The sequence below is a fragment of the Amia ocellicauda genome, chromosome 11 (genome assembly GCF_036373705.1).
Source record: "Amia ocellicauda isolate fAmiCal2 chromosome 11, fAmiCal2.hap1, whole genome shotgun sequence".
NCBI lineage: Eukaryota > Metazoa > Chordata > Actinopteri > Amiiformes > Amiidae > Amia > Amia ocellicauda.
In genome coordinates, this window is record NC_089860.1 from 25813860 (window position 1) to 25931212 (window position 117353).

Genomic DNA, 117353 nt, shown 5'->3' on the forward strand with positions numbered 1-117353 from the left:
TTGAAAATTTAAATGTATTTAATTGATAAAAGTACCAAAATAAACTATAAAATGACTGGCTGCTCTCTCTCACAGCGCAGCTCCTGCCCGACTGAGGTCGGGGGCTACAGTGAGAGCGTTTACTAGGGCGATGTCCTCCAAATCTGTAGATGTGTCAGTTTTTATGGAAAGAGATACAGATTTTTACAAACCATATCTGTTGTGTCAATGCATTATAAAAACAAATAATTGTCTAAGCCATCGGTACATATTTCAAATGTGTTAGCCATGCGTATACTGCTACATTTAGTTTGTCTTTCTCCACATTAAACAAATGTGAATAACAGTTTCATACAAAACATATCGTCTGCAGGTAAGTGTGCAGAAAGATTTTTTACTTTAAAAGCCTTTAAGTTAATGATATTCGAAAACCCGGGTCTGGTGTTTAAATGTGTGCAGGCCGACTTTATTTTTTCAGTATTATAAATGTATATTCTTAAAAGTAATCTTTGGAAATGTATAACGTGCCTGCAATAAACTAATGTAACATTGTTGTTTTGCTGCTGTACAATTAAGACGATCCATATACTGTTATATGTAGACAGGCTTTCTGTGCTTGTTACAAAATTTTGAGTTTTACAATTAGCCAGTCATTACAATGTAATGATTTATGTCATTCATTAATACTGACCAATAATTACCTCGGGAGACTGATTGCCCTACATGTTAGATAATGGAATTAAAATTGTATTGTCTGTTTTCCATCACACAGTTGTATTTATTATGGAGGTGAACTCATTGTTAGAAGTCACTACTGTATTACCACACTTGCCACGAGTATTGACGTGTCTTGCTTGTACCTGTGTACAGAAGTCGGTAGTATTAACCCATTTTTTTATTGTAAAATTAAATCAGTAGGATCATTCTCTCTGTTAAACTCAGGGTGATGAATCTTCTTGTTTAAAAAGTCTTAACCTTAAATCAGACCAAATCAGAATAACAGGAAGAAAGTAACCAAATAACTTCTCCAAAAGTCATGGACCATAATATGCATTAGGTAATGAAGATGTATAAGTGTCAGCAGTTGCCTTTGTTTTTTGTTTATTCTTCTCCCCAGTACTGTGGAGAAATTTATTTAATTCTGACTTCTATTTCATATTACAATAATTTCCTTATTTTACAGTCACAAAGTCAGTTTTTACAGTTTTTCCCGGGCACCACTGGCTTCCCAGCAACAATTACAATGACATAAATCTGATGCATCTAACCCCTTGAGCTATTCAATTTGGGTCTGTATATTGCATTTCACCCCCCATTGTCTGAGTTACAATCCTTATTTTTTTCTGGAATTGCACAAATACACCAGCCAGCAGTGAAAACGTGTATTTCCCCCTATATTTATATATTACATATATAATGAAATAAATAAATAAATAGATATGTACACAGCAACGCAAATTATGGTTAAAAAGCAACTTAATCCATATACTTTTATTTTAATGCGCGTTTGACCGTCGTTCATCCCTCTTCGACTCCCAAAGCGCAGGTCGCGTTGTGTTGCCAGCAGCTGCTGCCCACGTCACACAGGGATACTGCCCCGCGCCTGCGCAGTGCCTCCACATCGTCACTCCCGGAGCCAAGAGAATCAGCCCAAATCAAATCAAATCGCATCCCCCGCCCCACGATAATCGGTGTTGTGAAACTACTGAAACATACATTATGAAAATAATAACTGAAGAAAACGTAAATAGATGGATGTTATCAAGGGAGTAGTATATAATATGTATTGTGGACTGAGCGAGTTTATGTGTAAAGACTTCGACATTAACGTTTTAGCTACTAACTGCTGAAACACCTTGCTCATATCTCCTGTCATATCGATTTTCTGGTGGAAAATATGCCACTCATGCTCCGTTTCTCCCATCTCTCTGTATATCATATTGCTACACCAGAGTGTTTAATGTCAGTCATGTTTAATTGTGTTTACTGGCCCTCGCGTCTTAGGCGTCTAACTGTATTATAAGTGTTTTTGCCACCAGAGCACTTATCCGCCCGAGTATTTCAAAAAAGCCTTCAATACGAGCCAAAATAGTATCCGCCGATAAACTCTGTTGATCCGCTTGATGCGCTAAGAGCAGCAGGGCGTGTCGAGCCTCCGCACCGCACCGCACCGCACCGCACCGCACCGCACCGCACCGCAGACTCGATGTGCTGCTGCTTTGGTCTGAATCTGTGAGAAACACGCCCATTCATTTGAATATCCCAAATGGAAATGTGCCATTATGAAATACCGCCATGAAATACTGAAATTTGCCATTATGAAAAACATAATTTATCAAAAATACTATTTATTTATATATGGACTCATTATTATATTTATTTTTATATTTATTTATTTATTTATTTATTCATAGCCATATTTATTTAATATTGACTCAGACGGCATTCCATAATCTCCTGTATCAAATGGAGAAATGGCCACAATCATTCATATTTAACACTCCGACGATTTAAAAACTTCATAAAGTTGGCAAAAGAAAGCTGTAAATTCTCAAAAATAGTTACATTATGCCTTTGATTTGTAGAGTACATGTGTGCACACTCATACTCACGGTAGATTGATAACAGGGGCGTCGCAAGGGGGTAGGCATCCTAGGCAATTGCATGGGGCTGAGGGGGGCCCCCAAATGTGAACCCCCCCCCCCCCCCCACTCTCACGGGAGAAAACTCCGCTAGAAACTCCTCTGCCTGGGGCCCCCACATACCCTAGAATCACCTCTGATTGATAATACTTATTTTTTCTTAAAACATAAGTGCCACACAATGTATATTAATCTACCAGTTTTATTTATTTTACAAAATGTAAAAGCAGTAGATATGAAGTAAATGAAGGCACATCGGTAATGATTGAGTGCAAGTGCAAACAAAATGCAAAAGAATATGGAAGGGTTACTACTGCAGCCAAATTAACAAACTTCTACTTCTTGTATGCAAGGCAGGGCAGTGGGAGAGTCTGTGGGACTTTGTTTTGGGGGTAGACTGTGATTTTAAGGGGGATTTTATAATAATAGCATTATAATCCTCAAACTTAATGAGTGATGAAATGTGATTCATGCATTTGACTGCACTGTAGAAATACTGCAACATACACCGATCAGCCATAACATTATGACCACTGACAGGTGAAGGGAATAACACTGATAATCTCGTTATCATGGCACCTGTCAGTGGGTGGGCTATATTTGGCAGCAAGTGAACATTTTGTCCTCAAAGTTGATGTGTTAGAAGCAGGAAAGATGGGCAGCGTAAGGATCTGAGCGACTTTGACAAGGGACAAATTGTGATGGCTAGACGACTGGGTCAGAGCATCTCCAAAACTGCAGCTCTTGTGGGGTGTTCCCGGTCTGCAGTGGTCAGTACCTATCAAAAGTGGTCCAAGGAAGGAAAAGCAGTGAACCGGCGACGGGGTCATGGGCGGCCAAGGCTCATTGATGCACGTGGGGAGCAAAGGCTGGCCCGTGTGGTCCGATCCAACAGACGAGCTACTGTAGCTCAAATTGCTGAAAAGTGAATGCTGGTTCTGATAGAAAGGTGTCAGAACACACAGTGCATCGCAGTTTGTTGCGTATGGGGCTGCGTAGCCGCAGACCAGTCAGGGTGCCCATGCTGACCCGTCCACTGCTGAAAGCGCCTACAATGGGCATGTGAGCATCAGAACTGGACCACGGAGCAATGGAGGAAGGTGGCCTGGTCTGATGAATCATGAGTTCAAGGTGTTGACTTGGCCTCCAAATTCCCCAGATCTCAATCCAGTCGAGCATCTGTGGGATGTGCTGGACAAACAAGTCCGATCCATGGAGGCCCCACCTCGCAACTTACAGGACTTAAAGGATCTGCTGCTAACGTCTTGGTGCCAGATACCACAGCACACCTTCAGAGGTCTAGTGGAGTCCATGCCTCGACGGGTCAGGGCTGTTTTGGCGGCAAAAGGGGAATCTACACAATATTAGGCAGGTGGTCATAATGTTATGGCTGATTGGTGTATACATTATGTATTCATTGTATGATGCACTTATTCTTTATTCTTTAATGTTGTGTCATGCTTTGGCATGGTGTTCCACTATATACAATTAAGATTGATTGATTTAATTTGAATGAGGTTTAATATTCTCATTGTCCAAAATAAAAAGGACATATTCCAAAAATGATCGAGCTAGTGAAGTGCTATTACTATTGCTTTTTATATATGTAAATTGCCAATAATCTGTGAATGAAAATGGAACCTGCATATTCATAATCTTTTTTGGAAGGAATATGTGCCTCGCTTCATTCAGCTTCATATTCTGCAGCAGAAGCCAGAAGACTGTAGCTCAGTGTTGCCAGGTCCTCTCCTTGATTTCCCCCCAAACTGGTCCTAAAAATCACACAATTTCCCCCCAAGACTCACGAACTGAGTTCCAGGAGGTGGGTGGGTTTTGGAGTAGGTAGGGAGGGAGGACCGGGTTGGGGCTGTACTGATGAGGTGAGGTCTGGGTTTGGGGGTGCTGATGAGGTGAGGTCCGGGGGGCGGGTAGGTGCTTTTGAAGTGAGGTTTGGGAGGGGGGGGCTGTGGTGCTGATGAGGTGAGCCCCCTGTTTCATATATATTTCCCCCCATTTTCCCCCCATGGCTTCAATTTCCCCCCATAAATGGCAACCTTGCTGGAGCTGCACTTGCTCTCCAGACTACAGAGGGATATTGGGGGAGGTTGTTCTATCTGTCCATGGTTTTTAGAATTTTCTGTGTTTGTTTTGTTTGCATATTTGCTTAATAACTTAATTACAACAAAAAAATAATTATAAATATTTGTTAAAAAATTGCCGTTTAGACCGTTTATATTCAGCTGTGTGCATGACAATACAATAGGTTACGATACAGGATACAATACACACTGCTTCAGCCTATGTGCGTGTCTACTCTGCACTGTACGGTAGCTCCGGGGGTCAATGCGTGACGTCGACGACCAGGAAGAGAAACATTCAGGCAGAAAGAGAGAGAGAAGCGGGGAGACGTTGTGCGGAACCGAGTGGGTCGTTCAGCCACTGTTGTTGAATCTATCTGTCCGAACCGCAGCGAGCACGGCCGGGATGTCGGTGTCTGCGGCGGCGGCTGGGGCCCGACTGAGCGGGACACTGGGGGCGGGTGGGCCGACGACACTCAGCCGGTTCCGAGGCGCTCTGGTCGGGGCGGTTCTTGGTGATTGTATCGGCGGGGAGTTCGAGGGCGCGGAGGAGGTGCCTCTGGACCGGGTCTTGCAGCACCTCAACTCTCTGGAGCAGGAGAACCGGGGCGACGGTGCGCGATAGTAGTAGTATTATGATGATGATGATGATTATTATGATTATTATTTCCTGAGTAATTATGATTTAGAGGTTGTAATAATACGATTGGACGTGCCTTTGTAAAAAAAGTACCTTGGTATCGCGTGGTAATAACAAGGTAAAATGTACTGTGGTAGAAACACGAATAACACAGTGTTTACTGTTGCAACCTATTAACACAGAGTGGTGTGTAATGTGGCAGCCTATTAACACAGTGTTGGGTAGTGTACTGTCATAGCCTATTAACACAGTGTTGGGTAGTGTACTGTCGTAGCCTATTAACACAGTGTGGTGTGTAATGTGGCAGCCTATTAACACAGTGTTGGGTAGTGTACTGTCATAGCCTATTAACACAGTGTTGGGTAGTGTACTGTCATAGCCTATTAACACAGTGTTGGGTAGTGTACTGCCATAGCCTATTAACACAGTGTTGGGTAGTGTACTGTCATAGCCTATTAACACAGTGTTGGGTAGTGTACTGCCATAGCCTATTAACACAGTGTGGTGTGTAATGTGGCAGCCTATTAACACAGTGTTGGGTAGTGTACTGTCATAGCCTATTAACACAGTGTTGGGTAGTGTACTGCCATAGCCTATTAACACAGTGTGGTGTGTAATGTGGCAGCCTATTAACACAGTGTTGGGTAGTGTACTTTCATAGCCTATTAACACAGTGTTGGGTAGTGTACTTTCATAGCCTATTAACACAGTGTTGGGTAGTGTACTGTCATAGCCTATTAACACAGTGTTGGGTAGTGTACTGTTGCAGCCTATTAACACAGAGTGGTGTGTAATGTGGCAGCCTATTAACACAGTGTGGTGTGTAATGTGGCAGCCTATTAACACAGTGTTGGGTAGTGTACTTTCATAGCCTATTAACACAGTGTTGGGTAGTGTACTTTCATAGCCTATTAACACAGTGTTGGGTAGTGTACTGTCATAGCCTATTAACACAGTGTTGGGTAGTGTACTGCCATAGCCTATTAACACAGTGTGGTGTGTAATGTGGCAGCCTATTAACACAGTGTTGGGTAGTGTACTGTTGCAGCCTAGTAACACAGTGTGGTGTGTAATGTGGCAGCCTATTAACACAGTGTTGGGTAGTGTACTGTTGCAGCCTATTAACACAGTGTGGTGTGTAATGTGGCAGCCTATTAACAGTGTTGGGTAGTGTACTGTCATAGCCTATTAACACAGTGTTGGGTAGTGTACTGTTGCAGCCTATTAACACAGTGTGGTGTGTAATGTGGCAGCCTATTAACACAGTGTTGGGTAGTGTACTGTCATAGCCTATTAACACAGTGTTGGGTAGTGTACTGTCATAGCCTATTAACACAGTGTGGTGTGTAATGTGGCAGCCTATTAACACAGTGTTGGGTAGTGTACTGCCATAGCCTATTAACACAGTGTGGTGTGTAATGTGGCAGCCTATTAACACAGTGTTGGGTAGTGTACTGTCATAGCCTATTAACACAGTGTTGGGTAGTGTACTGTCATAGCCTATTAACACAGTGTTGGGTAGTGTACTGTCATAGCCTATTAACACAGTGTTGGGTAGTGTACTGTCATAGCCTATTAACACAGTGTTGGGTAGTGTACTGTCATAGCCTATTAACACAGTGTTGAGTAGTGTACTGTTGCTGCCTATTAACGCAGTGTGGTGTGTAATGTGGCAGCCTATTAACACAGTGTTGGGTAGTGTACTGTCGTAGCCTATTAACACAGTGTGGTGTGTAATGTGGCAGCCTATTAACACAGTGTTGGGTAGTGTACTGTCGTAGCCTATTAACACAGTGTGGTGTGTAATGTGGCAGCCTATTAACACAGTGTTGGGTAGTGTACTGTCATAGCCTATTAACACAGTGTTGGGTAGTGTACTGTCATAGCCTATTAACACAGTGTGGTGTGTAATGTGGCAGCCTATTAACACAGTGTTGGGTAGTGTACTGTCGTAGCCTATTAACACAGAGTGGTGTGTAATGTGGCAGCCTATTAACACAGTGTTGGGTAGTGTACTGTCATAGCCTATTAACACAGTGTTGGGTAGTGTACTGTCATAGCCTATTAACACAGTGTTGGGTAGTGTACTTTCATAGCCTATTAACACAGTGTTGGGTAGTGTACTGTCATAGCCTATTAACACAGTGTTGGGTAGTGTACTGTCATAGCTTATTAACACAGTGTGGTGTGTAATGTGGCAGCCTATTAACACAGTGTTGGGTAGTGTACTGTCATAGCCTATTAACACAGTGTTGGGTAGTGTACTGTCGTAGCCTATTAACACAGAGTGGTGTGTAATGTGGCAGCCTATTAACACAGTGTTGGGTAGTGTACTGTCATAGCCTATTAACACAGTGTTGGGTAGTGTACTGTCATAGCCTATTAACACAGTGTTGGGTAGTGTACTGTCATAGCCTATTAACACAGTGTTGGGTAGTGTACTGTTGCAGCCTATTAACACAGTGTGGTGTGTAATGTGGCAGCCTATTAACACAGTGTTGGGTAGTGTACTGTTATAGCCTATTAACACAGTGTTGGGTAGTGTACTTTCATAGCCTATTAACACAGTGTTGGGTAGTGTACTGTCATAGCCGATTAACACAGTGTGGTGTGTAATGTGGCAGCCTATTAACACAGTGTTGGGTAGTGTACTTTCATAGCCTATTAACACAGTGTTGGGTAGTGTACTGTCATAGCCTATTAACACAGTGTTGGGTAGTGTACTGTTGCAGCCTATTAACACAGTGTGGTGTGTAATGTGGCAGCCTATTAACACAGTGTTGGGTAGTGTACTGTTATAGCCTATTAACACAGTGTTGGGTAGTGTACTTTCATAGCCTATTAACACAGTGTTGGGTAGTGTACTGTCATAGCCGATTAACACAGTGTGGTGTGTAATGTGGCAGCCTATTAACACAGTGTGGTGTGTAATGTGGCAGCCTATTAACACAGTGTTGGGTAGTGTACTGTTATAGCCTATTAACACAGTGTTGGGTAGTGTACTTTCATAGCCTATTAACACAGTGTTGGGTAGTGTACTGTCATAGCCGATTAACACAGTGTGGTGTGTAATGTGGCAGCCTATTAACACAGTGTTGGGTAGTGTACTTTCATAGCCTATTAACACAGTGTTGGGTAGTGTACTTTCATAGCCTATTAACACAGTGTTGGGTAGTGTACTGTCATAGCCTATTAACACAGTGTGGTGTGTAATGTGGCAGCCTATTAACACAGTGTTGGGTAGTGTACTGTTGCAGCCTAGTAACACAGTGTGGTGTGTAATGTGGCAGCCTATTAACACAGTGTTGGGTAGTGTACTGTTGCAGCCTATTAACACAGTGTTGGGTAGTGTACTTTCATAGCCTATTAACACAGTGTTGGGTAGTGTACTGTCATAGCCTATTAACACAGTGTTGGGTAGTGTACTTTCATAGCCTATTAACACAGTGTTGGGTAGTGTACTGTTGCAGCCTATTAACACAGTGTGGTGTGTAATGTGGCAGCCTATTAACACAGTGTTGGGTAGTGTACTGTTGCAGCCTATTAACACAGTGTTGGGTAGTGTACTGTTGCAGCCTATTAACACAGTGTGGTGTGTAATGTGGCAGCCTATTAACACAGTGTTGGGTAGTGTACTGTTGCAGCCTATTAACACAGTGTTGGGTAGTGTACTGTTGCAGCCTATTAACACAGTGTTGGGTAGTGTACTGTTGCAGCCTATTAACACAGTGTTGGGTAGTGTACTTTCATAGCCTATTAACACAGTGTTGGGTAGTGTACTGTCATAGCCTATTAACACAGTGTTGGGTAGTGTACTTTCATAGCCTATTAACACAGTGTTGGGTAGTGTACTGTCATAGCCTATTAACACAGTGTTGGGTAGTGTACTGTTGCAGCCTATTAACACAGTGTGGTGTGTAATGTGGCAGCCTATTAACACAGTGTTGGGTAGTGTACTGTTGCAGCCTATTAACACAGTGTTGGGTAGTGTACTTTCATAGCCTATTAACACAGTGTTGGGTAGTGTACTGTTGCAGCCTATTAACACAGTGTGGTGTGTAATGTGGCAGCCTATTAACACAGTGTTGGGTAGTGTACTGTTGCAGCCTATTAACACAGTGTTGGGTAGTGTACTGTTGCAGCGTATTAACACAGAGTTGGGTAGTGTACTGTCATAGCCTATTAACACAGTGTTGGGTAGTGTACTGTTGCAGCCTATTAACACAGTGTGGTGTGTAATGTCGTAGCCTATTAACACAGTGTTGGGTATTGTACTTTCATAGCCTAATAACAGTGTTTGGTAGTGTACTGTCATAGCCTATTAACACAGTGTTGGGTAGTGTACTTTCATAGCCTATTAACAGTGTTTGGTAGTGTACTATGGCAGCCTACTAACACAGTACCATATCTTGTGGTGATCTTCGAATTCTCTGAGTCCATCTTAACCACAATCTGAGTTGACATTGAACTGCGACGATACAAAATGACTGATCGCCAGTGTTTATTTTACAATAAGGATATAAGTCATATGATATGCATGACTGAGACATGAAAGGAGCAGTCAGTCGTGCGCTGAGGCAGTTGAAAACTTTGGGTCTCACCTTTGAACCATCAACGTGTGATTCAAAATCAATGATGTCATAGGAGAAAAGTGTGCTGTCTTTGGCCCAAATGATCTGTGTGTATGTGTTCGTGTGTACATTTGACCATATCTGTACCATGCTACACCACACTTGTTCATATTTAATTATGTATTTACCATACTTTTACCACGTTTTTACCATGAGTTACCATGATTTCCCTGTGATTTTACATTTTACCATGATTATACCACAGTTTTACCATGCTACACTATACAATACTGTACCGTATATTAGCGCATGTTTACCATGCAACACCACACTACGCCTTACTATATTTTTTATGACAGTATACCGCACTGCAATCTTATAGGGGACAAAAGTGTCACAGCCTCATATCTGGCCCATGGTCCCTTATGACATGTCTTGTTCTCTTATGACATTTTCAAGCAGCCTTTAATGCTTTTTGTCTTTTCTTTATTGCACTTGTGTTTACAAATCATAGGGGGTTTACGATGTAAAAACAGCTTAATTACTCTTGGGCATATTTCCATTGTATGATCAATACTAATACTTGCATATACTTATAGTAACTCAAATTCTATCATTAACATTAACATACCTGCTATTATACTACAGCTACTAACCTACTTGAATGTACATTATTCCTGATGCATACATCTTCGTAAATTGTACAATACTACTACTACTTCAATTGCAAACTATGACTGATATTGACCTGCATACTACCATAAAAATAATACACATCTAATAATATAGCATGCAAAATGTTCTCTCACATGCAGACAAATCATATTCAGTTACTTTAAATTCTAGTTACTATTATGTCTTTGGTATCCCTTGTGTTAGTCTTATTTTGCTTTAGTTGAAGCATGTTGTATTCAGCAATATGATGTGTGTGTTGTGTTGCCGCAGCGATCCTGCAGTACTCTGATGACACTGCTATGACACGCTGTGTGGCGCAGTCTCTGCTGACCCGTGGGGAGTTCGATCAGGTTGACCTGGCACACAGGTAGGGGGCAGGAGAGAGACGGGGGCACCTCATTACACTGTTAACTCCACTACTGTACCGTCCTGTGTGCATGACTCAGCTGTCCGTCTCTAAGTCTTTCTCTCTGATTCTCTCTCTCCCTCTGTCTGTCTTTCATTCTCAGTGCAGTGAATGTCTGTTGACCTCCTCCTCTCCTCCAGGTTTGCAGAGGAGTACAGGCAGTCCCCGGCGCGGGGGTATGGAGCGGGGGTGGTGGCGGTGCTGCGGCGGCTGCTGAGCCCCCCCTTGGGTGATGTGTTCCAGCCCGCCACCCTGCAGTTTGGGGGGAGGGGCTCCTTTGGCAACGGGGGGGCCATGAGAGCCACGCCCTTCGCCCTCGCCTTTCCCAACGCACAGGATGTGGAAAGGGTGAGAGGGAGAGGGAGAGGGAGGGAGAGATGTCTACTGGTGCGTACAGTTCTAAATAATGCCTATGTGTTAACCTCTCTCTCTTTCAGTTCTCTCGGCTGGGAGCCCTGCTGACACACTCCTGCTCTCTGGGCTACAATGGTGCAGTGCTGCAGGCGCTGGCTGTGCACCTTGCCCTCCAGGGGGCGCTGCAGCCCCCCCACAGCTACCTGCGCTCCCTGCTGGCCCTGATGGAGGGGGTGGAGGGGGACGAACGCTCGCTCAGAGACGCACGGGAGTGAGTTAGAGAAGGGGAGGGGTGGGTGGGAGAGGGGAAGTAAAGGAAGAGAGAGGACTAACCCCCAAAAGAAGATGGAGAGCTGCAGTGTGTGTCAACTAACCATTGCTCTCTCTCTCCTCCATCCCTCCCTCTGCTTCAGGCTGAGTGAGAGTGAGATGCCATTTTGTGCTCGGCTGCACAAAGTGAGGGAGCTGTTGGACAGGAATAGCGTGACTGTGGAGGACGTCATCGCAGAGTTGGGTAAGAGCAGAGCAGAGTCATACAGCACAGCACAGTGCAGAGCAGTGTACTATGTTACATCATGTGTTACTATCTGCCTTTCTTTTCTTTTCTCTCACACTTTTTCCTTCTCTGATCTCCCTCCCTCTCTCTTTCTCTCTCTCTGGCTCTCCCCGCTGTGGCAGGTAATGGTATTGCAGCCTTGCAGTCAGTTCCCACAGCGATCTTCTGTGTGCTGCACTGCCTGCAGCCGCGCCCTGAGCTGCCCGCACACTATGGTGGTCTGGAGAGGACACTGGCATTCTGCCTGGCACTGGGGGGGGACACAGACACCATTGCCAGCATGGCGGGGGCCATCGCCGGTGCCCACTATGGCCTGGAGGCCATCCCATCGCAGTGGAAACGCTGCTGTGAAGGTGCAGAGGAGGCGGAGCTTTGGGCAGAGCGGCTGCACCAGCTGTACCAGAGGCGAGCACAAGGCGGCGACACTGAGTCACACCACACTGACACACACAGAGACTCGCCGACTGACTGACACACCACACTGGCTGGCTGACTGACACACTGACTGACTGATACAGTGACTGACACACTGGCTAGCTGACCAGCACTGACTGACTGACACACTGACTGTCTAACACACACACTGTCTGACACACTGACTGACTGATACACTAGCTAGCTGACAGACACACTGACTAATACACTGACTGACTGACTGACACACAATCTCAGTGTCTTGGGCTGTTCAGGGAGGGGCTCTAATTCTGTTATTTTACCTTTGCTCATAATAAACTTTTTAAGAATTATAAAGAAAATCTTTGCCCTTTTTTGATAATTGATTTCAGTGTATGTGTGTGAGTATACTATCTGTCAGTGTGTGAGTGTGTGTGTGTGTGTCCTCTACCTCTCTCTTCTGTCTAGATCTCCTCACTCACTTCGGCCAAAAAGTATTTCTTTCAGTCACTATTTGACAAAAATCCTGTGCCAATATCCCTTGCAAACGCTTCTCCACCTCAACTCCTCTCTGCTCTCTGGTTGTTCTTAAACAAGCTTCCGTGATTCCACTCCTCAGAAAACAAACCCACCCTTGACCTAGAACTACCGCCCTGTCTCCCTTCTCCCCTTCCTCTCTAAAACCCTGGGTGAGCTGTTCACCCTCAGCTCTCCCCAAGGCTCTGTCCTGGGCCCCGTCCTGGGCCCCGTCCTGTTCTCTCTGTACTCTTGTTCAAACTGTACCTGTAATACAACAGCTTAATCTCTTGCTGTTCAGCACTCTGGCTCTTATGCACTTTATTAAACTATGCTTCCTTATGTTCCTGTGTACTAGTAGTACTTCTGTTGTGTTACTTCTCCAATGCCTTCCTGTCCCATTCGCACATACATAGGACTGAACTGTATTATGTCTCCACTTGTTACCTCATTGTACTAGGATGTTTGCCTGTTGTATTTTGTATTGATTGTACCACTGTACTTTTGTAATGCTATAAATTGTGTTGAATTGTGACAAATCATCAGTGAGGGCTGGGTTCCTTCTTGTCAGCATTGCTGTGCAGCAGGTATTTGAACACAGCTGCCACAGCTGGGCCTTACCTTATTTAACCTCCCAATTTTATTTTCACTCCCAGACCATAGCATCACAGCCCAGCTTCTGCCTAGTCATTGCTGTTATCTGCTTAGTTTAATTTGCCTTTCTTTGTTAGTTTATTACTTTGTTTACATTTATTACCTTCATTTTAATAATAAATAAAAACTTCTAACCCTGAACCTTCTGTGTCCTTGACTTTGTTACATTATGGCATTACTGCACTTTTGTAATGCTTTAAAATCGCCCAGTCGCCCTGGATAAGGGTATAATAAGGGTATAATAATAGTGTGTGTGCTATGTTTCAGTGTTCAGTGTGTGTAGTGTTCAGTGTTTTAATTTAAAAAAACAAACCAAACAATGCAGCAATCCCGCCAGTGTCCGCCAGGTGGAGGCATTACACTGTGGATGATTGCTGCACCACACCCAGGAATGGTGAGGTGACTGTATTGCTTCTGTGTTCAATGAACAATGCTCTATTGTGTATATATTGCTTGAACTATCAACTCTTTTGTTATTCTGTTTATTTTATTTATTGTTATTTTGTTCCATTGTCACTGACTGCTTAGAGTAAGCACTGCACAGGTGCTATCCTGAGAGAGAGGGAGTTTTTGAAAGGGAGAAGGTGTGACGGAGAGTGTTTGTTTTTTGAGAGAAAAAGAGAGGGAGAAGGGGGGGCAGGCAGAGTGTGTGAAAGAAAGAGACAGAATGAGCCATTAAGAGATTGAATTTCTTCCTGATAGAATAGCAACTGTATAATAGCAGCTGTGCTTTCAGATTGCAGTGTGTGAGACAGTGAGTGTGTGTGTGTGAGAGTGAGTTTGTGTGTATTTCAGTCTGCAATACACACAAACTCACTCTCTCACACACACACTGCAGATACACAGTGTATATCAGTGTGTATCAGTGTTTGTCAGTTTGTGTGTGTGTCAGAGTATATCAATGTGTTAGTGATGTGTATGGCGGTGTGTCAGTGTATGAGTTTGTCAAGGTGTCAGTGTGTTAGTATACATGTATGGCGGTGTGTCAGGTTGTCAGTGTGCTAGTGTGTCAGTATATCAGTGTGTGAGTTTGTCAGTGAGTGAGTGTTTGACAGAGGCAGGCATGTTAAGACGGGAATAGGAATGTCTTTCTCTCTGTAGACTGTTTCTTCTGAGCTTTTGTAGCGTGGAGAGAGACAGATCCTGATCAAGATCCAGAGGGACACTAGTTAGAGAACCAATGACAAACTGTGATCACAATACGGTTAGCTTTGAGGCACTGTGGAGTAGTGGTTAGGGCTCTGGATCCTGTTTTACCCTTACCGTTTACTTTACCTAAATTGCTCCAGTAAATACCCAGCTGCATAAATGGGTAAAATGTTAAAAAAATATAAATAAATAATGTGATATATTGTAACAATTGTAAGTCACCCTGGATAAGGATGTCTGCTAAGAAATCAAGTAATAATACTGTCAAAAAACAAGGACCAAGTCTAAAACAATGGACTACAATTTAAAAAAAGCAGACCTTGAAGGTATGAGGTGGCACTTAGAAGAGTTAGACTGGAGCACAATGGATACAGATTCAGTCGAAAAATGGATGGTTATATTTCAAGAATATACTACTACTAGAGGCCCAGGAGAAATTTGTACCACAACTTAGCAAACTGAGGACCACAAAACAGTGGCCAAAATTGTGTAATAGAAGTATGCAATAACATATCAGGAGAAAATGTTGTTTAGTGCATACAAAAAAGATAGAGACTAAACAAAATACAAAGAATATAACTCACAAAAGATGTTAAGAAAGGGATCAGGAAAGCAAAGAGGGAAATAGAAAGAAACATAACTATTGGAGCTAAAACTAATGCAAAGAGATTTTTCAATACTACAACAGCAATAGGTCAATAAAGGAGGAAGTGAAACAGATACAGGGCAAAAATGGAAGTATCTTGGAAAATGAACAAGATGTGGCAAATGTTCTAAATGAGTATTTCAGGAAAACGGATAACATGCCACAGGTTAACAATCAGTCCAGTCAAACCCTAAGAGAGATCAGGATAAATGAATAGGAAGTACTAAAGGGACTAGCAGAATTAAAATCAAACAAATCACCTGGACCAGATGGTATATTTCCAACAGTACTTAAAGAAATTAGGGAAATTATTTATAGGCCGCTTACTAAAATATTCCAAATGACACTTAGAACAGGGGATGTGCCAACTGACTGGAAAACTGCTAATGTCACACCAATCCACAAGAAAGGGGACAAAACTGAGCCAGGAAATTACAGACCAATCAGTCTCACCTGCATCACCTGTAAAATGTTGGAAACAAATATTAGACAGAAATAGAGGAGCATCTTAACAAAAAACATATTATGGAGATAGTCAACATGGGTTTAGACGAGGAAGATCATGTCTTATTAATTTATTCAAGGTTTTTGAACATGCAACTGCAGCTGTAGATCATGTGAAAGCATATGATATGATATACTTAGATTTTCAAAAAGCTTTTGATAAGGTTCCACACCAAAGACTGATCCTCAAATTGGAAGCTGTAGGCATTCAGGGTAATGTAAGTAGATGGATTATGAACTGGTTGATGTCTAGCAAACAGAGGGTGTCGATTAGAGGAGTTGCTTCTAACTGGACTGAGGTTGTTATTGGAGTTCCACAGGGATCAGTACTAGGGCCTGTGCTGTTTCTAATCTATATTAATGATCTGGACTCTGAGATAGTTAGCAAACTTGTCAAATTTGCCAATGATACTAAAATAGGTGGCTCAGCAGATACAATCTCGGCAGCACAGGCTATTCAAAGGGACTTAGATAATATTCAGTTGTGGGCCGACACCTGGCAGATGAAATTCAATGTGGACAAGTGCAAGGTATTACATGCAGGTAACAAAAATGTCCACTATAATTACACTATGGGAGCTACAGATCTAGATGAAGTAATGCATGAGAAAGACCTAGGAGTCTATGTGGACTCCTCATTTTCTCCATCCAAACAATGTCGGGAAGCAATAAAAAAGGCAAACAATGTTAGGGTATATTGTCAAAAGTGTAGAATTTAAAACAAGGGCAGTGATGTTCAGACAGTACAATGCACTAGTTCCACACTTCCACACTTCAAGAAGGATATAGCTGCTCTAGAGGCAGTTCAGAGGAGAGCAACCAGACTTATTCCAGGTCTGAAGGGAAAGTCCTACTGAGAGACTGAGGAACTGAACCTTTTCACCCTGGAACAGAGGAGACTACGTGGGGACTTGATTCAAGTCCTCAAAATCATGAAAGGCATCGACCACATCAAACCAGAGGAGTTTTTCCAGATCAGCAGGGACACGCGCACCCGGGGACACAAATGGAAATTGGGCTTCAAGGCATTCAAGACAGAAAACAGGAGACACTTCTTCACACAGAGAGGCGTCACAATCTGAACAAACTCCCCAGTGATGTGGTTGAAGCCAAAAATTTGGGAACATTTAAAAATAGACTGGATAGGATCCTTGGATCACAATGATACCAATGGACACCAAACGTGCATGATGAGTCGAATGGCCTCCTCTCGTTTGAAAAATGTCTTATGTTCTTATGTTCTTAAGTACAGTGACCATAGCCTGGCCATAGAAACAGGCTGACACAGGCAGACCTGGCTGCCCAGAGAAGACCGGCGCTGTGCTCACTGTGAGGAAGGAGAGGTGGTGATGGAGATCTCTTTCTCTTTCTCCTGCGCTGCACAGAATACTCCCTGACCAGGGAAACACTCTGACCAGATCAACAGCCCCCCAGCACTTTACACAAATGACTGAGCCACAAAGATTGGACATCCTGCTAGGTGCGGGACACAGCCCCACTAGACTGAGTCAGACACCAGTGAGTTCCTTCCAATTGTAATGGTCCTATTTATCATTTTTGTCTCCTTTTGTAAATGCATTGGCAAAACTACATATAATAAAACACCTAGAATTGAATTGAGAGAGAGGGGGGTATATACTCTGTCGAAGTGCAAATTTGTTTGAAGTTCTATTGTTGTTGTCTCTCTCTAATGATTTCCAAGTCAAATATTCATTCAAAGTTTCTGTCTGTGTCACTGGAGCACAAGCACTCTGTACCTGCAGCTCCACTCCCAAAAAGCCTGTTAGGGACACAGAGACAGTATGGCACTCAGACATAGACACATACATAAAGATGCGTTCACCTTGCACACTGCACACACCGGCGTTAATCACCACACACCCACTAATCAGGAATCTTCAAGACTGCACGTAAAGCTAGGGGACAGTGCAAAGTCTCTTCCTCTCTCTCTCTCTCTCTCTCTCTCTCTCTCTCTCTCTCTCTCTCTCCCTCCCTCCCCTTCTCTCTCTTTCTCAGGTTCATATTCAAATTGTTTCTTGCTATGCCATGTCTATTGCCATAGCTACAGAACATAGTAATGCACGCAGACAAAAAGCACAACTGCCCCTCTCACTCTCTGTCGGTCTCTCAGTCTCAGTAGGACTGGGCTGCAGCTGTGATGCTGTGAGCGGCTCTAATCCCTCCTCACTGCCAGCTGCTGCTACTCAGCACTGCTCTACTACCGTGTTACTACTGTACTGCTACTGGTACCACTACTATACTATTACTGTCCCACTACCACTACAGTATTACACTTCTACTTCTGTTTCTACTGATATTGCTATACTTACACAGTACTACTGCACTATTCCTGCTACTACAACTGTACTACTACTATACTGCTGTGACAACAATAATTGCTACTGTTCCACCACTACTGATGCTACTACCATTGTGTTACTACCGCAGGTATAGCTTATACAACAAATGTACTGCTCCCACTAATGAGCAGCATTAATATCACTGCTACTGCAATACTACTGCTTTACTACAGCTACTGTGTGCCAGTGGCTCCTGAGTCTTACAATACACGGTGGGGAGGTCTAGCCTGGGGTATGAGGGGTGGCAAATGGTGTACTTTATGAAATACAGGAAGAGACAGCTAAAGAGAGATAAAGAGGAAGAGGAATTAGCGAGAGCCACAGGAATACACAATGATACCGGCCTCTCTCTCTCTTTCTCTCTTTCTCTCTGTGTGTCTCTCTGTCTCTCTATCTTCCATATATGGCAAAGGAATGGCCCGGCACAGCGGAGGGCGGAAGCGCAGTCGCGGTGATTGCTGGGAGATCCCAACCCTTACAGGAAGAGAGAGAGAGAGAGAGACAGAGACAGGCGGTACGATATAACGACAGACAGAATAATAAACAAGCACTAGACAAAACCACTCGAAATCCCCCGGGTTTGTGTGCAGTGCAGAGACAGCGACAAGGTAAGCGGGGCGGAGGGCGAGAGGAAGGAAAGCCGGAGAGAGGGCGAGGAAGGGGCCACACCACAGCAATAATAGTACGCCGCCCTAGATAGAGCCGCGCTTGGCTTGACAATTTAGTAAGTAGCCGCTTGGTTAATAATGTAAATGCAGGGTGCTTGTTTTATACATTGTTGTTGTTGTTGTTGTTATTAATAGTATCAAGTTAAATTATTATTAATGAATGATACAATTACAAACGCGCAAGAATAGCAGTGGAGAATTGCGTGTGGAAAGTTGTGTGCGGTGCGTGTCGATGCAGACTTGCAGGGCGCAGCGCAGAGAGGAAGACCAAATACAGGAAATGGCAGAGAGAGAAACGCACAGGGAGAGGGGGAAGCGAGGTGCTTGGAGACGTTTAGATGTAATTCAAAGACATCATCATTATTTTTCCTATCATTATTATTATTATTGCTGTGTGCGACTCGGTGAAATCTCGGAGCCGCACTGGCAGCAGCAGCAGCGCAGGTCGGCTCCGGGCCCAGAGGCTGTTGCAAAGTACACGATTTGTGTAGTGAACTGGACTGACAACACCACCACCACGATCAGATACACGCGTGTGTGTTTGAGATCATAACCCTGTCTGTTTATAGAGACGTGTTGTGTCCGTGTGACCGGTGTATTCGCTGTCACTATCTGTACCTGCCCAGGGTGTGACCGGCTCACTCCAGTGCACTGTACAGGTGTGCACAGCAGCACTAGGGCCAGTCTGTGCTGTGCAGTAGTGTAGTTTGCTGTGCTGTGCTGTGTCTGTGCCTAGTATCTGCATCAGCAGTGCGTCTCTGTGGCCTAATTATCCTGCTGGTGGAACAGCTGACCTGTATTACAGCAGCCTGCTGCCTGTCTGTCTCTCACCTGAATACATACTCCTACCCGCCTACCTGTCTCTGTCAATGAACACCCCTGTCCAGAAGCCTATCTCTGTGCTGTGGACAGACCCCTGTGACAGAGCAGCACCCTCAGCAAATAATGTGTATTAACCCACAGGAATCTAAGGTGACACCGCTTCACACATAGGCTGAGGAGCAGTGTGTGTGTATTTTGTGTAATAAAGGTAATGTGATAACGGTCACTGATTTGAAATTTCAGACCTTGCACAGCTGACCTTTGTAAACCTTGTAACACAGCCTCATAAGAACTGATAACAGTGATTTATACAGTATAGTTTGCAGTATATATTTCAGTGCAGTATGTACTGCAGTTTTCAGTGTATTTGGTGCACTGTGTGTAGTGCACAGAAGGAAATGGAGGGAGAGTGAGGAAGTAATGGAGAGAGAGAGTGTGATGCAGTAGGGGGGGACAGTGAGTGAGTGAGTGAGTGAGTGAGTGAGTGAGTGGTGCTGTCAGACTGAGATAAACAGACAGTTCTGCAGTACACACTATGTGAGAGTGCTTGTGTCTGTGTCTCTCTCCAGCCTGCCCCTCACCCCCCGCCCCAGGCAGGAACCCTCATTCCTCACAGACAGGCTCCTACCTGCCCCCTCCCTCCCTCTCTCCATCCATCCATGCTCCCTCTGCCCAAGGCTAATCCGGCATCTGTCTCCCCCTGGTGGAGATCTTGGACACTGCATTTCTCCCAACACTCTCCTTCCCACTGACAGCTGTTGTAGCACCAGTACTGTGTCTCTGTATTTACTCCCTTCTCTTTCTCTCTCAGGTGATGGCTGAGCTGGCGAGTCTGGTGCAGAGGTTAGAGGTCGCCGTGGGGCGCCTCGAAGCCGCAACGGGGTCTGGGGGGGCTGCCCAAGCAGGTGGCGGAGCTGGCGGAGGTAAGGTTCAGGGATTTTGTCTGTCTGTTGGTGTGTATCAGTATTGCTGTGTCTGTAGACAGAAGTCCAAGCAGTTTAATATCTCCCCTTTTCTCTCAGTGTATGTGGAGGCATTTGACACCCTGCTGTCTGGTGCACTGGCCCAGTACTACTCCCTAAGCCAACACATTGGGGGCGATGTCAAGAAGCATGTGAGTGTCTTTGTCACTGTGTGACTGCCAGTCTCTCGCCTGTGTCAGTGACACGAAACAACTGAATTTCTATGAGTGATGGGTTTATTCAGATTAATTAATCTCTCTCTCTCTCTCTCTCTCTCTCTCTCTCTCTACTAGTCTGAGATGTTGAAGCAGGCTTTCTCTGCTCAGAGGCAGCTGCTGGTCACTGCCTCCTGCTCCCAGAAACCCTCTGATGTGAGTAAATGTGTGTAGTGTGTGCTATGTATATACACTCACCTAAAGGATTATTAGGAACACCTGTTCAATTTCTCATTAATGCAATTATCTAACCAACCAATCACATGGCAGTTGCTTCAATGCATTTCGGGGTGTGGTCCTGGTCAAGACAATCTCCTGAACTCCAAACTGAATGTCTGAATGGGAAAGAAAGGTGATTTAAGCAATTTTGAGCGTGGCATGGTTGTTGGTGCCAGACGGGCCGGTCTGAGTATTTCACAATCTGCTCAGTTACTGGGATTTTCACGCACAACCATTTCTAGGGTTTACAAAGAATGGTGTGAAAAGGGAAAAACATCCAGTATGCGGCAGTCCTGTGGGCGAAAATGCCTTGTTGATGCTAGAGGTCAGAGGAGAATGGGCCGACTGATTCAAGCTGATAGAAGAGCAACTTTGACTGAAATAACCACTCGTTACAACCGAGGTATGCAGCAAAGCATTTGTGAAGCCACAACACGTACAACCTTGAGGCGGATGGGCTACAACATCAGAAGACCCCACCGGGTACCACTCATCTCCACTACAAATAGGAAAAAGAGGCTACAATTTGCACAAGCTCACCAAAATTGGACAGTTGAAGACTGGAAAAATGTTGCCTGGTCTGATGAGTCTCGATTTCTGTTGAGACATTCAGATGGTAGAGTCAGAATTTGGCGTAAACAGAATGAGAACATGGATCCATCATGCCTTGTTACCACTGTGCAGGCTGGTGGTGGTGGTGTAATGGTGTGGGGGATGTTTTCTTGGCACACTTTAGGCCCCTTAGTGCCAATTGGGCATCGTTTAAATGCCACGGCCTACCTGAGCATTGTTTCTGACCATGTCCATCCCTTTATGACCACCATGTACCCATCCTCTGATGGCTACTTCCAGCAGGATAATGCACCATGTCACAAAGGTCGAATCATTTCAAATTGGTTTCTTGAACATGACAATGAGTTCACTGTACTAAACTGGCCCCCACAGTCACCAGATCTCAACCCAATAGAGCATCTTTGGGATGTGGTGGAACGGGAGCTTCGTGCCCTGGATGTGCATCCCACAAATCTCCATCAACTGCAAGATGCTATCCTATCAATATGGGCCAACATTTCTAAAGAATGCTTTCAGCACCTTGTTGAATCAATGCCACGTAGAATTAAGGCAGTTCTGAAGGCGAAAGGGGGTCAAACACAGTATTAGTATGGTGTTCCTAATAATCCTTTAGGTGAGTGTATATACACTCCCGTGTGTGTGCGATAACTTTTTATACTGTGTGGTGTGTGTTATAAACACTGTTCTGTGTGTAGTGTAATTGTGTATATACTGTACCCCCAGTCTGCGCAGCTGCAGTACAGGTCCGTGTATTAACTCCTCCCTCTCTGTGCAGGCAGTGCTGTCTGGGCTGCTGCAGCCGGTGTCGGCGCTGATCCAGCAGGTCCAGGCGTTCCGGGAGCAGAACCGCAGCAGCCCTCTGTTCAACCACCTGTCGGCAGTCAGCGAGAGTGTGCCGGCGCTGGGCTGGGTCGCCATGGTGAGGGGGCTTGGTTGTTATGGGGTTGGGGGGGCAGGGCTGTGTGTAGGAGGGGGGGGCAGAGTGCTTCTGTGTCAGTGGCCTGGTTCACATGGACGCATCCTGTTGCTTTGTGATGATCCATCTCTCTCCCCATCTCGCTCTCTCTCTCAGGCTCCTAAGCCAGGCCCCTATGTGAAGGAGATGCAGGATGCTGCCATGTTCTACACCAACCGTGTCCTCAAGGACTACAAGGAGAAGTCAGTCTGTGTGTCTGTCTGTGGTTCTGTGTGTCTCCTCTCTCGCCAACTGTCTGTGTCCCTGCTCTTTGACTAACAAGTCTCCTCTCTCTGTCTGTCTGTCTGTGTGTGTGTGTGTGTGTGTGCGCGTGCAGGGACAAGCAGCACGTGGAGTGGGTGAAGGCATACCTGTCCATCTGGACTGAGCTGCAGGCCTACATCAAACAGTACCACACCACCGGGCTGAGCTGGAGCAAGGCTGTGAGTCCGGACACACACTGTATACTATACACCAGCGGTTCTCAAACTGGGGTCCGTGAGAGAGTCGTAGGGGGTCCACTGCTAAATGCTCCTCACCCCTGCTCTCGCATGCCTGTACCATGTGCACCCCCCCCACTCTAGCACGTTTCTACCATCTGCATCCCCCCCCCCCCCCCCACCCACCGGTTTCAAAAATCTGTGTGGCAAACAGGTCCCTGGGTCAAAACAGTTTGGGAAACACTCTACGCTGCTAAAACTATACACTGAACACTATATATACATATCATCGCCTCTGTGCCCTGAACACACTGTACTTTGCAGAAATATGTACATACACTATACACACTACATACACTGTGAACCTGTACTAAATCATAGCCTCTCTCAGGGTCCTGTGGCTTCAGCCTCTGTGGCCCCACCTCCAGCACCTGGTGGAGCTCCACCCCCTCCTCCCCCAGGCCCACCCCCACCTTCTGATGTCTGCCAATCCTCCAGCACCGGGGGTGGATCAGAATTATCTCACTCCGCCCTGTTCGCCGAGATCAACAAGGGATCTGACATCACCAGGGGTGAGAAAGTGACTGGTTTTGTCATTTACCAGATCTTTCAGAACCGAAGGTGTCCAACCACAAATTTGCATTTGTGAATAAATATTTCCCAGCAAATGATTAACTCCATTCTCTCTTCTCTAACCCCCTCTCGCCTCTCCTCTCTCACCCTCAGGACTGAAGCATGTCTCTGATGATCAGAAGACCCATAAGAACCCGGCTCTGAAGGCCCAGTCCGGCGCTGTCCGCACTGGCCCCAAGCCCTTCTCTGCCCCCACACCACGCACTGCTGTTGCTGCCCCTACCAAAAGCACACAGCCCCCTCTGCTGGAGCTGGAGGGCAAGAAGTGGAGAGTGGTAAGACCATCTCTCTACCTCTCTCTCCCTCTGTGTGAACACCCCACAGCTCTTTCTCTCTGTATGTACCCACCTCTCTCTCTCTCTCTCTCTCCCCCTCTGTGCAGGAGTACCAGGAGGGTGCGCAGGGGCTGATTATCAGTGAGACAGAGCTGAAGCAGGTGGTCTACGCCTTCAAGTGCAACAACAGCACCCTGCAGGTCAAGGGCAAGATCAACTCCATCATCATTGGTGAGGAGGGTGGGGGCTGATCACCAGAATAAAGGGAGTGTTTAATTAAACCTGCAGCATCGGTCTGAGTGCCAGGGGCTGACCGCGCTCTCTCCCTTTCCCTCTCTCTGAGCCCAGATAACTGCAGGAAGTTGGGCCTGGTGTTTGATGATGTCGTTGGTATCGTGGAGATTATCAACTGCAGGGATGTCAAGATCCAGGTGAGGCACTGAGACACTCTCTCTCGCTCACACTGCAGCGTCCGTCTGTGCGGTACATGTATTAATCTCCCTCCCTCTCTCCAGGTGATGGGGAAGGTTCCCACCATCTCCATCAATAAGACAGACGGTTGCCATGTGTATCTGAGCCCCGCCTCCCTGCAGTGTGAGATCATCAGCGCTAAGAGCTCGGAGATGAACATCCTGGTGCCGGGAGAGGGCGGGGACTATGTGAGTACAGCTCTGTGGCATGTGGGGATAAGGGGGGGAGGAGTAGTAACAGTGCTGCTAGTAGCTGCAGTAGTATTGGTGGTAGGAGTAGGACAGTTAGTAGCACCAGTAAGCTGGCAGCAGTAGTATGTTTTGTTCACAGCTTTGTAGCTGTGTTGTATTATATTACTAGTATAGTTTTATGTAAGTATTATGTATAATACTATATCTAATAGCTTGGATGTCAACGTGTCTCTCTGTCTTCCTTTCTCTCAGACTGAGCTCCCAGTACCAGAGCAGTTTAAGACTGTCTGGGATGGCAAGAAGCTGGTCACCACGGCAACAGAGATCGCAGGATAGAGGACGGCCAATCATAGACCGCCCTCTTTGCTCCTCCCCCATTAATCAATGCCCAACCACTCAATCGCATAGCAGGCTGTGACTGCCCCACCATCACCCAATCAGAGCTCCTGCTGCTGATGCTGTTTATTCCTAGCCAATGAAAGGACAGCTTTGCTTTAAACTGAGTTTTCCTTCAGCCAATCACAGGGAGTGACTCACATCTATAATTTTCTTATTTTTTACAATGGGTATTAACATCAGCCAATGGGAAAGCAACTTACATTTCTTTATTGCCAACAGCCAATCAGGGCTTGCTTCCAATTAAAGAGGAAAAAACTATCCCCTTTAACATTTTAGCCAATCAGGTGGAGCGTGGGGATTGTGAGGGCCAATGGAAAAGAAAAGAAAAAAAAAAAGGGGGTTTTGCTTGTTTCCCCTCAACTAATTAGGGCAGCAGAATCAGTCACATAGGTTCCTGTAGCCCATCAAGACAGGGTTGTATCTTTTTTTTGCTTGTTTTTTGTAAGCATGGTATTGAGGGCGCTAGGGGTTTAATCCAGTCTGTCTGTCATTCAGGGGTCGGGAGGGGGAGGAGGGATGGGGGTGAGGCTGTCGTGTCTATTTCATAAATATGCAATTTCAACACAAAGCACATGTGGATTCTGTACAACCTCTAGTTTGTGTCCCTCTTAATGGTGATATTACTAATTATAATGAAATTAATAATAATAATAATAATCAAAATCACTGAGGTTTTAGTTTATACCAGTGGAGAACGGTTAGAGAATGTGTCTGTGGTGGTTTCTCTCTCCCTCGTATTCATATTAAAGCAACACAAAAGTAAAAAAAAAAAAAAGAAAAGAAAAAAGTTCTCAAAATAAATCTTAGATTTTTGCTTTATCTTAAGTTGTGACCCTTTCTGCATCCTCTTCCTCGTTTTCTGTGCTGCAGTAGAGATTTCCAAATGATTCTCTCCCCCATCGTTTGTTTGCAAATTCAGACATACACATCTGGTGGAGGGAGAGGTAGAAGGGGAGGAGAGAGACAGAAAGGGAGGAAGAAAGGTATAGAGGAAAGGGAGAGATGCAGTGAACAGAGGTGAAGTGAAGGAGCATTCACAGCGATAGGAGGAATAGAGAATCCTTGCTCCCCACCCACCCACATTTCCTCTCTCTCTTCCCCCCCCCCCCCCTCCATCTGTCTGCATCCATGTGTGTTGTTCACGGGGGTAAGGAGGTGGGGGGGTGTCACAGGTCACCATCACCATCACCATCACCCTCACTGTCCATTCCCTCTCTTGTGGGCTGTGGTCACTGTGTGTATAGAGCTAAACGCAGAAATGCAGGTTTGATCTGTAGTCACCCCTGTCTGTCTGTCCAGGGCTTTTAGGGTAGAGCTTTCCGTCTCAGTTGCCAAGTGGCACTTTCTGTGTGTACTTTGGGGAGGGGGGGAGGGGGGGAGGGGTTGTGGTCTAAGAATATTAATCTGTTATCATCTGTACTGGAGAACCAAGTTTTCAAAAAAAATGCAATAAAATCATTACTAGAGTTGTCACAATGCTGTGTCGTGTGCATGTCTAAGTGTGTAACACAGTCCATTATACGACAATACACAAGTCAGTGACAATGCGGCAGCCAATCCTGTCCAGTCTCAACAGCAGCAGTATAGTCCAGTCCAGTCGGTGACACTGCAGCAGCACAAAGTGGATTGTGTAAGTATCCCCCCCCTCCCACACCCAAGGACTTTTTCACATTTTTGTTATGTTACAATCTGGAATGAAAATTGATTCAGTTAGGATTCTACAGGGTGTTCTCGGGGAGATGAACAGTGTCCGCTTTGTGCCACACACACTGTTTTACAATTAGTCAAAAAGTTCAATTTTGTTTGACTGACCTCCATTTGGTCTGCAATGGTCAGTACCTATCAAAAGTGGTTCAAGGAAGGAAAAGTGGTGAACCAGTGACGGGGTCATGGGCGGCCAAGGCTCATTGATGCACGTGGGGAGCGAAGGCTGGCCCGTGTGGTCCGATCCAACAGACGAGCTACTGTAGCTCAAATTGCTGAAAAAGTGAATGCTGGTTCTGATAGAAAGGTGTCAGAACACACAGTGCATCGCAGTTTGTTGCGTATGGGGCTGCGTAGCCGCAAACCAATCAGGGTGCCTATGCTGACCCCTGTCCACTGCCGAAAGCGCCTACAATGGGCACGTGAGCATCAGAACTGGACCACGGAGCAATGGAAGAAGGTGGCCTGGTCTGATGAATCACGAGTTCAAGGTGTTGACTTGGCCTCCAAATTCCCCAGATCTCAATCCAGTCGAGCATCTGTGGGATGTGCTGGACAAACAAGTCCGATCCATGGAGGCCCCACCTCGCAACTTACAGGACTTAAAGGATCTGCTGCTAACGTCTTGGTTCCAGATACCACAGCACACCTTCAGAGGTCTAGTGGAGTCCATGCCTCGACGGGTCAGGGCTGTTTTGGCGGCAAAAGGGGGACCTACACAATATTAGGCAGGTGGTCATAATGTTATGGCTGATCGGTGTAGTTTAAGTGTGTCGTTGCAAAGGGAGTGAATACTTATGCAATCAATACTTCATTTAATTTATTTCTAGTTAAAAAAAGGTAAGTTTTTTTTTTTTTTTTCAACATCAACATTTTATGTAATACTTTGTGTAGTTCAGTGACAGAAAGTCCCAAATGAATCAATTTTTGTTCCAGATTGTAACACTACAAAAAGTGCAAAAGATAAATTATTAACTTTTTTAGCTCTGGTTGAAGAGGAAACATTCTGTAAGTGTGTGTGTGTGTGTTGGGGGGGTTGATTTCATAATGTGACTCCAGGTACACAGAGACAGACTGTTCTTGTTAGTATCAATTTATTTTTTGTTATGAATTTCAAAAGTACAAAACTAAACACAAAGACATTGTTTTGTTGCATGATTGGTAACTGGATAAGTGATTGGTCAGCTGTTTTAAGGGCATAGCTCCTGCAAGTTGGGCAGGCAGTGGTGCGTGTGGAAGACGGGAGAGAGATGGGCATCGGCCAGCGCTGCAGCCACATCAGGTGAGGGGCGGCTTGTATGCGCATGCGTGTACTGAAGTACTGGTGTGAGTGCGTCAATGTGTGTTTGTATTGGGTATGGCTTACACTGGGCAGTGTCTGCATACGAGTTTGAGTGTGTGTGTCTGTGTATGTGTATCAGGGTGTGTGTGTAATGGGTTATGTACATGAGGACGTCAGTGCAGGCTTAACAGTGGGTGGGGGGTGCGTTGCTTGGCTCAGGTGTGTCACTGCAGGTAGGGCAGCAGGTGTTCTGTGAACCAGTCCTCTGTGAACTGCAGGTGGTCTCCATCACAGGACAGAAAGTCCAGTTTCTTGGACTTGTCCATCTCCCTCAGACCCAGCCGGTCCTGCGCAGACAGAAGGACACACAGACAATGCGTCAGGACTGAAAGATGGACGGACAAAGAGTGAGGACAGACACGGGTGTGGCGGGGCAGGTGTTACCTCGGTGTACAGCACACTCTCCTGTAGAGTCTGAGTCTCCTTAGCCTGACCAGGCTTGTAGAAGCCAAACCACTGAGAGAGAGAGACAGGGGAAGGGGGTGTGGAGAGAGAGATTGATGGTTAATACATTTGCAGTGTATTAATCTATCAGTACAGTTTGTCAATCTACCCGTCTCTTTCTGTGTGTGTGTGTGTGTGTGTGTGTGTGTGTGTGTGTCTCTGTCTGTACCTCAGACTCTCGTGGATCCACCATGCTGTCTTTGAGGAACTTCACCAGCACCAACTTATTGAGGGACTGCAGATTCTTCTTATAGGTCTCATTCACTGCCTGGGAGAGAGAGGGGTTAATACACACAGCACTGAGAGAGACAGATGGGTTTAGTGTGCACAAGGGAGGAAGAGTGGAGAGAGACAGGGAGGGGGACTAAACAGATGGAGGCAGGTGAAAATAATGCATATATAGACAGACAGGCAGATTCAAATGCACAGACTCACAGACAGACAGATATAGACTCCCCAAAGACAAAGATTTACAGACAGATACACAGACAGACCAACAGACAGACTGACCCTCTCTTGATTGATGTCAGCAAGGAACAGGCTGTGGTTCCTGTACAGCTCCTCGTTCAGAGGGTCGTGCCAGTACTGTGCCTGCACCAGACTGACACACAGACAGACAGGTCAATACTGCACCAGACGGACTCACAGACAGACAGGTTAATACTGCACCAGACGGACACAAAGACAGACAGGTTAATACTGCACCAGACTGTGACAGACAGGTTAATACTGCACAAGACGGACACACATACAGACATGTTAATGCTGCACCAGACTGACACTCACTGGTTCTGCACAGCTGCAGTGTAGGCCCCAGAGTTCAGCATCTTTCTTATCCAGTCACAGATGTGGGAACTCTGACCAGGACAGTGAGGGAGACCATACACCCCTGCAGAGAGAGAGAGAGACTATACACTCCTACACATACCCACAACCACACAGAGTGTGACTGTACACTTCTGCATTGAGACAAAGTGAGTTAGCGAGACAAAGGCGTAACAGAGAGTGGGGCAGGACAGGGGGTGTTACCTTGGTGCTGCCCTCCCACTGAGATGAGGTTCCTCATGGGGGGGGAGGGACAGCGCTGAGCCACGGCCCTCCTAAAGTGAGAGAGAGAGAAAGAGAGACACAGTATTATAACCCCCTCAACTCCACACTCACATATCAGAGTGAGAGGGGTACACAACAGACCAAAGAGACGCACACAAGACACACTCACAGGAATTGCCCCCCCTGGGAGAAGCCCATGGCGTTGTAGCCACCCTGCAGCTGGGGGTCCTGGGACAGCTGGGCACACACCAGAGCCACCTGGGCATTGACATCCATAAAGAAACTATTCTCTGTGTCCTGAGAGAGAAGGGGGGGTGGTAAGTGTGGAGTGGGAAAGAGAAAGACATGACTGTCAAAGCTTTGGCAACACTAGTATAAGTTAGTCATGCCAATAACTCTTATTTGAATTGAATTGAATTGAAAGAGAGGAGTGTGTAGAGGGAGGGTGCAAGGGTGTGTGTGCAGAGAGGTAGGGAGTGAGAGGAGAGAGATGGAGTCCGTGTGAAAGGGCGAAGGGGACGGGCATGCCTGTGTGATGGAGTTTCCGATCTCCAGTGACAGCACGTACACTCCAGGCAGCTTAGTCTCCAGCATCTTCTTAATGGCACCCATACTGAAAGGGTTACAGCAATTGTCACCTGCCAGGGACAGCACACAGCACAGTCACTACACTACAGCACAGTCATATAACAGTGTGTGTCATCAGTGCGGGTGTGTGTTTCAGTGTCGGTGTTTGTAAATGGGAGTTATATCAGTATGGGTGTGTGTTATATCACAGTGCTGTTTCCCTTCCTTTTCCACTTCAACCACGACCTTAATAAGAGGAATTAGTCCAGAGCGGCAGTCCTGTAGAACTCTTAAACACTTAGGGAGGGCTGGTATTGGACAAAGAAATACAAAAGTAAACCCAACAATGAACCGATTCCAGCAGTCAGCTTCAAGGCGGAAATGAGAGGCGTCTGAACAGGAATTTCTGCAATAAGTAATAAGCAAGAGTGCGTGCCACTATTGTATGAAAATTGGCGTAATGACGAGATACTGGAATATGTGTATCATAGATTGATATCAAAGATCCTCTATCTAAACAAGATAGTCAACTCCCCTATTTGAATATGCATGAAGCTTCCTATCCGAACCAGCATTAACTTTTTCAGCAATTTGAGCTGCAGTAGCTTGTCTGTTGGATCGGACCACAAGGGCCAGCCTTCGCTCCCCACGTGCATCAATAAGCCTTGGTCGCCCATGACCCTGTCGCCGGTTCACTGCTTTTCCTTCCTTGGACCACTTTTGATAGGTACTGACCACTGCAGACCGGGAACACCCCACAAGAGCTGCAGTTTTGGAGATGCTCTGACCCAGTCGTCTGACCATCACAATCTGGCCCTTGTCAAAGTCGCTCAGATCCTTACGCTGCCCATCTTTCCTGCTTCTAACACATCAACTTTGAGGACAAAATGTTCACTTGCTGCCTAATATATCTCACCCACTGACAGGTGCCATGATAACGAGATTATCAGTGTTATTCCCTTCACCTGTCAGTGGTCATAATGTTATGGCTGATCGGTGTATGTTAAGGAGAGGTGTCTCTTGTACAATCCAGGTGTATTTTATTAAAACTATAATTGAATTTAAAAGAGAAAGATTTGAATATGAAGTAAGGCCAATTTTTAATTATAAATATAAAAATATCACCACTGAAACTCCTTACATTCTCTCAATGCACTGCTTCAACAAACACGGGAGTCCCCATGATAAATAGGCGGAGTTGGTTACATTGTAATAGATAGATATAATCCTGTAGTACCCAGGGTATTCTGTCTATCTATCAGTAAGGAGAAGAGACTGCAACTTTAACTGCAAAATTAGAAATAATCAAAACACCACACATCACATGTTTCGTGGAGCCCCGGGAACATTAACATTATTAACAATACAATACAATACAGTACAGTAAGAAAATGCAGTCCTGACTCAGGCACACAGCGGAAGTACAGTGCGCTTCGACTGCGTATGAACCAAATCTGACCCATCAGCAGCACCGGCAGACCCACGATAACTAGTGCTCACCCATGCCGTGCCACAGAACCACGGGCACAGTGCCGTTGGAGCCCCGAACCGAGCCGAGAAAGACGGCCAGCAGCCAGGCGGTACCGCACAGCAGGAGCGGCGAGGAGGCCATGGCGCTGCGCGGACAGAGAGCCGGAACTGTGTGAGAGAGAGAGAGAGAGAGAGAGAGAGAGAGAGAGAGAGAGAGAGAGAGAGAGAGAGAGAGAGAGAGAGAGAGAGAGAGAGAGAGAGAGAGAGAGAGAGAGAGAGAGAGAGAGAGAGAGAGAGAGAGAGAGAGAGAGAGAGAGAGAGAGAGAGAGAGAGAGAGAGAGAGAGAGAGAGAGAGAGAGAGGCTGAAGCCCAGCAACTGTGACTTTGGGAGCCTATACTATATATCGCTTATATATTATAAATAATACTTCGAGGCCCCCGTACTGAACCGTCACGACAGCATTGCTCCACCGAAACCCGGGATCTGCCCACAGCTGGGGTTTACAAAGCAGAAGTCGAAACAGAAAAGCAGAAGCAGGATTATAAAGAGCAACGCGGAAAAGTCATGTGCATCAGAAATGGTGTCTTAATAGGATTTATAGGCTATTCATTTATTTCACAGTTTAAACATTGGCATGGAATACCCTCCATATAAATCAGGTCAACTAATGAATGAATTACAAACAAACATATTTCATTGTGTTCTGTCGAAAAGCCATTGTAGGCAATGGGCCGCCCCCGCCTCTCCAGTCATGTGACCGCTGTGTTGAAAGGGTGTCATGTGACCCGGTATGATCTTCCGTGAAAACCGTCAGGCGAGGGAGGCAGAGAGGCAGAGGCGGGCGGCAGGGCGTCCCGGGCGGTCAGAGCAGTGCGGCGGAGCTGGTCCGCGTCCACATCCGAGCGACGGGCCACACGGTCCGCAGCGCCAGCCAGGTAACGCGCTGAGTCGTTTAACCAGGGTGTCTGTCGGAGCAGAGAGCAGCTCCTGTACATTAGTTTCCGTATATAGGCTAATAATGCAAACTATTACAGTACTGACTTATTCACTTTTATACAATAATAATAATTATTATTATTGTTATTATTTATTATATCTTAGGTGACCCATGTATGTAGGGTGGGTGTCACGGATGTCCCTTTCCTTGGCTGCGTGAACTGAGGTGAGCGCTTCGTCCCGGGTTGGAAATCTCGACCCACCGTGGTCCATAGCAGGGCGACTTATCTCCGCTTCAGAGATTCATTTCGGCTTGAAAAGAACAATGTGAAAGCGCTTGATTTTCGATTCGGTGTCGCCCTGTCTAGTGTGAAGGCAGCTTGACAACTCCAACCCACTCCAGTACTGTCCACCGGTGACTGACTAGATTGAGTGACAGTCCCAGTGTAGTGCACTGTAATACTCCAATACACTGTGATGTGTGTACTACCATAATCCAGCCTTACACACTGCAGTGATGGCACTGTCAGGTAGCAGTGCCAGTGATGTCTTGCATGTCCTTCACTCAGCCAGGAGCCTAACGCAATGAACAGGTGACCCCCACCTGACGCCTAGTCTCCTCACCTGACGCCCAGAGGGGGGTGTCCTGCAGATCGGTCTCCATGGCAAAGTACGGCCAGTGCTCCATAAACTCTGCACCTGACGGCACCGATGAGGAGAGCACGCCTCTGCTGGCCAGAGTGGGGGAGGAACCAGGTGTGTGTGTGTGTTCAGTATGTGATATGTACAGTGTGCAGTGTGTTTGTGTATTCAGTGTGATGTTTACTGTGTGATGTATACAGTTTGTATGTGTGTTTAGTGTGTGACGTGTTCAGTGTGTGTCTCAGCTCCCCCTCAGTGCTGCTCAGTGCGCTGCGGTCTGGCCAACCTGATGTTCCTGGGCTTTGCCGTTGTCTACGCCCTCCGTGTCAATCTCAGCGTTGCCATGGTAGCCATGGTCAATGGAACCTCTGGCCAACCAATGAGCAACCACTCCTCTGCGGAGGAGTGTCCCACACATGCCAGCACCAATGACAGCAGCAGCATGGAGCAACTGGCAGGGGTACGACAATAACAGTTTGACTGACTGACTGACTGACTGTGGGACTGACACTGGCTGATACACTCTCCCCTCTCTGTAGGTTCCTCAGTACCCCTGGGACTCTGACACGCAAGGGCTGCTCTTGGCGGCGTTCTTCAGTGGGTACCTGTTCACCCAAGTGCCGGGGGGTTACCTGGCCGGTCGGCTTGGGGGGCGCTACTTCCTGGGGGGTGGCGTGCTGGGGACTGCCCTCCTCACCCTGCTCACCCCCTCTGCTGCCAGCCTGGGAGTGCCCTGGCTCTTCACCCTCAGAGCTCTGGAGGGATTTGGGGAGGTGAGAGAGAGAGAGAGTGTGTAGATTTTTGGAGAGGGTGAGGTGAGGAGAGGAGGCATGGGTAAAAAGAGGGTTCTGTACATTGTCTATGTGTGTGTGTAATTACCCTGTGTGTGGGCAGGGCGTGACATACCCTGCGATGATGGCCCTGTGGGCGTGCTGGGCCCCCCCACTGGAGCGCTCCCGGCTGGTGTCACTGGCAGGTGCGGGGGGCAACTTTGGGGCCTTTGTGGCCCTACCTCTCACTGGAGCCATCTGCCACAGCCTGGGCTGGCCTGCTGTCTTCTACTGCTGTGGTACTGACACTTTGACACTGACACACTAGCACATTGACACACTGCCATGGACTAACTGACACCCTGACACTGACTGACAATCTTGCATACTAGAGGCATTTTGTTGTATAAATATTCAAAAGTGGTTTCTAACAATACAGGATTTGTGCATGGTGGATGAGTTTTATCAGAGTTTTATCTTTGAGTCTGAGAGAGAAATGTAATTATATACTGTATAAGGACTATTCTCTGTTCCCTAATGTCCTGTTCCTGGGCACAGGTCTGTCTGTCACTGCTTTGGTTACACTGATATAATTCAGTCATGTCCATAAAGCTTTTAAAAATGTAATTTAGTTTGATACAATCTAACTGATGCCATGTCCTCTCCCTCCCCTAGGGGGCGCTGGCTGTGTGTGGGCACTGTTCTGGTTCATCCTGGTATCAGACGACCCACGGTCTCATCCGCGAATCAGCGAGCGGGAGAGAGATTACATCATCACCTCCATTGGCAAGCAGGTAACCTCTGCGTCTTTGTCTGTCTGCCTGCTTGAGTCTCTGTCTCTCTATCAAACTGAGTTTCAAAGCTAGCTGTATTGGCATGACGTGTTCACACAGGTGTTGCTAAAGCATTTACAGCTTCTCTCTCTCCCCCTCTACCCTCCTCTCCTCTCTCTCAGGGGGGCAGCCATGGCTGGTCGGTGCCTGTGGGCTCCATGCTGCGCTCAGTGCCACTGTGGTCCATTGTGGTGGCCCAGGTGTGTTCCAACTGGACCTATTACACTCTGCTCACCTGCCTGCCCACGTACATGGACAACATCCTGCACTTCAACATCAGAGAGGTACAGAGGGTGAGGAGGAGAGAAGGGTGAGAGATAGAGGAGAGGAGAGGGGAGGGATAGGAGGGGGAGAGTGGGACAAAAGGGTAGAGTGAAGTATGTCATTGCATTGTGGATAATACCCCCTCCTCTCTCTCTCTCTCTCTCTCTCTCTCTCAGAGTGGCTTGCTGTCTGCACTGCCGTATCTGGGCGGCTGGTTTTGCTCAGTGCTCTCGGGTGTCGTGGCCGATTGCCTCCTGGAGAGGAAGCTGCTGGGTGTCACAGCAGTGCGCAAGATCTTCACTCTCACAGGCACGGAGGGTGCGGGGGGGGGGGTGAGACGGAGATTGTAAAGATGGTCAGCACTGCTTGTAACCACTTTCCTTTGTGAAGTGTGTAGTGTAATACCAGCGGTGACCACTAGATGTCAGCGTTTACCCATTAATCCAATGTTGTGTGTAGCTGTTAGCATCCTGTTTGAGAGAAACGTATTAACACTTTGCAGTCAAATTATTTTGCAGCTGTCATGCTGCTCCGGTCCATGTGTTGTTCTTGATGTAATAACTGAACTTGCAAAAAACAATGCACAAGCAGTATTATTCCAAAGGACACCCTCAAATTTGAAAATCATTTTGAAAAAATAGTGTTATTAGTGATTTTTTAAAAAAAATATTATTCCAGGCACAAATTAATAAAGTGCAGAACGGTAAAAATAAATAAACTTCAGAAAAGCTACAAAACAACTCAACCAGCAAAAAAAAAAAAAAAAAATTACATGTGGCGAGGTTTGGAAACAAAAAAGAGAGAGAAATATGTACATCACAAAAATACGCAAAAACAAAACCATTACCTAAAAACTATATACAATATGCAATTTTGTTGCGATGCAATGGTCTATTTGTATTTGTGCCGTGTGTGATGCTTCTTGAAGCATTCATCTGGGTGTAAGGCAGTCTTTCTGCTGCAGGTTTTGCAGAAGTATAAAAAGCCTCTTTTCTGCCTCCATCTAAATAATTATTACTTCACTGTCTGCTTCTTCTAACACCTGTACACGTACATGCTCTTTTCTGACTCTGTGATGCTGATGCTGCTATATTTAGCTGCTTCTCTCTCTTACTGACTTCAAACTCTGGGAGGGGTGGGCTTAGCCCTTAAGTTTCAAGTGTTTTCCAATTTCTCCCGATGTTTCAAAGGCTGCGCTCGGCTTTTTCCGGAAGTGAATAGTCTTTTTTTTATGCAAAAGATGTGTTTAAAGAGATGTCGGACACATCCAACACAGGATGTGTGTGTGTATGTGTGTGTATTAACTCCCTGACCCCCCCCCACCCAGGGCTGCTGCTGCCGGGGATGTTCCTGGTGGGGGAGAGTTTCGTGGGCTGTGCGGGGGGCCTGGCGGTGCTCTGTCTGACTGTATCGTCCAGTCTGTCAGGGACCAGTGCAGCTGGAGTCTTTATCAACCAACTGGACATCGCACCCAGGTATCTTTACTGAACTGTGCTTGTCTGTACTGGACAATACTGTACTCTCTCCCTCTCTATCTGTCCTACACTCACTCTCTTCCCTCATTCACTGTCTCCTACTCTCAGTACACTTCTCTTCCCAGTTTGCTTCCTCTACCTCTCTCCTTGTCAGGTATGCTGGGATGCTGCTGGGTATCACCAACACTTTTGGGACGATCCCGGGAATCGTGGCACCCATAGTGGTGGGTCACCTGACCAAGCAGGTAACGGCCTCACCTCTCTGACATCACAGTGACGTCATTATATCGCACCAACATTCTCATGACACCGCCATTTCATCACACTGACACTGCCGCCTCTCAGAGCAGTGCTGCTGTGAAATAATATTGATCCCTCCCTCCGTCTCTCACTAATGTATTGATCTCCTTTTCACTGTAGTGTGTATTAATCTCCCTCTCTCTGCAGCGCACTATGGCAGAGTGGAGGACAGTGTTCTGTCTGTCTGCAGCGATCAGTGCGGTGGGGGCTCTGGTCTTCACTGTGTTTGGCACGGGGGAGCCACAGAGTTGGGCGCTGCAGGACACAGAGACTGACACACGGGGGGACACGGAGACTGATGCAAAGGAGGAGAGACGGGTTAGGTAGTGGAGTAAATGGGTGATGGTCTGTACAGGTGTCTGTACAGTGATGCACAGGGACCCAGCTGTATTTTCCTAGAATAGAAACCATATTTTTATAAGCAATGAAGATCTGTGGGTCTATATCCTGAGTGTTGTCTGTCTGTTGTGTGTGGAAACAGTGGGAGCAGCCTTGTCCCACTGTTGGAGAGCCACATTCCCAGGCTGCCATCATGCATTACTGATTTTAAAGGATCACTAATTGCTATTGTATGAACGGGGGTTATGGTGGGCAGTGTGCCTTTGCACATGTGATTTTTATTTTTTAAATTTGTATAATACAATTTAATAAGTTCTCTAAAAACAACAATTTTAGCTACTACATGCACATGATCATGTGACCTGAACAGATTAACTCACTCAGGGTTGGCATCCAGGCATGCAGAGAAAGACAATGCTGGGCACAAAAGGGAGCAGACACTAACAGTGCAGTATGATCTCTCCTTGGAGGGGGTGTAGGAGTTCAGTGCGGCAAATTGGATGATGGCGTAGGGAATTCCTGCTACTGTTGTATCAGTGTGTGACTGTTTCTCTGTATTAAACTATATATCTGTTCCAGCATGTTTCTTCACTGTGTTTTGTTTTGAGGGCTGTTTCTCTCCTATCCCCTCTCTTTGGTCTTCCAGCCGCCTCTCGTAATTCCCTCTGTATTGTAGGTGTTTTTTTTGGTGTTTTGAAACATCAATATCTATCAACATAACTTTTCTTCACATGTATTGATTCCAGGAGACCAATATGATGTATAGTAATTGTATTATATTGCAAAAGAGCCACTAGGGTTTACAGTAATACAGATGCTTTTGATGGTTGATTCCTGGAGGAACATGGCCCAATCCTCACTACAGTGAAGCAGCAGAGGGCCAGATGGGGCCCCTCGTTCAAAAAAATACGGGCGAGTCTGCAGTTGGTTTGAGGCTGATTTGCATGACCGGATTACCAGGGTACACACTATTCAGCATTTCAGATCATCTTGTAAATGACCTTCCCAAACCACAATGGCCAGTGTCCAGCCATCAGACCAGAGACATTCACACTCTTTTGTAATCATAGGCTGTCCCAAACTAAAGTGATCAACACAACTCAAGAGAACAATGGTCATTCATATTCTATGTCTGCTGGTACCAGAATGGGTCACGTGTTAAAGGTAACACATTCTCAACCTAAATGAACAACAATTATATACCTCATCATCACTAAATAAAGGCACTGTAAAATACTGTTTTATTGGAAAAGTATTTTACATTACAAAATAAAAAACATTTTAATACTTATGATAAAAAAAATCAAATTCTAAAATCACTTAAAACTTTTTTAAATCCTAACGTGATTAAACCAAAATACAAATTAAACTCAAGAAACAAGTGTGTAAAATCATCAAAACAAATTCGTGATAAAATGGCAAACTGACAACAAAATTTTACAAAAACAGATTCATTGATAATTAACGGATAATGCATCACATAAAGGAAAAACAACAAACTAAAAGAAACAAGATCAAAACAATCCGATGCATTAAAAGGCATCGCGAATTGTAAAACATGACCGTTACACAGCAGCTATGCCAGGCCTGCTCAGCAGAGCGCATTGTAGACTCAGGCCGGATGCTGGTTGCCGGCGGAAGTAGCTGAATTTGGGATGAACGTGTTTTTGTAACGTGTCAGGGCTCCGAGTTTTCAATGCGCTGCGCATGCGCACACCACTGTAACAGGACACACATATGTCACCCTGGCAACCGTCCTCTGTCGCGCAGAACCGCTACGAGTGTAAATTCGTGCGCATGCGCCGCTCAGTTGTGTGGCATGCTGTTTTAAGCTGCGTCACGACGGTGTTGTTTTTGATAGCGGGCACCAGACCACGCTTATCACGCTGCTGTTATTTGTCAGGCAATCGACTCTCCTTTATCTTTACCCCACAGTCCGGCTCCGCATGGCGCCGAAGCACCTCCCCGTCGCAGCGCCGAGTGTGAGCTGGGCCGGGACGCACTCGTGGTTTTGTCCAGAACACAGTACGTGCCCCAGACTCCGGTCCCGTGTTGCCTGACCCAGGCCGGGTTTTGCAAACCATCAACTCCAGCCATCGCTGTAGAATACGATAGTGCCCGCCATAGAACAGTTCCCGGATCCATTTCCACTGTAGGAAATAGTCTCACACCGAAAACACCTAGTTAACACAACTTATACATCTATAGAAACATTTGCATGAATGGCGAGGACACCTGGCACAACGATTGGAGCTTCGTCCCCAGGCCGAACCGAGACTGGTTCCAGCCTCCCCGTCACCAGGGTGCAGGCGAGGGGCTTCCATACACGAGCACCGCGCAGCCCTGTGTGACGAGATAAGGCTGGTTGGGTTCGTGACTGTAGATGTATGGAGACAGATAAAGGGTTTCATTTTTCACAAGTTATGCTAATATGCAGGGAGGGAGAGCTACTGGCAGGATTCAAAGGTTATTTCTACAGCGGTGATAACTGAGTCACAGGGGTGAGCACTGTCCGCTTACGTGGAGTTTAAAGATAGCAGCCGTACAGTGAAGGGAACTTACAAACGCACACTGACCCCCCACACAAAACAGACAAGGCCCCCGCAGCTGACCCGGTGGTCGCTCCACTGCCCAGTGGAATGGAGAGCAGTGTTGCCAGGTCCTCTCCATAATTTCCCCCCAATCCGGTCCTAAAAATCCCCCAAATCACATATTTCCCCCCCAAAAAAATTGAAGCAAAGTGAGGGCGGAGGGGTGCTGCTGGTGAAATGAGGTCCGGGGGGGAGTCAACTGCCAAACCCTCAATCTGACAATGGAGTTACAAAACTCAATACAGACAACTGGACGGACACGAGTATTATGATGTTCGTCTTATTTGTATTTGTATGTTTTTTTATGCATTGACCGTTCTTATTCATTTTAATGCATCCGATTGTTTTGGATTTGTTCCTTTGACGTTTTATTTATCTGGTGCATTGTCTGTCAATTTCAATGCATTTGACTGTTTTTGTTAAATTTAGTTCTTTTGGCGGTTTTGCCATCTTGAAATTGAATCGTGTGCATGCTTTAATGCACATATTTCACTTGGAGTTTATTTGAAATTTGGTTTTAAGTGATTTTAGACTTGGATTTTAACAACTGTAATCATGAGTATTAAAATGTGTGTACGTTTTTATTATTGTAATGTAAAATACTTATTCTAATAAAACAGTATTTCACTTTACCCTGCATTTGCACTGTTTAGCTCCTCCACTCCCCCATTTACAGTATAACATTGATTTACCAGTTTCCTGAAACAGAGTGACAGAGGACCTTTGGTGTGATGAGATGGTAATACACTGTCCTTAGCTAGGAACACGTGTCGTTGTTTTTTTTTTTTTTTTTTTAGTAAATAACGTGGGTTTTACGTGCTCTGTGCCGTGCTTTGCGCTGCGTGCCCCCCCACCTCACCTCACCTCACCCCACCCCCCACCCCCTCTCTGGGCCCCGCGCAATCACCATGGCAACGGGGGCCGGGCGCACCGCAGTCGTGAGAGCAGACGAAAGGGTGCAGCATCACACCCAGGCCGGCAGAGTCAGACACTGCACAGTTACTCTCATGAGAGATTCATAACAATGAATAATGCGTATGACAGTACTTTGTGCATGTATTGCCAAAGCAGGAATAGTGTTCAGGTTAGGAGTAGTATGCACCTGTGATACTGATAGTGTGTTTGTAGTGTTGTTAGGTACTAAAAAGTTTTCATTTTGGATTATATCTGGTTAAAAATAAAACACAAAAAAATGTACTTTGTATGAGGCAGAATCACTGTACGACCTTTCACCTGTATAGCACAACCCGTGGGAGGAGTTAGAGATTATGTATGTATTATTTCTACTTTTTTTGTGTCCCCCACCTAGGATTGAACCCATGCCTCTCCGCTTCAAAGTCTAGAGACCTAACCGATACTTCACGCTGCTGTTTATTATGGTTATAAATGAAATCTCGTTAATAACAATTAAAAAGTGAAATACAGTAAGTCTAAACGGGGCTTTAGGGTCGTATTATTTTTGTTGATTGCCTATCGCAGTATAATTGATTGCTGATTGGCTGTCGAGAATATCACGTCACAAATCAGTCTCCAAGATAGAGATTCTGAACATTTCAACACTGTTTTCAATGGCATTACTGTATTTTTAACCAGGTAAAATGTAGGTATCATGTTTTCTCATATACACTAATAACAATAATAATCAGACTGCCCATGATGGAGTGATTTATCTGTGTGCTAACTGCTTATCCCTGCAGGGTGCCTCCTGTACTACCTCCACCAGTGTGGCTGCTGTGGGCTTCCTCAGCATGGAGCCTAGTGCAGTGGGGATGGAGAGGGAAGCGCTGTGGGGCCTGGGGGTGGGGTGAGGGTACAGGCACACTGGGTGGAATCCACAAGGGTATCCTGCAGGGAGGTGATTAAGAGAGGACAATAAATCTGATCAATCCATTTCTCACCCTCTCTCTCGTTCTCTCAAATTGGAATTCAGACTCTGAAGAGCTGGGTGTGACAAGTCTGCTCAGTTTTGCCAGAGGAGTAGGTGAAGGACAGTGAGCTGGAGGGGTGTCACACATCAAGCTTACCTCAAACCCTCAAACATGCACACGGCATGCTCGTGCACATGCTCGCTCTCGCTCTCTGTGTCTCTCCTTCAGTCTCTTGCGTTCTTCCTCTGTCTGCATTCAAGACTCAATGCTGATGATTGACAGCTCTATGGGGTGACAGGATGATTGCAGGGAATCCTGGGACATGCGAAACAGGGCTCTGCCAATAGAAATCACAACTCCATAGCACTGTACATAATATTACACTACATAACATTGTATTATAATTAACACAATATTCTCGCATTTCTCTATGTTTGTCAGTCTCCCTCCTGTTTCACCTTTCTCAAACTCCCACTCCTCTCTCTCTCTTGCCCCCCAACTGAGCTGTGGTTTGGCAGTCATCTGTGGGGATGGGGGAAAGAGTGTAAGAGTGCGGAGGAAGGGAGGGAGGTGGTGTCGTTGATAGCCTGGTGAGAGACAAAAGGATCCCCACCCCCCCAAGAGACAAGCTATCAGTATGTTAATACACCTCTTCACAAGCTCTGTTCACACACTGTAGACTGCTGTGTCTGTGTGAAGCACTGAGCGTCTGAAAAACTGGACCAACTGCTCCTCAATTGTCTGTCCCTGCTGGGGCTTGAGTGTGAGTGTGAGTGTGAGTATGATTGTGTGTGTGTGTGTGGATAGAAATAGGAGGTGGGACAGCCTGGGGATGTTGGGGAAAGTCATGTTTCCTTTTTTTTCCTCAGAGCCTGTTGGGGCTGTAATACCGCAATCCAGCTGTAGACATGCTGCAGGCTTGTTACACCACCTTCGGTCACCAGCCTCAGTCATGCTGCACGCCTGTTACACTAGCTGGATTTTAGGCTGATGGGTTTATTTGATGTGAGAGGTAGAGAAACACATGCTGCCGACAATGAAGGTCTCATATAGAGCAAAGTGTTGATCTTGGGTTCAATAAAAGGGCTTGTCTAGAGCCTTCCACACAGTTGTGCTTGTCTCTGTTTCCTTCACTTCTGAAATGTGAAACAACAGAGCAAGAGCGCAGGTTATAGCTAGGCTCAGGGTTTTAGATGATGCTCATGTCTAGGTCAGTTTAGAAGAACCCTGGTCTTTTATCTCACCCGTAATGTGTATATATACATCTGTACTGTTTATCTGACCAATAATTTGAATATACAGAATAAACACACATGTAGGGAGAGTATACATACCCTACATTTGAAACCGTTGTTTGGTGATTTGTTTAGTGCAATAAATATTGTTAAATTATTTGTACTTATATACTCCCCCCCAAGTGTCAATTAAATGGACTCTCTACAGTGCTTCTCCAGGCTGACTCAATATTCAACACTCTGAAAAGAGTCAATTGATAAATAAGTCAAGTCTCATGAACAATATTGATCAAACTGTACGAAATGCAGAAATTTCAACTGTACTCGCACACACATACATATATTTCCACTCACACATGCATAGGAAAACAAATACTCATACATACATACACACTCATACACATACAGTGGGGGAAAAAAGTATTTGATCCCCTGCTGATTTTGTACGTTTGCCCACTGACAAAGAAATTATCAGTCTATAATTTTAATGGTAGGTGTATTTTAACAGTGAGAGACAGAATAACAACAAAAAAATCCAGAAAAGCGCATTTCAAAAAAGTTATACATTGATTTGCATGTTAATGAGGGAAATAAGTATTTGACCCCTTCGACTTAGTACTTGGTGGCAAAACCCTTGTTGGCAATCGCAGAGGTCAGACGTTTCTTGTAGTTGGCCACCAGGTTTGCACACATCTCAGGAGGGATTTTGTCCCACTCCTCTTTGCAGATCCTCTCCAAGTCATTAAGGTTTTGAGGCCGACGTTTGGCAACTCGAACCTTCAGCTCCCTCCACAGATTTTCTATGGGATTAAGGTCTGGAGACTGGCTAGGCCACTCCAGGACCTTAATGTGCTTCTTCTTGAGCCACTCCTTTGTTGCCTTGGCTGTGTGTTTTGGGTCATTGTCATGCTGGAATACCCATCCACGACCCATTTTCAATGCCCTGGCTGAGGGAAGGAGGTTCTCACCCAAGATTTGACGGTACATGGCCCCGTCCATCGTCCCTTTGATGCGGTGCAGTTGTCCTGTCCCCTTAGCAGAAAAACACCCCCAAAGCATAATGTTTCCACCTCCATGTTTGACGGTGGGGATGGTGTTCTTGGGGTCATTCCTCCTCCTCCAAACACGGCGAGTTGAGTTGATGCCAAAGAGCTCGATTTTGGTCTCATCTGACCACAACACTTTCACCCAGTTCTCCTCTGAATCATTCAGATGTTCATTGGCAAACTTCAGACGGGCCTGTACATGTGCTTTCTTAAGCAGGGGGACCTTGCGGGCGCTGCAGGATTTCAGTCCTTCATGGCGTAGTGTGTTACCAATTGTTTTCTTGGTGACTATGGTCCCAGCTGCCTTGAGATCATTAACAAGATCCTCCCGTGTAGTTCTGGGCTGATTCCTCACCGTTCTCATGATCATTGAAACTCCACGAGGTGAGATCTTGCATGGAGCCCCAGAGCGAGGGAGACTGACAGTTATTTTGTGTTTCTTCCATTTGCGAATAATCGCACCAACTGTTGTCACCTTCTCACCAAGCTGCTTGGCGATGGTCTTGTAGCCCATTCCAGCCTTGTGTAGGTCTACAATCTTGTCCCTGACATCCTTGGACAGCTCTTTGGTCTTGGCCATGGTGGAGAGTTTGGAATCTGATTGATTGATTGCTTCTGTGGACAGGTGTCTCTTATACAGGTAACGAGCTGAGATTAGGAGCACTCCCTTTAAGAGAGTGCTCCTAATCTCAGCTCGTTACCTGTATAAAAGACACCTGGGAGCCAGAAATCTTGCTGATTGATAGGGGATCAAATACTTATTTCCCTCATTAACATGCAAATCAATTTATAACTTTTCTGAAATATGTTTTTCTGGATTTTGTTGTTGTTATTCTGTCTCTCACTGTTAAAATACACCTACCATTAAAATTATAGACTCATCATTTCTTTGTCAGTGGGCAAACGTACAAAATCAGCAGGGGATCAAATACTTTTTTCCCTCACTGTATACACACATACACTTATACACACAAGAACACATACATACACACTCACATGAAGATGAATACACATACATGCACATATACACACAAACACATACATACTCACACATGCATAGGAAAACAAATACTCATACATACATACACACTCATACACATATAAAAACATCTACAGACACACACACACACACTCCTGTCCCAGTACAAGACTGGACTGCAGGACCTGTGCCAACAGAGTACAGTGCCCAGCTCTACACTAAAGGATCCAGACCAAGGCTCTGGGGGCCTTCCTGTTCCAGCTCCTGCAATTACAGAAAAAAAACAGTTACTTCATCAAGTATTATTTGTTTGTATTATTATTTATTCATTATTAGATACTCTCACCAAGGGTGACTTATGCTTCTCACAATAAATATTTTCAAACTACAATAAGCTCACATCCTAGTACAAATGAGCTAACAAGTAAAGGTATAATTCAGTTAAGTCCCAGTATGTGTTAAGGGATGAGGTAGGCATAGAAGAAGTCGCAGTAAAATGACAGATGTGCTAACAATACACAAGTTATCAGGAGTATGACAGAGCAGAGTCTAATAAGAGCAAGAGCTGAGCAGCCCAGGAGATCAAGCTGTAGTATCACACGTACAGTCTGAACAGAAGGTGGTCAGGGACGGTGCTGTCCTGACCTTGGTGTTTAGGTCTGTCCCAACATTTAGGGGCGAGGGTGGAAGAGGTCCAAGCTGACACTGCCTGTGACAATAGTGAGCACTCTGTAGAGGTCCGGTTAATTAGCAAATCAGTCCAGTACTGAGTACCTGGGAGCTTTGGAGGGACCAAAAACTGGAAGACATTAGAGCAGAGCACTCATTTTTTGTGGGACTCCAGTAGAAACTCCAGCAGTGACGCCACCAACAGGCCGAGCTGGGAAACATCGAGAATAACAGGAACAGATAGCCAACCATTGTTATGGTAAAGACATATCAGTTAAAAAAGCTAAAAAGGGAAGCATGGGGACAGAACACAGTACAGAATGGAGAAAGGGCACAGGTTATATCGCATGTGTCGTTTAATGAAACCAGCATTTGAACACAGTTGAATAAATAACTAAAATGAGAATGTATTAGCAAATCTTACATCTTCATAAGATACCACAAACACAGTCAATTACTACTGTTGGGTACTAAAGTTGGGACTAATGATAAATCTATAGAAAAACTATTTAAAAGTATGCACCATAAGTATCGATTGTGTCTTCAAATGAAAGGGAATCACTATATATTGCTGAATGCAGTCAGTGGTGACGCTGTATGTATTGCCGTGAAAAAAGGAAAAAAAAGTTTTCCACCGCCTGTGAACTGATGACGTAATGAAGCGGGCGGGGAGAGCAGTTGCGTTCAGTCCCTCTGTTACCGGAGGAGGAGGGGGGTGTCGCTCCCAGTATAAAACCCCCGACCCGCAGCCCTTGCTCCTTCTCTTTCCGTTACCTGGCCACGGGGTAGTAGCAGCAGCCGAACGGACTCCTCACCCGGTGAGTACAATTACTTTTTTACTGCAGTTAATGGCTTCTACACGGATTTATTTGCGCGGTTGTTTATTTAAAAAAAAAAGTTGTATTAGTTTTTTTTTTTTTCCCCTAGAGGTAACAAGTGTTAAACTGAAACTAATGCTTTGGGAATACTTTATTCTTTAGTGTGTGTAGGGGCGGAGGTCTTTAACAACCCTCGATTAGTTTTGTTAAAATGTAGCTACTTTTGTGAAGAGCCAAACTTCGTGCGCGCCGCCGGGGGGAGGGGGCGCTCCCTGAACAAAGGCGCTCCTGAGCGGGCTGGCTGTCGGGCTGAGGTGTTATAAAGCGGCCGAGCCAACGATGATCCAGCGCATCCTCCCAGATGCCAGTATCCCGGTACCCTGTGCCAGGGAGGGGAGAGGGATGCGTGGGGAATGTTCCTGTAACTTAATCCGACGTGGCTTTGTGCTCTGGGAACACGTGTCGTGTTGGCCGAGGGCCTGGTACAGCGGCCTGGGAGGCCCGGCGCCCTGCCACTCATCGCAGCTGTGCTGGGAGGGTATCGAAGTCTCGCGATTTTTTTCTAAAGACCCAGAATAGTTAAGCACTCCAAACTCAATTGTTTTCACCTGGAAATCGCTAACTTAAAATATGTATTTCAGAAACTTAACGCAACAACCATGGGAAAAGAAAAGATCCACATTAACATCGTGGTCATCGGCCACGTCGACTCCGGCAAGTCCACCACCACCGGCCATCTCATCTACAAATGCGGCGGCATCGACAAGAGGACCATCGAGAAGTTCGAGAAGGAGGCGGCCGAGGTGAGTCTCAGCCCGGCGGACTCCGCTCCTCTCCTCTCGCTCGCCTCCTCCATTGCGAGGCGGTGCGGTGTGACTCACGGCTGTAAAGATGGCGGCCGAGGCGTGCGTGCAGTCCCCGCACGGGGGTGGGGGTGGGGCGTGTGCAGCCCGCATGCTCAGTGAGCCTCGACCTGACGCTGCAGTTTGGCACAATGGCGGCTGGGCCGGGCATTGTCGGGGGATCACTGTTTAAGCCAAGCCTGCGCTTCCACAGCCGATTAAATCGTGCAGGTTTCCGGTCTCTGAACTGTTGTGTAGTCTAGGCTGCTTAATTGGCCTGTGAACTGTTGGAAAGGAAATCTAACCTTTGATTGTGCCTCCGTTAAATGAATGTACTTAAGTTGATTTAAAAGACGATAGTTGGGGGGGGGGGGGGGGGGCAGGGTAGGGATTTTGATTTTTAAAATGTACTGCCTAGTTTACCACAATGTGATTAACCAGTCTGACGGGTGAATTTGGGTCAGTTTATAAACTCTTAAAATTGTTAAATTTCCCTTTGTGGCCTCGGGTCAATCGGTAATCCCTGCTGTATTGTATGGTCGGCCATCTTGTCTAACAGCTGTATGTAAAGCCACCATCTGGGGGATGTGCTCACTTGGTCTTAATAGGCATGTGATGCTACACAAACTACAGTAATCATGTGCAAGAGCTTACAGTTCAAACCTGTTGTCTGGAAATACTGTACTGGTTTTGTGCCTCTTATGCAATTTATATATAGTTCTCCGAGGCACTGATGGCTGGCTGGGACTGTGGGTGCTGTAATTTGGCTGTAGTTGAGGTTAAGGCAGTGGTTTAGAGTTGCTTTCTGGGGTGGGGGTGGTGCTGTTGGCTTGGTCTGTTGTACTAGCTGTATCTCCCCTGCATGTGTCTGTACAGATGGGCAAGGGCTCCTTCAAGTACGCCTGGGTGCTGGACAAACTGAAGGCCGAGCGTGAGCGTGGTATCACCATCGACATCTCCCTGTGGAAGTTCGAGACTGCGAAGTACTACGTCACCATCATTGATGCTCCTGGCCACAGAGACTTCATCAAGAACATGATCACTGGCACCTCACAGGTATGCTGCTGGGGTGTTAATCTTGTTTCTCTATGAAAGGTTGTATTTGGAAGCAGGGAGGTGGGTGTATTTGTGACCTGAATGATGGTTTCTTTTAAATGGTAAAATAACTCTCCCTATTATGTAAAGACTTGCTTTACTACTTTTCTACACTTTTTGTTCTTGCCAGTTAATTGGCTCTGTAAAATGTCCGGCATATTGCATCAGTCTGGTGCTGCTGGTGGGGTGGAGCAGCAGACTAACCTGTTGTACTGGATCTAGCTCACTTTCTTTGGGGTCTGAATCTGTAAAGTGTTGAGTATCTCCTGCAGGGGGAGCTCTGTGGTTGTATGCTGACTGTGCCTTTCCCCTCCCCCAGGCTGACTGTGCTGTGCTGATTGTGGCTGGAGGCGTGGGTGAGTTTGAGGCTGGCATCTCCAAAAACGGCCAGACCCGAGAGCACGCCCTGCTGGCCTTCACCCTGGGAGTGAAGCAGCTCATCGTGGGAGTCAACAAGATGGACTCCACCGAGCCCCCCTACAGCCAGAAGCGTTACGAGGAGATCACCAAGGAAGTCAGCGCCTACATCAAGAAGATCGGCTACAACCCTGCCACCGTGGCCTTCGTGCCCATCTCTGGATGGCATGGAGACAACATGCTGGAGCCCAGCACCAATGTAAGCCCTTGTCCTTTTAAATTCCAGTAACACTCCCTTCTCTCGCATAAGTGCCTGCTGGTCCCTGAGATGGTTTTAATTTCTTTTTTTTCTTTTCCCCTCTGCAGATGCCTTGGTTCAAGGGATGGAAGGTGGAGCGCAAGGAGGGCAATGCCAATGGCACCACCCTCCTGGAGGCTCTGGACTCCATCATCCCCCCCTCCCGCCCCACAGACAAGCCCCTGCGTCTGCCCCTGCAGGATGTCTACAAGATCGGAGGTACGGTCTGCTTTTTATTTTCAATTCTGTAACTTAACTTGCCATCTGGATGTGGTTACGAAGTTATACCAGTTTATTGGAGTAGACTAGCTGCAAAATTTAAGCTCAACAATGGATTCAGTCCTGCCTGTTAACTTGCCTGTACTGTTTGACTTTACTGGTGCACAGCTTGGCTTGGGAGGGGTGGCTGAATCCCTGTGTAAACTGATCTGGCCTGGTGATGTCGACAGCAGGTGTTTTCACCGTTGCCATGGAGCAGGCAATTACTGTAGCCATCATTGAATTTAGGGTTCAAGCTCATCATTCCACAGTCTACTTTGTACAGTTAGCACTAACAATTGTGTAATTTATGCCCTCCCCTTGCAGGTATTGGCACAGTACCCGTGGGCCGTGTTGAAACTGGCACCCTGAAGGCCGGTATGGTGGTGACCTTTGCCCCCGCCAACGTGACCACTGAGGTGAAGTCTGTAGAGATGCACCACGAGACCCTGGTCGAAGCTGTTCCTGGGGACAACGTCGGCTTCAACGTCAAGAACGTGTCAGTCAAGGACATCCGCCGTGGCAACGTGGCTGGAGACAGCAAGAACGACCCCCCAATGGAGGCTGGCACCTTCACTGCCCAGGTGAGCAACTGGATGAGCAGGACCGGACTGGGGTGTCAAGCTTCAGATGGTGCAGTCCTGGATCTCCCTTGGTCTGACCTTCACTTTCACTGCCTTTTGTGAGGAACAACTTTGAAAGTATCACGGAACACATTTAAAATTATCACCCAGAACAATTTCAAGCAATTTTGCTTACTGTGACACCACGAGCTCCTGAGAATAACTAGTCTGTTTGGTTCTTCTACTTTAAACTGGGTGTGCTCTCCAGAATCTCTTCAGGTTCATAATTTAACTGGTGTGACCCATATTAGTGTGCAAATGGAAACCAACACATCCTAGACGTGCACAATCCTTAGGCTTGGCCATTTATTTGCTCCCACTTACATTTCTCTAACTCCTGTATGTTCCTCTACTTCCCCCCCCCCCCCCCCCTGGCTGCAGGTTATCATCCTGAACCACCCTGGACAAATCAATGCTGGCTATGCACCTGTGCTGGATTGCCACACCGCCCACATCGCCTGCAAGTTCAGTGAGCTGAAGGAGAAGATTGACCGCCGTTCTGGCAAGAAGCTGGAGGACAACCCCAAGATTCTGAAGTCTGGTGATGCCGCCATTGTTGAAATGGTGCCTGGCAAGCCCATGTGTGTGGAGAGCTTCTCCGAGTATCCTCCCCTTGGTGAGTGAGTTAGTAGAATTCTTGGGTGTGGAAGAGGGGTTGACAGTCGACAACCTCCACATTTGTCCCAGTTTTTTGGCTGATTCCTTTGTTCTCTCCCTCTCCAGGTCGCTTTGCTGTTCGTGACATGAGGCAGACCGTGGCTGTCGGTGTCATCAAGGCTGTTGACAAGAAGGCTGCTTCCAGTGGCAAGGTCACCAAGTCTGCCATAAAAGCTACAAAAGGCAAATGAACTCCCCCTAAGGCTGTCCCTCAGTGTCCGGGGCCTCTGGCACTGCAGACTGCGGTGTGTGAGACCCTGAGCTCTCTCCTTAAGGACTGGCTAATGCTCATTAAAACCCATCGCAAAAGTTTTCGCAGGAAAGGAACAAAAACCTAACCCACGTTATCGGTATTTATGTGGCTTCACAGAAATGTTAAAGTTGCGGTGCCTTTCAGTTTTGGTTAATTTCAGTTAATGGTTTCTAAAGCTGCAACTAATTGTGGGGCCACTTTATTGGATTGGATGAAGCTGCTGTAATCAAATAAAGGTCTTTGAATTTCTTGACCCATCAATCCAGTGCTGGCTCTTTTCTTACCTGAAGGTGTTTTGTTACAAAAGATGTTAGTCAGCCGGTCCCAGTGTGATTTTTAGATGCTTAGGAATTGGGTGGGGCTGTTGGAATTTTTTTGTAATTGCAGTGTGGATTCTCAATTTCTTCCCTCCGTTGTAGGGGTTGGGCTGCTCTGTTTTAGATGTAGACTCCCAGATCACAGACCATGTCTACATGGCAGGATTTCAGGGTTAAAATCTCCCCTCCACGCTAACCTTTTTGTCAACCACGTGTTTGTCATTTTTCTGACTGCTGGGCTGCCGCAGCCTGACGTCTGGCGTTGAGAATCCACTGTATCTGTGCGACCAATGAGAGCGATTGGTCTGTCCCGCTGCAGCCAATGGAGATCGGTGTTGGTTCCTAGTCAGCCCGCCTTGCTCTAACTGACATGTAACCACGCCCCTTACGGTGCCGGTATAAAATGCGGTGCGGGGCCGGATTCGGTCCTTTTTATCTCCGGCTCTGACCCAGGGACAGTCGCTGTGCACTACCGCAAACTGCAGGTATGGGCTTTTTATAAAAGCGTGCGGGTTTGAATTTATTTTGTATGTAATGTAGATCCTTTAGTTCGTCTGCAGAGCTGGGGAGTCAGGTGGCTCACTCACTGGCAGCCCACACTATGTACATTTCAGTGTTCCCATTTTTCTGCAAGGAGCCATTTTGAGGAAACCACTAGCAGGCTGGGGCCTTACTCGAGACTTGACTAAACCGTTTCCTGAAGCGGCACTGACGCCGGGGGCCGAGGCTCCGTATCACGGAGATAGGATGTCAAATTTGATTTCCCCCGAATTGTATGGGTAGGGTGTCCTTGCGTACTTTGTCCGCTATTGATAAGGGTTTATTTTTTTTATTTTTTAAATAAAAAAAACCTAGCGCTCGCCCCCCGCCCTTCCCAGTCTGCTCACCGGTGCACACAATCCGAACCCATCCGGGTCATCGAACCCAAGCCGCTCCCCGGTAACGAGCTCGGCTCCGCGGGACCGGCGGGGCGGGTTGGAGAGCCCAGTTTGGGTTAGTGTCGGTTGCAGATGTTGGGGATAATGTAATCGGAAGCTCGGGCCCAGCAATGGCGGAGGGGGGTGCTTCGGTACTACCTATTGTCTGCGCTGCTGCCAGTGCGCAGACTCCTGGGCTAATGTAGCCCCCGCAGCCGGCCAGCGACGCTGCTGAGCGGGGGGGTGCGGGGACTGCGGCGGCGAGGGGAGGCCGCTTCTGGGCCGTGGCCATGCGGTTGGCGCTGAGTCAGCACTGTATGATCAATGGGGCTGGCTAACAACATGGAGGAAGGCTGGGGACTGGAGCCGGCTCAACATGGAGGACTGGGGAGAGGGGGGAGCGCGGTTTAAGGGTACGCTTTTAGTGCGTAAGCTGTATTTTATACTGGAATAATAAAAAAAGGCTGTTTGGCACATTTTCTGTGTGTAAATTATATATACATGTTTTCACTGTAGCGTCGTTTATTTTTAATTGAATTAGAAACTATAACTAAGCGCAATGGGGAAGGAAAAGATCCACATTAACATCGTGGTCATCGGCCACGTCGACTCCGGCAAGTCCACCACCACCGGCCATCTCATCTACAAATGCGGCGGCATCGACAAGAGGACCATCGAGAAGTTCGAGAAGGAGGCGGCCGAGGTGAGTCTCAGCCCGGCGGATGCGCAGGAGAGCAGCGCTGTGTGCGTAATGGCGAGGGTGGTGTTCCTAAATGGGATCACGACGCAGCAAGGGCGCCCTCTGCTGCTGCCGAGCTGCTTCTCTAAAATATATTCAGTTTAATATTTGTATTATTTCAAGATCCGGTCGTCTACTTGCTAACTACTATACATTTATGGCCAGTATCAGATTGTATATATGCTTTACGACAAGAGGCAGATTAGTGTATGATCAGTAATCTCTCGGCACGGCTCATATTAGATATTATATTGTTTAGATGAGCCTGCAGCTCTCAAATGTAAAATTCTGGATGGGTCAGGCGGGATCTCTCCCTGGCTCTGCCCATGTGAGGAGTCTACACAGGACTATGGATGAGCATCATCAAATTAAGTTTAAAGGCCAGCAGCAGTTAATCAGGATTCACAACGAAATGCCCCTGTAACTGGTGGCTGAATCTCATCTGTGCCAGAGATTATGCCAGCTGTACGGAAGCTGTGTCTGAGGTCATGGAAACTGTATCTCCCCTGCATGTGTCTGTACAGATGGGCAAGGGCTCCTTCAAGTACGCCTGGGTGCTGGACAAGCTGAAGGCCGAACGTGAGCGTGGTATCACCATCGACATCTCTCTGTGGAAGTTCGAGACCGCAAAGTACTACGTCACCATCATCGACGCTCCCGGCCACAGAGATTTCATCAAGAACATGATCACTGGCACCTCACAGGTACGCCTCTAACGTGGGGTGTTGCTATTCGGGTAGCGAGTCGGTGACGTGTTGTGTACCACCTGCACATGAACACTGCTGTATGCCAGCTCTGCACACAGCTGCTGGTGTTTGCCTGCAACTTTTCAATTCAACCCTTCAGAATAATAGAAGGGAAATTCATTGTTACTTAAAAGACCAGCTTGTCATTGTGAATACTTTTTAGAAGTGCAGTGTAGTGTTTGCGCCTCTCTGGTCCTGTGCTTTTGATTGCTTAGAAAATAATGATTGTGTATTTCCCAGACTTGGCACAGTCATTTGAAAACATCTGGTGCCTCTGCATCAGTCAGGCTGTTCAGGAGAAACTCTCACTCTCACTGACTGCCTTTCCCCTCCCCCAGGCTGACTGTGCTGTGCTGATTGTGGCTGGAGGCGTGGGTGAGTTTGAGGCTGGCATCTCCAAAAACGGCCAGACCCGAGAGCACGCCCTGCTGGCCTTCACCCTGGGAGTGAAGCAGCTCATCGTGGGAGTCAACAAGATGGACTCCACCGAGCCCCCCTACAGCCAGAAGCGTTATGAGGAGATCACCAAGGAAGTCAGCGCCTACATCAAGAAGATCGGCTACAACCCTACCACCGTGGCTTTCGTGCCCATCTCTGGATGGCATGGAGACAACATGCTGGAGCCCAGCAGCAATGTGAGTCTCTGCCGCTTTGCTGGGCTACCCATGTGGTTACTGATAGTCTGCTATCCATGTGTGTGTGTTACCCCTATCTATGCAGCTACACAAGTTTTGGTTACATTTTAATTTTGACAGATGCACATCAGAGGATGTTGTACAGAAACAGTGTCTTTAGTGTTCTGTGACTGTGGTACAGTAATGTCTGCTAATGCCCTACATCCATCTGTACAACTTCAATACAATGTCAAGGGCAGTTCTGTTATTTTACATATGTAAAACAGTTCATTCTGTTACACTTTTTTTCCTGTTATTAATATTATTTATTATATGTGTACTATAGGTAGAGCGATGTTGTTTTTTTACGTCATTAGATGCTTCCCCTGGAGTTTACAAGTTGTTGTTGCCATATCATTGTGTCCGGTGCTCCCTTTCCTGCAATGCTGGAAAAATCTTATGTGGTTTTGCTGGGTAATTTGCTCGCAGTTTATCTAGTGCCAGATACCTGTAAAAGGTATTTACTGTCATTTATAAGTTGCAGTGTATGAGTTATGCACAGCTGACTAACACTGGGGCCGAGCCCGAATTAACACCCATGGTTGTCCCCTGTCAAATAAAGGAGGACAAGATGCACTTTTGACTATTTTAGGAAGTAGGAAGTTAATTTCAATGTTGCAATGTTTGCTCCACTGTTAAGTCCTTGTGAGATCTGCAACTGTGTGATCTTAATGGCAGTATGGAGCATTGCATAATGGTCCTTGTAAACTCAAAAGTTGGAAAAAAGGCATCCATCAAGTAAGACTGCTTATTAGAACAGTAAGGCCTGCAGCCTTCAGTGCTCACCTTGTCCGTCTCTCCCACAGATGCCTTGGTTCAAGGGATGGAAGGTGGAACGTAAGGAGGGCAATGCCAATGGTACCACCCTCCTGGAGGCTCTGGACTCCATCCTCCCCCCCTCCCGCCCAACAGACAAGCCCCTGCGTCTGCCCCTGCAGGACGTCTACAAGATAGGAGGTACTGTGTACAGCCTGGCCTGAGGTTTACAGTGTGATGATTTCATTATAGGTGTTTATGTTGCTTATTCCCTCTTCTACTGATCTGCGGTCTAGTGGTGTTTCAGTGTGCTAGCTACAATGCTTGATTGCCTGAGGTTCACCATAGTCTCTCTGTCTCCACCCTGCAGGTATTGGCACAGTACCCGTGGGCCGTGTTGAAACTGGCACCCTGAAGGCTGGTATGGTTGTGACCTTTGCCCCCGCCAACGTGACCACTGAGGTGAAGTCTGTGGAGATGCACCACGAGACCCTGGTCGAGGCCCTGCCTGGGGACAACGTCGGCTTCAACGTCAAGAACGTGTCAGTCAAGGACATCCGCCGTGGCAACGTGGCTGGAGACAGCAAGAACGACCCCCCAATGGAGGCCGACCACTTCACTGCCCAGGTGAGGGACCGCTCAGGCTGGCTACTTCAGTTTATTGACTACTTTTCAGAAAGCCAGAGTAAATTGCTGTGCCTGGAACCAGTCAGCTGCAGCTGAAACATTAATGCAAAACTTCCAACTGGTGGATGTGGTTTCTCCCCAAGCCCACTAGTGCCGTTCTGATCCCTGTAGCTTTTGGCAACACAGAGTTTCTGGAAGGCATTTTCCATTATAACACATCCCATTTTCAGGCCTATGGAAATTCAAAAGTGCTTTACTGGTGCGATTTGGCTTCTAATGCTTTACAGTTGCTTCTAATTTAAACCTTGCTAGAAGTGCACAATCCTTAGGCTTGGCCATTTATTTGCTTGCCACTTACATTTCTCTAACTCCTGTACCTTCCTCTACCCCCTCCCCCCCCCCCCCCCGCAGGTTATCATCCTGAACCACCCTGGACAGATCAGTGCTGGCTATGCGCCCGTGCTGGATTGCCACACCGCCCACATTGCCTGCAAGTTCAGTGAGCTGAAGGAGAAGATTGACCGCCGTTCTGGCAAGAAGCTGGAGGACAACCCCAAGGCTCTGAAGTCTGGTGATGCCGCCATTGTTGAAATGGTGCCCGGCAAGCCCATGTGTGTGGAGAGCTTCTCCGCTTACCCTCCCCTCGGTGAGTGAGTTAGTAGAATTTTTGGGTGTGGAAGAGGGGTTGACAGTCGACAACCTCCACATTTGTCCCAGTTTTTTGGCTGATTCCTTTGTTCTCTCCCTCTCCAGGTCGCTTTGCTGTGCGTGACATGAGGCAGACTGTGGCTGTTGGTGTCATCAAGGCCGTTGAGAAGAAGGCTGCTTCCAGTGGCAAGGTCACCAAGTCTGCCATAAAGGCTAGCAAGGGCAAATGAACTCCCCCCCAGGCTGTCCCTCAGTGTCCGGGGTCTCTGGCACTGCAGACTGCTGTGTCTCAGACCCTGAGCTCTCTCCTTAAGGACTGGCTAATGCTCATTAAAACCCATCGCAAAAGTTTTCGCAGGAAAAGAAAGTTCAGAGATAGTGAAATTTTAGGCTAAATTAAAATAATTAAATATCTATATCAAAAACAAAACAAAGTGCCATTGCGTTCCATAATTGCCAACACTGAAAGGGGGACAAAGAAATAATAACGAGAAATTGAGAAACTGATTGTGGGGCTGCTGTTTGGGTGTTCTTTTCTTTTTTTTCTTTTTTTTTTTTAACAAGAACTTGGAAATTAATAAACAATGAGCACACTTCCTGACTTGTGTTTTTATTTTAATTACGAGTGTTTCTGGGTTTTGGGTAGGGTTGTTCAGAAGCTGTATTGGAAAGCTGGTTTTCAAATGGCAGGAGTGAAAACCATGTCAGTTTCCAAAAAGCACGGTTGCAGATAATAGCTCAGCAACTGACTATAATAAAGAGAAACTGCCAAGGCATTGTGCAGAAGGTCAGTTTCAAGTCTGGTGCACAATTGCAGCCTGGTGATCCAAAGCTGCCATGGTGCTAGGTAGTGAAGAGGCCAGGGAGGGTGGAGACATGCTGACGGGTAGGGCTAGTGTTCGTGTCCAATGATGAATTGTAATGGGTATTTTGTCCCAGTTGTGATCCTTGAAAAGCTAAAGCTCCGGGGGGACAGCCACCCCACACTCATGCTCTGAAACAGAAACATGAGCCCACAGGAAACCAGAGATAGTGTTGCTCTTGGGGGTGGAGGTAGATATCCTGTACCAATTGCATGCCTCTGCCCCAAATAAGGTCTGCATCTGCCACGGTGGGTTGTGTATCAGTCTAATAAAGTACAGGGCTGTAGGAAACCTGCACCAATCACAATGCTGCCCCCAATAAAGCAAAGGGCAGTGTAGCTCAGTGTCAGCCTCACACACAACTGCTCTCACAGGAGCCTTTGAGGAAGGTCTTACTGAAAAACTGAGACTGTCCAACTGTGTAGCTGTAGTGACTGGTTTTATAACTACGGAGTGAGAAATACAAAATGTTTTTTAAATTTTGGTGTGTTGTGTCTCCATGGTTCTTGTTACATGTTTTTTTGGGGGGTAGAAACAGTTTGAGATTGCTGATGCCTTCTGTTGATCAATTAATTTGTTTGTTTCGTTTTCCCAAAAGTCGGAGGCGGAAGCCAGTTCTCATTGGATTGACTGGATCTTCCTGTTCAAACAACACAGAGTGTCAGAGACACACCCTAGGGGCGAGCGTGCATACATACACACTGTTACAGCCCCTTTTTCATGCTGTGATTTCATTCCAGGGAAACAGAAACCAGCAGATGAAAATTTGCTCATAGCTCAGTTCTGGGAACAGACATGCAAACAAACATCAACTGATTAAGTCACCACAACTGTTTGGCGCTTTCCCTGACTGGGCTGGAGAGAGAAAGGCGGTTCGACACACAGGTGAGTGTAGTTTCCCTTTTGTGCATTCGCTGCAGCTTGACTTCTGGATTGTGTTTGCAGTGTGTGGAAAGTAGCAGCTCTTAGACTGGTTAGCAGGTTTGAGCTGATTAGGGAAATGCACATAGAAGTGCCACAGTGTTTCGTGGCCGTTGTCAGTGAGTCACAGCTGGTCTGCAGGTATCTGTGACCCACGTTATTTGCAGTTGCAGCAGCCACTGTACTAGACAAACGTGCAAATCCAAACTCTTACTTTTACAGTCCCCACAGTGCTGAGTTTGAAACTATCTGATAACTTTAGAAAACAGTCAGTCCTGTACGGAGCACTGTTGCTTTTGGCTTGAGTTATGAGCCGTGGGGGTCAGGGCTATGTAAGGCACTGTGGATTTCACTGGAGGCAGCTGCTGTATATTCACTCGATTCTCCCTGGCTACCCTTTCGGTGGGCTATTGTGGGGTGTGATGCACAAGGGAAGGTAGAGCAATAAAACTGTGCTGTGATGTGTTTTGTTTTCTGTATCTGTTTTATTGTGTGTAGTATTTTACATTACATATAAAATCAATTCAATTTTTAATACTTATGATTAAAAACTTTTAAAATCAATTCTTAAAATCACTTAAAATTTTTAAAATCTTTGTGATTTAATGAAAAACAAAATAATTAACTTCAAATAAACATGTGCACAAAACAACAAAACAAACGTGATTAAAGCAAAAATGCTCACCAACATAAAAGTCAAATACATTGAAATTAACTGAAAATGCATTGGACAAAATAAAGAAACAATTAAAAAGGTAAAAATAAAAAACAAACAAAAAAGGTCCAATGCATTTAAAATTAAATCCAAAACGGACAATGTATTTGACAAAAAAATATAACAAAACTAAACCAAAAAACCCCTAAACAATTAGTGATTTAAAAACAACTAAATCTTTAAAAACAGTTAAGATTCATTTTAAAATTGTTTTAAAAACAATCATCCATAAAATAATTAAAAGATCTTGGACTCGGGCTCCAGCAGGGGGAACTGACCGTCCCCGGAGGTGGGTCCCATCATGGGATCCTGAGCTCCCCCAGATCTTGTATGTGCCAGTTCTTATAGGCTTCCTCCTTGCCCCTCTGATGGACCTCCAGATTGACGTAGTCCCTCACGAGCACCATGCCCCTCCGCGCGATGACAATCGGGTCCAGCTCCTGCTTATTGAATAGACAGATGTTCCGTCCCTCCCACAGGGCCTGCTTCACTGCGCAGACGACACGCCACCAGCACCTCAGGGTGGAAGATGTTAGTCCCCTGGTAGGACCGTACAGGATCTGCTGGGCGGGCGCCCGCGCAGGAACGGCAAACCTGTGGAGGAACTATTTTTTTAATTGAATTTAGTATTTTTCGTTTCATAAGATAATAACAATTCGATTTTTTTAATACTTATGATTAAAATCTTTAAAATCAATCCTTAAAATCACTTAAAATTTTTAAAATCTGTGATTTAACAAGGAACAAAACAATTAACTTAAAAATAAATGTGCCCAAAACAACAAAACAAACGTGATATAAGCAAAAACTGCTCACCAACAAAAAAGGTCAAATACATTGAAAATAACTGAAAATGCATTGAACAAAATAAAAAAACAATTAAAAAAGTAAAAATAAAAAACAAACAAAAAAGGTCCAATGCATTTTAAATTAAACCCAAAACGGTCAATGTATTTGACAACAGAATATAACAAAACTATACCAAAAACCCTAAACAATGTGATTTAAAAGCAACTAAATCTTTAAAAACAATTAAGATTCGTTTTTAAAATCTTTTTAAAAACAATCATCCATAAAATCTTTAAAAGATCTTGGACTCGGGCTCCAGCAGGGGGAACTGACCGTCCCCGGAGGTGGGTCCCATCATGGGATCCTGAGCTCCCCCAGATCTTGTATACGCCAGTTCTTATAGGCTTCCTCCTTGCCCCTCTGGTGGACCTCCAGATTGACATAGTCTCTTACGAACACCATGCCCCTCCGCGCGATGACAATCGGGTCCAGCTCCTGCTTGTTGAACAAACAGATGTTCCGTCCCTCCCACAGTGCCTGCTTCACTGCGCAGACGACACGCCACCAGCACCTCAGGGTGGATGTTGAGATTCCCCTGGCCGGACCGTACAGGATCTGCTGGGCGGTCGCCCGCGCAGGAACGGCAAACCTGTGGAGGAACGGAGAAAACAGGAGCCAGACCCTGTGGGCGGAGGGGCACTCACTAAAGATGTGAGCCTCCGTCTCCTTCCCCAGGCAACCCTTATAGGGGCAGGTGTCATAAGGAGCTATGCCCCTTCTGTGCATGAACACTCGGGTGGGGAGACACCGACTCACAGCCATCCAGGAGACATCTTTCTGCGTATTCGTGAGGCAAACGTGCGTAGCGTTAGCCCAGATAAACCGGCAGGTTTCGGGAGGGAAATCTTCTATCCGGCTGGTCTCCTGGGCAGATCTCATCTGACTACAGATGGTCTTGTAATCCCAGGAGGCCAGCATGACTTTATGGAGGCCTACTTCGAGCGCAAAGGCTCGGAGCGCCCTGTAGAACGGCGGGGGATCCCACGAGTGCGGCCTGGTGTTATCCATGGCGCAGAGGCCGAATGGTCTCAGGCTGCTGGCAAAATAAAAGCGGTTCATGAAACTCACTTTCTTGCCAGCAGCCTGGATGTTCTTGACCACATAGGCCAGCCCCTGCAATGTGTTTTGTTTTCTGTATCTGGGTGAAAGATAGAGAGAATGTCAGCACCCAGGAAAATGGAGTCCCCACGGGGCAGGCAGCGTAGGATGACGCAGCCCAGCCCAGCGTCCCAGGACTCCCCCGTCAGGAAGAGAGCAGCCAGGACCCTGCTGGAGAGAGGTGCCTCTACCCCTCCTGCCTCCCTAGAGCTCAGCCTCATTCCTGAGGTCAGTGAGCGGGCAGAGCTTGCAAAGGAAGAGGAGGAGAACTTCCCAGCCCCCCAGCCACCCATTGGGACTAAATTGCAGGATGGTGAGTTGAGGGGGGGGGTGGTGTCTGTTTTAACTCTGCCAAGCTGAGAGTTCTGACTGGGTAAGGACATCAGCAGGATTTCAAATGAGAGGAGATGAAGAGTGAAAAACATCTCCTGTGAGTCTCAGGGTAGAACAAAATAAAAACAAAGACTTAGTTAGTGCACCCTGCTGTGATTTGCTGCACACAAATAGTTGTTTGATGTTAATTAAAACATTTTTTCTGTGGTGCATATTACTGTGTGTGTGTACTATGCTTTCTTTGCAAATGAGTCCCATATATGCTTGGTGCCAGAAATCTTCCAATCCGCAGTGCAGGTGAGAGCAGGCTGAACTCGCACCCCTCCCTGCCTTGGTACTGAGTGAATTCCCGTTCATCCCAGTGAGGTGGCGCAGCAGCTGTGGAGATTGAGCTGTGTCTCTCTTGCTCTGCCCCAGGGTCTGACCCGCAGCCCTTGGACCTGGGGCCACACTGTGAGAACTGGGAGCTGACCCCTGAGCTGAGCCGCAGGGTGCGAGAGACGGCAAACAGCTTGCCCCTGCAGCGCGAGGACACACAGTCGGCCTCCAAGCTCGTCAACCACCTGTTGAGTGAACTCATGAGCTTCCTGAAGGAGAACAAGGAGCAGCCTTTCTTCCAGGAGGCAAAGAGGATGGGCAGCGGCAGCTACTATGAGCTTGTCAAGGTAATGCCTGATCCTGGCACTGACTGCTTTGCCCCAGAGCTGTTTTGTGAGTTAAGAAATGTTTACATTGAATTTATCCTACTTTTGAAATCCCCCCACAGGACAGGTCAGGGGTTTGGAATGTCAATGTGGAGGTGAGAGTGTATCCCTAACTCTCCCTCCTCTTTCTCTTCCTTCTTTACTGCTCCAGATCTCTAACCCCAACGAGTTTGACGTGATGTTGCTGCTGCCAACACCGCGGCTGCAGTGGGAGGAGCTCAAGGGGCACAACGGGCTCTTCTACCACGTCTCTGTGGAGCGGCCCACCCGCATGTCGATTCGCCACTTCCTGCTGGAGGATGGCAAAACTGTGTCGGCCACAAACATCCTACAGGAGGCACGCGACCTAGTGAAGAAGTTCATCAGGACCTACACGGGTCAGTGGTTCCTGGTGACACAGTCAATATGCTATAACAATTATTACTTGATTAAATACCAACAGGCTGCAATTCATGTAGTGACACCATTAAGCTATGAAAGGAGCCAAGATTCCAAGTTACCAGGTTAGAAAAGTAGCTGAGAGAGAAAGCTCAAGCTGGGCTGCAAAACAGCAGACTCAACCATTTCTAAACAAAAATAAAGTTGCTGTTTTAATTGTTGGTCTTTGAGGAGTTGAAGGGTGAAAATGTGTTCATCCCAACAAATCTCAAAGTGACGGCTGTAGAGACTTTGCTCCAGTTGCAGACCTGGATGACTAAACGTGTGTGTGTGTGTATGTGTATGTCAAAGGCCCTTGCCCCCATGTCCGCTGGACCATTCAGAGGAAGAAGGCCAGTTCTCCCGCAGTGACGTTGGAGCTGTAGTGCGGGGGACCAGGGGGGCCGATCTCCCTGGATGTGGTGCCTGCACTGGAGGTGCCTCCCTCGCAGGGCTGGCCAGAAGCCGCATTGGAGGGGATGCCGGTGCAGAACTGGCTGGGCAAGAAGGCAAGACGCAACTTCGCCAAGCAGGCTTTCTACTTCGTGCCTAAGCAACCAAGTGGCCGAGGGCTCAGCGATCATGATAAGGGTGAGGGGGGGCACTGGGGCGGATAAGCAAAGCCAGGGCTTTCACTCAGAGTCTTACCCCACAGACTCACAGGGCCTTCAGGTTTCAGTTTTACGTATATCCATTGCTCCATTAAGTTAATTATCTTAATTGGTCCTTCATTTGCACTAGAATTTGCATTATGGTGGTTTGTTTACAGTGTTTAGTGACTGCTGGTGATTTAATGTCTGTGAGGAAGAGCAGCTGGGACTGAAGTTAGGGATCAACTTTTTTTGGTGGTCTTGGACCAACTTTTCAGGCTGTGTGTGGGGCAGCAGTGTAGGCTGCAGAATTGACTGTGAAATGTGTGTGCATGGGCTACTCTTGCTTGGGTCAGTACTGAGTTATCTGAATCCTTTAACATAGACGCATAACTTACCCAACAATTATCTTTTCATTAATATGACTTTATTCCAGTGTTTCATGCACCCCAACACGTAACTGTAATTTGAACAGTGTATGTGGGCCCTGTGTTGCAGAGAGCTGGCGGATCTCGTTCTCACACACCGAGAAGGAGATGATCTGTAACCACGACAGCAACAAGACCTGCTGCGAGAGCTACGCTCGGAACTGCTGCCCGTCCCTCAGTCTGCCCGTGGAAGTGTTTATTCAATATATGCAATTCAAATTACTTTTGCATTTATTTATTTATACTTGTTTTTAAATATATTGATCTTTATCATTATGCCATTATATTTATGTATGTATATCGACTTAGATAAAAGTCTATTAGTATTATTATCAATAAATAAAATCACTATAGCTATCATAGCATTACACACCTGTCTTACTCAAAGATTGATTGACTGCAATTAATTTGCCAGACAGTAGATGGCAGTGCAAAGACATATATCCAAAAGTGGCAGAAAGTTACTACTAAAATGTACTATATTTAACTTATGAGCCTAAAGATAATAAAAGCCCTGATAATAAAAATATAATAGTTTTTGAGAAATATAGACATACTTTGTTGCTTTCGTTTTAGGTCTACATTTTAAAAACCCTGCAAACTGAACCACTCAACTGGAAACAACTAAATATAATACAGCAAAATAAGATAATCATTTATCCAACACAAGAGGTGTTCTTTCACATAATTAGATATATATTGGGATGAAACATGTAATACAAATTTTATAACTAGGCTTACCTTTTTGTGTAACCGTCAGCATCCCAGAATGATAAAACCAGTAACATTAGTATTATGATTATGTATTATTGGTGGTGAACAATAATATTAGCCTAAAAGTATATAGCCACTGTTTCATCTAGAAGAAATCTGTTAGATTGAAAAATTGAAACTTCCCTCTTCTCCTTTTCTGTTGTAATAAATAATTAATACATATATTTGATTTATTATTTTTATCATTATATAATGGATACTTTTGATGTATATAACCCCCAAGTGAATGGTAGTGCATTTAAGAAAGCTCTTCAGAATGTCCTGCAGGTCAGGCCTACCACACAAGGTGACAGGGTAAATGTGTGTGTGTAAATGTGGGGGGTTCTGGGGAATGATCTCTGAAGTGGGGGGGTGGAGAGAATGAAGTTTCAACTGGGGGCTGTCGCTGCTGCCGTGATGTTACCTGAGTCTCCGTATGATCTGTGATTTTAACAAGTGATTTTATCCACATCTTACTTCAAAAAGTGCGAGGGAAGATTTGCCCGACTTCAAAAAGTGGGGGGGACTCATAAATTACGCCCATGGTGTGATTTCAGATGACATACGCCACTTTTTACTAAGCTGTAAATAAAATATATTATAAGGATACCCACCAATTATTATACAAGGAACAGCCACACTTGAGTAGCTTTAATTTCATACAATGTTGTCCTGTGAACATGAAAATTAAGACAATATTTAGTTTTTAAATGTACTGTATAAATATTAATCTCCTTCTCCCCTTCCCTCAGAAAGCGCTGTCTGCGAGTGTTGAAGTTTGTGGTGGAGCGCCTGCTGCAGTGCTACCCCCAGGAGCTGGCACCGTTCTGCTGCTACCACGCCAAGACAGTCTTCCTGGCCACCCGTGTGCTGGGGCTGCTGTCCGACCTGGAGCACCATGCTCTGACCGGGTGCCTCCCCCACTTCTTCATCACCTCCTGCAACCTGTTTGCTCCCCCTGCCTTCCACCGCCGCGCCCTGGTCTTCCTTCAGGGGAAGTTGATGGAGCAGAGGAAGCTGGGGCTGCCCCTCTTGCAGCAGCCCGCCCCCCCCTCGCCTCTGCCCTCTGACCCCAGCCCAGCCCCCCCAGCCCCCCCAGCCCCCCCAGCCCCCCCAGCCACACTCCTCCCCTCCTCCTCCTGCCTCCCTTTCTCCGTCTGCCTCGGGATGCTGAGTGCACTGCTGGCCCTCCTGTGGGCAGTAGTGATTCTGTAGGGCAACGTGTCTTAAAATTAGTGAGTTTCCCTTTGTAAAAGCTGTAATGAAAAACCCCAATGTGAAATAAAATCATACATGCATTAGAACCTTTTATTATTCTGTTTTGAATTGTTCTATATATACTAGCATATCTGCAGTAAAGTATGGACATTTGTGGGATGTGGGATCTCCTTGAGACGGGACTATGGAACAGATCCATGCACACACACACACACACTACCTAGAAATGGAAAAATAGTAACTCTAACACACACATAACATTTCCTAAGAAATTATGGATTTAGGTCTCTGTGTAGTAGTATAATCAGATTTTAAGTTGCTATGTATCACGGTAAAAACTTTGTAAACTGTAGTATATCTCTGGTATGACAAAAACATGTTACATTTATTGCCGTGTACCATGGTAACATCACAGTTAAAAGTAGTTTGATGTACTGTGGTAACAACATAGTAAAATGTGTGCTGAACTGTGGAAAATAAACACAACACCACACTACATTTTATCATAATTGACCATGTTTTAAATGATACATTTACCATTGATGTTTACTATGAATTAACCTTTTTTTACAATGCTTTTTACCATAGATTTACCAAAGGTTTACCATATTGTTACCATAGTACACTACACTACATTTCACAAATTTTAACCATAATTTCACCGTGGTAAAGCATTGGTAAAAAATCTTACTGTATTTTTATCACAGTAAACCACACTGCAGTCTTGTAGGGGACAAAAGTGTCACAGCCTCATATTTTGCCCCTGGTCTAATATGACATGTCTTGTTCCCTTATGGCATTTTCATGCAGCCGTCACCCCTCTTAGTCTTTTCTTTATTGATCTCATATTTGCACATTATACGTGACGTGTATACAATCATTTAAGATAAAAAAACAGCTTAAATACTATGTTCATTATATGATTTTTAATACTAATATTACACGGCGTATATTTTAAAACATGAAGGGGGAAAAAGCATAAGTGAAAAGATAATTAATGGAATCTAGTAATGTTAAGAGATGTATTAATTAGCCGATATCAACCCCTCCCTGTTGTGCTCGCACCACCTGGAACTAATATAATTGGACAAGCGGGTCGACACGGAGCTGCACAGGCGGACACTGCAGCTTAAAAGCCGGCGCCGGAAGTCTGTCGCTCTCTTCTAGTGCTCCAACATGGCGGTGAGTAGCGTTTCTCGGCCGAAGATGGCGGAGTTGGTCTGTCTGATCTATTGCAATCCACTGCCATCGGCGTCTAACAGCTGCGCTGGCGGCCAGGCGAAGTTGATTCAGGGGCGCGGCCGGCCTGGACAGTGGGGATCCGTGTATTTGTGTGCGCCAGCGAGAGGACGGCTTTATTGATTTACCTGTGAAGACCCGGGACCCCTCTCGGTGTCGTCTCCCTCCGCGGCTCCGTGCCTGTGCGCACATTAGCGGTGTAGAAGAGCGGGGCCTGTCCGGGGGCGCTTTGACGATTGATCCGGACTGTCGCGGATGTGTACACGCATGTTCTCTGTACTGCACACTGATGTTGCTGCCAGATGGCGGTTGGCTGTTTGTGTCGTTGCGGGGGTCAGGGCACATGCCATGGTGAGACTTTCCCTCCGGACCCCTTCATGTGTGGCGGCGAATACGTGGGGCCCGTGGAGAGCTGAGGCGCTGCTCACCGGTCCCAGGATGGTTAGATCTGCCGTGTGTGGGTTTACTGTTGATCTCGGCTGGGCCTAGTGACCGGGCCCTGCCTGTCCTACTTCGGTACCAGTAATAACTTTACAATCCAGGCCTTCACGTAGTTCGCAGTGGTAACTGGGTCGAGTTCTGGATTGGGTCGCGTTACTTGTTCATCCGGGTTTTAAACTCGACGATTGAGGCCTCACGGTAGGTCTGAGTGGGACGGCACGCTGCAGTCACGCCTGGAAAGGTGATTGGTTTGGGCACTACGTGTGACACTTCAGTCAGTCCAGCTTCCACAGCCGTCTGGTTTTGCTTATAAACGTACTGACCCATTATAAATGTCTATGCTAGCAGCTGTTGTGGTGTTGGTGCCTGCTTTCTTTAGTGCTTGGTGATGTTACCTCCATCTCCTGTCATCTCCGAGCTGCTCAAATACTAACTTCTGATTGAATGGGATGTTACTGTTACCTTTTAATCAGTCTCTTGGGTCATCCACCGTGAAATACCCTGACACTGAAGAATCTTATGCGCATCAAATTCACTGAACGGGAATGAGAAATGGATCCCCAACCAGGCCAAGCGGTCTGGTCAGAGGCAGTGTTTATTCTGTGCAGTGTGTTAATGGTAGACTCGGGTCATCCTCCGGTTTCCCTCAGTGTAGTGTAATAACACCCTCTCTCAGGACGGTGTTTTAAACCTCTTCTCTCCCCCCTCAGGAACAGGGTGAGAAGAAGGAGAACCCAATGCGTGAGCTGCGGATCCGCAAGCTGTGCCTGAACATCTGTGTGGGTGAGAGCGGTGACAGGCTGACCCGTGCTGCCAAGGTGCTGGAGCAGCTGACCGGACAGACGCCCGTCTTCTCCAAGGGTAAGTGAGTGCTCTCTGACCCTTGTGCACAACCTTACCCTCTCGCCTCACTGGCACAATCTGAAGCTCACCCTGGACCCCCCCCCCCCTCTCTTTCTCCCCTCCCTCAGCCCGTTACACTGTGCGTTCATTCGGGATCCGCAGGAATGAGAAGATCGCAGTGCACTGCACCGTACGTGGTGCCAAAGCCGAGGAGATCCTGGAGAAGGGCCTCAAGGTGAGTGGGGAATTACTGCAGGGCCAGGGGAGGGGGCCTTAACAGTCTGATCTTGTCTAGCTGGTGGAGGGGCTGCTGGATTTCCTGTGCTGTAGGTGAATGAGCAGAGGGAGACTGAGACTAAACCGAGGGGCTAGAGAAGGAAATGCAACTAAAATGGAAATGGCAGGAGATGGGGCAGCCCCTTGGAGTGCATGTCATTAGGTGTGGAGGCCTGTGCCATGCAGTGGTCTAACCTGTCTCCTGGCTGCCTGTCCAGGTGCGCGAGTACGAGCTGAGGAAGAACAACTTCTCGGACACGGGCAACTTCGGCTTTGGCATCCAGGAGCACATCGACCTGGGCATCAAGTATGACCCCAGCATCGGTATCTACGGCCTGGACTTCTACGTGGTGAGTATCTACACAACAGTGTACTGGAGATGCATCCTGTGCTGTGCATAGTAATATACAATGGTGAGGTGTAGACTGCATGTACTGTACAGGAGTGAGTTCTAACTGTTCTGTCCACCTCCCTCTCTCCTGCTGTGGCTCAGGTTCTGGGCAGGCCCGGGTTCAGCATTGCAGACAAAAAGCAGAAGACTGGTCGTATTGGCGCCAAGCACCGCATCAGCAAGGAGGAGGCCATGCGCTGGTTCCAGCAGAAGGTAAGGGGTGGTGCACGGTCATACTCTGGCACACAGATGCACACTGGTGGTCTCTAAGCCACTGTTTTATGTATGAGGGGGGTGGTGTGGTTCTCAGCCCTGGTCCTGGACAACTACTCTGCAGTATTAATTTTAATCTCTAAGTTAGTGGTGATATCTCCTCGTTCTTTTCCGGCATGCTAGCTTAGAGCAGGGCTGGGCAACTCCAGGGACTGGTTTAGAGCTGGAAAGCCCACATCATTGGGGCTCTGCAGGCTTGCCAGTGCATCAAGTTCTGCTGCCCTCTGTGTTCACCAATGTACCCCCAGCTCCTGGTGTTAATCTATTCTCTTGCTCTCTTCCCTTCTGCAGTATGATGGCATCATCCTCCCGGGCAAGTGAGAAGGATGCTGCAGACTCCGCCGCTGTCTCAGTTTGTAAAAAATGCAAAATGACAATAAAAAAAATACAAAAGCCAAAATGACTGACTGTCTTTGGGTGGGAGTCGGGGTTCAGGTGTGAGGGGAGGAGGGTGTGCACTACAGAAGTATTTTATCATGGCAAGGTGAATGCAGTAGGGAGCAGTGTACTCTCTGATTACTGCAGTGTAATGTGAGCAGCACTGAAACTCTGGGAACTGTATGTCTTGGTGTGTGGAAGGATGGTAAAACTGCTGTGTGGGATGTCCATGCTCTTTCCTCTTTTGGCCTGTAAGTCTCCAGGGGACAGTGTGAGAGGGCTCAAGCAAAAGATTGCATCAAAGGCAGAGTAGGGTGTAACTAGGTTTTTATTTTGTGACACAAGGACTCCTCTGCCCTCTCTCCTGTTACACTTTACATCTTTATAGTCAAGCAGGGTCTCTAGCCCTGGAGAGACTGTACAGCAGGGTCTATAACTGGCCCTACAGAGACTGAACACTCTGGGAGGAGGGGGGCTCGGGCTGAGGACCGGAATGGTCAAATGTTAGTCTGAGCTGGGATATGATCTCTTAATCACACGCACACATTCTGTCCTTGGTCTCACTCCCTCCTTTCTGAGCACAGCTGCAGGGCCTCTGGTCTGTCTGGCTGCAGATGGACATGCAGCCCAGCCTGCCTCCTTGCTACTAACACTCCTGTTATGCAGTTCATCACTTTTTTTTTTTTTTTTCCTTCTTCTTCTTCTTCTTCTTCTTCTTCTTCTTCCCCTCTCCTCCCAGACACTCAGACTATAATTTCACTAAGTACTAGTAAATAGTTTGTATCCTCTTCCAGCATGGATCCGCAGGAGGTTTGTCTAATTTGTTGTCCCTGTGACTGGGTCAGTGTGGTTCTTGTTGCCTGATCAGACTAGACTGAGCTTGTCAGTGTTTATTATGCTGTTATACTTCACACCATGAGCTGTGTAACCTTTGTTTTCATTATATAATTTAACTTCAACGGGTTAGCATGTGGATACTGTTAAATATTACCAAAAAGCCTGAACTGACAGTTACAAGCACACACAATCACATCATACAATTAAGTTAAATTTGTACCTACCACATGCATGAATACAGAACTGTAACACTCGCACTCTACCTCACACACACTAACACACTTTCCTCTCTTTTCCTCCAATTTCTCTGCATGTATTCTAATTTTCCCCTCATATCTCTCTCTCTCTCTCTCTCTCTCGTTCTTTTCCAGGGACTACTCCTCCCTGAGTGGCACAGCCTTGTCCTGGTTGTTCCCGACATCTCTCTCCTCCTCTTGCTCTCCGGTCTTATGCGGTGCAGGGGGTGGCGGCTGGGGGGGCAGGGTGAGGGCGCAGCAGGAGACGCCCACGGTGGGCTCAGGCAGCTGCCCCCCAGTGCCCCAGCTGTCACTGTCAGGGTCGTATCGCTGCACGGCTGACTGGTACTTCTTCTCAGCCTCATTCCACCCCCCCACCAGGAACAACCTCCCCCCCAGCGGAGCCAAGCCAGCCGTGCTGACCCCCAGGGACAGGGGGGCGGCGTGGGACCACTGCGCGCTCTCCGGACAATACACCTCCACTTCCAGCACGTCCACCCGCTCCCCCCGGGATCCCAACTGACTGCCCCCTACTACGTACACCCTCCCCCCCAGCAGGGCAGCACAGTGCCAGCCCCGGGGCGTGGCCAGGCTGGGGCAGTCTTCCCAGGCATCAGCAGCAGGGCTGTAGCTGAGGACAGATCTAGAGTATGCCCCCCCGCTGTAGCCGCCTGTCACCAGCAGGGAGCCCGAGGGCAGCGTGGTGGCTGCGTGGCAGCAGCGGGATATAGGCATGGTGGCACGTGGCTGCCAGGCGTTGGCGGATGGTATGTAGCACTCCACTGTGGACAGCACACCGTCTGCGCTGCGCCCCCCAACAGCATACAGACGCCCTTCGCTGGCTGCCAGGCAGAAGTGCGTGCGGCGCTGACTCATCCCAGCCAGGTGCAGCCAGGTGTTGAAGCGAGGGTCATACCTTAGTGAGGAGGGAGGGAGGGAGAGAGAGAGAGAGAGAGAGAGAGAGAGAGATAAGCCCAGCCAGCCCAGCCCAGCATACTAATGCCCAGTCCAGCCCAGCTCTGCCCTGTGTACCTGCAGAAAGTGTTGACAGCGTGCTTGGCCTGGTTGCGTGCGTCGTTCTGGTCCTCCCCCCCAGCCACGTACAGGAAGCCATCCATGGCCGCCACACTCTGGTTGAAACTCTTGGCAGGAAGCTGGGTGAGGGCGCGCCAGGCCGGGGGCGGGTCCCCTTCCTCCACAACTCTGCCCACCTCACAGCACATGACCTCCCGGCTCAGTGCGCGCTCGGTCAGCGAGGGCCGGCCCCCCACCACGGCCAGCACACTGCGGCCGGCGCGGACACGAGTGCGAGGGCCCTGTAGTGCATTCTGCTGGTGTGGAAGTAGGTGGTAGTTCATGGCGTCCACCAGCAAGCGATGGCAGACTGGGTCCAGCATCATGCGCGGCTCGGCCTGCACCTCACTGACCAGCTGAGCTGCTGGGATGGTCTCCAGCCGCACCAGGGCCAGCAGCTCCCCAGCATGGCGCGTCCGCCGCTCGTCGAATTCCAGCCAGCGGAGAGCGATCTGTGGGGGTAGAGGGGTTGTTGTGAGTTTGTGTGTCTCTCCTCATGTCCCAGTGCAGTACTGTCAATCACTCTTTCGGTCAGTGTGTCAGTTTCGTAGTGCCAATTAGTCCCTGTCAGAGTGACGATCAGTCTACACTCAGTGTAGTGGTCAGTGTGCATGTAGGTCGGTCTCAGTCTGTGTCTGTCAGCGTGGTGGCCAGTTCAGCAGTGCCAGTCAGTCTCCCCGTCAGCACAGTGGGTCGGTCAGTGTGTACCTGGAAGGCGGTGACCTCAGAGGGCAGCTGCAACCGGTCATCCTGCAGGAAGGTGCAGATCTGCTCCAGGGTGAGCTGGGTGAAGGGTGGGGTGCGGGAGAACTCTGCAAAATGCCGCAGCAGGAAGGAACGTGCTGCTTCGCGCACAGCCGCCAGCCCGTAGGCCCCGCCCATGTTCCACACATACACGCAGGTGGGCAGACTCAGCTCCTGCAGCAGGAAGTCCACGCACATCTGCAGCAGCTGCGGCACCTGCAGGAGCTTGGCAGCCGCCACTGTGCAGCCGATGGTGTACAGTGACAGGTGTGCGCGGCCCAGGTAGGCGAAGGTGATGACAGTGGCCAGGCCAAGGGGCGAGAGGGACGGCAGCTCCACCCGCCGCAGCTCCGGGTCCTTCTCCAGCAGCTGGCGGAGGTACTGGCTGCAGGATGCCACCACCAGCCGGTGCACGTCAAAGCTCTTGGTCTTGGTGGCCAGCTCCAGGTCGGTGAGGAAGCGCTCCTGCCGCATGCGGCTCAGCTCCTCCAGCATGGCAGCGCTGTGCTCTGGACGGCTCATCTCACGGCCCAGCCCAGACGCCAGCCCTAAGCCCGGGTCTGGCAGCAGCCCGTTCAGCTGGTTCAGCTGCTCAATGTCCAGCGCCGCCTCCTCGATCTTCTCGTCGCCATTGCCCCCCAGCACCACCACCCCCTCCTCCCCCCCCGTGCCCGGCTCCACTGTCAGCTTCTTCTGACGAGCTACCTTTCTCTTAGGGGCCATGGCTGACTGACTGACTGATAGATACACTGTCTGACCCCTTCTATATATCTCTCTGTCTCTGTCTCTGTCTCTCTGTCTGTCCTCCTTTCACACTGTAGGGCAGAGTGACTGGTAGGCCCAGTGCACAGACAGAGGGGTCTCTCCTAGGAGAAGCAACACACAGCACCTGTGGAAAGACACAGAATTATTATTATTATTATTATTATTATTATTATTATTATTATTATTATTATTATATTAATAATGGATTTTAAAGTGTCTTAAAGATACTTTGTCTGCATGTGACAGTAGTTTGTGTATGATATATTATTGAGTATGTGATATGTTTATAGTATTGCGCAAGTGAGTATCGGTGACAGTGTAGCAGGTAGGTTAGTTTCCATGACACTGTGCCTGGACAAACCTCCGTAGAGACAGAATCTGGGACAGGGACAGAGCCAGGACTGGGGAGGGGCGAGGGGTGTCACTGTGACACTTGAGACGCCCCCGAATAAACCCCCCGCCATATCATCTCTGTCTGTGTGACACAACAGATCACATTACACTAACAGCAGCTGCACCCTCTTTAGCTGCACTGACACTCTTACACACTGACAAACACACTCACAAACTGACACACACACACACACTCTGAAACACATACATGCTCACATTCACTCACGCAGACTGAAATACACACAGGCACATGCACTTGAACACACACTCACACTGTGCTATTTTAAACAGAGAAAGGGGTAGATGCAGAAGGAGGAGGGGAAAAGTAAGATAGGAGAAGAGGAGAAGGGAAGGGGAATTAGAGAGGGAGGAGGGGAGATGGATAGGAGCAGGGGAAGAAATAGAGAAGGGATAGGAAATTAGAGAAGAGAGAGATTGACGAGGGGAGAAAGTACGAGAGAGAGGGGGAAAGGGAAAAAGTAAAAGAAAGGAGAGGTGCCAGAGATGAAGGGAGGGAAAGAGAAGGGGGTGGTCATATCTATTTGCAGTCCTACAGCTGTTGGGTTGCTGTGCGGCAGTTCTGCAGACTCACTCACAGCTGAGACCACAAACCCCAACACAGCCCAGGACAGTCTAATATGAGCACAGCCACACTACAGATGCTCACAATACAGATTATTACATTATGAGGACTGCAAATCCCCAGATTATCTCTGATAGTCTCCTCTTGTTCTGCACTCTCTGTCTCTGTCTGTCATGTCACATGCTTCCTGTCTCTCTTCATCCCTCTTTTATCTCTCTGTCTCTTTGCCCCTATGACCCATTTCCCTCTCTGCATCTGTTTCTAACACTCAGTTTAACCCTCTATTTTCCTATCCCCCTCTCAAATTCAAATTCAAATTGCTTTATTGGCATGACAGTTTTACATTAGTATATATATATATATATATATATATATATATATGTAACAATGTAACAATATTTAAACATTACAGGAAATACATGTATTTATATATCACTCCCCACCCTCCACCCTCATACAACACAAATGCAAACAGAACATGTTCCCTTCTCCCTCCCTTTCCCTCCCTCTCTGCCTCTCTCCTTCTCTCCCTGTCAGGGTGATGACATGCTCAGTGTCAGAGACCTACAGTCCTGTGGTTGTATGTTAAGTATGTATGTGTGTTTCTGCATGTGTTTTGGATTCAGACACAAAACTGTCCCACTGTGGACTCAGAGCTGTCCAGTGTTGCTGTGCTCCATCTCTCCTTGCTCAGTCTCAGCCCCATGGTAAACACTGCACACGGGAGGCACACGTGACAGAGCACACAGACTGCAGAGATAGAGACGGGGGGGGGAACCTTCGAGATACAGAGAGAGCTGGAGTGAGAGGGACAGTGAAATACAGAAATAAAGAGAAGTTGGAAGAATGAGATTGATGTGATAAAGAGAGAAAAGGGCAAAGAAAGAAAAAAGAGAGAAGTTGAGATAGGGGAGAATGACAGTCACGCACACAGACACACACTGACAGACTGATCACATGCTTTACCTCTCTTCGTCTCTCCCCTCTCTGTTTTTCTTGTCCTCCTCCTTTCTTCTCTTCTCGTATTTAATTTTTCCTCTAACTGTTCCCCTCAAAGCTCTATGCTGTCCTCCAGCTCTCTGTCTTTCACCTCACTCGTTTGTCTTTCTTTTTCTTTACGTCTCCCTCTTTCTTTCAAACTCAAGCTCTCTCTCTCTCTCACTCTGTGTCTCTGCCTCTGTCCCTGTCCCTCTGTCTGTCTGTCTGTCTGTCTATGTGCGTGTTTGTTTGCTGAGGCTGTCAGTGTGAGAGTGAGGCTGGGCTGAGGGGTATGCAATGTGACTGCTCCCCCCCCACCCCACCCCCCTCCTGCCTCAAATACCGTCCCTGTACAGTCAGCTGGTCCCCTGCTCCCCCCATCACAGCCCAGAGAGAGAGGTGGCAGGGGGAGGGGGAGTGAGAGAGAGATTATTTCTCTGGGTGTGTGGACAGGTCAGTCAGTGTTTCTCGGGGGTATACAGGTCAATCAGTGTTTCTCATGGGGGTGTGGGTTGGTCAATGAGCCATGGCTTCCACAACCAGTCCAGACCCTGTTCTATATTGGGTATAGTCAACTGGACTAAAACAGGGACTTCAACACAACACTTTGTTCAGTAGTGTAGTGTATTTAGTGTATTCGACTGCACTGTGGATTGGGCTACACTACACTACCCTGCAGTCAGCAGAGCCTGATTTAGAAGCTGGTCTCACCTCACCCTGAGGGATGTGGGGTAATTAAGGCCCCTGGGTTATTTTTACTCCCCTGCGGAGCTGGGGGAGGGGCAGTTATTTCCTGAGTGGGTCCTTATCAAAAGTAGGACCCTCTATCCCTCTCTGGTTCTCTCTTTCGATCTCTCTCTCTACTCCTTCTCTGTCTTTTTCTCTCTGTGCTGAGACACAAACACGCACAGACAGGCAGGCCATTTCTCTGATACAGACATACAGTGGAAAAACACAGGCCAATGCATACACAACGTGTTGACGTACATTAGTATATATGGTTGTTACTCAAACAGTGCAGTGTTAATTGTGTATATTGATGCACATGTTTATCGTCAACCACTCCAAGTAAACAAACCAACAACAGGTGTCCAGTTGATATCGTGTCAGCTGTGTGATGACGCGGCCCCGGAGCCTGTTCCGGCGCAGCGGGCTCCATTCACCATGTCAGCTGTGGGCAGGTTGAAGCCGTTAGACAGTGAGGGCAAAGCAAAGCGCTTCCTGTGAGGGCAAGACACCACTCAGCGCAGTCTGCAAGGCCGAGTGAAGCAGCTTCCGGGCGAGGGTGCCAGCAGTAAAGATGGCGGAGGACCTGGTGGAAGTGGTGGAGAAGCTGCAGTCCAGGCTTTCGGAGAACCAGGAGCCGAGGAAGGTAGAGATCGGGGGCACCGTGGGGCGAAGGAGCGGAGGCCGGGGAAGAAGGGTTAGGGCGGCTGTGAGGGGGTGCATGGTGCTGGGGCCCCCTGGCTGGACACGACAAAAATACACGATCGAGTGTTTTTTTTTTTTTTTTTTTTTAAATAAATAATCGCGTCACAGATTATGCTGATAATACAGCGACACAGGTTGGCGATGCGATGTAGCTTTTGGGAAGGCTGGCGAGGGGACTGCTGCATATCTGTGGACACCGTGAGACACACTAGACAGGCAGACAGTCCAGTGGCAAGCGAGGCTGGAAACAGGGGTTCAGGGCAGATGTACAGTGCGGCTACAATGGGAGACATAGTGACGACACGGCGGACGAGTGTTCAGCATGGGAACAATAACAACCGCGGTGGCAAAATTGTCAACAGCGGGGAGATCACAGGCACAGGGGCAGAGAGGCGCTGCTGCAGCCTGCCTGCCTGCCTGCCTGCCTGCCTGCTGCTGCTGCTGCTGCTGGATGCACTGTTTGTCGATCAGAGCAGACTGCCTGCCTGCCTGCCTGCTGGCTGTGCGAGGGCCGTAGCAGTAGCTGGTACTCAGGCGTGTGGCGAGAATCGTGAGCACAAAGTGACGCGTCCCGACGCTGGCAGCCAGGACTGCAGTGTGTAGAGACATGTCCGTCACCTGATCTGCACTGTAAACAAAAACACAACAGCCAGGACCCCTCCTCCACATTCACACCCTGCTGCACACTACTACACACTGGCGCTCAGTCACGCACTACAACATACTGGCCCTCACGTACACAGTGCTAAACATTTGCATATTGCCACACACTGCTAAACATTGCTACACACTGACACACACTGCTAGATGCTGACACACTGTCACATACTATATGGACATTTTAAAGCGATTGCAGCTCAGCGTAACTTGCGCATGCTTTCATACTGATACCCTGTTGGTTTTGAGGCTGATTTACATGACCGGATTACCAGGGTACACCCTATTCAGCATTTCAGATCATCTTGTAAATCACCTTCCCAAACCACAATGGCCAGTGTCCAGCCATCAGACCAGAGACATTCACACTCTTTTGTAATCATAGGCTGTCCCAAACTAAAGTGATCAACACAACTCAAGAGAACAATGGTCATTCATAATTTATTTCTGCTGGTACAAGACATTCCCTATCTAAATTATGTACTACTTATTTTCTTACACCTCACTTGTATCGATACCTAATATCTGCATAGAAAATGTAATTCACGTTTCCTTATAACACTGTCACACTGTATTGTCTATATTGTACTGTATACAGAGTCTGACTGTATAGTGCTCACTCTCTCTCTCTCTCTCTCTCTCTCTCTCTCTCTCTAGCTGTTGAAGACACTCAAGAGGCTTGGGGAGCTGCCAATCACTGTAGATATACTGGTGGTGAGACACTATGCTGTTGCACACCAACACTGTACTGTAATACTGCTCACTACAGACCTGCTGTAAACTACACTGCACATACATTGCTCACTGTCTCAATCCCTCTCTCTTTCTCCCTGCAGGAGACAGGTGTGGGGAAGACAGTTAATGGCCTGCGGAAGCACAGTGAGGTTGGGGAGACAGCCAGGAACCTGGTGGCCCGGTGGAAGAAGCTGGTGCCCCAGCCAGTGGACAGGTCTGTACTTGGAAAACAGGGGCTGCAGGGATAGATTGGGGGGGTTGGACTGGGAGCGTGAGCCTTGCCTATGACTATGACAGTGCTAACACTCTCAATTTAATTCAGTTCAATTCAGTTCATTTCAATTCAAGGTGCTTTATGACAAACAAATTTGTATTCTCAAAGCAATTGGACATACATGCATATATGGAAAATAAATAATATAATTATAAATCACAATAAGATGTATTAAAGTACAGAAAAAACAAAATTAAATTAACTATAAATGATCTTTTATACATAGAAAGAAAAAATATAGATTTACTATTTACAAATTACTTTTGATTTGGTTTCAAACATAGAAATACAAGTACACAGCACAGATCTTCTCATGGATGAAGCATGTTTAAAGAAGTAAAATAATCAGATTAAGTATGCGCTCTAAAAATACCCATACAAAAAAATATTCACTATGCACAGATCTGATCTTTTAACAAAATATGACATTAATCTCTATAGACCCAATACATCAAATAACTGAGACCCGTACTACAAACAATACAGAGGATGGCAATAACCATGAGTGGATTCAGAAATGTAACATTAAAACACCATTTAACATTAATTATCCTTGCTCATTTTTCACCAGATACTCAGTAAGTAATGCTTAGAGTTCAATACACTCCAGAACACATAAGACAGAAACCGGTTTAATCAGTCAGAGTATAAAGATTTTTATTTTTAGTAAGCACTGAAAGGCACAGAACTGACACTGAAACTGCAGCAGGTAATATATACATTAACAGTGGGTAGTTTATTGAGGAATAAATCCAGAGACGGACAGACTTCCTCTATCAGATTCTCTCTCTCTCTCAGGCTGAGCAGTGGCAGGGAGGGGCGTCCTCATGGAAGGGGGGTTGGGGATGGGGGGCGCAGGAAGGTGAGGGACCCCTCTCCAGAGCAACCCCCCCACAGAGAGGAGGAGGAAGAGGAGGAGGAGGAGGAAGAGGGGATGGGGATGGACCAGATGCAACAGCAGCAGCAGCAGGAGGAGGAAGAGGAGGAGGAGGAGGAGGAGGAGGAGGTGGGGTACCCTAGCAGTTACGCCCCCTCGCCACCAGAGCGCCACTACAGCCCCCCCCACAGCCAAGGTGGCCTCGGGGGGTACCAGTCAGAGGGGTATGAGAGCCCACCTGAGGAGGAGCCCCCCCCCAGCCCCCCCCGCAAAGAGATCAAACATTCTTCACAGACGGTCAGGCCACACAAGGACCCGGCGCGGGAACGGGGCTCTCACGGCGACAGGGAGCATCGTCACGGCGACAGACTCCAGGGCAGCAGCGGGGGCAAGAAGCGCAGTAAAGACACTGAGCCACAGGGCAGCGCCAGAGAGGACAAGCCCCCCAAACACAGCCGGCAGCACCCCGCTCCCCCACGCGGGGCAGACAAGGAGGGCAAGAGCGACCGCAGGGCGGGGGCAGAGGGTAAGAGAACAGCCTACCACACACACACACAGAGTGACACACACATGGACAGCAGATGGTCACTCTCTCTCGCTCTCTCTCTCGCTCTCTCTCTCTCTCTTTCTCTCCCTCTTTCCCTCTTTCCCGCTCTCTCTCTTTCCCGCTCTCTCTCTTTCCCGCTCTCTCTCTTTCCCTCTCTTTCTCTCTTTCTCTCTCTCTCTCTCTCTCTCTCTCTCTCTCTCTCTCTCTCTCAGGAAAGACAAGGGACCACAGGGGGGCTCAGCACAGGCCCAGGCAGTCCTCTCGGGGGCGAGGGGGTGAGGACGAGGAGGAAGAGGGGGGGGCAGGGCAGAGAGTGGTGGAGGAAGAGCAGTTTGAGACCCCCACCATGTCCTTCGAGTCCTTCCTAACCTACGACGCGCCACCCCCTGGGAAGAAGAAGAAGAAACAGCAGCACCAGGCGGCCCCTGCCTACTCCTCCACTCGCCCCCCAACTTCTGCCGGCGCTACCCCAAGCAAAGCCAATGGGACCCAAGGGAAACGCCCCAGACAGACCCCCCCTGCCCCAGGCTCCTCAGCCTCCACCCCTGCCACCCCCACAACACCCCCCACCCGTGAGAAACGCAGGAAGGTAAGGAACAGTGCAGGTATTCGGCTGGGAGGGGGAACAATGTGATCGAATGCAAACTCTGCGGCTCCTAAGCCAAGGCCCTTGCAGGACCTATTACAGCAGTACCTGTAGGTACTGGGCACGTGCGCTCCTTTCACATATTAATCACTTATAACATGAATTCTGTCAGGATGCATCTCCGGCCTTCACAACTCCCCATTTACACGATAAACGCTATGTAACACCATTCATATTGTAATCAAAGACCATTTATATTCAAAATATTATATTTCATACTGTACAGTATTAAAATCAATTGGTCAATCTATACATTTTGGTATAGTGCCCCTTTTGCATGGTAGCCACAGAGCACAGATTGAAAGTAGTACAAGATGTGGAAGTAAATAAATAAACCATTGGGCATATAGGAGAGAAACACAAATTCCTACAGCACGAGAGAGTGTTTTAAGAGAAAATACATCTCTGGGGATCCATGGCTTAATGCCCAGTCCTAATGGCCTCCTCCCCTGCAGGCAGAGTAGTTTATCAGACAAGCAATGAGACGATCAGAGAGTGCAACAGAATCCATATCTTATCATAATTTTATTCTTATTACTATATCACTGTAGATCAATAATAGTATTGTTTATTTATTAATGTCAGTGTATTTGCCTTCTTTTTATTTATTTTTTGCTTTCTATGTATTATAATGTAGTAAATTCAAAGATTTGTATACAGAAATATTGTTTATGGAATAATCGTGTATTGAGATACTACTGTATTATTATCATGGTTGTTGTTGTTGTTGTTGCGGCAACAAGTTAAGTTTTCCACAGTGATTTCTTGTTTTTGGGCAGGTACGAATTTCACTTGTTTGAATAATGAATAACATGTCTACAGCTCTAGCTCACTCTCCCTCTCTCTCCCCTCCTCTCCCTCACTCCCACAGGTGGTAGACACAGTGCCTGCGCTTCCTGATATTCCTCTGCCAGTGATCCAGCCCCACTACCGCCCACTACCCTCGCTTGACCTCACCCCGCTGTCACCCCAGAGGCGCAAGGGTAACCCAGCCTGACTGACTGACACACTGACTGACACACTGACTGATTTACAGGGCCAGATTAAGGCTCTTGTTTCGAAGGCTCTTTGTGGAGGCATTTTTATGGATGTAGCGATTTCTTGTTTCTGTGGGTAGATGAGTGATACAAATTATCTTGAATATTTTTTTTGGATAGCAGAATGGTATGTGACATAATGATATGTTTGTCAATGACGTTTTGATATGTTGGTCACAAATATGTGCTGCCACCTTTAGTAGAAATAATCCATGTGAATTACTGTGTGAGTCAATGCATTGGTTGCTGCATTTACAGCAGATCTTGAAAACTAATTTGCTGATGAATTGCTGTTGTTCCTGCATTTGTATGAAAAAAATATGCTCAATGCCCAAATATCAGACAAGCTGATCAGCAGCTTTCGGAATGTTTACATTGCTTGAAGGATGCATCTTGCCATCTTGGAAACAAATTGTGAAAGGGAGTCTTCAAAGCTGATAAACTGTCTCCAATCAACCATAGGACAACAACACTAGTCTTCCTTTGTACTACTCTCTAGTGAGAATGAGAAATTGTGAAAAACATTTGAAGATGTTATTGTTCATTTAAAAAATCTCTGGTTTTCATTTCTCTAACAGTATGAAAACAAAACTATTGACATGACTGCCTCTTTGTATATTATTATTATTATTATTATTATTATTATTATTTATTTATTAGCACACACCCTTATCCAGGGCGATTTACAAAATATAAGCACAATACAAAGTGCAAAAATACAGTGCAGTTCAAGGCATAAAACATTACAAATTCCAGTTTACATATTACAGTGCAATTCAAACCGTAATACATTTAACAAATTCCAATTTACACAAGTGTATACAATATATGGGGTCTTACATCCTGGATTGTAAAAGCTGAGTGCAGACAAGATGTTAGGTCACAGTCAAGGGGCAAAGGAAAGGGAGCATAGGGGAAATGAAAATAACAATACGAGTACTAGTAACGCAAGGAAAGTAGTATGATAAAACGTTGTAAAGTGCTATCTTACAGGAGAGTAAAATTTGGGAACATTTAAAAATAGACTGGATAGGATTCTTGGAACACTTAGTTATTAATGAACACCAAACAAGCACGATGGGTCGAATGGCCTCCTCTCATAAGTAAACTTTATGTTCTTATGTTCTTAACTGCAGTGCATTAACACTCTCTTCCCCCCCCCCCCCGCTGTAGTTCCTCAGTCATGTGACGAAGAGGATACTGGCTTCACTGGGCGGCGCTTCAATTCCAAGATGGCGGTGTACTCCGGCACCAAGACAGCCTGCCTGCCCAAGATGATGAGCCTTTACGAGCAGTGCATCCGCGTGCTACAGAACAACATCGACTGTGAGACCCTACTCGCTCTGTACTCTCACTGTACTCTCCCTGTACCTGCACTGTACTCTCACTGTACTCACTCTGTGCTCTCACTGTACGTCCTCTGTACTCTCTACTCTCTGTGTACACACTCTGTACCCTGTACTTTCACTATACTCACTCTGTACTCTATTGTGCAGCGATCGATGAGGTGGGGGGGGTGCCCTATGAGATCCTGGAGCCGGTGCTGGAGCGATGCACCCCCGAGCAGCTGTACCGCATAGAGCAGTGCAACCAGGTACTGCACCATTGCATATAACCCTGTGCTATACTATATACACCATACACACTGCACTGCACTGCACTACACTATATATTATTATTATTATTATTATTTATTACACTGTGCAGCTAGATACTGTATAAAAACTACTATACACTGTATATATGCTGTATGCACTGTACACAGTACACACTATATCTGCTTGTCCCTCTCCCTCAGTACTTCACGGAGGACTCAGACGAGCTTTGGATGCGTCACTGCCAGAGGGACTTCCGGCGGCAGTGCCCGGAGGAGTACGAGTCCTGGCGTGAGCTGTACCTGCGCCTGCACGACGAGCGTGAGGAGCGTCTGCGCCTGCTCACCCAGAATATCAGCTCTGCGCATGCCAACCGACCCAAGGGTACTCACTCTCTACTCGCATCCTACTCACAGTGTATGTGTTAGTGTGTTAAGCTAAGGTCACACTACACACTTATTAGCCCGATTTGGTCCTCCAGACAAACATGCACTAATCGTGACGACAAGCAGCTTGGTCGGGGCACGTGCCCGAAACCAATTCATTGATGTTTGTTTTTTTATCTGGACGGATCATGTGTGTTTCCGTGAGATTTTGTGAGTTTCAAAGCTGTGTCGGAGCTCCCCACGACAATGGATTTCAGATCAGTCGTTAAATGTGTGACCTCCTGTTTTTAAATGATCATGTAGTGTGCACTCCTTCACGACGCAAAAGACAAAAAATAGGTGAAACACAGTGGTTAAGTGTGAGCTGCCCACACTCAGGTCGGATTGTAGAAATCGTGTAGTGTGACCCTAGCATCAGTGTGTAACTCTGTGTGTGTGTTAGTGTGTAACTGTGTGTTAGAGTGTAACTGAGTGTGTGTGTTCCCATGCAGGGCGGCAGGTGAAAATGGCATTTGTGAACTCTGCTGTAAAGCCCCCCCGCGATGTACGCCGACGGCAAGAGAGATTCGGCACCGCCTCCTCCAGCTCCGCCCCCCCAGCCGCTGCTCCCGCACGGTGAGATATGTCCCCATCTCCCCTCTCCTTTTGTACCTCTATCTCTGTACTTTCAACTCTCTCCTTCATAGTCCACTTCTCCCTCTCTGTGTCATTCTCTCAGTGCAGTGTTAGCGTACAGAAGTGTACTAATGCTGTCCCTCTCCCTCCCCCTTCCTCTCTCTCTCCTTTCAGTATTCGTCCTGCCCAGATGTACAGCTCCTCCCACGTTGATTCAATCCCCAGCTCATCCCACAGCAGCCCCCCTGAGGCTCCGCGCTCCTCCTCTGGGGGTGGGCAGTCTGCAGGGGGCGGCACCAGCAACAAGCCCCAGGTTAAAAGTGAGTATCCCAGAACCATGGAGTTGGGGGAGGAATAATACCTGAATCCTTAGGCTTGCATACACCAGGGAAGTGAGGCCAGCTGCTCTATTACTGATCAATTCTGTTGATTGATTGAAATGCACCTCATTGTCTCACATGTGTCTCTCTGTCTCTCACTCTCTGTATGTCTGTCTGTCTGTCAGAGATTGCCCCAATGATGGCCAAGACTATCAAAGCTTTCAAGAACAGATTTTCCAGACGGTAGATGGAGAGATGGAGAACTGGAGCGAAAGGAGAGAAAGAAGTGAGATTGTAGCCCCTCCCCCTCATCCTGCACCCTGCCCCCCCCCCCAGGGAGAGAGGGGTGGGGGTGGTTTGGCTGAGAGACTAAGAGACAGCAGCCCCTAAACACACACACACACACACACACCCTCTTAGGCCCTCTCACGCCCTCTCACACCCTCTCACATGCACAGACAAGCTTAACCCTCAGAGGACTGAGACAATTTATACTTGTTTGTACCACTTTTACATTCTAGCTGATAAACAATATGTATCTATTTTTCAGAACAACCTCTGCTAAATGCATTCTTCATGTATAATGTACTTATAAGATAGTATTTGAGTGAACAATGTGCAATAAAGTTAAATGAGAAATGGAATTTCTTTTTTTTTTTTTATTATTATTGACTGCACACCCCACACAGTAATAGTGAACAGTTTTGACACTTAGAACATGCTCTTCAAAGCCTTAGGTATTGAAATATACATTGTCTTTCAATAAACTATATACATAACACTGAAATAATGCACCTTTTTTGCAAACTGCCCCAGGCAAACAGTGAAATTCTGTTTTCCCTGAATTATTCAGGTCCCTCAGACATGTCACTGAGCAAAGCTGGGCATCTCCAGGAAGTGGCAGAGGGGCACCTGGCATGCCAGGGGGTCTTGTTATATATTCTGCTGACCTTACAATCTGGATCAGCTTCTGTTTTCCTTTGCTGGAAAATAAAAATCTAGTTCTGTTTCTTTTTTTACTTTATTGCACATTTTCCACTTATATAATATATACTGTATTATAAGTACATAATACATGCTTAGCTGAAGCTGTTCTGAATCCATAGATATCTCATATATAGCAGTAGCATCTAGAATAGCTGAGTTATGAGCTGAATTGTATAAGCCTCTCCCTCTCACTCTGCTGGCTCTCCCACCTCTCTGTCACTGCTCGGTCTGGACACTTGTCAGCTGATCTATTCCAGCTGCCTGAGACAGGTTTTTTTGATTGGCTAGTAAAGGCAGATCTCCATGGGACATGACACACAGTAACATCCTCTCCATTGGGCAATTCCAGACCCATGTGCTGCATTGTGCATTGAATTTCTAGAACCAGGAAGTATGCGACGTACACAAACCGCACATGGTATTTTTCAGCAGAATCTCAGCTATGCAGCTAAAAAAACATTTCTCAGATAATTAATACTTTGTAATTGATGCCCGAATTTAGGGTGGATCCTCTTAAATCGTCCTCAGAGGGTTAAACAAGAAATAGTTGTACACTGCAGACACACTGTCCACTGTTCACTACACACTGCAGGTAGGCAGACAGACAGACAGACAGACAGACAGACCGATAGATGGACAGGCACTTGATCTGATCTGTAAACTTTGCTGTTCATTATGCTGGATGGAGGCTTTCCAGGATCAGGGCTGTTCCTCTTCACTATCATACTATGTACTCAACACACACACACACACACACACACACACACACACATTGAGGCAGAAGCAGACAGTCCTATGTAGACACACACAGTTGCAGTAATACACACACACACACACACACACACACACAATAGACCTCCCCCCCACCTCCCTTCCCCTACTTCTCTTGCTGTGTGCTGAGTCACTGTACTGACAGGAAAGGGAACAAACCTGGGATCTCTTGGTGCTGGTGGGAAGAGAGAGAGGGTGAGAATGAGAGTGTATGAGATGAGAGTGTATGAGACAGAGAGTGTGTGAGAATGAGAGTGTGTGAACAGAGGTGATGGGGCTGGGGAAGGAACGGGAGGGGAATGGGAAGGGAGAGGGAGTGAACAGGGGACGAGGGAGGAATGGGAGGGAAGAGGCAGAGACAGAGAGGGACTGCTCTGCTCTGCCTTAGCCTTTCTCTATGTGTTTCAGCACTGGAATCAGGAACGCCCTCGACTGACTCTCAGATGGGTGGATCAAATTAGTAATTTTAATAGATTTTATTAAATGTTTTATTGACCTTTTTAATAAAATTATTGACTCTTTGCCCTCAAAACTGTTGCATTGTTGTTATTGTTTGTAGTAGCTGTGTTGGTGCATACTTCCATATATTACATATCATATTCAATAATACATTGTGCATGACGTTATTGTGCATACACCTCACCTTCCGACCCTTGTCACATGGCAGAAATTGTCCTGGATCATGTGACGGGGTGTGCTTTTCTTGTGTGCGTCTCTGGGAGAGTGATGTACTTGGTCACATGGCGGGGGTGGGATTGTTCGCTGAGTGAAAGATTGTAAATAGAACCGCGTTGAGGCTGACAGTCGTAAGTTGGGCAACGTGTGATCGCAAGGGGATGTCGGGACATGGACATGGACATGGCCACGGCCACGGCCACGGCTGCGGATGCCAGGCGGAGCATGAGCCGGCGGAAAGAGGAGTGGAATTCGGGCTGTACCGCCGCATCGACCTGGACAAACTGCAGTGCCTGAACGAGAGCCTGGACGGACACGGCAGGTTGGTCTTCAAGCCCTGGGAGCAGCGCAGAGACCGAGAGAAGGTGTGTATTCGAGCCCCAGGCTCTAGCGCAAGGCCGTCCCGGTGTGTGTGTGTTTAGTGGCTGAGTTTCAGACAGTATGGTTCTGTAACTGAGCTGGGGTTGGTCGCCATCTTGGCTCTGACAGGAGTATACTCAGTGTGTAAGCATACGACACAGCAGGGGTCTCCAGCCCTGGTCCTGGAGAGATGCAACAATGCAGTATCACTGGAGTCTGTCTGACAAACTGTGTCTTTAGCTGTTGCAGTTGCAAGTGGTGTCTGTGTCAGTGCAGGTATACAGCTGCCTATTCCACGGACCCCAGCACTGACTGACCACTTTGATCTCTCTCAATTCAATTAATTTCGGTTCAATAGAAAGAAGACGCTTTATTGGCATGACTAATTGGCACTTGTGTTACCAGTGCATTGACAGCCATGTCTCCCTCTCTTTCTCAGTTCGTGGAGAGTGATGCAGATGAGGAGCTTCTCTTCAATATTCCGTAAGACAAGAGCCCGGTCTCCCGTATGCACACCTCTGTCCTTCTGTTGCTCCCGTTATTTATATTTCTATCTGTCCACCCACCCCCCTTCCCTCTCTTTCTCCATTTCCACTACATATTTTCCTCGTGTCCCCATTCCTTCTTTATGTTTTCCCTTCCCTTCTCTCCCCCCCTTTCTCCATCCCTCTCTCTAATTCAAATTTAGCTTTATTGTCATGACCTCTTTCTATGGTATTGCCAACGCATGTAAGATATAGGCGTTACTCACTCACTCAAATTCAAAGTGGTTTATTGCCATGACAAGTATTGCAAAAGCAGTAGTGATAAATGACAAAGTTTCACATGTAAATATATATATATATATATATATATATAATGTCCAATTTATATAAATAAAATAAGATGCATACATAAATTTAAACCACTATTTTGGAAGAAAAATAGATCAAACAATATATGATTTGATATATAAATTACAATCATAATAAAATAATTACAGTTGTAATGCAATATAACAGGAGTGATAAGAATTAATGCTCTATTTCTCCTCTCTCTCTTCATTCAAATGAGATTAAATGAAACAAAAAAACAATTATAAAAAAAAATACAAGCTCCTCGTTTAACAGTAACAGGCAGCTAACAGACAGTCTGTGTGTCTTGCAGGTTCACAGGCAGTGTGAAGTTGAAGGGTGTGATTATCTCCGGGGAAGACGATGACTCGCACCCCTCTGAGATGCGACTGTGAGTGTGTCCATCTGTCTGTCTGACCTAATTTGTGTACAGCTGGGTCTAGCTCTGCTCTCCCACCCTGCCTGTATCTTCCTGTCTCTCTCCGTGTCTCTGTGAGTCTGTCTGTCTGTCTGTTTGTCTGTCTGTCAGTGTGTATGCTCATGTGTCTGACTGCATGATTGTGACCTACTGTGTGTCCAACTGTATTATTGTCTGATTGTATGACTGTGTTTGACTTTGTGACTACATGGTGGCATGTCTGATTGTGACGGTGTGTACAGTGTGTATGTCTGTGTATACTTACAGTCCAGTGTGTTGACGTGTGTTGTTGTGCAGGTATAAGAACATGCCACACATGTCCTTTGATGACACAGGCCGAGAGCCAGAGCAGGTCTTCCGGCTGAACAGAGACACGACAGCAGAGCTGGAGTACCCCACCAAGTACTGACACCCACCCACTGCGTCATACATCTGGCCAAGCACTGTCACCATCACTGTGTCAACCCACAATCACTCCCTTTCTCCCTCGCTCACTGTCTCACTTTCTCTCTCTCTCTCACTCACTGTCTCTCTCTCTCTCCCCCCATCACTCTTTTATTCTAAACCCCTCTGAAACGTTATTGTTTTTACTCTCTTGCTTTCTTTCCCTCTCTCTCACCCCTTCTCTCCCTTTCTCTGCAGGATCACTCGTTTTTCCAATGTTGAGCATCTCTCTATCCATCTCTCACGAAACTTTGGGGCAGACTCCACCCGTGTCTACTACATCGGCCTGCGGGGAGAGTACTCTGAGGTGAGGGCGATGGGGGGAGACGGAGAGCGAGAGCGAGAGTGAGAGAGGGAGATATGTATGTCATGACCTCCATATACTTTTTCTGGAACCCATGGAGAAGAAACCAGGAGCCAGCTGGCTTCTGACAGAGTGAGCTGATTGAGGACATGGCTCTGTGTTTCTGACTGTCTCTCTCGCTCTCTCTCAGGCTCACAGACACGAAGTGACCATCTGCACATATGAGGCTTCGGCTAACCCAGCCGACCATAGAGTGGAGACGATGACCCCGCAGACGCACTTCATCTCCTGATAGATTAAGGGTGGGAGTGGGAAAAGTGGGGTCTTGGGAAACGAGAGAGATTTGATTTGGTGCCACTGCAGACAGACAGGGTAGAGTGTGTACAGACACAGACAGACGGGCAGAGGCAGAGAGAGACAGACCGAGACTGGAAGTGCAGCTAGCACCGAGGGAGGCGTTATCTAACTGGTCACAGACCCATTTTACTCTGGGGAAACGAGCCCAATTGGTCCCGTGGCGGTCGTTGCTGAGCTGCTGTCTGTGTGTTACTGTGGAGAATAAACCCGTGACCTCGATACCCTGCTCTGTGTGTTAACTCTGTTAGTCAGTGCATAACTGTGTGTGAGTGTGCAAGGCTGTGTGCATGTAAGTGTTTGTGAATGTGTGTATTCGTGTGCATGCATCACAGGGGCTGTAGAAGTGTGTGGGTGAGTCTGAGACAGTATATGAAACAAACACACACACACATATACACCGATCAGCCATAACATTATGACCACTGATAGGTGAAGTGAATAACACTGATAATCTCGTTATCATGGCACCTGTCAGTGGGTGGGATATATTAGGCAGCAAGTGAACATTTTGTCCTCAAAGTTGATGTGTTAGAAGCAGGAGAAATGGGCAAGCGTAAGGATCTGAGCGACTTTGACAAGGGCCAAATTGTGATGGCTAGACGACTGGGTCAGAGCATCTCCAAAACTGCAGCTCTTGTGGGGTGTCTGCAGTGGTCAGTACCTATCAAAAGTGGTCCAAGGAAGGAAAAGTGGTGAACCGGCGACAGGGTCATGGGCGGCCAAGGCTCATTGATGCACGTGGGGAGCGAAGGCTGGCCCGTGTTGGTCCGATCCAACAGATGAGCTACTGTAGCTCAAATTGCTGAAAAAGTGAATGCTGGTTCTGATAGAAAGGTGTCAGAACACACAGTGCATCGCAGTTTGTTGTGTATGGGGCTGCGTAGCCGCAGACCAGTCAGGGTGCCCATGCTGACCCCTGTCCACTGCCGAAAGCGCCTACAATGGGCACGTGAGCATCAGAACTGGACCACGGAGCAATGGAAGAAGGTGGCCTGGTCTGATGAATCATGAGCCTCCAAATTCCACAGATCTCAGTCCAATCAAGCATCTGTGGGATGTGCTGGACAAACAAGTCTGAGACATGGAGGCCCCACCTCGCAATTTACAGGATTTAAAGGATCTGCTGCTAACGTCTTGGTGCCAGATACCACAGCACACCTTTAGAGGTCTAGTGGAGTCCATGCCTCGACGGGTCAGGGCTGTTTTGGTGGCAAAAGGGGGACCTACACAATATTAGGCAGGTGGTCATAATGTTATGGCTGCATTGTAGACTTAAAAAAGGCATCTGACTCAATCTGGCATAAAGGATTATTCTATAAACTTCTACAGAGTGATATAGGGGGTAACGTTTATGACATACTGAAAGCAGTGTATTCTGAAAAGTGGCCTCAAGTTCCTGCTCTACACAGATGACCTGGTGCTGCCTTTGCCCACAGAGCAGGGGCTGCAGCAGAGCCTGGCCCTGCTAGAGCAGGACTGTCAGACCTGGGCCCTGGCAGTCAATCTGGACAAGACCAGAGTTATGGTTTTCCAGAAGACATCAAACTCAGAGACACAGGTACTGTTTCACCCAGGGCAGCACCACACTACAACACTGCACTAGCTACACAGACCTGGGCCTGACCATCAGTGTGATAGGGATCTTCAGCCTGGCTATACATACATTAAAAGACAAGGCACACAGGGCTTGCTATGCCATAAAAACATGTTTTGGGAAAACAAACACCAGCAAGAATTTGGATAAAAATGTTAATCATACATACAATCATCATACAACCAATCCCGATATATGGCAGTGATGTGTGGAGTCCCCTCGTGAACCTTAACAACAAAAACTGGGATAATTTGTTTTATTTATTTAATTTAGAATTTGCTAAAAACAGAATATGTATCAGCCTGCCACAGCTTGAGAGAAAGACACATGTGCTATATTATCAAAACTCTTAATATAGAGGATAGCGAATTTGTGCGTGTTTATAGGTTGTTTCCCCCCCTTATCTATTGTACTTCTGTATTTTCTAAGTACTTATTTTCAATGATTATTTTCTTTAATTACAGAATGTTCCGCCCACCTTTCCCAGTGATATATGTACACTGTGTTCACTTGCCTTTTAAAAACTTTGGCAACACTGGAGCACTCCTGTTATGCTAATAAAGCCTATTTGGATTTGAATTTAATGAGAAGAGGTTTGCCTGAGGTAGATGGATGAGGAGGGAAAAAGAAGGAGCAGAGGGAAAGGAAGAGAACGGAATGGGAGGGGGAGGTGACGAAAATGATGACGAAGACGACATAATTGTGACCTCACCCGGTACCACCCGCCCCTCGTCGTCAGAAGCGGAAATTCCGGTGTGATCTGGGATTGTGAGCGGTGAGTTCTAGAGTCTACGGCACCGAGCCCGGCCCGGGAACCCGACATAGCGGACCGGCCCGGCGGGACCCAACCGGACCGGAGCTCATACCGGCTGCGTTGGGCCAGCTGGGGAGGTCAGGTCGGGTGGTACCGAGCCGGATTCGGCTGTAATCTGGGCGGGTTGTAATCGGGGGAGGGGGGGACAATGTACAGAGATGTGCTAGAGTATTGTGTGAGCAGACGGCGGATTAACAGAGAGAGAGAGGGAAAGAAAGAAAGAAAGAAAGAAAGAGACGCTGTGCGGTACGGTCTGGTCTGCTTCAGATTAGATTCTACTGGTTCTTATCGCCCTGCCTGTGTGGCTCTGTACAGCTGCTGGAATACGAAGCTGCTTCCTTCCTCTCTCTTTCTCTCGCTTTCCTACTCCCTTTCTCTCTCCCTCCTCCCAATTAATTCGGAGTTTGGCGTCATGGCCGGCCCGCAGTGTTCTTGATTGTGGTGTTGTGCTGTTGGGGCTGTATCTGTCTGACTCATTTGACTGTGTGTGTGTGTATAGTGTACATTGTGTCTATGAACAGTTGGTTGTGTGTTGTGCTGTACCGTGTGTGGTACCTGTCCTGTTGGGTTGTATTTTCACTGTGTGTGTGAACCGTTTGTTCTGTGGTATAGGAGTCCATGCACAACAATTGTGTTTGTGTAAATGGTTATGTTGTGCATTATGTGTGTATACACTGTGCGTGTGTGTTGAGCTTCAGTGTTCAGTTTGCATACGGTGTCCAGTGTGTGTTTAGGTTGCCTACAGTGTTCAGGTTATCTATAGTGTTTCAGTGTGTGTGTGAGATCAGGTTGCGTCTACACTAGTGTTTCGGTGTGCCCCTGTCCGTCCTTTTTAAAGTGTCACACCTAGAATCCACAGTACAGGAAATCCGTCCCCCAGCCCCCCTCCACACTCTGTTAATGACATTAGCCAGTGAGATGTGGCCTCGTGATGTTTGGCCACAGTGCTTAACTTGTTGCAGCAATGCACTGTATGAATACTGGCACTGTACTACAGTAACAATGTAATACACTGTACTGTGCTAAAACTGGACTGGACTCTCCAGCAGTGTACTGTACACTGTCTCTGGCATCCTGTCCATCAAATCTGTGTCCTAATTTTGCTTCTTTTTTGTGGCATTATTCTCAATCTCACTCTCTCTGTCCTACTTCTTCTTTCTCTGTCAGCCTCTCCTCCTCCCCCCCCTCTCTGTGTGTGTGTTTGGTGAGGTCAGCAGTACTGGACTGAATCAAGTGGACAGTCATGCTGTGGTGACTGCTGTGGCCAGTGGGCTGTACTGTGGTACTCTAAGGACTCATGGCAGGAACAGGTAGCAGTGTGAGGAACAGCATAGCTGGAGGCAACTTCATTCAAGTGCAGAACTGTGTGTTGTTAAGTGTTGCTTTTTCATTCTGTGGGCTGTTATTCAGAAGACCAGCAGTGAATCTCAGCCTAAAGCAACCAGAGGCATCAGGGTGCCTTATTCTGACTGCACAGCACAGCCTGTGTTAGAGACACAAGGGCGAGATTTGAAATTGAAGTTGTTAAATGAATGAATTTGTGCAGCCGTCCTATTGGACAGGACAGATATTGTGTTGAATCTAATCTGTGGTGTTGCAACTGGAGCTAGGATTTTCCCCATACAGGGTGGCTTACTCAGTGTATTAGGGCCTATAATTGATGAAAGACTTGATCGGGATACAGTCTGACTCTAGTGTCTGTACAGGACACCGCTGTCCCCACTTCATTTACACACCAGCTCTTTGGGCAGAGACTCGGACACAAACCCAGACAAGCCCTCTCTCTCTTTCCCAGCTTCTCTGTGTCTTATCTCATTTGCCATATACATGGTTCTCCCTCCTCCTCCTCACTGTGTGTGTGTGTGTTTGTATCCGTCTCTGCAGCGCCCCCTCCAGTGTATGTGTGGTAACAACATGTCTGTGCCGCTGCTTGCTGAGGCCGTGACGGTGTCTGGGACAGAGAGGGAGACCGCTGCGGTGAGTCACTGTGACACTACACTGCACTCTTGACAATGACACTGTACCCCACTGTGACACTACACTGCAGTTTTGACAATTACACTGTACCTTACTGTGACACTATACTGCCCTATGATACTGTGACACTACATTACACTGCACTGCGACACTGTATCACACTGTGACACTGCACTGCGACACTGTATCACACTGTGACATCGTGGCACTGTACCTCATTGCGACATAACATTGACTTTTGACACTGTACCACACTGTGACACTACACTGCACTGTGCACCATTCTGCCCTTTGACACTGTTACTGTACTCCACTATGACACTACAATGCCCTTTGACACTGTACCACTACACTACACCATGACCCTACACCGCACTGTAACATTGTACAACACTGTAACACTACACTGCCCTTTGACACTGTGACTGCACCACCACCCTGCACTTTGACACATTACTGCAGTGCACTGCGGCACTGTACTGTAACTACTATTCTGCACTGCAACATTGCAGTATACTGCATTCTGATACTATGTTACACTGCACACTGTCTTTTCACTATACTCACAGTCTTTTTCTCTACAGGTAATTTTCCTCCATGGGCTGGGAGATTCAGGGTAAGTGTGTATCTCTGTCTGTCACAAAGGTCATACTGTACCATAACACTGCACTAAACTATTTTTCTCTCTCTCAGGCATGGTTGGGCAGATGCTATGTCCTCCATCAGGCTGCCTTATGTGAAGTACATCTGTCCCCACGCGTGAGTGTCTGTCTGTGTGTATTTGTCTGCCTGCCTCTGTGTGGGTGTATGTGTATCTCTGTGTCTATTGTCAGTGTCTAATTTCAATTTCAATTTCAATTTTTCTTTCAATTTCAAGGGTGCTTTATTGGCATGACAAACAGTTTCGTAGTGTTGCCAAAGCAGTTGATATTATATACATACATTGAAAAATAATAAAAGGTAAGAAAAAAAAAATGAAACAGTAACATTATAATTTATAACTAAAATCTTAATAGACATGTACATTTACTTTATTTATAGTTATCAGGTCACAGCTGGTGCTCATGTATGTTTTCACAGTGAGCCCCTCAGGCTGTGGCAGGCGGCTACATATTGGGCGGCCAGGGGGGCTGTATGTCCCTCCCCCAGGAGGATAGCTATTTTTTTTTCATTTATCAATTCAGAGAATGTCTCTCTCTCTCTCAGGCCCAGAATCCCAGTCACACTGAACATGAAGATGGTCATGCCATCTTGGTGAGTGTCTGTATTTCTGTCCATCTGTGTGTAACAGTGTGTGTAGTGATCTGTGTGTGTAACAGTGTGTGTATTACAGGTTTGACCTGATGGGTTTGAGCCCCGAGTCTCCGGAGGACGAGGCTGGAATCAAGAGGGCAGCAGAGAACAGTGAGACCAACGCTCCTGCACAGCACTGACGCTCCAGCACTGACACCCCTGCATGGCACTGACACCCTTGCACGACATTGACGTGCCAGCATTGATACTCCTGAACAGTAGTGACTAGTGTTTCTTGTGTCTCTGCTCTTTGCTGTCCATTTGTAGCAGGACAGGTATGGGGAGGTGACAGGCTGTGTGTCTTTTAGGGCACCTATGTATATATGGAGGACTCTTTGGTCTGATAGTGCTGACTGTGGTCTGACTATGTAGACGTTAATGCTGTGGGGGTCGAGGTCAGTGAGGGTGTAGTCCACCCCACTGCACCCTAGAATACATCTGTAGGTATAGTTTCCCGGAGTCCTCTCTGGCCTCCTGTTGACTATGTACACATGCAGGCCCTTATAAATTCTGAGCAGCTCTTTCCCACTCCTGTTGATGAAGCTTTTCTTTTAAATTTCTGCTGGAAATTCTATGTTGTTTTAGAGTTGGGATTGTGTCTTGTGTTGTCCGTTCGAGGGTTGTAATGTAACTTGAAAGATATATATATTTTTTTAATGTTTGAAAAAACGTCCTTTAGTGCAGAGAGAACATTTTCATGTCTGCTCTCTCCCTCTCTCTCTCTCCCCTGCAGTTAAAGCCATCATTGACCATGAGGTGAAGAATGGGATCCCCTCTCACAGAGTGCTGCTCGGGGGGTTCTCTCAGGTACTGAGGGGTGCTGTGTGAGTGTGTATGGGGGTAGTGGTGTGTGTGATTTTTGAATACTGTTCTACTAGCAACACAAGTCTAATACAAGTTCCTTTCCCTCTCCCAGGGTGGTGCTCTCTCTCTCTACACTGCTCTCACCAGTCAACACAGGCTGGCTGGAGTCGTGGCGCTGAGCTGTTGGCTGCCTCTGCACAGGAGCTTCCCCCAGGTCTGTCTGTCCATATCTGTATGTTGTCTCTAGTGTCTGTGTGTGTCTGTGTTTGCCATCCCTGCTAACCCCCCTTGCCCATCCAGGCGGCCAGTGGCAATGCCAACCAGGACATGGCGGTGCTGCAGTGCCACGGGGAGATGGACCCCATGATCCCGGTCCAGATCGGGGAGATGACTGCAGAGAAGCTGCGCACCCTGCTGCCCCCACACAAGGTTACCTTCTCCACCTTCCCTGGACTGATGCACAGCTCTTGCCCACAGGTGACTTAGACTCTGAGACTCTCGCACACCTTGAGACAGGCACGCACATACAGTATGTGTGGGTGTTAAACCCTCTGTGAATATAGTCATGATACCTTTATATAGAGATTATACCAGCTCTGTTCTTCTCCCTCTCAGGAGATGTCTGCAGTGAAGGACTTCATTGAGAAGCAGTTGCCCCGAATCTGACCTCTACTGTGACCCCTCACCTCTCACCTCTGACCTCCAACCCACCACTCCCTGACAGGAAACAGCCATGGACACCCCAATACTCACACACTGTAACACTGGTTCCCTCTACTTTTTTCCTCTCCTTCTCTCCCTTCCTCTCTGTCCCTCAGTGTGCTTGTTCTGAGTTCTGCCCCCTGGTGCAAGAGGCTGTAGTGTTGGGGTGTGTACAGCAGGGGGCACCCAGTCTCACTCACACAGCAGTGCTCCCCCTGGAGCTGCAGAGCAACACACTGTAACTGAGCCCCCCCCACACACACACACGCACCGCAGACACCAGTCACCACCTCTCCCTGCCCCTCCCTTTCTCCTTCTCTCTGTGCGTCTCTAAGAGGGTGCTGCTGTCAGTGTGGCCAACAGGCTCTGGGCTCTTGATTGTGGTGCGGTCTGGGTTAGCCCTCCTCCTCCCTCACAGCTCCTCTTCCTCCCCAGTTCTGGTTCTGTTCTGTCTTCCCGCTCTCGTCTGTCAGCGTTTCCTCATCTTCTGATTTTTATTTTTTATTTTATGTTTTGGTGTGTTTATTTTTAGGGTCCCTGTGAAAGTTTTAATCTCTGTGTGGACGGACTGACTGACTGACTATCTATCTGACTGATTGATACACTGACTGACTTATTGATACACAGATACACTGACTGACAGAGACACTGAGACGTAGCTGATGAGGTGAGTGAGCAGACAGACAGACAGACAGACAGACGGACAGGTGGTTATGTAGCTGCAAGGACATAGAGACAGGCAGTCAAACAGTATAACAGACAGATAGCTGAGAGGACCGAAAAGAGACGGACAGTTTGTTGGGGTCGAACAGGCAGGTAGAGAGAAACAGACAGGAAGTCAGTTAGGTCTGTTTTTTTTTGTTTGTTGTTGTTATTTGTTTGTTATTGATTTGGCTGTTTGTGAAATAAATAAATTGATGAATCAATAAACAACTTAGACAACACGGCAGCCCTGGACTTGGGCCTCATTGCACATTACTCCGGGGGTGGATGGGCAGGCGGGTGGGGATGGACTGCAGTGTGTTCAGTTATGTGTGAATTAACACGGGGAAAGTGCCAGGGCTGGGTGTGGACAAGTGGGACAGCAGGGACCCTGGTAGAGTGAGTGAGTGTGTGTGTTGGGTATCACACAGACAAACTATTCACGGTCCACAATCCCAATCCCAGAAATGCAAACACATTCGCATATTCTCTCACTAAGTCACTCAGTCATACACACACACACACAGTCACTTGGTCTCACATACTCTCACAGTCATATAAAGATACAAAGTAACATATAGCCCTATAGTCTAGTTTAGATACATTGATGCAGTCCAATCTTCAGGGACAGATGCAACCTCTCCGCTCCTGGGTTTCAGACAGATTGGTGGACGCTGCCTGTATTGCATATACCTGAGGGATCACAATCAAAACGGATTCTATAATAACCTTCATCCACTGTGCCGCTGGAAAATAATGTATTCTCTCCTCCAAAAGCTAAGGGAGTTTCGAGTTTAATACGGAATTGCCGCTCTGAAATTAAGTTTACTGGTACGTTTTAATCTTTTAAAAAATACGATGCGCATCGTTGCGTAGAACCCTAAGAGACGGCCATCCATGTAGGAGTTTTTTGTTTTTCTCTCCTCCGTGCCTAAATGGTTTATTTACTTAAATGTTCACTCACTTTATTGTAGATCATGTAAAATGTTTACAGGTCTATATTTGATTTGATTGAATTTATGTTTTTTATTTTGCTATACGTTTGTTGTATGTTTACCAGTCTGTAAAGCGCTCTGTGGCTACCCTGCGAAGGGCGCTATACAAATAAAAATTGATTGAACCGGGAATGGGAGCTGTGGTTGTGTTCTTGCAGGTCAGATTTGTGCAGTTCTGCGCGGATCTGCGCTGCTCTACTAATGGGATCGGTGGAATTATGCAGATCTGTGCAGAACTGCGGAAATATGCGCACAACGAACGCGACCTATTGTATCATATGTATTGTCTTGCCATGTCTCGTGTCCCCGCCACCGTCTCTCTTTTTTTAATCAATTTAAATTCAAAGTGAGCTTTCTGGCATGACAGGTTTACGCCAGTGTTGCAATAATATCCAGTCAGAGACGCGAAAAACTAAGATGGCTTAATTTCCTCTCTCTTTCCCGTTTTTTTTTTTTTCATTTCCCTGTAGTTGGAACAGCTGGTCAGTTTAAAAACACAAAAGGACCCGGATACAAATAATCAAATGCCATTGAAATGACGTTAGACAAGAGTAAAGCCAGGGCCCTAAGGAACACGCCTCTATTCGAAAATGAATAGTACATTTGTACCAATAGAAACGAGGGACTTTGAAATGCGACGTTGTTATAGGTGGTTATTCTTCGTTGTGCCCGCCCATAATTCCACCTCCTTGTGAAGATTGACAGACATACTGGCTAATTGAGTGAGGTTATGCTACAGTATTAACATGATTGGTCCACATGCGAAAAACGTCACAGTAAGTGAGGCTGAGAAGGAGCTTATAAAAGGCCATCACAAAGAGAGAAAGTGCTCATTTCGCCGCCATTTTGTTCTTTTTGGAGAGGTATTCTGGTCTGTTAGTGACGCATTTAATTGACTTTTTAATATTTGTTTAGCACTCACTTCTTGAGCTGTTTGACGGTGGCTACGCATTTACTGTTTTTTGTTTTTTCCTTTTGAGTTAATCAAATAAATACAATAATGTCCCGGGATCGGTTCAGAAATCGCGGCGGGTTCCAGCGCAGAGGCGGCAGTGGAGCAGTTCGGGGCGGAATGGGGGGAAACCCGAACTTCAGGAATCACAGCCAGCATCCCTTCCAGAACCGGCCTCCGCAGCCGCCGACATTAAACCAGGGCCCAGTGCCCAAACCAGGCCCACCTCCGAGCCCGATCACCAGCCCCCAGAAGCCATTGCCTCCCCACGCGAACCAGACACCGCCGCCAAATCAGCCCGTCCAGCCCGTCCAGCAGTCGCCTAATGCAAACAACAAGACTACTCCGACACCCCCGCCGCAGGCCCCGGTCAGCCAGCCTCGCCTGCAGTCCCCGCCGCCCAAGACCATCCCCCCGGCGGCCCAGAATCAACTACCAAACAAGAATCAACAGAAACCCGGCCAGGGCAACGAACACAAGCCGCCGGTGCCCCCGAACAACAAGCCTCCTCAGCAACTGCAACCGCCGAAGAAACAGGATGTTTCCTCCGAGCAGCCTCAGGTACCATTAACCACCCATCTTGGCTCACTTTGTGTAGTTTCTGTACGTTTAAATGTCACTGGAATAGTAAAGTGCACTCCGCCCTTCGATGTGGGGATCTGTCTTTTAAACCGAAATTGGTGATCCGAGGGAGTGTGATCTGTGACTTGTGGTACCTGTAATATCATTGTTACGCGTGTTTTGTTTCTCCGTTGCTGTCCAGTACCTCGATAGTAATGGTCGCCTGCTCAGACGTGGCCTCGGCTTGTGAATGTTTTTTTTAAGACAAAGGGGTCAGTTTTCTTTGGCCCCACAGCTATTGCACTTTTGTGGAAGGGCTGTGGTGTTCAGGTCGAGTGGATGAGCTGGCGGGCTGCATTTTGAGCTGGTTTTCCGACAGCGCTGCCTCCGCGCCCGCGTCCTATTGTTCAGAGTGGAGGACGGGGCTCGTGGAGGCCGCCATTTTAAGCGCCCGTTTAGAATTCCGTCCTCGCTGCATTGCAGTCGACCCTCTCTCTCTCGCCGTCTCCTGTATTAAAATGCGTTTTATAGTCCCTTTATGGATATATAAACAAGGTCTTATTGGATATACTTGAAATCCGTCTCATTTATCAGGGCAACTCGACTTTGTCAATCTAATTTAAATGTATCGGTCACTTCAAATACGCGACTGCCAAATTCTAGTCACGTTACTGGCTTGTAGCCATCTCTTTAGTTTTAAGATTGTATCGGTTATACAGTAATTGGTAACCTTTTGTCCTCGTAATGCTATACACATGAACGGTGTTGATATTTCCATTTGTATATGGTGATGCGTTTTTTGTGTTCACGGCGACGCAAACAATTGCGTAGTGAACACGTTTAAACGTTACCAACAGCAAAGCTGCACAATTTGAGCTACTTGAGTGTATTGGGTTACATTTTATACTTCACAGCTTCTGTATCAATGTAAGGGTTTGATAAATGTGGCTTGGTCCATGGTGACTCGCATAAGACACACTATTATGGTATAAAACGCCGCTGTAGACAAACTCATAGTAAAAGCTTATGGTTTGAATCCCAGACTACTTCATGGAAGAACTTATAACAGGTTGTGATGCCTAAAGTTTAAAATGTCATACAACCCATTTTGCAGGTTATTAGTCTGTAGGTAATCGAACTTGGTGACCCGTTTAACTTCAATCCGTTTAAAACAAATTGCTGAAAATGTGCAAATAAGTGTTATTGGTTACTATGTGCATTAATGCAGTTATTGCTTATGCTTTCTCCCTCTCAAATTCAAATGGTACTGTACTGGCATGACAAACATTGTAGTATTGCCACAGTTATATTCACACCAATAACATTACCTATGTATACACAATGGAGATCACTTAACAGAGTATTGGAATAATCAGTGCAAATATGGATAGTAACTATACAATACAACCATACCTACGTGTGTATTCATGTATATATGCATGTATACATGACTATACATAGACGCATTATATACACGTACATACTCTCCCCTCTCTCATTGCCTGTGTTTTGAGAGGGAGCTGTGGCTGTGCTGCAGCCAGTCTATACTATGTGCTCATTCTCGGTTTGTTTGGACCGCTATGGCTTCCTTTAAGTGGGTCGGTCTCTCCCAGGAGCTGAAGGCCACCTTGTCCCTGCTGCGCAGACCAGGCGAGAAGACTTACACCCAGCGCTGCCGGCTCTTCATCGGCAACCTGCCCGGCGACATAAGCGATGACGAGTTCAAGAGGCTGTTTGCCAAGTATGGGGAGCCCAGCGAGATCTTCATCAACAAGAACAAGGGCTTTGGCTTCATCCGCCTGGTAAGGGCCCATTTCCACATCACACATGGCCGCTGTCAGTTTCAATGCCTCTCCACACCTGCTTATTAGACCGCAAATGGATTTTGCCGTTAAAGTGAAATGCAACCTGCTTTGTCGGCCAGTGTAGTCATTCTAGTCGGTGTGGCACAACCTGTTTGTAAAACTGGTGTAGAAGTGTTGTGCTCAGTGCTGTGGTGTGCAGTTTGTTTTTTCAGTTAGATGAGTATGCCAATGTTTTGTCTGTCTTCCCCATGCAGGAGTCACGGGCACTGGCAGAGATTGCCAAGGCTGAGCTGGATGATGTGCCGATGAAGGGGCGCCAGCTGCGCGTGCGTTTCGCCACTCACTCGGCTGCACTGTCTGTGCGCAACCTGTCTCCTTTCGTGTCCAATGAGCTGCTGGAGGAGGCCTTCTCACAGTTCGGCCAGGTGGAGCGTGCCGTGGTGATCGTGGACGACCGCGGCCGCTCCACGGGCAAAGGCATTGTGGAGTTTGCCTCTAAGCCTGCTGCCCGCAAAGCCCTGGAGCGCTGCACTGAGGGCGTGTTCTTGCTCACAACGTAAGTCTGTGCCTGACCCCAGCCCTGACCACACTGCCATTGGCATAGGCAGAGCACTACACCACTGCTTCCTGCAGTCCGCACAGCTGTGGCATGGTGCAGAAGGCTTCCCCGGAGTTCTCTGCAGGCTGGGTCATTTTCTTCAGTGGTTCTCATTAGAAACTGCTTATCTGACTCTCCTCATTGGTCTTGTGATGGTGACTGCACAGCTTGTGGAGGTGTTACTGTGGAGCAGTTTTCTCCACAAAACATTCCTTAAGTCTGTAAAATGATGTTTTGCACAGTAGTACTGAAAATTCAGTCTCAATAGTCTGGACTTGAAGCTGGCTCTTTTGTTGGAATCAGACCTAGAATATTGGTCAGCTGACCCATCAGAAACCGCATCATTTCTGACAATCTGTGTTTTTCAACTTGGGATGATAGTGATGGCTGATTCTTCAGCTAGGGAACAATACACAATCCTATAGTTGCTGCTATACAAATGGTTATGTTGTAAGTCACCCTGGATAAGGGTGTCTGCCAAGAAATAAAAATAGCTAACCAGCATAAATACTATAGCTAGTTCATGAAGCTACTGTAGTTAGTGGAGAATAACCAAACACAAATCAACAAACAGCATGGTGAGGATATAAACCAGTCACTGTTTGCTGTACTATTAAGTTTGACTATTTTAAATCTTCAGAAATAAAAACAATGCTTTTTTTCTTTTTTAAATCATTTAAAAGCCTGATATAAATCAATCAAAATTGAAAACAAAACTGTGAATCAAGTGTATAAACAATGAATAGAACTAAATAGAGTGCCTAAGGTGATCATCCAACTAAACTCAAATCAATAACAATCTGGTGCATTGGAAACAGAATGGGAAATGCAGTAGACAAAACCAATAACATCCATCCAAGTAACCAAACAAAATAATCTAATGCATTTTAAAGGAAACAGTCAATCCAAAGACAAATCATAAATGGAACAAAACCAGCAAAAAACTAATTGAGAAGTTTGCTGAACTAGTCATTGGATAATCTCAAACAACCATTTTAAGAGGAAATAAAATGCCATGTGAAGCAAACCGAATTTGGGTTTCAACCTCAAACATTAGACATGGCAAACTATCCCTGATCCTGTGCCAGTCCTAACCTTAAGTGTGATTGTATAAATGTAATCTGAAGAGTTTTGTTCACTAACCCCTGATCAGTCTTGGCCTCAGTGTCCCATGACCCTCTGATTGTCTCACCAGGTCCCCACGCCCTGTGATTGTGGAGCCCCTAGAGCAGTTTGATGATGAGGATGGGCTGCCGGAGAAGCTGGCTCAGAAGAACCCCATGTATCAGAAGTAAGACTCCCTGGGCTGCTTTCCACATTCCTGCGCTTAGCCTTGTGTTGCTCACTTCATGCTGTAGGTCAGTTTTCCCTGTTAATGGTTGACCAATGCTCTCTGGCCATGTTCCCCACTCAGGGAGAGGGAACAGCCCCCACGTTTTGCCCACCCTGGCTCCTTCGAGTTTGAGTACTCGCAGCGCTGGAAGTCCCTGGATGACATGGAGAAGCAGCAGCGGCAGCAGGTTGAGAAGAATATCCGTGAGGCGCGCGATAAGCTGGAGGGAGAGATGGAGGACGCCTACCATGAGCACCAGGCCAACCTGCTGCGACAGGGTGAGTCCCACCCCTTGTTTCTGCGTTGCAAGCCCTTGGGCACTGTGCATGAAGCTCACTTCCTGTCTCTTGCCCTTAGATCTGCTGAGGCGCCAGGAGGAGCTGCGTCGAATGGAGGAGCTGCACAGCCAGGAGATGCAGAAACGCAAAGAGATGCAGCTCAGGTGAGCTACTGTGGGGAGGAGGTTGACTTGGGAGTCCATGTGCCAGGGTGGTGGTAGGGTGGTCTCATGGGTTGTGAGGCAGTCTGAAGTCTGACACCCCTCCCTCCTCCTGCAGGCAGGAGGAGGAACGACGGCGCAGGGAGGAGGAGATGATGCGGCAGCGTGAGATGGAGGAGCAGATGCGCCGGCAGCGTGAGGAGTCCTACAGGATGGGCGGCTACATGGACAGTGTGAGTGTGCTGTCTTGCAGCCCTTTCTCCCCAGGCAGCTGCCAGCAGCGGTGTGTTAAAGGAGTGAAAGGTGATTTGTTAAGGGGGTCATGAGAGGGAGAGGGCCCAAGAGAGCCCTGTGTGTAATATCGGTGGGGCACATGCAGTTTTTTTTTTTTTTCCCTTTTTATTTTTTTTTTCCCCATGGGGCCCAAAATACTGGAAACGCCCCTGGCTGCTGCTGACTCATAAAGCCTCCTGTTCATGGCACTGCCCCTTGTGACAGCAGCTTAAGGCCTTGTTCAGCTCCAGCATCGCGGGTGACCTGGTGAGGTTCAGCTTAGCTGCTGGCCTCTCGGGCCAGACTGCAGCATTTTGACTGAATGTCTTCTGTTACAGAGGGAGAGGGAGATGCGGCTAAGCGGTGGGGGCTCTATGGGCATGTCAGGTGAGTAACATGGCACCCCAGCTTCCTATTAATTGGTGGTCACTACCACTGGCTTCAGTGTAACATTTCAGAATCCTTGTTTTATGCTATTGCACATGGATGCATCTCTGCCTGTCATTTCATACACAAGCCAGTATTAAGTGTTCATTGACTAAGTTAGTGAATTTCTACAGGAGGAAAGTGGAAGCAGAATTATCCTCGCCTTGGGGTAGTGTTGCTTCGGTACAAGCATTTGTGAGCAGCTTACAGCATAACCACTGGTCCACTGATGGGTCTGGTTCTGGAACTGAATGCCAGTCTGACTCTGCCTCTCTCCCACAGACATGCCCTTTGGTTCACCCAACCAGAAGTTCCCCATGGGAGGAATGGGCTTTGATGGCCACCAGGGCATGGGTGCACCTGCAGCTGGGGGCATGGGTGGTGCCATGATGCCTGCTGACATGGTAATGTATCCTGGTGGGGGGTTGTACTGTAAGACAGGGAGGTTGGTGTGGGGTGAGTGAATAACACAAAGGGGTTCTCTAGAGTAACAACTGCACAGCGGTTAGTTGATGGTGTGGCGTCTGCGATCTCGCCACCCACCCAGATTAGTTTCCCACCCCCTCTCCACCATGAGGGAGCCTGCTCTTCACTGCCAGCCACAGACAAGCGTCTGACAGCCTGCTTGGTGTAGGTTGGCATTGGGTTTCAGTGACAGGTGTGATGTAGTCCAGCTCCCCCACTCCCCTGCTGTGTGGTGTGCAGCCTCTCTTCAGGAAGTGGTTGCTGTCACCCAGTCCTTCCCTGCTGGACTGCAAAGAGATCAATCTGTACTAAAACTGCCTTCCAGGAAGTGGAACAACTCTGTGGAATGCTTTATAATAGTTTTAATTAAAATAATTGGCAAGTCCTGTTGCTTAGATTTGGGAATGGACAGGCAGGACACTCCCAGAGCAGTGACTGCTCTGCCTCCCCAGCCTGGCCAGTAGATCCTTTAGTCTCAGAGGAGCCATTATACAAGGTTATTCTGCCAATGTATTGACCCCCATACCACCTAACAAGCAATCTCCATTGTGTTCTTGGGGCCAGACTGGTGGAGTTTAGGGTCCTGTATAGATCAATATAGTTTGTAAAGTACTGTAGCAGTTCATACTGAACCTTGGTCTGAATCTAGTAATTGATTAGAGTAAAAACTGTACTGGTGCTCTGGAGCCCAACACCCTGTTTTCCTGAGCTGCCATTGTAACCTTAGGCAGGTCTGTGCTGTAGGATGTCATTACAGGGCTTTACAGTGTTGCAAATGGCAACCTGTGACTTGGGGGTTAGGGGGGGGGGGTTATATGCTGCAGTGTTCACTATGGAGGGTTTTGGGGAAAAGTAGAAGTCTGCAGTTCTGTAATGCTACAGTACCAATCCCTGTAATCTGTCTCAGCTTGTGACTCCATTAAGGGTCCGTGTGCTTTGACTGTGCCTGAATTACTTCAGTCTTGGCATGCTTGTCTCTTACCTCACTTTAGTACAGATTGATCTTTGAAAGCATTATCCTGCAGAAGATCCATGATGAGCTCACTGCACACCGGGAGGGACTGGGTGGGCCACACAGAACCCCCCCCCCCCACCCCCGGGCCACAACTGCCCTCCCTGTGCCCTGGCTGATCCTCAGGCTTGGACTCTTAGCTCAGGGTTCTGATGCAATTTGTAACCCTGATTCAGTGCAGTGGCCACTGCTCTCAGTAATGCGTAACGGCACCAGCACACCAGGATCCGCCCTGGGGTGACTGCTACACGCGTGTGCAGTCTTTCCTGCAGGCAGTAATGAATAGCTCTTATTTGCTCTAACTGTACAGGTCTATAATTTGTAAAAGCTTCTTGACCACTTGTTGTACTTGAGTTTCTCAATGTGGAATCGGAAAGCATTTCAGAAGCATCTTGGAAATGACAGCCCCGATTTTACCTTTTCTGTGACATTGCCTTTTCGTGTGCAAAAATCCCTTGTCCTTGGAATAAAACTCAACCCCCCCTCCCCCTTAGCTCAAACCTGGGTTCTGTGTAATGAGGGAGCAATTCTTGTAAAAAAAAAAAAAAAAAAAATATCCACCTGTCATCCACAGAAACTAGAAAAAGTAGAGTATGTGGTTTTGGGCAATTTAACATGCCCATAACCCCACACCTTCATCGCTCATTGTCCCCATCACTCCCCTCCTGTGAGGGGGCTTTCACTGACCAGTACCACTTTAACTGAAGCCTAGGTACTGTAGTACCATTCCCACTTCACCCCCTTCAATCTCTAATCCACTTTTACTTCCTGCGCCTTGCAAATGTATAGGTATACCTGGTTTAATGCCAATATGTAGAATGCGGATTCATTAGTGATTCCCCTGTAGTGAAAAAATCACAATAGGAGGCTCAATGGAAGTAATACTCAGCTCGTGGGTAGCCTTCACCTTTTGTTCAGCCAATCTGTTTTTTCCCTGTAGGGGCTTGAGGCTATGAGACCGCCAGCCAGTAAGAACAAGTGAAAGTTTTGGAAAATCGTGCTTTTATTGCTGGTTGTTGGCTCATTCTTATAGTTCTATTTTGAGTCAATTACATTTTTTGTAATGTTCAAGCAGTTTTGCTCAAGGTTTTAAATATATATTTTTTTAATTAGTTTCATTAGCCTTCATTTATCATTCATGGGAAAGAAATAACGCTGTAAGGAAAGCAACCCCATTAAAGTGTTAAATGACCCAGTTATGTGCCAATTATATAGCCCTATTTGCTGGACTGAGTCCTATGTGCTGTACTGGGTGTTCCTGTAGTTTCAAGTGAAGTCATTGTAGAACACTATTGGGTATGTTCTGCCAGAGTTAATGGGTGTGCTGTTATCTAGCCCCACAGACTGACCGAAGTGCTCGTCTCTAGAGCAGGTACTCTTCAGTCCGAATTGGTCTGCCTTAAAGTACTACACTAGAACTGTGATCCTGAGTAACTGTTACATTGCCTTTAACCATGTGTGAGAGCTGTGAAATGAGTGCTTTAGTGATCTTTTTGATTGCAGATCTGTAAATTTTATGCCTGTGAAGTGACCGGTTGAGTAGTTCTCTACTGCCACAGCCAAAGGGTATCCTGTGCTTCCCAAGACTTTTACTGTAGACAGGCGAAAGGAGGTTCAGGGTGTGAGGGGGTCTGTACCTCCAGACATAAACATTTAATAAAAGCACTTGGCTGTAGAAAATTTCTGCTCTGAACTTTCAGAGAAGCATTGATTTAAATTGACTGTTTAAGTGCAGTGAAAAGATTGGTATGCGTTTGCCTGAAGTGAGATGCAGCCTGGGTATACTCCCAGCTGTGATACCGGAGACTGCAGTGTGTTCCCTGGTAGTGCTGTGTGGTTTGAATGACGTGGAGCTCTGTCCTGACCGCAGGGCCAGAGCTGCTGTCCCAGCCTGCTCTTATTAAATGTTCCCTCCCCAGTGAGTACTGTAGCTCAGACCTGCTGGCATGCGCTGTAGCTGGTTTAACTAACGAAACCATTACCCTCTCTTCCTTTTTTTTGTATGTCGCCTGTGGCCCCTGTGGATCTGCATATCGGACCGTTTCAACCAACCTTTGCTCCGGACTTATCTTCTGTTTATTTGCACTTAAATCGTCTTGCAAACTCCTAAATCCCCCCCCCCCTCCTCTGTGTGGACTCATGTTGACCCTTCCCCTGCTGTGATTTGCCCCTGTAGCGCAATGAGCGTTTCCCACAGGGTGGCCCTGGGGGCCCCAGGGGCATGGGCCCCGGTGGCATGGGCCCTGGTAACCCTGGCTTCGGCCGTGGGCGTGAGGAGTTCGATGGGCCAGCCAAGAAGCCCAGATTCTAATGCCCCTTACCGACCGCTGGAGACTTGAGAAACCAGCGCTTTGTGTAGATCCTGCTCCCAGCGCCCCACCTAGAGTCACAATGTTGTATTTGAGTTTAAAGTGTTCCTGCATTTTAGTGAGACTTTTTATGGCAACCTTGATTTTTTTTTTTTTTTTTTTTTTTTTTTTTTTTTTTTTTTAAATGAAATTTTATTTTGTATTTTTGAAGTAGTCATTGGTTAACTGGTAGCTCTTGCCCTCCCCATACCCTTGTATTCTATCATTCCCTCCAGTTAAATCATATTCTGTGATGGACTCATGCTGTGGTGAAATTTGTAAGTAATTCTCAACTTTATATGGCTGTGTTTATTTGTGCCATTTCACATTTGAAACCTGTAACTTTTTTTTTTTTAATAACTTTACAAATAAAGACTGTAACTGGTTCTTTAATGAATGAATTCTGCTCCAAGTTTATTTTCAGTACAGAAGGTAGTGGCCCAGAGTTGCACTGTGGCCTTCCAAACGGGCCTCCCCAGTCTGTGGCCTCATTACTGCGCCTCCCCACTGAGAACAGCAGCTATAGTCAGATCTGCATAGTGCACATGTGGACTTGCAGAGTAGCTTAGGCTGTGTTGCGTGTAGTTGTCATATGAAGCTCCCTCTTTGTAAAGAGCAGAATTGTAATTCTGTATTCTAAGATGTTAAAACCTTAAACATTTGAAATATAACATATATACAAGGCAGTTACCCACCTTTACTCAACAGGCTTGGTTTATTGCTGTAATTGTCATTCGTAGTGCTGTATGTACCACTGTGGTATATAGGAGGTGGGGGGGGGGGATGTATTTGAAAGCAAGTGGCCGCCTTAGCTGTGCCAGTGGTGCTACTGTCTACTGATGGCTGCGTTGGAAGCGGCTCCTTATGCATTTATATCCCAAAGCTTAAACCCTGTCCTTGTAGAGGTGAGGCTTGATAGAGAGGGCAGCCAAGTCCACGTTTGTGTTCTGCTAAGTGTCCGCACATCTGTGGCTCTGACCAGTCCTCAGTGACTGAGCCAGCGCCCCCATAACCTGCCCAGATTACTGTACAGCCTAACCCCTATGTTGCCAAAGGGTGACCTCTGCCTTTTCCTGTGGGAAGATGTGGTCTTTCTGGGTAATCTCTCGGCCAGTCTAGTCACAATTAAAATGGGCATGCTTGTGTACAGATGCAGCCAGCGAGTCTGCTCTTAGCTGGGACTATAGGGCATCTCTTAATGTGGTTGGAGACAGTCTGGTCTCTGCCCTTTTATTCTAATTGGAAACGTAGACCACCAATAAGCTGTAAATTATTGCCAACCACCACCACTGGGCTCCCAATCTGCCTTTATTTTTATTTATTTTTTGTACTCCAATGCTTTTTTTGCAGTAGCCTTTCAAAATCCTGTAGCTGCAAAGTTGCTATAGCAGTGTAACTGAAATCTTCCCCCATGCAGTACTGTATAGTGTTAATTTCCCTTGGTAGAATTTGATGCCATTCCTATGTGGCTGGCTCCTGGCCTGTAAGCATATGCAGTGTCGTTGGACTGATGCTCTTTCACAGCAGCAATGCTACAGTTTCACCTTCAACATTTGGCCCTTAGTGTGGTCCTGCACATACCCAACCTGTGTAGCTGTAATTCTATGTGAATTGTTTGCAAAGGCTTGACCTGACCCTATAGATTGAGGTTTCCAGTTGCTTGAATGGCACCTGGATGGACGCTGCCTTGATATGGTCTTTCTCCAGCTCCTGCACCTACAATGTTTAATTCTCTGCTGTCTCTGTATTGGATCAATGTAACTTTCTTCCCTAACAGGTTAAGTGTTCACACCCGGCTCGAGCTGCAGGTTGACAGCGACGCATGGCGAGCCTGAAGCGCAGCTCGATTCACACTGTGAATGAGCTCGATGGACTACACTTACAGTAGCCAGGGAGCTCCTCTGCACTCCCGCTTGTTAGGACTTCCTAGGAGTTTAGTGCCATTTGAGAGATTGGGGGGTGGTGGGGATCAAAACTAAACCTAAAACTGTCTTAATCCCTTTAGGCTGGCAGTACAAGGATTTGGTGCTCTGTCATGGTTGCAGTGTGGTGTAGTTCATTAGGCCTTGTGTGAACAGAGTGCTGCAACTTATTTATTCTACTATGGTCCTTGGCAGTTACCTTTTGCAACTAAATTTAAAAAGTTTGGAGTGTGAATGCTCTCAATACTGGACACATGGCAGGATTTTTTCTACTATACATTGGTGATCCCTTTAGTGTCCATATTTCTGTAAATGGCTGACCGATGGTATGAACTATAGTGTTCTGATACTAAGTTTTTTACACCCAGAGCTCTTCTGTTCAGTCCCATGCAGTTCAGCTTCAGCCTTGTTCTTTCAAACCAGGTCTGACTCTGCTGACTGAGCTCTTGGATGACCCGTTGTGGCAAAGTTAAAGCTTCCCTAAAACTTCTTGGACAAAAGCGCCAATGTATTTCTTTACTCTCCATTAGTTAATGGAAGCTGGCCCTGACTTCACAGCAGCACTGTTAAAGCCACTGTGGCTCCCCCTATCCACACACTAGAATAGCTGCTTCAGCTCCCACACATTCTAGAATCGAATACCTGGCAAACATGAGGCAGTCTAGCTAAATGGACTTTATCAAGGCCAGGAGGAGCTCTATAAAATTGAACCTATGAAATGTACAAGGTTAAGTTTCTTTAATCTTTAACTTTTAATCTATTCCTCCCAGTTTACACAATAAGGAATGGCTCCCCAACAGATTAAAGCTGATCTGCTCCATACCCTGTACTGGACCTGCACTCCCTCACAGTGGAGTGGCAGTTTCAGTGGTGTACTGGCCAGTTCTGATTTGACTGCCTATATCCAAGACAACACAATTCCAACAATTACATTATAAATGTTCAGGGAAACTGTCAAATGTTACATAGTGCAGAGTATGATCTGCAGTCTGTAGGCTCTAGCTAAAGGTACAGGCAAAGCTAGTGCAAAGTTATTGGGCATCTAGTGTAATTGAATCTGATGAAAGCTTTTAAGAGTTTCCAATGATGCATTTCACTGGGTTCTGGAGTAAGCATTGTGAGATTCCTCAGTGTATATTACCCTAGCCTTCGGACTGATGTGTAACAATTTTCAGCAGGGAAATGTACTTAGTCATAATTTGTTGCCCCAGTTTCTGAACGCCAGTGTAAAATCGGAATCCCCAGTGTCAAGTGAACTCCCTGCTGACTGTAACAGGCTGGTCGTGTGACTAGGGTCGGTGTGAGTGCATGACTAAAGGACTGTTTCTGGCGGGGGTTGGGCACTCTCCCTGATGCGCTGCCATAGCGAGCCGCCCGCAGTGGGCTGGTCTCTGCAGTACAGTGCTGTGAGGATCAGTAGTGCTACAGCAGGCAGTGGACGTTAGAGCCTGGACTTTAACCAGTCAAGACGCACAGCTGCTGGAAGGTAAGTTGACCTTTTAAGATTAAACTAGTCAACTGTTTCATGTTAAGTGACCTGTGAGATGTAATCCTGGTTCTGGCATCACACATCTGAGAATGGATTCGCAGTGCAGAACGATCTTTTGTTCCCTTGCTTGTTGCAGCAAAACTAGTGGACCCTTTACCATGGTACCTGTGAGGAGTTGTGTGCGGGGCTTGGTTTTATTTTTATTTTTTTACACTGGGTGCTACTGTGGTAGTATGCACCTGGGGGTGTCCGAGCTCTGCAGCTGCCGTCTGTGCAGACGGATGCAGACTGTGTCACTGGCTCAGCTTTGTGGGAGGGGTGGGGGCTGTATTCCTTACTCTGCGATGCCCAGCTGGGCTCAGTAGGTTGTAATTTAAAACCCATGTTTTGTGTTCAGTACACGGGACTTGGTAAAATGTTCTTGTGTTCTCTGTAAGTTTGGATGGCATGTTCTCCTCACTCAGCCCACCTCTTGCAGTACGCTGCCCAGCTCTGGTCTGTGTTCCGCTGAGTGTCAGGGGTGTTGATCTGGGTATGGTTGGAAGATTTGAAAGGGACTGTAGTCCAGTAGATTCTGGGCTTAGATATTCTGGGAATAGTTATTGGGCAGTAGCAATAGCTGTAGTGTGGCAGTGTGCTATAGACAGGGCACAGTGTATCTTTGCATTTATCAGCTGTAGGACAAATGTATTGTAAAGGCTGTTCACCCCCATTAACTATCAGTCCAGTCAGTGAGCTCTGTGGCATACTGCCTCTATCAGTCTAGTCAGTGAGCCCTTAAAATGTCTCTGTCCAGTCAGTGAGCTATGTGGCATATTTGCTCTATCTGTCCAGTCAGTGAGCTGTTACACTGGCTTTTTTGTTGTTTGTGAGACTGCATCCCTCTTGCCTGTAAAGCACTTTAGGTAATCAGAGGAGTGACTGCTTTACAGGTACCCAGTGTAGTTAAGATAGTGGTGAACTTTCAGCAGTTTCCACCCCAGTCTGCAGGTCTCTTCCATTTACTAAAGCAACTTTAAAAAAAAGTCTGAGACTGTCTTGGAGTTTTTCGAGCTACGGTGTCTGCCCGTTGTGCCGTGGCAGCAGTTTGAATTGGTATTGCTCAGTTTCTGATGTAATGGTATACAGAAGGGTGAGGGTGGGGGTTTCAGTCTCCGGTGCCAGTGACCAGCCAACCTGTCTTGACAGAGGTGCTGTGCAGTACTGTGTACTCCACAGGGCCTCCTCAATAAGAGCTTGAAACCTGAGTTCCAGTGTTGCTGTAATGCCCGCTCTGGAGCTTTGCTGCCAGTCCCTGTAGAGGGCATCTGTCTGCTGGTGTCCCAGTCTCGGTGACGGTGGCCATGGTGTGGCAGCAGGGCCCTGAGATGGTGTATTTGTGTGGTCCAGCAGTGTTGTGACTGAGCCAGGCCCCTGGTCTAGGGGGGGCCTGGAAAGGGTGGTGTACCAGGTTCTGCACTGTGCTCCATACTGCCATCCCCTGGCTGCGGTGTAGAGCGCCAGGGCCCAGTTAACACTCCCCACAGTGTCTCAGCAGTGTGATGCCAGAACAGTGCCGAGATGCCTCTGCAGCGCTGCCGGGGGGCGAAGGCTTCGCTCGAGGGCTTTACTGTAGAGCTGGCTGTGCATCAGCAGCTAGCCCCCTGTACCTCACTCGGCTCTCTAGTTCTCGTTTTTGGTGTTGACTTGCAAACTGAAAACATGTACGTTTCTCTGCATGACCTCTGTGTTTAAATCAATCTCTAATGTAGCTCTGTAGTCTTCTCAGTTTGCTCCCTGCACTATGAGGCTGTGTTTTAAGATCTTAACCCTGTTGCTGCAGTCTGTTCTCCAGTCCAAATATCCACCCTGAGTGGCTGGGGATTTTGAGACCATGTCCATTTTTAGGATTTAATTGCCCCAGTCCACTGTAGTCCTGTGCCTGTTCGGTCAGGGACTCCATTAAGTCACCAGTGCCTTGCAGCCCACTCCTCGGTGCCCCTCTGCTGGCCTTGGGGGGGTGGGGTTGTCCGCTATGAGAGGGAGCTTTCACAGTCTGTGGACCCCCCCCCTCTATCATTGTGGGCTCTTGGCACCAGATAGCTGAAAATTGCCCCCCACCTACCTGTTGTCTCCAGCAATGTGGTGAATGGCACTCGCTGCTGGTGCCCCTCCCTCAGCCATCAGCACTCTTCTGTAGCGCCCATTCCCCGAGCCCCCCTCACTCCAGGGGCTGTGCTGACTCCGTGCCGCTTCTCTCTGCAGGTGCCAGGGCTGTGGGGAGGAGGTTAGGAGTGACCTTGCTCAGCCGACAAAGGTGAGTGCGTTTCTCCCCCCCTCTTTGTATACGAACTGGAGTCCCAGATCTGATGGACACTGATTTGTGAACCATTGACTTTGTATAGAGAAGTGTATCCCTGGGGCATCATTCCCTCACCTCCTCCATTACTGGGCCCAGTTTAACTTCTCTCATGTAATGCCATGTCTCTGCAGGCCTGACTGACTGAGGAGGTGCAAGTGTGAAGGGAGGCCAGAGGACCAAAGGCAGTCTCTCGGACCATAGCAGCAGCAGGTGCAGGTAGGTTCTCATACACTCCTGCTAACCCTGAGACCCTGTTCAGGCCCTTTGTAGCTGTGATTTATTGTCCCCGTCTCTCCTTGCAGGGCCTGACTGGCTGCTCCAAGAGTCGCCTGCCCGCCGGCCACCAGAGGTCCCGCAGCACCGGCCAGGGTGGCTCTCCACCAGTTTTGTTCCTTCCTGTATCAATAAAACTTCTAAACTGCAGCCTGTTTGCTCTTTTTTTCCGGTTCCACCCCTGTAATGCTTGGCTGGCTGTGCCCTGGGTAGCACAGGCTTCCAGTTATGATTCACTGCCCTCTGTGTTCTGCAGTGGGTGAGCAGCAGTAGCAAGGTGTGCCTGCAGCTGTATGTTGGAGACCTTGTATGGCTGGTGTCAGGGTGTTTCAGGCCTCAGCACAGTAACTGTAGAATCCAAACCACAATACTGTATAGTGCAAGCAGGTCATGCTGGCAGTGTAATTGCTCTGATGCAGATGTCCCCACTGCTGTATAAGCTGGGGTTTTGGCTTGGACAGTTCAGGAGCTCAGAGTGGAGTGCATGGGGGCCAAGCTGTGATGTGGAGTCTGCCTATTGCACTGGGGGCGGTGGGGCTATTGCTGTCGGGGTGTACATTGGCTCTGACCGCAGAGCACTGGGATCTTCACTCCAGATGAGTGCACATCTGACAGTCTCCTTTAGCACATGCACTGTTGTGGTCATCTTTGTTCTCTACAATGCAACTTCATTAATAAATGGTTCCTCTCCAAGATGTGGGTGATGTGATTGCTCCCCTGTGTGTTTTATCCTCTGGGTATAGGCTGCTCTTCATGACCCTGCCTTTGGCTAGTTTCTCGCTCACTCTCTCGACTTCCATCCTGTTGGCCGTGTTCCTAGTGTTCATTTCTCCTCTGCTGGAGGCTTCTAAATGCAGTTGGGCATCTTTAATGGAGTGCTGGCATCCCTAACAATCTGTACACACCAGTCACATGTACTTAGTCTGCAGCAGTGGTGCCTGAACATGGTCTTGGAGGGCCCCAATCCAGTAACTTGTCAGTCACCCAAAATTGGTAATTTGGACTGATGGAAGTTCTAGATCAATTAGGGATATAACTTGTTCAATTAAGGGAGTTCTGGTCACCTAGGTCTGAAAAGGGTAGTTGGTCTTCACACTACATCTCTTCATAGTCCTTTTATGAATCACTTGCTTAATTGGGTCACACTGGAATTGTTGCAGGTGTTAAAGTGTGGATTAAGGGTTACCTATAAAACCTGATGGATAGGGGCCCTTGAGGAGTGAGTTTGGGCAACACTGTTCAACGGGCTTGCTGGAGGCCCTTGTCTGCAGCCATATGGGTCTCTGAGCTGCTTCTGCTCAAAGCCTGATTGGTTCTTCATTGAGGTAACCCAGTGGAGTACCACCTGTGCTGCTGGTTTTTATAGCTACTGGGCTCTCAATTACTTAATTGAACCTTGAATTTAAATAATTTGCTTACATTTGACTAAATTGTGAAACTGATTAAAAGTTGGTTCCTTAATAAGATCATTTCATTATACAATTTTATACTTAAACCCCTAAAATAATTAAAATGCTCAGATTTAGAAAAATATTAATTAAGGGTTCAATTAAGTAATTGAGAGCATGGATGGAACAAACATCAGCAGTGTAGGGGGCCTCCACAACCAGGGCAGGATTGAGAAACAACTGAGCTAACCTGTCAACTGAATCAGGGGTTCCCAAACTGGTCCTGGAGGACTCCCTGTTCTCCTGTTTTGTTCCAACAGATCTTAATTGCTTAATTGATTCATTAATTGAACTAGCAATATAAGGCTCAATTATATAATTAAGAGCTTGGTTGGAACAAAAACCAGCAGGCCATGATTCGGCCAGGACCGGTTTGGGAACCCCTAAACTGAAGGATTGATAGCTGTAGAGGTGCACCAAATTCCAGTGCCTGCCCAGCTCCTGACCATCGTCTACTGAAGACACAAATTCTGTAACTTCAGTTGTACTTCATGTTTTGGTGACATCAGTAAGTCACTTCAATTTTTGTAATACATAGTCTGTAAATGGCCATGGTGGGGTTTTGTTTAACTGCAGTTTGGCCTGTAAACTGACCTGGGAGGGGGGGGTAGGTGCTGAAGCAGGGCCCATGACACTAATCTATAATTAATGCTGGAGCTCAGATCATGAATAATTCATTGTCTTACGTTAACTAATTAGTGAATGTAGGTGAGGCAGGGGGGAGGGCACAGACTGCAGGCTGGACCCTCTGGCTGTGTTGTGAGGAGACTGAGACACCAGTGAAGCCACAAGGGAGAGAAGCAGGGAGAGAAAGAGGAGGTGAGCCCAAGAGTGTGACGGAGAGATGGGGGAAAACGGGTCCACAGCAGAGCCAGGGCTGGTGCCCCACAAGACGACACGGAGGAGCCACCTCCTGCTACAGACTTTTGTGCTGCCCGGGCCGCCCCTACCTCTAACCCCGCTCACCCGCCCCCATACCCGGGACCCCCTCAAGCTATCATCCATCGTTGCAGTGACACCTCCCTCCATCCTCGCCCCCCGCCACCTGCCAACCCCACCCAGGTAAGAAGCTTGGCGGTGCTCCTGGATACAGCACAGGGCGTCTGTGTGGCAGGCTGTGTGCAGGGTGTCTGGTAGCCAGTGCAGTACAGGTCACAGAGCCAGAGAGCTCCGGGGCTGACGGTCACTGAGCGCAGATGGACAGATAAACATGAAAGTTTAATCACAGGGGTCTCCAGAGTGTTAGTTTCAGGGGCTAGGGGAGTGAATCAGAATCTCTCTGGTGTGTAACAGACTTTTGCATTGCATTGAACATAAGATCAAAAATATATGACTTAAACTGATTTAGATCCTGTAACTCCAGTGTCAGACTTTACCTGTTTGTCTGCCCGTCTGCCTGCCTGTCTGTCTGCCTGTGATTGACAGCCAATGCTGAGTTCTGTACATCCTGTATGAAGGTTTGATGCAACAGCCATTCTCCCTCTCCCTCTCTTCTCTCCATTTTCTCTGCTTGCTCTCTCCCACCTCTTCTCTCTCTGCTTGCTTATTCTCTTCCTTTGCTCACCCTTTCTCTCAATTTCTGCTCACTTTCTTCCCGTCTGCTCACTCTTTCTTTCTCTCAATTTAGTTCAAGGTGTTTTATTGGTATGCCATATATAATGTATTGCCAAAGCATTACAAAAGGAGATCTAAATTAGAAACATGGACAGGAAATGATATAGGGGAGGGGAAATAAATGTTGTTGTTTTTTTTAAGTTTAGACCTTCATTTTCTCTCTCTGTGTAGTGGAGTGCTCTCTCACCCGGTCTCTCTCTCACTCTCTCTCAGTGTAATGCAGGGCTCTCTGTTCACCACAGGAGAGAGGGCTGTCCTTGAGGGCTTTTCAAGGAGCCGCCGGCGTCCCCTCCACCGCCCTCCCCCCCGTGACCCTGGAGCCCTTCCCCTGCCTGCCCACAGTGCCCCCACTTTGCCAAAGAAAGGAGACATGAGGGGGCAGAGTCAGCCAGTCTACACCCACTTCTCCTGTCCAATCAGGCCTGCTGCTAAGATTCCCAGATCCCGCCCCCGGAGCATGGGCCCGCC

General features: G+C 47.1%; 13 protein-coding genes across 24 annotated transcripts; 11 read left to right on the forward strand and 2 right to left on the reverse strand.

Annotated features, from left to right (window-relative positions):
* The first annotated feature begins 4992 nt into the window (after positions 1 to 4992).
* Positions 4993 to 13605, forward strand: adprs (ADP-ribosylserine hydrolase). The gene is made up of 6 exons (XM_066717159.1): positions 4993 to 5313; positions 10856 to 10952; positions 11132 to 11339; positions 11429 to 11616; positions 11759 to 11859; positions 12024 to 13605. The coding sequence occupies exons 1-6, from the start codon at positions 5106 to 5108 to the stop codon at positions 12371 to 12373; spliced, it is 1152 nt and encodes a 383-aa protein (XP_066573256.1). The 5' UTR covers positions 4993 to 5105; the 3' UTR covers positions 12374 to 13605.
* A 4968-nt stretch (positions 13606 to 18573) lies between these two features.
* Positions 18574 to 26422, forward strand: cap1 (CAP, adenylate cyclase-associated protein 1 (yeast)). Of its 2 annotated transcripts, none has more exons than XM_066717161.1 (13): positions 18574 to 18731; positions 20425 to 20536; positions 20636 to 20727; positions 20869 to 20946; positions 22358 to 22501; positions 22655 to 22740; positions 22875 to 22980; positions 23369 to 23549; positions 23704 to 23885; positions 23993 to 24116; positions 24234 to 24316; positions 24401 to 24544; positions 24800 to 26422. In XM_066717161.1, the coding sequence occupies exons 2-13, from the start codon at positions 20428 to 20430 to the stop codon at positions 24881 to 24883; spliced, it is 1413 nt and encodes a 470-aa protein (XP_066573258.1). In that variant the 5' UTR covers positions 18574 to 18731; positions 20425 to 20427; the 3' UTR covers positions 24884 to 26422. The 2 variants fall into 2 exon arrangements, with proteins under 2 accessions (XP_066573258.1, XP_066573259.1); XM_066717162.1 differs by lacking the exon at positions 18574 to 18731 and adding an exon at positions 18753 to 18847.
* A 1305-nt stretch (positions 26423 to 27727) lies between these two features.
* ppt1 (palmitoyl-protein thioesterase 1 (ceroid-lipofuscinosis, neuronal 1, infantile)) lies at positions 27728 to 31709 on the reverse strand. Its single transcript, XM_066717163.1, has 9 exons — positions 31554 to 31709; positions 30015 to 30124; positions 29656 to 29783; positions 29466 to 29536; positions 29223 to 29325; positions 28947 to 29037; positions 28606 to 28704; positions 28377 to 28448; positions 27728 to 28279 (listed from the first exon to the last, which is right to left on the reverse strand). The coding sequence occupies exons 1-9, from the start codon at positions 31663 to 31665 to the stop codon at positions 28157 to 28159; spliced, it is 909 nt and encodes a 302-aa protein (XP_066573260.1). The 5' UTR covers positions 31666 to 31709; the 3' UTR covers positions 27728 to 28156.
* A 521-nt stretch (positions 31710 to 32230) lies between these two features.
* Positions 32231 to 37661, forward strand: LOC136763283 (sialin). 4 transcript variants are annotated; one of them, XM_066717165.1, is made up of 12 exons: positions 32237 to 32459; positions 32626 to 32686; positions 33034 to 33216; positions 33348 to 33562; positions 33642 to 33875; positions 33997 to 34171; positions 34548 to 34666; positions 34828 to 34989; positions 35146 to 35278; positions 36297 to 36444; positions 36599 to 36689; positions 36892 to 37661. In XM_066717165.1, exons 3-12 carry the CDS (start codon positions 33123 to 33125, stop codon positions 37069 to 37071), a joined length of 1551 nt encoding a protein of 516 aa, XP_066573262.1. In that variant the 5' UTR covers positions 32237 to 32459; positions 32626 to 32686; positions 33034 to 33122; the 3' UTR covers positions 37072 to 37661. The 4 variants fall into 4 exon arrangements, with proteins under 4 accessions (XP_066573264.1, XP_066573262.1, XP_066573263.1 ...); XM_066717164.1 differs by having other exon boundaries at positions 32238 to 32459; positions 33030 to 33216; XM_066717167.1 differs by lacking the exon at positions 33348 to 33562 and having other exon boundaries at positions 32231 to 32459; positions 33030 to 33216.
* Positions 37662 to 46157: 8496 nt separating this feature from the next.
* Positions 46158 to 50933, forward strand: LOC136763284 (elongation factor 1-alpha, oocyte form). Its single transcript, XM_066717168.1, has 8 exons — positions 46158 to 46289; positions 46931 to 47092; positions 48008 to 48187; positions 48546 to 48842; positions 48950 to 49100; positions 49467 to 49723; positions 50144 to 50378; positions 50486 to 50933. Exons 2-8 carry the CDS (start codon positions 46949 to 46951, stop codon positions 50608 to 50610), a joined length of 1389 nt encoding a protein of 462 aa, XP_066573265.1. The 5' UTR covers positions 46158 to 46289; positions 46931 to 46948; the 3' UTR covers positions 50611 to 50933.
* A 426-nt stretch (positions 50934 to 51359) lies between these two features.
* LOC136763285 (elongation factor 1-alpha) lies at positions 51360 to 56690 on the forward strand. Its single transcript, XM_066717170.1, has 8 exons — positions 51360 to 51474; positions 52448 to 52609; positions 53170 to 53349; positions 53730 to 54026; positions 54872 to 55022; positions 55192 to 55448; positions 55860 to 56094; positions 56202 to 56690. Exons 2-8 carry the CDS (start codon positions 52466 to 52468, stop codon positions 56324 to 56326), a joined length of 1389 nt encoding a protein of 462 aa, XP_066573267.1. The 5' UTR covers positions 51360 to 51474; positions 52448 to 52465; the 3' UTR covers positions 56327 to 56690.
* A 115-nt stretch (positions 56691 to 56805) lies between these two features.
* LOC136762744 (cyclic GMP-AMP synthase) lies at positions 56806 to 65071 on the forward strand. Its single transcript, XM_066716302.1, has 7 exons — positions 56806 to 57844; positions 60594 to 60855; positions 61293 to 61540; positions 61731 to 61956; positions 62396 to 62587; positions 63085 to 63206; positions 64494 to 65071. The coding sequence occupies exons 2-7, from the start codon at positions 60603 to 60605 to the stop codon at positions 64980 to 64982; spliced, it is 1530 nt and encodes a 509-aa protein (XP_066572399.1). The 5' UTR covers positions 56806 to 57844; positions 60594 to 60602; the 3' UTR covers positions 64983 to 65071.
* A 958-nt stretch (positions 65072 to 66029) lies between these two features.
* On the forward strand, positions 66030 to 68848 carry rpl11 (ribosomal protein L11). Of its 2 annotated transcripts, none has more exons than XM_066717172.1 (6): positions 66030 to 66167; positions 67376 to 67526; positions 67637 to 67743; positions 68003 to 68134; positions 68278 to 68388; positions 68740 to 68848. In XM_066717172.1, exons 1-6 carry the CDS (start codon positions 66162 to 66164, stop codon positions 68767 to 68769), a joined length of 537 nt encoding a protein of 178 aa, XP_066573269.1. In that variant the 5' UTR covers positions 66030 to 66161; the 3' UTR covers positions 68770 to 68848. The 2 variants fall into 2 exon arrangements, with proteins under 2 accessions (XP_066573269.1, XP_066573268.1); XM_066717171.1 differs by lacking the exon at positions 66030 to 66167 and adding an exon at positions 66477 to 66575.
* Positions 68849 to 69136: 288 nt separating this feature from the next.
* On the reverse strand, positions 69137 to 74720 carry klhl43 (kelch-like family member 43). The gene is made up of 4 exons (XM_066717173.1): positions 74425 to 74720; positions 71682 to 72606; positions 70932 to 71425; positions 69137 to 70815 (listed from the first exon to the last, which is right to left on the reverse strand). Exons 2-4 carry the CDS (start codon positions 72438 to 72440, stop codon positions 70038 to 70040), a joined length of 2031 nt encoding a protein of 676 aa, XP_066573270.1. The 5' UTR covers positions 72441 to 72606; positions 74425 to 74720; the 3' UTR covers positions 69137 to 70037.
* Positions 74721 to 75693: 973 nt separating this feature from the next.
* eloa (elongin A) lies at positions 75694 to 85846 on the forward strand. Of its 2 annotated transcripts, XM_066717175.1 has the most exons (13): positions 75694 to 75808; positions 77182 to 77238; positions 77361 to 77473; positions 78332 to 78936; positions 79170 to 79546; positions 80475 to 80586; positions 81814 to 81966; positions 82137 to 82234; positions 82439 to 82619; positions 83113 to 83236; positions 83411 to 83556; positions 83742 to 83842; positions 85723 to 85846. In XM_066717175.1, the coding sequence occupies exons 1-12, from the start codon at positions 75737 to 75739 to the stop codon at positions 83801 to 83803; spliced, it is 2100 nt and encodes a 699-aa protein (XP_066573272.1). In that variant the 5' UTR covers positions 75694 to 75736; the 3' UTR covers positions 83804 to 83842; positions 85723 to 85846. The 2 variants fall into 2 exon arrangements, with proteins under 2 accessions (XP_066573272.1, XP_066573271.1); XM_066717174.1 differs by having other exon boundaries at positions 83742 to 85846.
* A 191-nt stretch (positions 85847 to 86037) lies between these two features.
* pithd1 (PITH (C-terminal proteasome-interacting domain of thioredoxin-like) domain containing 1) lies at positions 86038 to 88924 on the forward strand. Its single transcript, XM_066717176.1, has 6 exons — positions 86038 to 86354; positions 86789 to 86832; positions 87496 to 87573; positions 87898 to 88002; positions 88243 to 88351; positions 88539 to 88924. The coding sequence occupies exons 1-6, from the start codon at positions 86151 to 86153 to the stop codon at positions 88638 to 88640; spliced, it is 642 nt and encodes a 213-aa protein (XP_066573273.1). The 5' UTR covers positions 86038 to 86150; the 3' UTR covers positions 88641 to 88924.
* Positions 88925 to 90991: 2067 nt separating this feature from the next.
* On the forward strand, positions 90992 to 96833 carry lypla2 (lysophospholipase 2). 3 transcript variants are annotated; one of them, XM_066717177.1, is made up of 10 exons: positions 90992 to 91074; positions 92998 to 93090; positions 93675 to 93706; positions 93784 to 93849; positions 94297 to 94344; positions 94424 to 94494; positions 95117 to 95190; positions 95300 to 95401; positions 95488 to 95664; positions 95803 to 96833. In XM_066717177.1, the coding sequence occupies exons 2-10, from the start codon at positions 93013 to 93015 to the stop codon at positions 95851 to 95853; spliced, it is 699 nt and encodes a 232-aa protein (XP_066573274.1). In that variant the 5' UTR covers positions 90992 to 91074; positions 92998 to 93012; the 3' UTR covers positions 95854 to 96833. The 3 variants fall into 3 exon arrangements, with proteins under 3 accessions (XP_066573274.1, XP_066573276.1, XP_066573275.1); XM_066717179.1 differs by lacking the exon at positions 90992 to 91074 and adding an exon at positions 91093 to 91190; XM_066717178.1 differs by lacking the exon at positions 90992 to 91074 and adding an exon at positions 91234 to 91359.
* Positions 96834 to 98395: 1562 nt separating this feature from the next.
* Positions 98396 to 113973, forward strand: sfpq (splicing factor proline/glutamine-rich). Of its 4 annotated transcripts, none has more exons than XM_066717180.1 (12): positions 98396 to 99099; positions 100695 to 100901; positions 101159 to 101460; positions 102698 to 102793; positions 102917 to 103113; positions 103193 to 103277; positions 103393 to 103507; positions 103886 to 103934; positions 104256 to 104377; positions 107627 to 113505; positions 113682 to 113766; positions 113853 to 113973. In XM_066717180.1, exons 1-10 carry the CDS (start codon positions 98587 to 98589, stop codon positions 107759 to 107761), a joined length of 1821 nt encoding a protein of 606 aa, XP_066573277.1. In that variant the 5' UTR covers positions 98396 to 98586; the 3' UTR covers positions 107762 to 113505; positions 113682 to 113766; positions 113853 to 113973. The 4 variants fall into 4 exon arrangements, with proteins under 4 accessions (XP_066573277.1, XP_066573279.1, XP_066573278.1 ...); XM_066717182.1 differs by having other exon boundaries at positions 113454 to 113505; XM_066717181.1 differs by having other exon boundaries at positions 100713 to 100901.
* Positions 113974 to 117353: the final 3380 nt, after the last annotated feature.

Coding starts and splice junctions, on each gene's coding strand:
- adprs (XM_066717159.1), top strand. CDS start 5,106: ATGTCGGTGTCTGCGGCGGCGGCTGGGGCCCGACTGAGCGGGACACTG. Junction 11,340..11,428: donor ACGCACAGGATGTGGAAAGG/GTGAGAGGGAGA, acceptor TCTCTCTTTCAG/TTCTCTCGGCTGGGAGCCCT. Junction 11,860..12,023: donor GGACGTCATCGCAGAGTTGG/GTAAGAGCAGAG, acceptor CCGCTGTGGCAG/GTAATGGTATTGCAGCCTTG.
- cap1 (XM_066717161.1), top strand. CDS start 20,428: ATGGCTGAGCTGGCGAGTCTGGTGCAGAGGTTAGAGGTCGCCGTGGGG. Junction 20,728..20,868: donor GGGGCGATGTCAAGAAGCAT/GTGAGTGTCTTT, acceptor TCTCTCTACTAG/TCTGAGATGTTGAAGCAGGC. Junction 23,550..23,703: donor GGGATCTGACATCACCAGGG/GTGAGAAAGTGA, acceptor TCTCACCCTCAG/GACTGAAGCATGTCTCTGAT.
- ppt1 (XM_066717163.1), bottom strand. CDS start 31,665: ATGGCCTCCTCGCCGCTCCTGCTGTGCGGTACCGCCTGGCTGCTGGCC. Junction 29,537..29,655: donor TCCCAGGGGGGGCAATTCCT/GTGAGTGTGTCT, acceptor CTCTCACTTTAG/GAGGGCCGTGGCTCAGCGCT. Junction 29,038..29,222: donor ACTGCAGCTGTGCAGAACCA/GTGAGTGTCAGT, acceptor TCTGTGTGTCAG/TCTGGTGCAGGCACAGTACT.
- LOC136763283 (XM_066717165.1), top strand. CDS start 33,123: ATGGCAAAGTACGGCCAGTGCTCCATAAACTCTGCACCTGACGGCACC. Junction 33,563..33,641: donor GCATGGAGCAACTGGCAGGG/GTACGACAATAA, acceptor CCCTCTCTGTAG/GTTCCTCAGTACCCCTGGGA. Junction 35,279..36,296: donor CAAGATCTTCACTCTCACAG/GCACGGAGGGTG, acceptor CCCCCCACCCAG/GGCTGCTGCTGCCGGGGATG.
- LOC136763284 (XM_066717168.1), top strand. CDS start 46,949: ATGGGAAAAGAAAAGATCCACATTAACATCGTGGTCATCGGCCACGTC. Junction 48,843..48,949: donor TGCTGGAGCCCAGCACCAAT/GTAAGCCCTTGT, acceptor TCCCCTCTGCAG/ATGCCTTGGTTCAAGGGATG. Junction 50,379..50,485: donor CTCCGAGTATCCTCCCCTTG/GTGAGTGAGTTA, acceptor CTCCCTCTCCAG/GTCGCTTTGCTGTTCGTGAC.
- LOC136763285 (XM_066717170.1), top strand. CDS start 52,466: ATGGGGAAGGAAAAGATCCACATTAACATCGTGGTCATCGGCCACGTC. Junction 55,023..55,191: donor GGACGTCTACAAGATAGGAG/GTACTGTGTACA, acceptor TCCACCCTGCAG/GTATTGGCACAGTACCCGTG. Junction 55,449..55,859: donor CCGACCACTTCACTGCCCAG/GTGAGGGACCGC, acceptor CCCCCCCCGCAG/GTTATCATCCTGAACCACCC.
- LOC136762744 (XM_066716302.1), top strand. CDS start 60,603: ATGTCAGCACCCAGGAAAATGGAGTCCCCACGGGGCAGGCAGCGTAGG. Junction 60,856..61,292: donor TGGGACTAAATTGCAGGATG/GTGAGTTGAGGG, acceptor GCTCTGCCCCAG/GGTCTGACCCGCAGCCCTTG. Junction 61,957..62,395: donor GTTCATCAGGACCTACACGG/GTCAGTGGTTCC, acceptor GCGGGGGACCAG/GGGGGCCGATCTCCCTGGAT.
- rpl11 (XM_066717171.1), top strand. CDS start 66,480: ATGTGTACACGCATGTTCTCTGTACTGCACACTGATGTTGCTGCCAGA. Junction 67,527..67,636: donor GACGCCCGTCTTCTCCAAGG/GTAAGTGAGTGC, acceptor CCCCTCCCTCAG/CCCGTTACACTGTGCGTTCA. Junction 67,744..68,002: donor TCCTGGAGAAGGGCCTCAAG/GTGAGTGGGGAA, acceptor CTGCCTGTCCAG/GTGCGCGAGTACGAGCTGAG.
- klhl43 (XM_066717173.1), bottom strand. CDS start 72,440: ATGGCCCCTAAGAGAAAGGTAGCTCGTCAGAAGAAGCTGACAGTGGAG. Junction 71,426..71,681: donor CTGAGGTCACCGCCTTCCAG/GTACACACTGAC, acceptor CTACCCCCACAG/ATCGCTCTCCGCTGGCTGGA. Junction 70,816..70,931: donor GCTGTCAACACTTTCTGCAG/GTACACAGGGCA, acceptor CTCCTCACTAAG/GTATGACCCTCGCTTCAACA.
- eloa (XM_066717174.1), top strand. CDS start 75,737: ATGGCGGAGGACCTGGTGGAAGTGGTGGAGAAGCTGCAGTCCAGGCTT. Junction 78,937..79,169: donor CCGCAGGGCGGGGGCAGAGG/GTAAGAGAACAG, acceptor TCTCTCTCTCAG/GAAAGACAAGGGACCACAGG. Junction 83,237..83,410: donor CCAGCCGCTGCTCCCGCACG/GTGAGATATGTC, acceptor CTCTCCTTTCAG/TATTCGTCCTGCCCAGATGT.
- pithd1 (XM_066717176.1), top strand. CDS start 86,151: ATGTCGGGACATGGACATGGACATGGCCACGGCCACGGCCACGGCTGC. Junction 87,574..87,897: donor CACCCCTCTGAGATGCGACT/GTGAGTGTGTCC, acceptor GTTGTTGTGCAG/GTATAAGAACATGCCACACA. Junction 88,352..88,538: donor TGCGGGGAGAGTACTCTGAG/GTGAGGGCGATG, acceptor GCTCTCTCTCAG/GCTCACAGACACGAAGTGAC.
- lypla2 (XM_066717177.1), top strand. CDS start 93,013: ATGTGTGGTAACAACATGTCTGTGCCGCTGCTTGCTGAGGCCGTGACG. Junction 95,402..95,487: donor TGCACAGGAGCTTCCCCCAG/GTCTGTCTGTCC, acceptor TTGCCCATCCAG/GCGGCCAGTGGCAATGCCAA. Junction 95,665..95,802: donor TGCACAGCTCTTGCCCACAG/GTGACTTAGACT, acceptor TCTCCCTCTCAG/GAGATGTCTGCAGTGAAGGA.
- sfpq (XM_066717180.1), top strand. CDS start 98,587: ATGTCCCGGGATCGGTTCAGAAATCGCGGCGGGTTCCAGCGCAGAGGC. Junction 100,902..101,158: donor GCTTTGGCTTCATCCGCCTG/GTAAGGGCCCAT, acceptor TTCCCCATGCAG/GAGTCACGGGCACTGGCAGA. Junction 103,935..104,255: donor GGGCTCTATGGGCATGTCAG/GTGAGTAACATG, acceptor TCTCTCCCACAG/ACATGCCCTTTGGTTCACCC.